The sequence below is a fragment of the Bubalus kerabau genome, chromosome 4 (genome assembly GCF_029407905.1).
Source record: "Bubalus kerabau isolate K-KA32 ecotype Philippines breed swamp buffalo chromosome 4, PCC_UOA_SB_1v2, whole genome shotgun sequence".
Classification (NCBI taxonomy): domain Eukaryota; kingdom Metazoa; phylum Chordata; class Mammalia; order Artiodactyla; family Bovidae; genus Bubalus; species Bubalus kerabau.
In genome coordinates, this window is record NC_073627.1 from 152,807,286 (window position 1) to 152,951,464 (window position 144,179).

The 144,179-nt window shown below is 40.3% G+C and overlaps 1 protein-coding gene, 1 long non-coding RNA gene and 1 pseudogene across 8 annotated transcripts; 2 read left to right on the forward strand and 1 right to left on the reverse strand.

The window, feature by feature from the left end:
* The first annotated feature begins 5,176 nt into the window (after positions 1-5,176).
* On the forward strand, positions 5,177-102,892 carry ZNF169 (zinc finger protein 169). Of its 7 annotated transcripts, XM_055579106.1 has the most exons (7): positions 5,177-5,505; positions 14,697-14,793; positions 61,447-61,532; positions 67,173-67,294; positions 83,290-83,416; positions 83,999-84,094; positions 100,870-102,892. In XM_055579106.1, exons 4-7 carry the CDS (start codon positions 67,277-67,279, stop codon positions 102,417-102,419), a joined length of 1,791 nt encoding a protein of 596 aa, XP_055435081.1. In that variant the 5' UTR covers positions 5,177-5,505; positions 14,697-14,793; positions 61,447-61,532; positions 67,173-67,276; the 3' UTR covers positions 102,420-102,892. The 7 variants fall into 7 exon arrangements, with proteins under 7 accessions (XP_055435081.1, XP_055435080.1, XP_055435079.1 ...); XM_055579105.1 differs by lacking the exon at positions 67,173-67,294 and having other exon boundaries at positions 5,178-5,505; positions 100,873-102,892; XM_055579101.1 differs by lacking the exon at positions 67,173-67,294 and having other exon boundaries at positions 5,179-5,505.
* On the forward strand, positions 62,253-65,062 carry LOC129650519 (uncharacterized). The gene is made up of 3 exons (XR_008713801.1): positions 62,253-62,500; positions 62,615-62,637; positions 64,604-65,062. It is a non-coding gene; the product is annotated as an uncharacterized LOC129650519 (long non-coding RNA).
* A 12,254-nt stretch (positions 102,893-115,146) lies between the features above and the next one.
* On the reverse strand, positions 115,147-116,547 carry LOC129651006 (glutaredoxin-related protein 5, mitochondrial-like; annotated as a pseudogene).
* Positions 116,548-144,179: the final 27,632 nt, after the last annotated feature.

The window sequence follows — 144,179 nt, forward strand, 5'->3', positions numbered from 1 at the left end:
CGAGGACGCAGATTCAGATGACCGTGGGAGCCAGGCTTGTAACAAAAAAAAGCAGGCTGGAGGTGGAGGGAAGGGTGGGGCCTGTGACAAATAGCAGAGCCCACTTTGTGCATAAAGAAAATATTGTCCTGTTGAAATGCAGGCTGAGTGTAGCCAGAGATTCTAGTTTTTTTTGAGAAGAGCAAGAAATCTAGACTTTTTAGCATTAAATATCTCGATTATTTTGAAAGCTGTCAGCTAATTAAAAATAGATTTAAAACATTGCAGGGGCATCACAAAGCACTTCTGCGAACTAGATGTGACTTCCAGGCCATCACCAGTTTGCAACCTCTGGCTAAAGTGAAATCTATGACAACAATATAATAATGGCCCACTTCACCCTAGGGATGCTGGGGGTGTAGGCCAAACCTGGGGCCTCCCTTCTTCCACTGTGACCCTTAGAAATTCTGGCACTTACATAGGAAAACAGGAGACCTTTGGAGCCATCAGCAGTTAGACTGGGTGAGATCGCCAGAGGCACTGACCAGACATCAATCTCCAAATCAACATGTCCCCCATTCAGTTCAGTGGCTCAGTCATGTCTGAATCTTTGTGATCCCATGGACTGCAGCACACCAGGCTTCCCTGTCCATCATCAACACCTGGAGCTTACTCAAACTCATGTCCATTGAGTTGGGGATGCCATTCAACCATCTCATCCTCTGTCATCCCCTCCTCCTCCTGCCTTCAATCTTTCCAGCACAAGGGTCTTTTCCAATGAGTCAGTTCTTAGCCATCAGGTGGCCAAAGTATTGAAGCTTTAGCTTCAGCACCAGTCCTTCCAATGAACATTCAGGACTGATTTCCTTTAGGATTGGTTGGTTTGTTCTCCTTGAGGTCCAAGGGACTCTCAAGAGTCTTCTCCAACACCACAGTTCAAAAGGTCATGTTCCCCAGGTGCCAAGCTAAAACCTGGGCCCACTGAGGCAGGGCCCCAAGATTAAGGGCAAAATTAAAGATAAGGGAATCTGCTGTAAAAAGCAGGGAGACCAAAAGGCAAATTGAGTATCTGGACCCAGCATGCTGAGTGAGGGGCCAGAGGAAGCAGCTGCACAAAGAGCACCAGTCTCACCTGGGGAGGGATGGTGATGGAGGGCAGGGTCAGAGGGTGTTCCCTGGAATATGTTTTCTTTACTTCAGTAGTTTTAGTCGCAGGTAAACAAAGGTGGGGGCTTTCCTGGTGGCTCAGATGGTAAAGAATCTGACTGCAATGTGGGAGACCCAGGTTTGATCTCTGGGTCAGGAAGATCCCCTGGAGAAGGGAATGGCTACCCACTCCAGTATTCTTGCCTGGAGAAGTCCATGGACAGAGAAGCCTGGTGGGCTACAGTCCATGGGGTCATAAAGAGTCGGATATGACTGAGCCACTAACACACACATACACACACACACACAAAGGTGGAGGGAGGACTCTGACCTGAGGTTACCTCCACAGCAACTTTTGTGGACGAGAAGTGGGATCTGAGATGGCAAGGCCTCTGGTCATTTGGGGTTGGCTACTCCAGGAACTCCAGCCATGGAAGTCTGTGGGTCTTCTCAGGACTCCAAACCTCTTCCTTTTCCTGGCCCATCTGGCTGCTGCTCCCTCTGCTTTTCATATGGTCTACTGGTTAAGGCTCTCACTTCCTGGACTCCTGCTGGTAAAGTTTCTATCCTTGGAGCTCAGCCTCCACTGTGAACTGCCCTAGTCTTTGCTTGTAATTCTACACTTCAAGAGATAATAAAGCATCTACTTTGTGTACAGGGCCCTGTTCTAGAACATGGGGACACAGCTGTGAATATTCAGACAAGGTTCTTGCTCTCTTGTGGGGAGAACAAGAAAACAAGCAAGATGGGCTCAAAGTGGGCTAAAATGCCGAACATGTTATAAAACAGAATGGTGAAAGAGTGATGGTAGGAGATAAACTGGGTGGTCAGGAAAGATCTGGATGACCACAACTGGCTAGGTGAGGATAAAGATGAGCATTCCAGGAGGCCTGAGCAGTGGTAGGTGCTGGATTCCCACAAGCATTGGGAGTAGAAAGGGAGGTTGAGGCCAGGCTGGGGGTAGGGTGAAGTATGGGAACAAGCTCTAATTTGAACCTAAGACTTATGACAGGCTGATCTGCATTGCCAACAAGGTCATCCCCCTTGGTGTGAAAGTGAAAGTCACTCAGTCATGTCCAACTCTTTGCAACTCCATGGACTGTCCATGAAATTCTCCAAGCCAGAATACTGGAGTGGGTAACCTTTTCCTTCTCCAGGGGACCTTCCCAACTCAGGGATCAAACCCAGGCCTCCCGAATTGCAGGCAGATTCTTTACCAGCTGAGCTGTAGAGGAAGCCCAAGAATACTGGAGTGGTCCCAAGCAAGGATTCAAATGCAGCTCTTGCCACCCTTTCTCACAATGACTGTGAAGACAACCAGCTTCTGTTCATTACTTAGCAGTTCCAAATCATACCCTACTATGATTTAATTGAACACTCAGTCTCCGTCCAAGGGTGTCCCTGGGACACAGGAGCTGGGCCTTTCATCCAAGTTTGCTCTATTCCCAAAACTTCATATTCTTCCCACAATATGCCCTCTCCATCTCCTAAGAATCCACACACACAATGAGAGCACACTGCATGAGCTTTCCCAGCTGGTCAGGCTAGCTTCCTATGAAAGTTTCTCCAAACTTTAGGGGCTTAAATAAGTGACATCTCTTTCAAATTCAAGCTTAAGTGGAGAGCACAGTATGACATTAGCAGGGGGCTGGGATTTGCTTCATGAGGTTCTCCAGTATATTCCATTCTACTCAGGCAGCTGGAAATCAGAAAAGCGGAGAGAAAGAGCAAGTCCATCCTTTGGAGGGCAGAAGCCAGAAACTTTGTTCACATCTCAAGCCAGCACTTAGTCAGATGGTTACATCTTGCTGCTGCTGCTAAGTCGCTTCAGTCGTGTCTGACTCTGTGCGACCCCAGAGACGGCAGCCCACCCGTCCCTGTGATTCTCCAGGCAAGAACACCGGAGTGGGTTGCCATTTCCTTCTCCAATGCATGAAAGTGAAAAGTGAAAGTGAAGTCGTGCAGTCGTGTCCGACTCTTAGCGACTCCATGGTTACATCTTAGGGCACTCTAGTTCTGTTGTCACCTAAGAACCTGGTTTCTGTTTAATACAGACAAAGGAGACAAGGGTTATGGGGGAACAAATAAATGTTTCTGGATAACTTTTATACTTTTTTCCTGATTATGAGAGCAATTCATACTTACTGCCAAGAAGGGTGTAAAGACAATAAAGTTTGCAAGTAATCCCAGAGGTAACTGTTGTTTAAAATTTATAAGGTCATGTCATATACCTATTTCTCTCATAACAATGTAAGTCTCATAGTCTTCCTATACTGATAAATTTAGGTTTACATCATCATCATTATTTATTCATGGAATATTTAAGAGATGACCTATGATGACCTGGGAGACAACTTGATTTGTATTTATTTGATAGCTAATAAGATTGACAGTCGAACTGACAGTTTATATCTTTTGTTTATATTTTAATGGGTCATTCACTTTTAACTACTGATTTGAAAAAAATCCACTTTATATATTAAGGATTAATATTAACAAACACTTATATAAGGCTTTTATTATCTAGCATTGTTCTAAGCACATGTAAAGTTTACTCATTTAATCCTTACAATACCATAAGGTAACTGATGTTGTCATCTCCATTTTACAGATGAGAACCCGAGACAGAGAGAATAAGTGGTTTGGTAAATCCATAGCTGTCTAGTTGGGAAGAGGTAGAATCAGGGTTCAAAGTTAGCAGCCTGGTTTCAGGTCCCTGCTCCTGACCACTAGACATTCTAATTAATGTTTGTTTGCTATGTATTATACAAAATTGTTTTTCCAATTTGTCACTTGTCTTTTAACTTTAAAGGTTTTTTTTTTTTTTTATTGTGTTTTCACTCATATGGACAAATCTATTAAGCTTTTTCTTTATAGACTTCAGCATTGTTTGGTTGGCCTTCAAGGGTAGAAAATGAAGCACAGATTGGAAAGTAGAGCGTAATATAATTCATATATACTTTTTCAAACTTACTAACCACTTGTAGGTGAACATGTGAAGAAAACGTCACTAAAGTTCATAGTGCTGTGGGGTCGCTGTTGTGTAGCTGAATCCCCATCACCTCTCATCTCAAAACTGAACAACATCCTGACCTGTTTCCTTTCTGCATTTCCTCCCACCTCAGCCTACATCATTGATACTGGTTCCATTCGACAGAATTTTTTACACTCCCAGACTGTCACACTCCTACTGTGCTAGGTACTGGGGACAGACAAGGATGAGGACTCCATCTCTCTACAGCGTGACTCCAGCCAGCCCAGTGGGCCTATGCTCTTCTTTCTGAATACATCTTCTTTCTATAAGTCCTAAATCATGCTCATCTTTCAGGTCCAAGTTCAAGTTTTGTCTCCTCATCTCTTGTTCATTTCAGCCCACAAAATTAACTAAGTAACCCCTTTGGCATTTTTTGCATGCACTAAGACGAATACTAGCATAGTGCCATCTGAGATCATAAATGTAGACGCACCAGGTAAATTTTTAGTGCTGTTAAAAACAGTTCTGTTATCCATGAGAATGCGTTTTGTCTTTTTTTAGTATCTTGTGCACAAAGTAGCAGTGAGGTAAGAGAAACAGTGAGGTGCAGGTGGTGGACTCCCAGCCATAAAGAGATCTGAAAGGGTACTCAACCAGTGCTTTCTGGAGTTTGGAAAGTTATAATCGGCATAGACGAACCATGTTTTAAGCTATTATTAAGTTAGGAAAATTATGGATGACTTTGAAAACACAAGAATCTTCAAAACCTGGGGCAACCGGCGGACAGGACTGCTTCACCTACTTGCGGGTAAACTGAGGCAAAGCGGGCCGGTCTAAGTCCTCGAGGGGAGGCGCAGAGGGGGTGACGGCGAGCGGGACAGTCCTTTGTGAGGCTTGTGGTACACTGTCCTAAAGCCAGAGCGCGGCGCACCGCAGCCCGGCGCGATTTCGAAGGCCACGTGACGGCGCCGGTCCTTCACGAGCAGAGGCAGGATTTTGCGCCACCACTCTCCCAGCCGTCCAATAAGAAACGGGGAGCGGCAAAGTGGGCGGGTCCCGGGCGGGTCCCGCCCACCCCTCCTCCGAAGGCCGCCCAGTGCGGGGCGGGTCCAGATGCCGCCTCCAGTGGGGTCCGGCCAGCCCAACTCGGCTGAGGCAAAAGGGCGACACACACGTCAGTCAAAAGGTCCCGCCAATAAGGTCGTGCGCTACTCTTCAGCCCGCCCCTGCCTCGGCCTCCCGGCGCCCGCGCTGCTTTCCCTCTGGCTGCTGCGGCCCGCCCGCCCGCGCCTCCTCCATCCGGGTCCTCGTGTGCAGCTCTCGGGTGGCGGCGGGCGGCGGGCGCGAGGGCTGGGCTGTCCCCGAGGAGGGCAGCGGCAGGCGGCGGCCTCCTCCGCAAGCCTGAGGTGGGTACAGAGGCGGGACGGCGAGCGCGGGGCCGCCATTTTCCTTCTCTCGGACCCCCCCGGCGGCGGTGGGAAAACGGGAGTGTTGCGAACCGGTTGGTGGAGGCCTGAAGGGCTGGAGCGAGCTGGGCGGGCGGGTTGAGAGCAGAGGCCGCAATAGGTGGTGGCGCCGGTGGGGGATGGGCGCCGCGTGGCGTGGTCGGTCCCAACCCCCTCCGCTTCCCGCCCAGCGCCTCACGGACGGGGGGAGGGGTCATTCTTCACATTCTTCACCCCGCCCTTCCCCCAACTTCAATCAAACTTGGGCGGGGGAAGTCCCGCCCCCGCGCCTTGCCCATTGGCCAGCGTTCCCTCCCGCTATGGCGTGACTGGCTGTGGACAGCGCCAGGTCCCCTGACGTCACTTCCGCTATCAGGTTTGTGGGCAGGGGAGACCTTGGCCTTGGGGGCTGGGATGCCAGAGGGAAGGTAGGAAGTGCGGGGGAGGGCCGGGACAAGCGGGCGGGCAGGCTCTGGGCTACCTCCCTGCTGCTAATCCGCCGGCCTAACTCAGCCTCCGGTCCTGGAGCAGCTGTGCAGCCGGTCCACCCCTGCGGCCGTCCTTGGCAGTGGAGAGGGCGGGCGGGAGGAAGTGGGATCCCTGGGGGACGGGCTCATGCATGGCGATCTGGGCCCCAGCCAGCGGCCCCGTCCCTGACTTGGGGGCTGCACACCCTGGAAGCAGGTTGGCTGATGCACGTTCCTGGAGGATTCCGGTGTGAGGAATGCGTAACCTTTATGTCCTTGGCTAGCGATGGCCTTCAATCTTTCCAACTTTTACAGTACGGCCTGGCCCCCTGCCTCTGTGTCAGAGGTCAACTCTAAAGCTTTTTAAAATAGACTTCTCGATTTTGAGAGGGCTGGCAAATGGGAAAAGGCATTGGGGATAGTGAAGGTTGAACTCTTTAAGTAAATCAGAAGACTGGATGAGTTTTTTTTATTTGTAACTTTACTGATGATTATTTTCTTGGCACGCAGTTGCTAGATTGAAAACCTCATTTAGCAGTCCTCATTCATTTCTGATGACCAGAAAATCATGCACTAGTTTAAAACGTTAAATTTTAAATTGAAACGTTGTTCAGAAAATATAATAATTGTCCTTTGTCCAAGTTTTTCTGCTGTATGGCAGTCTGATTCGTTTATAGTATATTCAGAAAATACATGTAGTTAAGTAACGTTTTGTAAGTTACTTCGGTGGTTTTTTGAGGGTGTTTGATTTACTATACCCAGTTAGGTAGTATTGTGAAACTTGTGAACTTTGAGAGTGGAGTGGTTAGCATTAACTAGAATTTCTTGGTTTAGAGTACAACACACTATAGATATTTGTGTGCTTTTTCTTTCAACAGCTAATAGCTTTGTTTGTAGTGGAAATTGATGAAAATGAAGAATCCTAAACCAGGTTCTTCAAACTGTAGGTCCTGACTTACTGGGTTATGAAATCAAGTCAGTGGGTGGTCAGAATTTTTTAAAAACAGAAAATAGTATCAATAGTTTGTTATATGAAACTGATGATTCTGTTGTATAATGTTTATTCCTTCAAAAATACTTCTCTGAAGATGAGTATCAAAAAAGTTTGGAGAACATTTCTTCTAATGGGTTTTTTTTTCCCCCCCCATTTATATCACTGGTCTTTAAGGAGTATTAAAAGTGGCCCTGATTATTTATACTTGGTGGAACATGTTCCTTTCACTTTTGTTTTCAGGAGCTAGCAATCAGTGGCCAGCATGCATTTTAATCACTTAATGTTTTTAAATCTGGAGAAGCTTTTATTTAGACAGTAAAGGCTCTTCACCCCAGAATATTAACTGATGAATGATTTTTCCATGTACATGCCCAGGTGGCGCTAGTGGTAAAGAATCTGCCTGCTAGTGCAGGAGACAATAAGAGACGTGGGTTCGATCCTTGGGTTTGAAAGATCCCCTGGAGGAGGGCATGGCAAGCCACTCCAGTATGCTTGCCTGGAGAACCCACGGACTGAGGAGGCTGGTGGGCTCCATTGGATCGCAGAGAATCAGACACAACTGAAGCGACTTAGCACAGCACAGGATGAGAATTTGGATCCCCAACAATGAGTTGTCAGCATTGCCCTAATGTGACCTCGGGTGGAGTAAAGAAGGCTTGATCACTGCATGATCTTTGACTGTGGGTGTACTAAACATTGCACAGTCACTTAGGATAAAAAGAGAGCCACTGGCTTTTTTATTTTGCTTTATATTAAGTCTTTGAAATCCAGAGTGTCTTTTACGGTAACAGCACATCTCATTTGGAGCTAGTCACATTTCTGGTGCTCAAGAGTGACATGTGGCTACTGACTACCACACCAAATGGATAGTGGATTGCTTAGCTGCTCTTCAGAAATTGGCTTTCTCTGGCTAAGTGTGTTTCAGATTATCAGCTGAAAATGTCCCCTGTCTGTGGCCTCATCTCAAATGTGAGGCAGTTTCATCAGTTGATTTCTTAGGCTCTTTCTGGGTATAAGATTTAAGGACTCTGAGGCAGCTGACAACTATGCTTTCATTAAGTATCACTTTTGCTTCTCTAGGAATGTTTTAGGAGATTTTGAATGATTTGTTTTAAAATAGCAGATATTAATGATGATGTTCCTTTAATCTGCTTTTTCTGCTTTGTGCCAGTATTCATTATGAAGTTACACTACTTGTTCACTTGGCGGTTTCTTCCCTTCTCCCCAGTTTTTTAGTCAGTTATAGAATGTTTTTCTTATACATTGTAGACTAAGGATACGGTTGGTTATAGTAAACTGGGGAATCTGGATTTAATGACAAGAAGCCACCTTTTCTTGACTTTGGGGATTGTGTGAATTACACGGTGACTTTTCAACCTGGGTACATATCAGTATAATTAAGGATAGGAAGGTCAAATATGATAGGACTGAAAAATAATGGTGTATATATAAGGACCACTAAGCAGAACAAGTCACCCAAGTGGAGTACTCTGCTTTACCCTAAATATTTGTGTGCATTATAGGGTGTGTAGCAGAATATAGGGAGGTAGCTTAGAATGTACTTAACAGCAGGGATGTTGGCCCTAGATTAACAATTTGCATTGCAGAATCTTTAGAGGAATATTGGGAATTGAATTGACATTTTTTTTAATTTCAGAATTTAGATAATTTCATCTAATCTAGAATGCCTTATGTTGTGTGTCTAAGTGAATGAAAGGAAATGGTCCTTTTGGAAAGCATGACCTAGTACTTAGCTTTTAAAACTTAACATGAGTCTCAACCTTAGTGCAGTATTTGGTAGGATAACAAATTTAGTGGATGTAGCTAGATTACTGTGGTGATCATTTCACAGTTATACAATAACAAATTATATTGTACACCTGGAACTAATACAATGGTATATGTCAATTATACCTCCATTTAAAAAAATTCAGCCCCTCTCAAAAAAGAAATTAAGATCTTAGATTAAAAGTGGGTTAATTTTGTTAGTAAAACTTAGTTATAGCCAAAAACTTAATCTTGTCAATTTCACCTGGCAACTTAACCTTGATGGGGCAATCCATGGCTAAAAATAATGCCTGTATTCTGTCAAAGGAATCAAAATACAATTGGAGAATTTGTATATGTATTTATGTTTAAATATTCAGCAGCATCATCAGATAATTTTATTAATATTCAACTGAGTGTTTGAAGGAAATTGTATTAAGTAGCCAGTGTTCTAATTTTGATTTGTGTTTCTCATCAAGTGAAACTTGGTGATGAGACCAGAGGAAATGCTTCGTTGTATTTGTATAAAAGTTTGACCAAAAAAAAAATGAAGTTTAGTCACCTGTAAGATGGCATGTAAATGGAGATGGAGGTATGTAAAAAGTAGAACTTTATGAGCTACTTTGTTTATAGGAGTATGTAAATATAAAAGGTGAGATACAGATTGCCGGAGAAAACATTTTAGCTCAGAATATCAAACTGTTAATAGATATTAAGTATGTAGAAAAGATGGGGTATGCCTGTGTTTGGACTAAGTAGGAAAATTGATAAATGCAAAGGTGGTATTGATATATTTTAATTAATATGTAGCCTTTAGAATGTATATTCAAATGTGTTTTTAATGCCATGGCAGTTAACATTCTTTTGGTTATAGACTTTTTTGCAGATGTGGCAAAAGCTATGGAAACTTGCAGGGAAATTGTATATACAATTTCTGGTGGTTACTGAAGCTAGTTATGGATGCAGGTTAAGAACTCTGGCCAAAGTTGACTATACAAGTATATTAAACTATATGATGTCATACATTATCGTTTACCAAGATATAAGTGGATATTAAAAGTGTTAGAAACTTTGATATAAATATAAACATATAAATAAGTAGATTGCCTTTTCACAGGACATTTTAAATTGATGCATGATTTAATTGAAGATAAGTATTTTTGACTGTCACAAGTATACCCAAGAAGGTAAAATAACTGTCTTGCTGTGCACTGTGTTCAGTTGTGTCCAACTCTTTGTGATCCTTTGGACTGTAGCCCACCAGTCTCCTCTGTCCATGGTATTTTTCAGGCAAGAATATTGGCATGGGTTGCCATTTTCTCCTCTAGGGGATCTCCCCAACCCAGGGATTGTACTTGCATCTCCTGTGTTGCAGGTGGAGTCTTAGTTTTTTTAGTTTCTCAAATAGGTTTAATTTATTAAGAAAAATGGTTACCATTTGTTGAGTATGTCAGCTAAGATGTCATTAAGATGGATCACTAAGATGATCTGTGTGTGTTCCTAATCTTCAGAACAATCCTGTGAGGTGTGGATGTTAGGTTCCAACTGGAGATGAGAACTAAACCTCAAGGAGGTTATTTAACTTGAAAAAGAACACAGCTGCCACGTAGTTGCTTGACCTGTAAACTCCTTTCTTGTACTGCCATGTTGCACAGAAACATTTTGTGCAAGTTGAGTTGAGACTTTTGGTCCCTAGGGTATTTAATGGGGAGGGGAGGAGTTCAAGCTCCAGACTGAGGTAGTAAGTGAACAGGATAGAAAATGCATGTGAAGTTGTGTTACTGTTAGAAAAGAAAATATGTAAAAGGTCACATTCAGATAGTTCTAGCTGATAGTCTTGTCTAAGAATGTTTTAGAATTGTCTAATACTGATGGTTGTAGCTGAAAGTTACTGAGCATCCACTCTGCACTTGGTATACTTTGTGGTTTTTGTATTTTATTTCTAATCCCTCTTAACATCCCTGTAAGATTTGTCTGATTTTTATGAGTTGAAATAACAAAAGCTGAGAGATTATCGCTTGATGTGTCTGAAGACAAGGTAAATGAGAAACCGGGATTCAAACTGGATCTCTGATTCTGAAATACGCTTTAGAGGGAAAATCTTAAGGAATGAAAACACGTTAGTCAGCTACATAACTTCTTTCTCCAGCCAAAGATTGTATAGTTGTGATCAGTGTGTATGTTAAGAGTTTTACTTAACCTTATTTCTTAGTGAACATTTCCATGGGTTCTTACAATCCATAAATTCTAGTTTATGGATTGTATTCTGAAAGCTTGCTTAACTAAACATTACTTCCTCTTTGCTATTAGATTTTAGTTTCCAAAATTTGCTGTAATCAGAGTTAATCTGAAAAACTGAAGATTGAAAACCATCAGTGGATCATAAAGTCAATATATGTGTATAATAATGTATAAAATAAAAGAGTGGGAGTTAGTGTTCATTTGTGAACAGTGTTGAATATTAGTATCTTACTATATTAGTTTAGTATTTGGCTTCCCTGGTGGCTCAGTGGTAAAGAATCTACCTGACAATGCAGCAGACATGGGTTCAGTCCTTGGGTTGGGAAGGAGAAAATGGCAACCCATTCCAGTATTCTTGCCAGAAAAATCCCATGGACAGAGGAGTCCGAAGTGTTGCAAAGAGTTGACACAAATGAGCACAGCACAGAGAGTCAGAGATGACTTGGTGACTAAAGCAACCGTAATACTAGTATTTAGTGTTACATATGTATAAACGTGTATGTGTGAGTACTGTTTAAAAATACAAAATATTTTTCTTGTGAATTATGAATGGTGATGCTACATAGTAGATACCTGTTCGCTGTGCTGCTCACCCATAAACTCCCAACTTCAATAGTATGAAATAAGCAGGCCACACTTGCCAAGGTTGAAAAATGAATACATTTTTAGATTCAGTGTTTATTTAATCTTAGATTCCTATGTTTGATGAAGATTCAGACGTTTTAGATGAGAAAACTGGGCTGGGCTTGAGGGTTGTGGTAAAGGTATCAGCTGGTTTTACTGTTTGTCGTTTTACAAGTAAGGACTATGCTGGTTCAGTATTCTCACTTACTGATACTTATATTTAAGATATGGCATTGTATATTGCATTATTACCCTTCATAGTAGACCTAAAATGAGAAGATGAATTTGTTCATTAATTTTCCAGATGATAGATGTGAAATGATGCTTCAGAAAGTTGTCTTTACATAAGTCGTTGTGTGTGAGTGTACATGTACTTGGACATAGATTTTAAGGTATAAACTGGCTCTTTTAGAATAGACCTGCCATCTGAAAATGGGAAGTTGGCACCTGAGATCTGCTGAAGAGTAGAAGAACTTGATGCAGGGGTTTTTTTTTTAACCCCCACTGAAGTTAAAAATGAATTTTTAATTTTAAAAATATATATTCAAAATTCATGTATTGGATTTTGAAAACTTTATTAAAAGTTAAGAAAACAGTAGATATGTACTCAAATTTTCAAGCCCATTACTTGTTATATTCTGCCAAAAATGGAATGGAGGGGGAGATGTAAACTGTTCTGTCTGGACCAGTCTGTCTGATTGTTCTGTCATGGACCAATATTTGGGTTCATTCCTTGGGTTGGGAAGATCTTTTGGAGGAGAAAATGGCAACCCACTGCAGTATTCTTGCCTGGAGAATCCCATGGACAGAGGAGCCTGGCGGGCTACGGTCCATGGGGTTGCAAAGAGTGAGAGATGACTGAGCGACTTAATACAACACATGCTGGTTCTGGAGAAAGATCAGTTAAGTTCAGTTCAGTTGCTCAGTCGTGTCCGACTCTACGACCCCATGAATTCGCAGCATGCCAGGCCTCCTTGTCTATCAGCAACTCCCGGAGTTCACCCAAACTCATGTGCATCGAGTCGGTGATGCCATCCAGTCATCTCATCCCCTGTCGTTCCCTTCTCCTCCTGCCCCCAATCCCTCCCAGCATCAGGGTCTTTTCCAATGAGTCAATTCTTTGCATGAGGTGGCCAAAGTATTGGAGTTTCAGCTTCAGCATCAGTCCTTCCAATGAACACCCAGGACTGGTCTCCTTTAGGATGGACTGGTTGGATCTCCTTGCAGTCCAAGGGACCCTCAAGAGTATTCTCCAGCACCACAGTTCAAAAGCATCAGTACTTTGGCGCTCAGCTTTCTTCACAGTCCAACTCTCACATCCATACATGACCACTGGAAAAACCATAGCTTTGACTAGATGGACCTTTGTTGGCAAAGTAATATCTCTGCTTTTGAATATGCTATCTAGATTGGTCATAACTTTCCTTCCAAGGAGCAAGCATCTTTTAATTTCATGGCTGCAATCACCATCTAGTGACTTGTAAAGCCTTGACTTTTTAGGGGCAGTTTTTTGCACGTTCATGCCTGAATCATCATCTGGCCTTGTAGAATTGAAATAGGCTCAGATATGATAAGTTTGGAGATCTCAATAATTTGGAACAGGTTATTAAACTTCTTGGCACCAGTTTCCACCTATGTAAAACAGAGATGATATGACTTAAATAAGATGGCACACATGAAGGGGCTTAATGTTGGGCCATATGTATATCGAGGGTGTGGTAAATCTTTTCCCCTTACCATTACAAATGATTTAGTCCAATTAATTGATGTTACAGAGACCTTAGAAAAGCTTAAGTTACTTGGACATGGCTTCAGTGGCAGTGAGTAGGCTGGGCCAGGGTTTGAACCTTGACTTTTATTGACTCCAAATGCTGTGAACATTTCATATACAAGTTTTGTGTCTAATTTTCTTAGGAATATAAATATGAGTGGAATTAACTTTTTGATGAACTGCTAAACTTTCCAAAGCACCTGACCCATTTTACATTCCAACCGTAGTTGGGAATATAATTTCTCTATATCCTCAATAACGCTTCCTTTGTTTTTGGTCTCTTTTGATTATGGCCATCCTAATGGATCTGAAAGTGCTGTCCCATTATGATTCAGGTTTCCCTAATGAGTAATAAATGATGTTGAGTGTCTCTCTATGTACTTTTTGGCCATTTTTTGCTTATTGATCATATCTTTGGAGAAATGGCTATTCTTTACCCTTCTTTAAAATAAGTTATTCATTTTAAGTTACTTAAATATGGTGGGGACCCAGATTTATTCTCTTGCGTGTGGGTATTAAGTTGTCCCAGCACTGTTTGCTGAAAATTACTCCATTGAATTGTTATGGCACTCTTGTTGAAAATTGGTTGACCCAATGTATAGGGGTTACTTCTGAACTTTAAATTCTAATAACATAGAGCTGTATGTCATAAAAATGGTTTTGATTATAGGTTTTGGTTGTTAGTAAGTCACCACTTAGTAATGAAGTAAGTAAATTGAAGACTGATGTTTAATATGATTTAGCTTTGTAAGATTTAGATTATAAAACTAAGCTGATCATATTGCTTAGTTCAGAGAGTATTGTACCAAAACGTTAAATAGCTTGATTCCACACTTTGATCTTCACAGTGCCTTTCTTTGCTGGCATGGAATACATGAGTACGTTAATTTAAAAATTAGAATCTCTGTATATTTTTTGCCGTTCCTTTAATCATGGATTATGCATACTGTACAGAACTTTTGTGTTTTAGAGGATCTTCTGTTCCTCCTTTGTAATGGAGTTTTTGGGTTTCTCAAGGGAAGGATAAGTGTTCTGGTAACTTAAGAAAATTAAAGTTGATAAATAAGATGCAATAAAATCATGATTTCTGAATCTTATAAATACATGGATTCAGATAGCTAAGAATTTAGAATAATACTAAATATAAGGAATAAAAGCACTGTTAGATCATGAATATTGCTACAGTTTAAATTGCTGATTTTTGGAAGGTTTGTTTCAGTTCAACTTAGTTCACATTCAGTGAATGAAAGTAGTCTAATACTTTTTTTTTTCTCCTTTAATCACACAGGAGAACCAGGATTACCTAGGAGAGAGCTTTCCTGTGATGCCCAGCTCTGGTCCAGTTTCAGCATTCTCCCTGGACATTCTCTTCACTGTGGGATGAGGTAGTAGGTTGTATAGTTTTAGGGTCACACCCACCACTGGGAGATAACTATACAATCTACTGTCTTTCCTAAGGTGATAGAAAAATCTGCATCCAAACAGCCTCACACAGTTGATAACTAATTGTACAGCATTTAAGATTGACTTGTGTAAAAATGCTGTAGTGCAGCATTTCTTAATAGTGTTCAAGTTGCTGCTTATTTTAGAGACTAGACTGATTGGGGATTGGGATACTTTTTGCTTCTCATTTCTGCATGTTGGAATAAGTGTATATTTTAATTTGATTGATGTTGATAATGCACCATAAAGAGATTGCAGTCTTCATTTCAGAAGAAAAGATTGCTCTATCAGAGTGAGGTAGTAGATTGTATAGTTGTGGGGTAGTGATTTTACCCTGTTCAGGAGATAACTATACAATCTATTGCCTTCCCTGAGGAGTAGACTTGCTGCATTTTGTTTTTGTCTAGATGATACTAAAACTCAGAAGAATTAATTTTGACATTGCTTTGTACTTAACAGTTTACTTAAGTCCTTGATAATAACATTCTCTGTTCAAGTATGGTGTACCTACAATAGACACAGTGATTTAGCATTTACATTTTTCACGTATGGTATATTTCAGAAATTTGAAATTGAGCAAAAATCTCAAAGAGGAGAAAGTATGTAACTTTCAAGAAATCTTAATAGGGCACCTTGCATTTTTGTAATTGTGAATAGGTTAACTGCCCCTGGTACAGATGTCCAAGGTGAGATCCTAGGTGGGAAAGGTAAATACAAACTGGAAAAGTACTGTCTGAGCTAAATTGAAATCAGGTTGATTATGATTCAGTCCCCAATTTGGTGTTTATGTGACCTTAGGCATTGTTGTAACTACTGTTGCAGTGATATGTTGATTTGGACACCTTCACTCTCTAGCCTAGAAAAGGAGAAATGGTTTCTTGGGTTCAGCTCTCGTTCCCTTTTTAAGTCCTTAAGATGTCAGCTTTGCCCTGGTCCCCAAAACCTGAAATGGGCCTTCATTCACAAAGGGAGGTCCTCTGAAGCTTGTCAGTTTAGAAAGTCTATAGTTGTTTTAAAGAAAATGTGAGGATAATGCTTGAAAGGGATGTTTGAATTTTAATACCCTTGATTAGCTTTTTTCTAATCGTGGAACTTTAGGACTTTCCTAAAAAAGTCCATGTTTCAGCTTTTTTCCAATGGCCAAGTCATATGCTACCTTGAAAGTGAGTGAAGTTGCTCAGTCGTCTCCAACTCTGATCCCATGGACTGTAGCCTACCAGGCTCCTCTGTCTGGAATTTTCCAGGCAAGAGTACTGGAGTGGGTTGCCATTTCCTTCTCTAAGGAAGGGCCCTTGGGCCCTTATAATCAGCTAACACTCCCTGTTTTAAGTGCTTGGCATTTGTTTTATTTTGGGAGAAGAGAAAGAGGCAAAGTGTAGGTGAGAGAGTGGTCACCTCTTCTCAAATATTTCCATCTGTCATGAATCTCAGTATCTTGGGCACCATTGTACAGTGCTGTAAGCTGCAGCAACTTTGCATGAGAGAAAACATCAGATTCTCTCCTGGATGGGTCCAAACCAGGTGATTGACCCTGGGTTAGATTTATGTTTTTTTAGTTCATCCCTGGCATACATATAGATGGAAACCTGCATGGTTCCAGAATTGGTCTTCAAACTAGACATAGACCTGTTGGGTATGGGGCCTTTTATAGTCATTACCCTTTGGTGTGCCAAAGAAAAGTGGGAATGTTCAAGAAATTTTTGGCAAGTTGTTTTTGTGGGTTTCCAGTACATGTGCCTCCAGAATGGATATCATCACAAGTTTGTGATTGGAAATTTAAGTAATACCTAAGGTCTGGTGAAAAATGAATTTATATCTTTTATTATTACTCAGGGACACATTTCATACCCTTTTTGGTCAAGCCTAGCAATTGAATCAAATAGTTGAGTACTACGTTTTTTAAAACATTTAAAAGTACTTATGGTACAGTGAGACAATCTCTGAAAGCTTGTTTTTGATGGTGACAAAAACCATGATCAGAATTTGCTTCTAGTTACTCTACGTCAAGGGTCAAAACCCCAGGTAACCTGGGCCTAGAAGTGACTGGTTGTAACTAGGAAACAGCATCTAACGGGGACAGGCTGTAAGTTAGCTTCACTGGACAGTGGTGAGGAGGGTTTATACATATTGTCATCTGATTTTCTAGTTTATCAAAAGAGACGGAGAGTTTATGAAATTATATTTAATTTTAGTACTCTGTTAAATGTTTTGAAAAGTCTGTGGTGCCAACTTTTTGTTTTTTTAGCTGTATAGCCTGAGGGATTTTAGTTTCCCCACCGGTGATTGAACCTGGGCCCTCCACAGTGAAAGCATGGAGTCCTAACTACTGGACTGCCAGGGAATTCTGGCCAGTAACTTTGTAAAAGCTATCAGTGAGTGAATTCTAACTGGTTTTAATTTGAAATAACCGTGTGCCCCCCCCCCCCCCCCCCACACACACACACCCACACACACAAATATGGCCTAATTTAACAGGTTAATTTGAAGTCCATCTACTAAGTAGAAGACCAGCAAGAAAAAAATGGGTTCCTAGGAAGAGGTAGTAGGTTGCATAGTTTTCGGGCAGGGATTTTGCCCACAAGGAGGTAACTATACGACCTGCTGCCTTTCTTAGGGCCTTATTATACCACGGTAACTGGTTTCCTTGGTACTTTGCTTTGGTGTAAACACTTTTTTCTGGAGAGTTTCTCATGAATGAAAACATTGCTGGCATACCAAAGAAGCAGTGCTTGGTTTAGTGATTTATAAACAGCAGCATTATATGAACATCAACTGCTGAGAATTTAAGACTTCTGAAGTATAGTTGCTCATGTAATCTCACTTTGGGGTTGCTGAAAAGTTTGGGAAAGCATAGTTTTGTATTTGGTCATGTTCCCTTTTCTGCTCATGACACTGCCAGCTGTAGCCCCCTCTGTAACTCTTTATCCAGAAGGCATTTAATGAAACTTTTGAAATACTCTGCTTTTTCCTACACTGTATTTATGCATTGCTAGTTTTTTTTTGTTTTCTGGACTTCAAATTTGGAGCACTTCTTAAGGGTGGTATTGCATAGTGTGGGAATCCATCATTGCATTGAGCACCCATTCTGGTATATAATCCTGTGATTGAATCTCTCTCTAATATGTGCAAGGACTAGAAGGTCGGCAAAAATGAAAGGTTATAAGATATATACATATTTTATTAAATATCTTTCTAATAAAAATAATACTTCTAAAACTTGTGCTTTTAAATCATTCTTAACCATCCTTTCAGAATTAGATGCGATTTTTTATTCTGTATTTAGATTTAAGGTCTGTTAAAGTACTTGATTTTTTTCTTTGCAGTACTTTGCTGATTCTACTATTCACAGATGTGTATTAGTGAAGCTAACTCCAGCCATACCCTACTCTTTCATTTTTGGGAATGGTTTTGTCTTTGTAGTAATTACATCTGCTTAGGACATTCTACTTTCTTGAAATAATTCTCATTCTAATGAGTCTTCTAAAGTAGACACTACCTTGTTCATTATCCCTCTTCATTTCTCCAGCCTAGTTCAAACACTTAACCATACTGGGGAGCAGCTTAAAATTTTTTCAAATGATTTGAACAGTAATATGTTTAAAAGACTATCGGGTCAGTGAAGTTTCCCATCTTGTTTCCACTTCTTCAGAGAATGATACAGTGGAAGCAAGGTCAGGAGGTGTAAGCATGTTCCACACCTCTGACCAATTGGGGCTTTAATTTCCTCTCTACATTGATTTTAATGTTTCACAATTTCCCTAATTTTGCTTATAAAGGTATTCTAAATGAACTTTAACCATCTTATTGTTAAAATCTTTGGGCCACACCAGCCAACCTTCATTTTTCCCCCATCCCATCGAACTTGATTTTCCAGATTGTTCTTTCTTGTGCTTCCTATTTTGCCTCCTGTGGTTGGGATCTTGGTTGGAGGTGAGCTGGAAGGGGGCTCCTGGGGATTGGACGTAGTGCCTTCAGAAAAGTTTGATGGTTAAAAAAGCACATGGAAAGTGTTTAACATGGAGAAGTTCAAAACCACAATTGGATATCCCCTCACTTAAGTCAAAATGGCTATCAGCAAAGTCTACAAATAATAGATGGTAGAGAAGTTATGGAGAAAAGGGAAACCTATATTGTTGGTGGTGATGTTAATTGCTTCATCCTCTATGGAGAACAGTATGGAGGTTCTTAAACTAAAAACAGCTACCTTATGGATCCAGCAGTCCCACTCTTGGACATGTACCTGGGAGAGGAAAAACAAATTGAAAAAGGTACAAGCCCCCGAGTGTTCAAAGCAGCACTGTTTACAATAGCAAGGACAACCATCAACAATTGATTTAAGGTGTGTATATGCAAACACAATGGAATATTACTCGGCATTAAAAAATGAGATTGCCATATGCAGCAACAAGAATAGAGAACTAAGGTGAAGTCAGTTAGGATACTACTGATATATGTGAAAACTAAAAGATAAAACAAGTGAATCAACATATAACACTCAGAATTTTTAATAACAGATTATTCCAGAGAGGAAGTTGGGGGATGATGGCAAAGAGATGTATACAAACTATACATAAAATACATATGCGATAAGGATTTACTGTATAATGCAGGGAACTATATTCACTATCTTATAACCTATGAAAAACAAATCACTGGTGTATGCCTGAAGTTGACACAGTATTATAAATCTAAAAAAAAGTTTAGTTATTGGCCCACCTGAGGGAAGCAGGTGTATTAACTTCTTGGGATTCATAACTTAAAATTTTGCTATATTTCTTGGGATTCATAACTTAAAGTTTTATTTTGGTGTAAGGATATTTTTTCTGTAAGAAAATCTATGGGTGGAGTAATTGAACTGCTGTTAACATCAGTAGCTTAGATAAATTTGCATTTCAAGTAAATATGACGGTTACCCAGTGCTAGTAAGGAAGCTTCATGATTGCTGCCTAGATTCTTTCTAGCTTTTCTAGAAAGATGTGTTTGAACTCTAGCACATGGTTTCCATTCTTAAGGTCTCCTTTTTGTCACAATGACTGTTATTAATGCCATCACCCCTCTTTCAGGCAGGAAGACATAAGGGGAAGGGCAAGAACATTTCAACTGCCAAACCAGTTTGAAGAGTGTTCCAATGACACCAAGTAGTGACTCCTTTGTGAGTCATCAGTTGGTGCTGCAATTACACTACTCTGGTTGCCAGGAAGGCTGGAAAGTGACTTAACGGGCCAATTTTCAGACTGAGCAGGTAACAGCAGAGGGAATTAGGAAAAACACGTGACATAAAGACTAATGGGTACTGTTTCACCGCTGACTTACAGGCTTGAAGAGAAGTTTCAGTAGAAATGGAAAGGTTCAGTCAGAAGGGACTTTAAGGTGAAGGCTGGTTAGGGACCAGCAGGGACCCTAAGATACATATACTTCTACCACTGGGCCTGGTACAATATTAGACCTAATAAAGTTTTTTTTTTTCCCCTTAAACTTTTTAAAGTAGCTTCACTTTCACAGCAAAATTGAGCAGGAAGTACAGAGTTCACATAATGCCCTATGTCCCCTTCATCCTGACCACAGTAGTACAGTTAATAACATGTTTTTGTGTTACCTTTGAAGTTCTTCCACTATTATAATTAGGTTAAAAGGCTTAGCTTAGTGCACCATGGTAAGTACATAACTCAGCAATGACCACAGGACAAATTATTGGCTTTGAGTGCCAAAATTGCTTCTGGGAAATTTAATGCCAGAAGCAGGTACTTTAAATGACTTTTTGTAATTTTGCATAAACTTGGCTAAAGCTAAACCTGGAGGACTAATAATGAGTTGCATAATGGCAGCAGAGCAGAAGAAAATGGGTAATAAACTTTCCACCCCAAGAGGTTTACCAGCAGGTAAGGAGGGAATGGCGATTGGATGAGGTAGATGGATAGCATCACCAACTTAATGAATATGAGTTTGAGCAAACTCCAGGATACTGTGAACGACAGGAAAGCCTGGTGTGCTGCAGTCCTCGGGTTCACAAGAGTCGGACATGACTTAGCAGCTCAACAATAAGGAGGGAATGGCACTTGAGTTAGACTTGGGTGAGTGCTGGAGAAATGGTCCCTGTGCTTAGTGCTCTGGGATGGGTATTGTGGAATTCCATACATGGATTGGGATGGGGATCCAAGGTCAGGCCGATGCAAATTTCCCTTTCCCTACAGCTTAGCTAGGAGACCTGTTAGGAAGACTGTACAGCCTGATAACCTCATCAGTAAGGGTTGGAGGGGTGCTGTGGCTATCAGTGGAGGTGCTGTGGAACACTTACCCAAATGACTTCCAGGAGAACCTCAAAAGTTCCTGAAGTATGGATTCTTTCTCAGGAAAGGTGCCTTACCTCTTGGTGTAGGGGTAGACCAAAAGCTGACCAATCAGATGTAAGGAGTGGTGGAGGGGGAGAGGGTTTCATAAGAGGAATTTTTCTGGAGGAGAAGCTGCCTTGTATTGGACCTTGCTACTTAACTTTGAGTGTGATTATGTGATGACCAGAGCTACTCGAGACACCTTGAGACCATGGGGAAGCAGGGAGGTCATTGCCAACTCAGAATTCTGACATCCTTGAGCCTGTTGAGACCGTGTCCTCATTTGCCCACCTCCATATCTCTAGTTCTGTGAGGAGAATGAACTGTCCCACAGAGTGAGTATGCTCTTACAGAGAAGTCAAAGGAAAGCCCTTAAGTATGTGTCAGTCTGAAAGGAGTGAAGGTGTTCACTCCTCTTTCAACCAGACCATCAACTGGGAAGGAGTTTTGTGGCTGGGTAAGGCTGATAGAGACTGGATCTCTGGTATCTGGAGACCATGGTAGGACCCTGAACAGGAGCATGACATGCTATGGGGAAAAGTCTATAATGTCATAGACCATGTTTCAGAAACCTAGATTTTAGAAGTGACAGTGTGCAAGGACCAAGACAACATGTGGACCAGAAACCACCTGGTGCTGAGATGTCAGCACCTTGGAAATAGATGACCCTCGAAAATGGGTAAGGGAACAATCCTGAGTTTGGTAGACTATTAAAACTGCTTTAAATACAAATAATTAGAGTTTTCTGTTAGAACTGAGAGCATTTTGACATCCAGAAATTGGAAAAAAAAAAGTTACATTTTATGCTTTTGAAAGGTAACAGTTCTCTTCCAACATAGTATTGGAAGCCTTAGCCACAGCAATTAGACAAGAAGAAGAATATTTCTTACATGTGTTATATATATATATATAAATATAAATATAAATATATAATCCAAAGCTATCCTGAATAACTTGTCAGTAGTTCAAGTAAAAGCATACAAACTCACACCTAAATTAAATGCACATATACCTTTGGGGGGCTTCCCAGGTAGCTCAGTGGTAAAGAATCTGACTGTCAATGCTAGAGATGAAGGAGATGGCGAGTTTGATCCCTGGGTTGAGAAGATCCCTGGGAGGAGGTCAGAGCAACCCAGTTGTGTATTGCCTGAAAAGTCCCATGGGCAGAGGAGACTGGCAGGCTGCAGTCCATGGAGTCATACAGCTGAGGGGGCACACACACAGCTTTAGGGCACATCACGTACAGTCAACATGATCTTCCAGAATAGACTCTTGGTTCAGAAAAGGAGTCACTGAAGCTAAGTCTTAGCATGGCCTGTCACCTCTCTAACCTATTTGATAGGAATCATAATAATCTACCTCATAGAGATCATTTGATGAATGAAATAATGACGGAGCATATTTTCCAAGATAAGGGAACATAATAAGCAGTAGCTAAAATTTCAACCTAACACATTAAAAGTTATAAAACGTGATCTCTAAGAGGAGAAATTTGAATCTGCTGTGAGAGATCACAAAGAAATGCTCTTAAAAAAGTGAATATAAAATAAGGTCAGCAGAGGGCAATGTATTACATAAGGCCTACTGCTTATTTACAGAAATAGAGCATAGAGTAGCAATGGAACTTAAGACTTTTACCTTCACTTAGCATATTTTTAAGTTAATTCACTGTGTAACATAATGAACATTCCTTTTTACTGCTGCATATTATTGTATGGATATATCACATTTAGATTATTGTTTAGTCGATTTTTGGATTTTTTTTTTTCTAGATTTGGTTTTTTTTGATTGATGCTACTATAAACACTATGCACCAGTCTTTCTGTGGACATCTGTTTTCATGACTCTAGGAGAAATATTAACACCAGGGAGTAAAATTTCAAGTCAAGAAACACCTGGAGTAACAGGCAAATTTGGCCTTAGAATACGGAATGAAGCAGGGCAAAGGCTAATAAGAGTTTTGCCAAGAGAATGCGCTGGTCATAGCAAACACCCTCTTCTAACAACACAAGAGAAGACTCTACATGTGGACATCACCAGGTGGTCAACACCGAAATCAGATTGATTATATTCTTTGCAGGCAAAGATGGATAAGCTCTATACAGTCAGCAAAAACAAGACCAGGAGCTGACTGTGGCTCAGATCATGAACTCCTTATTGCCAAATTCAGACTTAAATTGAAGAGAGTAGGGAAAACCACTAGACCATTCAGGTATGACCTAAGTCAAATCCTTTATGATTATACAGTGGAAGTGAGAAATAGTTTTAAGGGACTAGATCTGATAGACAAAGTACCTGATGAACTATGGATGGAGGTTCATGACATTGTACAGGAGACAGGGATCAAGACCATTCCCATGGAAAAGAAATGCAAAAAAGCAAAATGTCTGTCTGAGGAGGCCTTATGAATAGCTGTGAAAAACAAAGGAGAAAAGGAAAGATATTCCCATTTGAATGCAGAATTCCAAAGAATAGCAAGGAGAGATAAGAAAGCCTTCCTCAGTGATCAATGCAAAGAAATAGAGGAAAACAACAGAATGGGAAGGACTAGAGATCTCTTCAAGAAAATTAGAGATACCAAGGGAACATTTCATGCAAAGATAGGCTCGATAAAGGACAGAAATTGTATGGACCTAACAGAAGCAGAAGATATTAAGAGATGGCAAGAATATACAGAACTGTACAAAAAAGATCCACGACCCAGATAATCACGATGGTGTGATCACTGACCTAGAGCCAGACATCCTGGAATGTGGAGTCAAGTGGGCCTTAGAAAGCATCACTATGAACAAAGCTAGTGGAGGTGACAATTCCAGTTGAGCTCTTTCAAATCCTGGAAGATGATGCTATGAAAGTGCTGCACTCAATATGTCAGCAAATTTGGAAAGCTCGGCAGTGGCCACAGGACTGAAAAACGTCAGTTTTCATTCCAATCCCAAAGAAAGAAAATGCCAAAGAATGCTCAAACTGCCACACGATTGCACTCATCTCACATGCTAGTAAAGTAATGCTCAAAATTCTGCAAGCCAGTCTTCAACAATATGTGAACCGTGAACTTCCAGATGTTCAAGCTGGTTTTAGAAAGGCAGAGGAACCAGAGATCAAATTGCCAACATCCGCTGGATCGTCGAAAAAGCAAGAGAATTCCATAAAAATATCTATTTCTGCTTTATTGACTATGCCAAAGCCTTTGACTGTGTGGATCACAATAAACTGGAAAATTCTGAAAGAGATGGACATACCAGACCACCTGACCTACCTCTTGAGAAACCTGTATGCAGGTCAGGAAGCAACAGTTAGAACTGGACATGGAACTATAGACTGGTTCCAAATAGGAAAAGGAGTATGTCAAGGCTGTATATTGTCACCCTGCTTATTTAACTTATATGCAGAGTACATCATGAGAAATGCTGGGCTGGAAGAAGCACAAGCTGGAATCAAGATTGCCAGGAGAAATATCAATAAGCTCAGATATGCAGATGACACCACCCTTATGGCAAAAAGTGAAGAACTAAAAAGCCTCTTGATGAAAATGAAAGGAGAGTGAAAAAGTTGGCTTGAAGTTCAACATTCAGAAAACTAAGATCATGGCATCTGGTCCCATCACTTCTTGGGAAATAGATGGGGAAACAGTGGAAACAGTGTCAGACTTTCTCTTTTAGGGCTCCAAAATCACTGCAGATGGTGATTGCAGCCATGAAATTAAAAGACGCTTACTCCTTGGAAGGAAAATTAGGACCAACCTAGGTAGCATATTAAAAAGCAGAGACATTCCTTTGCCAACAAAGGTCCATCTAGTCAAGGCTTTGGTTTTTCCAGTGGTCATGTATGGATGTGAGAGTTGGACTGTGAAGAAGGCTGAGTGCCAAAGAATTTGATGCTTTTGAACTGTGGTGCTGGAGAAGACTCTTGAGAGAGCCTTGGACTGCAAGGAGATCCAGTCAGTCCATTCTAAAGGAGACCAGTCCTGGGTGTTCATTGGAATGACTGATGCTGAGGCTGAAACTCCAGTACTTTGGCCACCTCATGCAAAGAATTGACTCATTGGAAAAAACCCTGATGCTGGGAGGGATTAGGGGCAGGAGGAGAAGGGGACGACAGAGGATGAGATGGCTGGATGGTATCACCGACTCGATGCACTCCATGACTGAACTGAACTGACTGATGATAAAGTTATGTTTAAGCTTCTAAGAAATTGCCAGTTTTCTAAAATGTTTGTACCATTTTACATTCTCAGCATCAATATATGAAGGTTCTAGTTTCTTTACATCCTCAAGTCAGTCAGTTCAGTTGCTCAGTTGTGTTTGACTCTTTGTAACCCATGTACTGCAGCACGCCAGGCTTCCCTGTCTATCACCAACTCCCGGAGCTTGCTCAAACTCATGCCTATTGAGTTTATGATGCCATCCAACCATCTCATCCTCTGTCATCCCTTTCTCCTCCTGTCTTCAATCTTTCCTAGCATCAGGGTCCTTTCCAATGAGTCAGTTCTTTGCATCGGGTGGCCAAAGTATTGGACTTTCAGCCTCAGCATCAGTCCTTCCAATGAACACCCAGGACTGATCTCCTTTAGGATGGACTGGTTGGATCTCCTTGCAGTCCAAGGGACTCTCAAGAGTCTTCTCCAACACCACAGTTCAAAAGCATCAATTCTTAGGCACTTAGCTTTCTTTATGGTCCAACTCTCACATTCATACATGACTACTGGAAAAACCATAGCTTTGACACTACAGATCTCTGTTGACAAAGTAATGTCTTGACTTTTTTACATCCTCATCAATACAATGATTTCTTTCTTCTTATGGTAAAGAATCTGCCTGCTAATGCAGGAGACATAGGAGGCACAGGTTCAATCCCTGGGTTGGGAAGATCCTCCAGAAAAGAAATGGCAACACACTCCTGTATTCTTGCCCTGGGAAATACCATGAACAGAGAAGCCTCTTGGGCTACAGTCCATGGGGTCTCAAAAGAGTTGGATGCAACTTAGCAACTAAACAATAACAAAAATATCGTCTCTAATAGGTATTTAGTGGTATCTCATTGTACTTTTAATTTGCATTTCCATAATGATTAATAATGTTAAGCATCTTTTCATGGGCTTACTATCTATTCTTGTATCTTCTTGTAAAATATGTATTCACATTTTCTTACTAATTTTTTACTGACTTGTTTATCTTCATATAATTGAATTGTAAGGATTGTTTTTATATTCAGAGTACAAGTCCTTTATCAGATATGCTTTCAAATATCTTTTCTCAGTCTGGGGCTCTTTGTTTTCCTAATCATATTTTTTTGAAGTACATGTTTTAAATTTTGATCAAGTCCAGTTAATCTTTTTTTTTTCAATAGATCATGTCTTTGCCAACCAAGCTTATAAAGATTCCTTCCTATACTTTCTTCTAGAAGTTTTATTGTAGCTCTTACATTCATGTTTATGATCCATTTTGAGTTAAATTATGTGAATCCTATGAGGTAAAAGTGTAAATTTTTCTTTTTGGTTACCTAATTTTTTTTTTAGCACCATTTGTCGAAAAGACTATCCTCCTCCAGTTCTGTTGGCCTGGCACATTAATTGAAAACCAGTTCACCATACATATACTTTTTTTCCCCCCTTTATTTTTCCATCTTTATTAAGGTATGATTCACAATAATTATATGCATTTAAAGCTTACAATGTGATATTTTGTTATAAGTATACTTTATAAAATGATCACCACAATAAAGATAATTAACTTATCCATCACTTCATATATACCTACTTCATATATACTTACCATTTGTGTGTTGAAAACAAGATCTACTCTCATAGCAAATTTTAAGTATACATTATTATTATTTATAGTTACCATGTTGTGCATTAGATTTCTAGAATTTATGCATCTTAAAACTGAAAGTTAATCACAGTTTTAAAAAGTCAACCCTGTTGTTGACAAGAAACCGACTTGTTTCTTGACTTTTTGATAATCACCATCCTAATAGGAGTGAGGTAAAATTCATTGTAGTTCCCCCACCCTCATTATTGAGATACAATTGACAAATGACATTGTATACATTTAAAGTGTACAGCATAATAATTTGATACATGTATATATTGCAAAGTGTTTACTACAATAGTTAACACATCCTGCACCACACATAATTACCATTTTGTTGTTATTTTTAGGAATATTTAAATTCTACTATGTAACTTTGAAGTAGACAAAGTATGAAGTATTACTAACTATAGTCGCCATGCTGTACATTGGATCCCAGAGCTTACACTTCTTATCACAGGAAGTTTATACTTCTGACTAACACATCCTCATTTCGCTTACCCCCACAATCTCTGGTAACTATCATTCTGCTTCTTTCAGAGTTTGACATTTTTAGATTCTACATATAAGTGAGATCATAATACAGTATGTGTCTTTGACTTACCTCACTTAGCATAATCCTTTTAAGGCCCATTCATGTTGTGGCAAATGTCAGGATTTCCTTCTTACTGACTGAAAAATATTCCTCTATTTATGTGTGTTTCTTTATTTTTCTTTCTTCATTCATCTGTCAGTAGAAACTTAGGTTGTTTCCGTGTCTTGGCTATTGTGAAAAATGCAATGAACATGAGTGTACATATCTCTTTGAGATACTAATTTTATCTCTTTTGGGTATATACACAGAAAAAATGAGAATGTTGAATCATACGGTAGTTCTTTTTTTTTTTTTTAATCGAGGAACATTTATGCTGTTTCCATAGCTGCTGCTGCTGCTGCTGCTAAGTCGCTTCTGTCGTGTCTGACTCTGTGCGACCCCAGAGACGGCAGCCAACCAGGCTTCCTCGTCCCTGGGATTCTCCAGGCAGGAACACTGGAGTGGGTTGCCATTTCCTTCTCCAATGCATGAAAGTGAAACGTGAAAGTGAAGTCGCTCAGTCGTGTCCGACCCTTAGCGACCCCATGGACTGCAGCCTACCAGGCTCCTCCATCCATGGGATTTTCCAGGCAAGAGTACTGGAGTGGGGTGCCATCGCCTTCTCTGGTTTCCATAGTGGCTGCACCAATTTACGTTTCCACCAGCAGTGCAAAAAGGATTCACTTTTCTCCACATTCTCATCAGCATTTTGTTATCTCTTGATATTTTAATTTTTAATTTTGGTAAGTAACCATCCTAACAAGTGTGAAATACTATCTTATTGTGGCTTTAATCTAAATTTTCCTGATGATTAGGGATGTTGAGCATCTTTTTGTGTGCTTCTTGGCCATTTGTATGTCTTCTTTGGAAGAATGTCTATTGCAGTCCTCTGTCCATTTTTAAGTAGAATTATTTGCTTTTTGCTATTGAGTTGAAGGAGTTCTGTATGTATTTTGACTGTTAACCCCTTATTGGGTTAAAACAAACTGTGGAAAATTCTTAAACAGATGGGAATACCAGAATACCAGATTTTTCTGTCTCCTGAGAAACCTGTATGCAGGACAAGAAGCAACAGTTAGAGCTGGACATGGAATGACAGACTGGTTCAAAATTGGGAAGGGAGTATGTCAAGGGCTGTATATTGTCACACTTCTTTAACTTATATGCAAAGTAAATCATGCTAAATGCCAGGCTGGATGAACCACAAGCTGGAATCAAGAGTGCCGGCAGAAATAACAACAATCTCACATATGCAGATGATACCACTCTAATGACAGAAACTGAAGAACTAAAGAGCCTCTTGATGAAAGTGAAAGAGGAGGGTGGAAAAGCTGGCTTAAAATTCAACATGGTAAAACATGGTAAAACAACGATTATGGTATCTACTCCCATCACTTCATGGCAAATAGATGGGGAAACAATGGAAAGAGTGACAGATTTTATTTTTTTGGGCTCCAAAATCACTGCAGATGGTGACTGCAGCCACAAAATTAAAACACACTTGCTCCTTGGCAGGAAAGCTATGACAAACCTAGACAGCATATTAAAAAGCAGAGACATTACTTTGCCAACAAAGGTGTTTATAGTCAAAGCTATGGTTTTTCCAGGAGTCATGTATGGATGTGAGAGACCATAAAAAAGGCTGAATGTCAAAGAATTGATGCTTTTGAACTGTGATGCTGGGGACAACTCTTGAGAGTCCCTTTGACTGCAAGGAGATCAAACCAGTCCTAAAGGAAATCAGTCCTGAATATTCATTGGAAAGACTGAAGCTGAAGCATCAATACTTTGGCCACCTGGTGTGAAGAGCCAACTCATTGGAAAAGACCCTGATGCTGGGAAAGATTGAGGGCAGGAGGAGAAGGGGGTGACAGAGGATGAAATGGTTGGATGGCATCATTGGCACAATGGACATGGGTTTGAGCAAACTCAGGGAGATAGTGAAGGACAGGGAAGCCTGACATGCTGCAATTCATGGGTTCAAAAAGTGTCAGACATGACTTAGCAACTGAACAATAACCTGCTATGAGATAGATGGTTTGCAGATCTTTTTTTTCCCATCCTGAAGGTTACCTTTTCATTTTGTTATTTTCTCTTTTTGCACAAGCTTTCTAGTTTGATGTATATAGTCCCACTTGTTGATTTTTGCTTTCATTACTTGTGCTTTTGGTGTCATATCAAAAAGAAAAGCATTGCAAAGATGATGTCAGAGATATTTTCCCCTGTGTTTAATTCTAGGAATTTGACAGTTTCAAGTCTCCATTTCAAATTGAAGGATTTCTTTGAACATTTCTTACAGAGCAGATCTAGTTGTAATGAACTCCCTCAGCTTTTTATCTGGGAATTTCTTAATTTCTCCTTTGTTCTTGAAGAAGACTTTTGCCAGATATTAAATTCTCAGTTGACAGGTTTTTTTCCCAGCTCTTTAAATGTATCATTTCATTGCCTTCTGGGATCCCTTACATATGACGAGTAGCTTGTCTTTTGCTGCCTTCAAGATTCTTTTTTGTGTGTTTGGTTTTTTCATTGTACATCTTGATTTGGGTCTCTTTAGATTTATCCTGCTTGGAATTGGCTGAACTTGAATTCAAAGATCTTTGTCTTTCTTCAAATTTGAGAAGTATTCAGGCATCATTTCTTGAAATAATCTTTCTTCCCTTTTTTCTCTTTCATCTTCTGGGACTGTTATACATATTTTTCCTTTTGATGGCATTTCTAGATGGTATATTCATATATTTATAGATGGTATAATTATAAATCCCTTTGATTCTATTCACTTTCCTTCATTTTTTTCTTCTTGATCCTCAGACTCAGTAATTTCAAATGACCTGTCTTCACGTTTACTGATGCTGCTGCTTTGGTTGCTATTGAATCCCTTCAGTGAATTTTTCAATTCATATATTTTATTGTCACCTCCAGAATTTTTTTTGGCTCCTTTCTACACTATCTCCCTTTGCTGATATTCTTGCTTTGCTTGTATGTTATTTTCCTGATTTCCTTTAGTTCTTTGTCCAAGTTTTCCTTTAGCTTTTTTGCATATTTAAATTGTTTTAAAGATGTGTAGCCAAAGTCAAAGGCTTTAGCATAGTCAATAAAGCAGAAGTACGTGTTAAAAAAAAAAGATGTTGTATAGCAAGTCTGTTGCCTGTATTTACTCAAGGATGGTTTCTGGAAATTTATTTTGTTCCTTCAAATAGGCCCTTTTTCTTGGTCCTGTGTCTGCTTTATGCTCTTTTGTTGAAAATTGGAAACATGAGAAAATAGCCACCTCCCCAGTCTTTGCAAACAAGCGTGTAATACCTTCAGTAATTGGCCAGGTATGTCCTCAGCCTTGGGATCAATTTGGGATGAAGCTAACATCTTAGGTTTTTCCTGGCTATCATCTTGCTTGGGCTATATGTGTGCATTTCCCCTGACCCAGTTTCCCCAGAATGTATGGCTGCTGTTAAATGTGTTAACTTCTCCGAGAACCTGCTTCTCGGGGTCCTCCATGTTCTATTATATTCCTTTGCCTATAATTCTTGCCTCAGGTCTCCATGGGTCAGTGATTTCCCCTGCAGGTTTCACGTACTGTCGTGCCTTCCACTTCTTTCAATGACTTCTGCCAACCTGAGATTTGAGCGGCGCTGTTGCTCTCCACTGGAGCTCTGAGCCAGCTGAGACAGAAATTAGTTCCTTGGGTATCGCACAGACTAGTCCTTCTAGCCTGAGGGAGAGACTGGGAATTGGGTTACTTCCTTTCAACCATGCCACACCTGGGAGAAAGTGGGGTGAGTGTGAGTAAAAAGGCTACAACTTCTCCTACTATTTGAATGTTGCTTTTTCTTAATTGGGCATTTGTTGGTTGCTTTCACTGTCTGAAGGCAGTGTACCTTGTGTGAACTGGCTCTGTACAGCTGAGGCAATCACCAAACAGGGCTGACAGCTGAGTGTTCCCTGCCAGCAACACTCCCAGCAGCTGGGATAACGATTCTTCCTTCCTAACGAGGGATCGCGGTGATGTGCCACAGCATCCACCTCAGACCTGAAGTCATGGAAAGCAGAGGAAGGTTATGTGTGAGTACAGGCCATATGCACATAGTGGCCATCCAGTGGCTCTTAAGCTGGCCAACAGGTTGTCAGACATGGAGTATCAGTTCTGACCTTGACCCCAGAAAATTCATGTGTATCCTGACATTTCATTGTATGAGTTGGCTAGAAAAGTGGATGAATTGGAAATACCAGCACCATGAAATATGAGGGCGAAATGGGGACAGATTTTAAAAATACGAACACAGCATGGCCCAACCTAGAGTTCCTTTATTCCACCCATGCAGATAGGTAAAACTTTCTGGAATGTGGCTTCTACGGAGAAATTGAAGCAGAGGGGTTATGACTTACAGGTGCCCAGTGGGAATGGTACGCTGGAATAAAAACAGTCAACTTAGGTGAAAGTTTGAATATTGAACAGATCATTAGCCTCTTGGTGCAAAAGCAACAAGTAAAACTATTTGTCCATTTAGCATGAATTAAGGCAGTGGCACCAATGTCCTGGTAGTGTTTCTTTACTGCCACACACTCAAAGGTTTTTTTAAAAAGTCAATTTCACTTAAGATTCTCTTTGATGAAGTAAAATTTATCAATTTTATGTAAATCTTGACTCTTTAGTAATGACTTTAACATTCTGTGTGATGAAACAAAGTATACAAATGCATTTGAGTAATGTTTGAATTTGTGACCTGAAGTAGCAGATTTTCTTCATGGAAAACCACTTTTCCTTGAAAGCACTACTGACAGATAAACTATAAATATTCAAACCTGGGTATTGGTCCACATTTTCTGAAAAACAAAATGAGCCAGCTGCTTATGACAGTGGCCAATGATAAAATTTTAAATTGTAAGTGAATTTATAATTGTAAATTCTAGTGAGAGTTTCCCAATATTTCAAACTTTTCTTATGGGATCAGTGGTGATATTAATGATATTTTTGATATTATGTAGTAGAAAGTGTTACCATTTGCAAGACCAGCATATCTCAGTGAACCCGTATTTTCCTAGTGAAAAAATGCATGATGTAACATGCATAATCTATGGGTAAAAGATTTATTCAGTATGTAAAAAACAGGATAAGGGATTTTAATGTAATGGTATGAGATGATAAGTATTTAGATTCCACATTGCAAATAACCTTTAGGAAGCGACCAGTTGTTGAATTTTGGTGTGATGTCAAAGCAGATACTGTGTATTGATACAAGGCTAGATTTTCTTCATACATCTTGACTGGAAATAACCTTTAGGAAGTGACTAGTTGTTAAATTTTGGTGTGGTGTCAAAGCAGATCCTGTGTATTGATACGAGGCTGTATTTTCTTCTTACACTTCGACTGGAAGAATGTATCACCATAAACTGAATGAGTACACAGATAGGAGAGTCTGTTTGTCTTCTAATAAGTCAGACATTAAAGAGATTTGCAAAAAAACATAAAAACAATACCACTCTTTCCCCCATTTCTCTTGTTTTGAAAAATAGTTATGTTTTTATAAAATGCTATTTATCTTAACATAAGATTATTATTATTTTAAAATAAATCTTTTTTTCTGTTTTCATTTCTAATATGATAAATTTTCATACATTTAACCCACTAAATATAAATTGTTGGTTTTTTCAATATTTTTTTTTTTTTTTTTTTTACTTGGGGGGCGGCCGAGGCGCCCTTCAGGAACGCCCCGGGGTGGGCCTGTCAGCAGGCCGCCCCGCCCCGAGCGGATGGCCTTTTTCAATATTTTTTAAGTGTTTAAAGAAGTCCTGAAATCTAAACATTTAGGAATCACTGCTCTGGAGGTACGGATTTTCCTGGTGACTCAGCGGTAAAGAATCTGCCTGTGATGGGTTTGATCCATGGATCGGGAAGATCCCCTGGAGGAGGGTATGGCAACCCACTCTAGTACTCTTGCCTAGAGAATCCCATGGACAGAGGAGCCTGGCAGGCTGCATGCATTCCATAGGGTCGCCTAGAGTCAAAGAGGACTGAAGCGACTAAGCAGCAGCAGCAGCACCTCTGGAGATACACATCTGTAACTTATCATTGTCTACCTTTAAGATAGTTCACGAGCAACGTAAGAACTTTACAACAGTGTACTTCCAATTTCTATCCGTACTCTGTGCTCTGTTGAAGTATATCTCACTTCTCTATATGCTAAAACCCCCACATTGTATTTTAATTTTTACTTTAAACATTTGAGGTACCTATGGAAGTGTACTGCTCAGAGCTCCCTTTAAGAAAAAAACTCACTAGTTGTGAGGCTCACAGTTTCCTGAGAGCCTCCAGTTACAGTACCTTTAAAATCTCCCTCAGTTTTAGAACTGAGGACATGAGTTCTCAGGCAGTCCCCAGCAAATGATAAGAATGGCAGGGTTGCCAGAGTGTGACCATTTCACCAAGAACAGTGCTCTTCTAATAGGCTTTTTTTTGCTATGGAGCTCCCTGTTGGACTGTCTGAAGTTTTAGTATATCTCCCTGCCAAATCCTGCTTCCTTCCACATTCCTTTTTCAGATGTTCAATTTACACTGTACTCTGAAGTGTTCCCCAGCAATATTCGGACCTCTTGTCTTATCTTCGATAGACAACACTCTTGATAAACCTCTCACATTCCTAACTCTTTCTTCTTGTTTGCTTCTTTGAAAGAGCCAACTGACATAGCACTCTTTCAAAAAGATTTTACTCTACTGCTTTTAGATTTTCTTCTTGCAGAATTGAATTTCTTCCTGTTACCATTTCTCTTTATTTTTCCTTCATTTTTGAAGACTATTTTCACTGGATACAGAATTTAACTTGGCAATTTTTGCCTTTCATCACTTTAATGATGTAGTTCTATTATCTTCTGATTACACCAGTCATTTTTCTTTTCACTATTTCCGACATACATTGTCTTTTATTCGGACTGCTTTCAGGATTTTTTTTAGTTGTTGTTGCTGCTGTTTTTCTCATTCTTTATGTTTTAAATTAAGAAAGATCAATAACACATTTATAGGAGACTTGGAAAATACAGAACAAAGTTACATATAGTTCCAGTATATATTGCAATTATTTTTTAGGTAGCTAAATTAAGATTTTTAATTAGGGTTTTAATATCACACTCTCAAAAATTAATAGAATGAATAGACAGAAAAATAGAATATATCTAAAAAGTACCATGAACGAATTCAACATAATTAAGATTTATACAACTTTTACACAACAGTAAGATACAGATTCTATTCAAGTTCCTATAGACTATAAACTTGAAGACACTGGAACATATCCAGGGATGTAAAACAAGGTGCAAAATTTTCATGGTCTAAAGGTATTGAAATCATACAAAATCTGTTCTCTTATCATACAAAGTCTGTTCTCTTATCACTGTGGAATTATGTTGGAAATCAATATCAAAAGATACTTGAAAACAATCCATATATTTTCAAGTGCAATGTGACATTTACGAAGAGAGATCTTTGTCTTAGCCACTGAAAACCTCAGTAAAGTTAGAAGACTGAAATAATGCAGAGGTTGATTGTAGAGAGGAAAGCATTTAAATAAGAAATTAATATCAAAATGAGAAATTAATATCAAAGATATTAAAAAAAACATGTATTTTAAAATTAAATGTCCACTTTTAAATGATGGGTCTAAGAAGCCATAACATGAAAAATTAGAAAATATTTGTAACAGAATAAAAATGAAAAAAGAATTTACCAGAATTTGTCGCATACAGCTGAAGTTTCTCAATGCAACTAAATACAACATAGAACCTTAAGGTATAAGAACAAATAATGGACACTAGCACAAAGTTTTGTGAAATTTGAACAGAATCTGTGCTTTAGTTAATAATACTGTATCACATGTTAATTTCCTGTTTTTTTTTTTTTTTTTTTTTTTTTTACAAAATAGTATTTATTTATATTCTTAGAATTGGGATTAGAAGTTTCGAACCTCCTTCAGTATTTTAAAAATCACTATAAATTTTCTAGACTTTTAGCAGTAGTACTAGATGCTGAAATACATGGAACTCTATCAAAGTTTTATGAATTAGAAATCTAGCATTCTATTCATGCCAAGTCAAACAAGTGGAATCAAAATGTCGTAATTTTTTTAGCTGGGCAAAATTTCATGGAAAAAAGGTGAAAAAGTGAAGGTGTTAGTCGCTCAGTCATGTTTGACTCTTTGTGACCCCATGGTCTGTAGCCTGCCAGGCTCCTCTGTCCATGGAATTCTCCAGGCAAGAATACTGGAGTGGGTTGCCATTTCCTTCTCCAGGGGATCTTCCTGACCCAGGGATTGAACCCAGTTCTGCATTGCAGGCAGATTCATCATCATCTGAGCCACCAGGCAAAAATTCATAAGTTTTCTGAAATACATGTATTATACATACTATTTACATATATATATATATATATACACACACACAAAAGATTTTCTACTCTGCTTGATAAAGGCTTGAGAACAACAAAAAAGAGAGAGAAATTAGAAAACATAAATAAATGAAATGGGAGGACTGAATATGAAATAGAAAAGGTGAAAAAAGCTAGATACAAGTAAAAGATCATCATATGGTCCAGTCGTTTCTAAACATGGCTGCTCACTAGAAACACATCTGGAGCTTTGGAGAAAAAAATACCTGGGCATTTGTATTCTTCAAAAAATTCCAAGATAATTCTGATACACATCTTGATTTTAAAGAATGATTGCATGTTTTTCTATTAAATGGTAGCTTTAGTGAAATAGAATTGTGTTATTTTCTGTTGACCAATCATGATACAATAGTATTAAGTGAATAATAGTTACATAATCACAATAGTAAAAGATGTTTATCTGTTTTCACAATCAATAGCCAGACAAAAAAATAAAAGATAATTACAATTGCAAGCCACTATGTAAACATGATTAACCTAACAATGTAAATTAATTACATACAGTTTGGGGCTTAAGTAGAGTGATAGGGTAAGTGGGAGTGCATACATGCACATATTTTCATCCACCCAGCCAGTCTGTGTCTTTTGGTGCGTTTAATCCATTTACATTTGAAGTAATTATCAGTATGTATGATTTTCTTCCCATTTTCTTAATTGTTTTGGGTTTATTTTGTGTAGGTCTTTCCCTTCTATTGTGTTTCCTTTGTAGAGAAGCTCCTCTAGTAGTTCTTGTAAAGTTGATTTGGTGGTGCTGAATTCTCTTAACTTTTGCTTGTCTGGAAAGCTTTTGATTTCTCTGTCAAATCTGAACGAGAGTCTTGCTGCATAGAGTATTCTTGGTTGTAGGCGCTTCCTTTCATCACTTTAAATATATCATGCCACATTCCCTTTTGGCTTATAGAGTTTATGTTGAGAAATCAGCTGATAACCTTATGGGGGTTCCCTTTTATTTTGTCATTTTTCCCTTGTTGTTTTTAATATTTTATGTTTGTCTTTAATTGTCAGTTTGATTACTATGTGTCTTGGTGTGTTTCTCCTTTGTCTGCCTGGGACACTCTGCTTCTTGGAGCTGGTTGACTATTTCTTTTCCCATGTTAGGAAAGTTTTCAGCTATTATCTCTTCAAATATTTTTTCTCTGGTCGTTTCTCTCTTCTCATTCTGGAATCCCTATAATGCAAGTGATGGTGCATTTAATGTTGTCCCAAAGCGCTCTTGGGCTTCCCAGGTGGTGCTAGTGGTAAGAATCTGCCTGCCAATGCAGAAGACATAAGACACTTGGGTTCGTTTCCTGGGTCAGGAAAATCCCCTGGAGGAGGGCATGGCAACCCACTCCAGTATCCTTGCCTGGAGAAGCCCATGGACAGAGGAGACTGATGAGCTGCAGTTGACAGGGTTGCAAAGAGTTGGGCATGACTGAAGCAACTTAGCAGGCATGCACACATTGGAGGGGGATTATGTGGAATAAATGAGATAATCATAGCACAAGGTCTGGCATGAAGCCAGCCCCCAACCAAGTCTTATTTCCTGGTCTTCTCTTGGGACAGTCTTCCCTCTAGCACTAACCATTCATAGATAGTATGTCTGAGGACACAAGCCAGCTGTCTTCCACTTGTCCAGTGTACGGGCATCACCTGAGGGGTAGGGCACTCAGTGTTTGCCTTCAAGAACACACAGGCAATCCATGAACAGAACAGAGATGACTGGCAGCCCAGATTTCCAGTACAGTAGTGAGCATGTAGTTCCTTTTTCTTTGAGGCCTCAATGTGCCCATGAGGATAGCAGTGTGATGCAGAGGAAGACAGTCTGCAGCCAATAGTAGTGGTGTAGTGTTAGTCGCTCAGTTGTTTCCAACTCTTTATGACACTATGAACTGTACCAGGCCAGGCTCCTCTGTTCATGAGATTTCCCAGGCAAGAATACTGGAGTGGGTTGCCATTTCCTTCTTCAGAGGAGTCTGCATCTCATTACATCTGATTACAACTCTTAAGAGTCACCAGCTGCAGGATTCAAGCAGGTCCCTCCACTTCTCTGATCCTGTTTCTTCATTGAAATTGGTTTAACATGAAGGGTCAGTGAGAGAATACAGGTGAAGGGCTGCATATTGTCTAGTACTGCTAGTGCTGGATGAGGGTTGCCTTCTCCCACATGGATTCCTTATAAGTTCCAGTGGAGGGGAGAGCAGTCAGGATGGTCATAGAAGCTCCTTGTTGCTCTCAAGGCCTTACTGTGGCCTGGACCTTTGGGACCGAGTCTTCTGTGATGGAGCAGTTCTGTGATATCCATGTGCCATGTGTCTCTCCGTCTTAGGGCATAGGCAGAGGCACCAGGATCTTGACTCGGTGCCAGTTCTCTTGGGAGGTTTAACAGAGGGTATAGCACAGCACTGTCCAGTAGAAATATAAATCACGTGATAAGTTTAAATTTTCTAGTAGTCACATTAAAAAGAATGAAAAATAGGAAAATTTTAATGTATTTATTTAAATTAGTATACAGGAGACTTAAGAGACACAGACTCGATCCCTGGGTTGGGAAGATGCCCTGGAGGAGGAAATGGCAACCCACTCTAGTATTCTTGCCTGAAGAATCCCATGGACAGAGGAGCTTGGTAGGCTATGGTCCATGGGGTCGCAGAATCAGTTGGACATGACTGAAGCAACTTAGCATGCACCTAAAATATTGTTTCAACATGTAACCAATATAAAAACATTTATTAATGAGATAAATTGTTCTTTTTTCATACTAAGTCTTCAAACTGCCATGTGTATTTTACATGTACAATAATCTTAATTAGGACTAACCACAGTTCAAGGACCCTAATATTAGGACAGATAATGGCAACCCACTCCAGTATTCTTGGCCTGGAGAATCCCAGGGATGGGGAGCCTGATGGGCTGCCGTCTATGGGGTGGCACAGAGTCAGACACGACTGCAGCAGCAGCAGCAGCAGCAGCAGCAGCGGGATGTGACCTCCAGGAAATAGAGCCATGCTGCCATCTCGTGGTTATGCTGTCAAATAGCATCCTGAGCACCCACAGGCCAGGCCTTGTGCTGGCACCAAAGGCACAGAAGTTAAATGCTTCTGGTCCTGGAGTGCCTTCATCATCCTAGTAAGAGAAAAGGCACCAACCGTCCGAGAGTCCAAAGTTCCAGAAGAGAAGGCTCTTACAATGCTCTGGGATTTGGAAACACCAGGGATGATCAGCTCAGTTCAGTCGCTCAGTCCTGACAGACTCTGCGACCCCATGGACTGCAGCATGTCAGGCCTCCCTGTCCATCACCAACTCCCAGAGCTTGCTCAAACCCATGTCCATTGAGTCGGTGATGCCATCCAACCATCTCATCCTCTGTTGTTCCCTTCTCCTCTGGCTTTCAGTCTTTCCCAGCATCAGGATCTTTTCCAATGAGTCAATTCTTCGCGTTAGGTGGCCAAAGTATTGGAACTTCAGCTTCAACATCAGCCCTTCCAATAAATAGGACTGATTTCCTTTAGGATCGACTGGTTTGATCTCTTTACTGTCCATGGGACTCAAGAATTTTCTCCAACACCACAGTTCAAAAGCATCAATTCTTCGGTGCTCAGTATTCTTTATAGTCCAACTCTCACATCCATACATGACTACTAGAAAAACCATAGCTTTGACTAGATGGACATTTGTTGACAAAGTAATGTCTCTGCTTTTTAATATGCTGTCTAGGTTGGTAGATCCGTGGTAGCTCACAGCACCAGGAGTGATAGTCAGCCAGAGATGTGAGAAGCCTTTAGGGACAAGGAGGCACTTCGTTTGCTTTTTAAAAACAACTTATCTCATTGCTCAGATTTTCTATTTTTTCATTTGTTTCAAAGACTTTGTACTTGCTTCTTTGTACTTGCTTCTTAAAGTGTTTTTATAATCAAATTTCATTATTTGATTCATTCTGGGGTTTGATTGTCTTGCCATTTGTGGATAATTGATACTAGATAGGAGCCTCTGGACTCTATCTTCTTCTTTTTTTAGGAGTTGGGGTTTAAAATAAGGACCAGTTGAATGCAGCTGTTCAGCTTCCCACTGGGCCCCAGAAACACTTCCTTGGCAAAATGGAGCACTTACACTGTGCCACTGCAGTGGATAGGTATCTTTCAAGCCTATGTGGGTCACCAGTTCACATCTGCTTACTGCCTCTGAGTGAAGGTTTTGGTTGGCACCACTGACACTTGGAGAAAGAGGGGCAAGCAAAGTGCTAGTTAGACCCACCACACATCATCTTACTTTGCCTCATTAATCCCAGGGGAATGGAAACTCACTTTCCCAATTGACCCACTGGTACCAGGAGAGGACTGAAGCAGAGTGATGACTACCCTCCCTAGCACCATCTTGTTCTGCCTTACTAATGCCACCTAGGGTGAAGGCTCAGGTTCCCTAGGGGTCCTCTTGATGGGGTTTTAGGGTGAGTGAACTGCTTACTAACTGTGCTTTACTCTCTGCCTGTTTAATCTCACTGCTGGCAGGTGGAGGTGGAGGTTTAGCTCCGTCTTGGACTCTGCTGATACATTGGGTGGAGTGGGGGAGAATGGATTACTCACTGGATCAGAACTGAACTGCATTGCTTTGTTCAGTGTAGATGCTGGATATGCGTGCAGACACTAGGTCTTGCTGATTGGCGGTGGGATGGGGTAGGGAGGGAGCAGGTATTAGTGTAGTGTGAGTAGCCTCATTATTGTATCTTGTCATTAAGTTTTGTTACTGTCAGGTGAGGAGGAGGTTCAAATTGCTGTAGGACTCCACTTAACACTGCTCTAGGTGTGAAGGTAAGAAAGTGGTGGAATTGGAGCACTGCCTGTTTACCCTAGTGAAGGATGGAAAATCAACTCTCAACCCAGCCTACTGATACCATTTGAAGCTGGAGGGCAGCTTGTAAGGTGGAGGATGATAAGTGGAAGATCAGCCTCTGCTTGGCTCTATGAAACTATGAAGCAGGATGAAGTTTTTTCATCTGTTCTTGGTTAGAGGAGAGTGAGTATTGCCAAAAAAGTTTTCTTATGTTAAACAAATGTTTTCCTAGTCTTTGGCTAGGGGGAACAAAGTTTTCTTTTTCTTGGAGGTTTTTTGGTCCATGCCTTGTTGGGCTGTTCCTGCTTGGAGGCTTCTTCAGCAATCTGTCCCAGTATATATAAGGGGCAATAGAAACAGAGAATCCACTACTGTATGCAGCCTCACATCCCATGGCCCAATGACAGTCTTCCTTCTTCCTGTTACATTCAGATTCTGCCTATACTTGTGTTATGTCCAGTATTTTTTAGTGGTAGGAGGAAGAATCTGGGAGGAAGGTTTTGCTGAAATTCAAAATGCATTTTTCCCTTTATTTTACTAAATCATAAATGTACAATAGCATCCTAACTCTGTGGTGGTGGTTGTTGTTTAGTCGCTAAGTCATGTCTGACTCTTTTGTGACCCCATGTGCCGGGGTCCAGCCTCAGCAGAGTCCAGGGATACCCTCGGGATGAATGGCATCAGCAAAAGAGATGACACAGAGAGACCAAGCTTAGGTGAAGCGGGTCTGTAACTTTATTTTCAAAAGGAGCTTTTATACCCTGAGTTACACATTTCCAGAAGTGAAAGATGCAGAGTCATGCAGAAAGTACTAAATGAAGTTACATTCTTACGGAGCAAAAGTGTAGTGGGTTACAACAAAGAAAGAACTTATTAACTCAAAGGTCTAATGTTGCTAATGCCAAGGCTATTACTTGTTTTTTCTACATTCCAACTATATCAACTAATGTACTCCCAGGCACACAATGGGTAAGCAAGCATTGGCTCAACAATGCAGTATTATTTTAATAAAACTTTTTCACCGCTCGAAGGTCATGGTTGGGATGTTGCGTTAGTTGCAAGAGTATGGATAAACCTGCCAAGCAAGCTAGAATGCCAACAGAGGGATTTGAATGGAAATATTCCTTTCATGCTCAGACTTATTAACTAGAGCCCTAAGTTGATTTTCTTCAGAGAAAGGTGGTTGGGGATAGCCCCCTGTTAATGTCAGAAGAGTTGGTGAAAGGCATAATATAGTAAACAGTAGACAGACAGATTTTGGTTTTGGGGTAGATGCTCGAGCAGGTCCAGGGAGTCCCTCGAGTCCTGATCCGCCTTGCCTGTCAGGTCTCCTCCACATGACCTTGTCATGGGTGGGATCTCCTGTGCTGGCTCCCGGCACCCATGGGCTGTGGACTGCCAGGCTCCTTTGTCCATGGGATTTTGCAGGCAAGAATATTGGAGTGGGTTGCCATTTCCTTCCCAACCCAGGGATTGAACCTGCGTCTCCTGCATTGGCAGGTGGATTCTTTTTTTTCATGTAAATTTATTTTTAACTGGAGGATAATTGCCTTATAATATTGTGTTGGTTTCAGCTATATATCAACATGAACCAGTCAAAGGTATGTGCTATGCTGTGCTTAGTTGCTCAGTCATGTCTGACTCTTTGTGACCCCATAGAGTGCAGCCTGCTAGGCTCCTCTGTCCATGGGGATTCTTGAGGCAAGAATATTGAAGTGGGTTGCCATACCCTCCTCTAGGGGATCTTCCCAACCCAGGGATCAAACCCAGGTCTCCCGAATTGCAGGTGGATTCTTTACTGTCTTAGCCACCAGGGAAGCCAATCATAGTGCTCTGTGGCAACCTAGAGGGATGGGATGGAATGGGAGGTAGGAAGGAGGTTTAAGAGGGAGGGGGACATACATATGTATACCTATGACTACCTATGACTTCCCTGGTGGCTCAGATGGTAAAGAATCTGCCTGCAATACAGGAGAACTGGGTTCAATCCCTGGGTTGGGAGTATCCCCTGGAGGAGGACATGGCAACCCACTCCAGTATTCTTGCCTGGAGAATCCCATGGACAGAGGAGCCTGGCGGGCTACAGCCCATGGGGTCACAAAGAGTCAGACATGACTGAGTGACTAAGCACAGCACATCTATGACTACATACATATGTCCCCCTCCCTCTTAAACCTCTCTCCTACCTCCCACTCCATCCCACCTCTAGGTTGTCACAGAGCATTGGATTTGAGCTCCCTGAATCATACAGCAAATTCCCACTGCCTATCTATTTTACATATGGTAATATATATGTTTTAATGCTACTCTCTCAATTTATCCCACCTTCTCATTCCACCCCCCACCGTGTCTACCTGTCTGTTCTCTATGTCTGTGTCTCCATTGCTGTCCTGCAGATGGGTTCATCAGTACCATCTTTCTAGATTCCATATATATGTGTTAAAATGTGATACTGGTTTTTTTCTTTCTGACTTACTTCACTGTATATAATAGACTCCAGGTTCATCCACTTTATTAGAACTGAGTCAAATGCATTCCTTTTAATGGCTGAGTAATATTCCATTATATATATATATACCACAGGTTCTTTATCCATACATCTGTCAATGGATATCTAGGTTACTTCCATGTCCTAGCTATTGTAAATAGAGCTGCAGTGAACTTTGGAGTACATGTGTCTTTTTCAATTTTTTGGTTTCCTCAGAGTATATGATTAGTAGTGGGATTGCTGAGTAATATGATGGTTTTATTCCTAGTTTTCTAAGGAACCTCTATACTGTTCTCCATAGTGGCTGTATTGTCTTCAATTCCCACCAACAGTGCAAGAGAGTTCCCTTTTCTGTACACCATCTCCAGCATTTATTGTTTGTAGATTTTGATGATGTCAGTTTTCACTCCAATCCCAAAGAAAGGCAATGCCAAAGAATGCTCAAACTACCGCACAACTGCATTCATCTCACATGCTAGTAAAGTAATGCTTAAAATTCTCCAAGCTAGGCTTCAGCAATACGTGAACTGTGAACTTCCAGATGTTCAAGCTGGTTTTAGAAAAGGCAGAGGAACCAGAGATCAAATTGCCAACATCTGATGGATCATGGAAAAAGCAAGAGAGTTCCAGAAAAGCATCTATTTCTGCTTTATTGACTATGCCAAAGCCTTTGACTGTGTGAATGAAAATAAACTGTGGAAAATTCTGAAAGAGATGGGCATACCAGACCACCTGACCTGCCTCTTGAGAAACCTGTATGCAGATCAGGAAGCAACAGTTAGAACTGGACGTGGAACAACAGACTGGTTCCAAATAGGAAAAGGAGTACGTCAAGGCTGTATATTGTCACCCTGCTTATTTAACTTATATGCAGAGTACATCATGAGAAATGCTGAGCTGGAGGAAGCACAAGCTGGAATCAAGATTGCCAGGAGAAATATTAATAACCTCAGATATGCAGATGATACCACCCTTATGGCAGAAAGTGAAGAAGAACTAAAGAGCCTCTTGATGAAAGTGAAAGTGGAGAGTGAAAAAGTTGGCTTAAAGCTTAACATTAGAAAACTAAGATCATGGCATCCAGTCCCATCACTTCATGGCAGATAAATGGGTAAACAGTGGAAGACTTTATTTTTCTGAGCTCCAAAATCACTGAGGATGGTGATTGCAGCCATGAAATTAAAAGATGCTTACTCCTTGGAAGGAAAGTTATGACCAACGTAGATAGCATATTCAAAAGCAGAGACATTACTTTGCCAACAAAGGTCCATCTAGTCAAGGCTATGGTTTTTCCAGTGGTCATGTATGGATGTGAGAGTTGGACTATAAAGAAGGCTGAGCACAGGAGATTGATGCTTTTGAACTGTGGTGTTGGATAAGACTCTTGAGAGTCCCTTGGCCTGCAAGGAGATCCAACCAGTCCATTCTAAAGGAGATCAGTCCTAGGTGTTCATTGGAAGGACTGATGTTGAAGCTGAAACTCCAATACCTTGGCCATATGATGCGAATAACTGACTCATTGGAAAAGACCCTGATGTTGGGAAAGATTGAGGGCAGGAGAAGATGGGGACGACAGAGGATGAGATGGTTGGATGGCATCATTGACTCAATGGACATGGGTTTGGGTGGACTCCGGGAGTTGGTGATGGACAGGGAGGCCTGGCATGCTGCAGTTCATGGGGTTGCAAAGAGTTGGACACAACTGAGCGACTGAATTGAATAATGAAGGATGCTGAGCATCTTTTCATGTGTTTATTATCCATCTGTATGTCTTCTTTGGAGAAATGTCTGTTTAGGTCTTTTCCCCACTTTTTGATTGGGTTGTTTGTTTTTCTCATATTGAGTTGTATGGTTGTTTAGTCGCTAAGTAGTGTCTGACTCTTGCCACCCCATGGACTGTAGCCCATCAGGCTCTTCTGTCCATAGGATTTTCCAGGCAAGAATATTGGAGTGGGTTGCCATTTCCTTCTCTAGCTGAGTTGTATGAGCTGCTTATATATTTTTGAAATTAATCCTTTGTCAGTTTTGTTTGCTATTATTTTTTTCCAATTCTGAGGCTTGTGTTTTTACTTTGTTTGCAGTTTCCTTTGCTGTGCAAAAACTTTTAAGTTTAATTAGGTACCAGTTGTTTATTTTTGTTTCTTTTCTGTTGCTCTAGGAGGTGGGTCATAGAGGATCTTGCAGTGATTTGTGTCATAGAGTGTTCTGCCCATTTTCTTCTAAGAGTTTTATAGTTTCTGGTCTTACCTTTGGGTCTTTAATCCATTTTGAGTCTGTCTTTTTGTATGGTGTTAGGAAGTGTTCTAATTTCATCCTTTAACACATAGCCGTCCAGTTTTCCCAGCAGCACTTATTGAAGAGACTGTCTTTGCCCCATTGTGTATTCTTGCCTCCTTTGTAAAAAAAATAAGGTATCCAGAGGTACATGGGTTTATCTCTGGACTTTCTATCTTGTTCTATTGGTCTATATTTCTGTTTTTGTGCCAGTACCATACTGTTTTGATGACTATAGCTTTGTAGTATAGTCTGAAGTCAGGAAGGTTGATTTCTCTAGCTTGATTCTTCTTTCTCAAGATTGTTCTGCCCACTTTTTGATTGGGTTATTTATTTTTCTGGTACTGAGCTGAATGATATGTTGTGCAGTCAAAAAATAAAAAAGAAAATAATAAACACAATGCCTCTTTTGTTTCCAAACTGCCTAACGGTAATTACCTCAAATGACATCAACTTTTCCATACTCCTTGCCGTAATCTCTAAGCTGATGTTCCTTAGTATCTTCTTTAATTGCACCAACGAACAGTCTCTTCACAGTGCCAGATTTTCCAGATTTCTCTTTGGTTATGGCGCATTATGGCTAACTCACTTGTTCATCAGTTGAATGAGATTTTGCAGCCACAGCAGGACCAACCTCAGTTATGGATGAAAAACTTACAAAACCAGATACTCTTGATCCTTTGGTGATAGGATCCCTCATACCACACAGTCTGTAAGTTTTCCCTGTGGCTTATAGTAGCTCCTTAAATTTTCTTCTGTGGTTTCAAAGCTTGGTGGTGGTTTAGTCACTAAGTTGTGTCTGACTCTTGCGATCCCATGGACTGTAGCCTGCCAGGCTCTGTCCATGGGATTCTCCAGGTGAGGATACTGGAGTGGTTTGCCATTTCCTTCTCTAGAGGATCTTCCCGACCCAGGAATCAAACCCTGGCCTCCTTCATTGCAGGCAGATTCATTACCAACTCATCTATGAGGGAAGCCCCTTCAAAACTTAAGCCACCAATAATGTTTACAGTAATGTCCTTTTCTCTCTAAACAGGAGACTTAGTCTCTTCAGCTGAATTTCAGTCCAGACAGATGAGAGATATCCACCAAGGAGTATGAACATACTTGTCCTGGCACTGTTGCCTTGAGACATTCATTTTTTGATGGTCGCTGCTTTAGTGTAATGCATGTAAAGACCTTCCATACCACAAAATGGTTTTCAAAATAATTTACGTTTCACATTAGGTCTCTGATATCTCTTTTATTTTTTCAATTTACAAAGATTGTTTATTTTCCAACGTGCTGGTACATGGCAGTGTTTTCTCGGTGGATTTATTAATCAAGATACTATCCAATTAAAAACTTTCTCCAAGAAGTCATCTTGGCAAAGGTAATTTAACTTCGACATTTCCACTTAACCTAACCTTGCATTGTGACTTGTGAGAAGACCCTGCTAGTGAGAAAAAAAGATCATTAGTTGCTATTATTAATCACAGGAAAATAATTCATATATGCCTTACTTTATCAATCAGTGGGTCAAAAACACATTACTGTGGGTAGATACTAAAGTTCTATTTAACAAATTTGTAACATTAATTCCCAGGTGTTAAAGCTTTGTATTTGTTTTGTGAGCTAGCTTAATTTCCCCCAAATAACTATTTTTCTCAAGCTTACCAAACTGATTTGAAATCGCCTTTTAAAATTTTCTTCCCTCTCCCCCTTCCTGGTTACTTTATGACTTTCCCTTTAGTACCATTTAGCTGACTTGCGTTACTGTCACATTACAGTTTTATATTAAAATGCTAATAATAGAGGAAATTGGGTTTTATTATTTACTACCATTTTTGTTCTTTTAAAAAAATTTATTTTGTTATTGAAGCATAACTGCTTTACAGAATTTTGTTTTCTGTCAAACTTCAACATGAATCAGCAGTAAGTATACATATATCCCCTCCCTTTTGAACCTCTCTCCCATCTCCCGCCCCATCCCAGCCCTTTAGATCAATACGGAGCCCCTGTTTGAGTTTCCTGAACCATACAGTAAATTCCCGTTGGCCTTCTATTTTACATATGGTAGTGTAAGTTTCCATGTTACTCTTCCCATACATCTCACCCTCTCCTCCCCTCTCCCCATGTCCAAAAGTCTATTCTCGGTGTCTGTTTCTCCATTACTACTACTACTACTAAGTCACTTCAAATGTTTCTCCATTGCTGCCCTGTAAATAAATTCTTCAGTATCATTTTTCTAGATTATGTATATATGCATTAGAATACTCATATTCTAGATAATAATAAATATTTATAATATAAATAATATAATATTCTATTATATAATATAAATAATATGTAATATTATTATAAATACATATTTATCTTTCTCTTTCTAACTCACTTCACTCTGTATAATAATAGGTTCTGTGTTCATCAACCTCATCAGAACTGACTCAAATATGTTCCTTTTTATGCTGAGTAATAGTCCATTGTGTATATGTACCACAACTTCTTTATCCATTCATCTGTTGATGGACATCTAGGTTGCTTCCATGTTCTAGCTATTATAAATAGTGCTGCAAAGAACAATGGGATACATGTGTCTTTTTCAGTTTTGGTTTTCTCAGGGTATATTCCTAGGAGTGGGATTCCTGGGTCATACGGTGGTTTTATTCCTAGTTTTTTAAGGAATCTCCATAAAGTCTTCTATAGTGGCTGTATCAATTTATATTACCACCAACAGTGCAACAGCATTCCCTTTTCTCCACACCCTCTCCAGCATTTATTGTTTGTAGACTTTTTGATGATGGCCATTCTGACTGCTATTTACCACCATTTTTAAATAAATATCATCAGTATAGTCATCCAAATAAATATTAGAATTACTTTGTGGTGTTGAAATATATGCAAATGCTCTTTGAATTACTTTAAAGTTACTGCTTATTTTATGGAAAACCTTGAATTTAGCCTTCTTTGAGATTTTATTTATATAAGAATATGTATATTTCTGCTTATAGGATTCATGTAAAAATGAAAGTGACTTTTAAGATTTCTGAAACATTTTACATATTTCTCCCCTAAATTTAACATAAAGATTTTCTCAATCAAGCATTTTGGCCTAATTTTGCCCCTCTAATTGAGGCAAAAATCCTTGTGAGTACTTTGATTCCTCGCCATGTGAATATGAAGATTTCCATTCTGTCTGGCAGGTACAGGCACTATTCCTGGCCTTATGTGTGCTCAGGCATTTTCCACTAATCTTTTTCAGTTTCTTTCCTGGGAGTTGCACTCAACTGTTGGTAGGCACTCAACTGATACTTGAGGAAGAAGTTCCTCCACTCTGATTGCCCTTTCTGTCCTGTTACCTGAAATTTCTTAAGGCTCACCTGGCTCCTTACCCATTTCTCAGGGTCCATTGCTCTTCATTGTCTTATGTCCAATGTCTTCAGAAGTGTTATTTCACATATTTCATTCTTTTTAAAGTTGTTTTAGGCAAGAGGTTAAATCTGGTTCCCATTACTTCATTTTGAGTATTGAGTAAATAGGAAGTAATTTGAAAACATTTTTGTCAAATTTCTAGAAAAACAGTATGTCTGTTTATAAACACTTCAAAATGTTTTTAAGCTTCCTACTCTGTTACATCTAATCAGATTTTTTTGTATTAGTAAAATAATTTTAATTTTAGTTATTATAGCCTTAAATGTCTTCAAGCTTAGTTTTTCTTCGTTTTCTTTAAATAATTATTATTATTAATAAACTTCAGAATTTTCCTGTTTAAAAAAGGAAAAATCCCAAGACTTTTGGCATATTTTAGAAGTACATTCATTACATGCTGTTATTAAAATATAAAAACAGTTGGGCGAATCTGTAGTATGAAGGACAGGTACACATCCAGGTGACTAAAAACTAACAGGACCCTTCGTTTAAAAAAACAAAGTTAAAAAAGGAAGATTTTAGTGCTCACTTGAACAACCCATCTCATCTACCGGAAAGTCACTTTGACTTTAATTGTGCTAAATCGCTTCAGTCAGGCGAACTCTGCGACACTATGGCCTGCAGCCCGCCAGGCTCCTCTGTCCATGGAATTCTCCAGGCAAGAATACTGGAGTGGGTTGCCCAGTGTCCTTCTCCAGGGAATCTTCCCAACCTAGGGATGAAATGCACGCCTCTTACATCTAACTTGCACTGACAGAGGGTTCTTTACCACTAGCGCCACCTAGGAAACCCCATGAAGATGGAGGTGCCAGGGATTCAAACAGGGATCTCAAATGAGAAACACACACTCCACCACAAAGCCATCAACCACCACCCCCACATCTTGTCTACTCTGTAAACTTGTATGCTGTGCTAAGTCGCTCAGTCGTGTCCGATTCTTTGCGACTCCATGGACCGTAGCGCGCCAAGCTCCTCTGTCCACGTAGATTCTCCAGACCAGAATACTGGAGAGGGATGCCATGCCCTTTTCCAGGGGATCTTCCCAACCCAGGAATCGAACCCAGGTCTCCCACATTGCAGGAGGATTCTTTACCGCCTGAGCCACCAGGGAAGCTCTTGTCTAATTTTTCACAATTTCTCCAAGGGCACAAGAGACTGTAATTCTGAAACTTGAGCGAGAGAGTACTATAGTTGAAGAGCCAGGTCCAGTTGGGAGGCATGCCCTCTCCCCGGGGCATTGTGGGTAGTGTAGTCCCGCGCCCCTAGCTCACTGAGCACGGTCTTCAGCTCTGGAGCGTTTAGGGTTGTGCGATCTCGCGCCCCGGGGAATTTTGGGTATTGTAGTCACCACCCCGAGGTGTTGTGGGTAGCGTACTTCTGAGCCGCGCTGTCGAATTTTTGGACGTGGTGACAGTTTTTCAGTGCTTGTGGTGAGCTATCCCGCCTCTGGCTGCTAAGTCCAAGAGATAGAGGCTCCGGAAAGCCGGGAGAGGGCGGGCGGGTTTGGTACGCCCTGTCCGTGGGGTCTTTGATTTTATTTTTCCCCCGGAGTCAGGCGCGGTCCACCTCAGAGGAGCTGTTGACAGAGGTCTCGGGTCGCTCAGTGTCCAGCGGTGCTGGGTACGCAGCGCCCTTCCTGAGGAGTCAAGACTGGTGCGGGTGGCTTGGGGGACACAAGTAACCTTTGTCCGGGGCAGACATCCCCATTGCTGAGCGTGTGCCTTGGACATTCTTCCTGGGTGTTAACTGGGGGAGAGTGGCTGGATGATTCCTACCTGGCGATGGAGGCGCCGCTTGGTCCCAAGGACCTAGGTTTTGCAGGGAGGACTTGCATGGGGCAGACACTCAGACTTACCTTGACTAACAATGGTGGTGGGGGAAACTTGGGTCAGCGGCCTCGGGCCCCACGGGCTCATGGGGGAGTTGGAAGGGCCTGGTGGGAGTCAGACACCCCGGGTTTGCGTGGGGCACCCTTGTGCTCACATATGCGACTTCTCCCGAAGTTGTCTGACTCCTCTGGTGCTGGGGCTCTTCCAGCAGCTTAGAGTGGAGCCCACAGGGCAGAAACCTTTGTTCAAGCCATAGGGGACTGGTGGGCTGACTCCCTGAATTAATAGGGATGAGAGAATGAGAAGAGGATGGTAAGACGTCCAGACTTAAGTTTTATTTTAAATTTTGCTTTATGAAAACATTGTAAACATGCACAGAAGTAGCTGTGAGGTCTCCTGGATTCATCACACAGATTCACCACTTCTCAACAAGAGCCCAGTTCTTTCTGCCCTAAATCTGCAACCTCAGGTGTATATCTCTTTGGGCATTTCCTCTCCCTGGGGGCCTATGTCAAGCCTGTTGTGGGAGCCCTGCCTCGATAGGGAGAGTTCACATACAGGTCTGCCTGTATGTGAGTGTCCTTGGGCAAAGTACTGAATCTCCTGGAGCTGTTGGGAGTGTGCAAAGAGGTAAAACAGGGGTCTGGTATGTGTTAATATAGTGTTCATTTCTGTTTTTACTAACCTTTATAGGCACATAGAAGATTAACATCATGCTGGATTATCAGCGTAACGTTAGAGAAGGCTTGTTCTAAAACCCACTTCCCAATTCTGTTCCTTGTATTGTTCTTTCCATGCCTGTATCTGATACCTTACTTGAGGAGTGAAGTGCTCCTCAACTGCAGGCTTGGGGGTTTCCAGTCCACTGTCTGAACTGGGAGAGAACACTGAGGCTGGAACTGCTTCTCTCCTACCAGGTTTTGCCTTGGAGCGGTCTGCTCCTTCACATTCAGAGGGGGCTGCCTGTTAGGGAGGAGAGGGTTCCTAGGGGCCTGGCCGACCTGCCTCAGATGATAGCACTTCCTTGTTATATTCTTATGGTGTCTTTGGTACTAAATGAGGGTGTGACTTTGATACCTTATGCCAAAGTCATATCTCCTCTTGGGCACAGAGCTGCAAGTGATTTCCTAGGAAGAGAGGCTTGTTTTTGATGGAGTACATTCCTGCACAGCTGTCCTGGGGCACATTCCTCTGCCCTCATCAGGTCTTTCCATCTTCACAGTTGTTCCTGCATTGTTTCTCTCCACATCCATTCACACTGTTGTATTCTCAGGGCCTTGGAGTGGTGGCAAAACAGTGATGGTGAGAAGTACTGTTTTTAGAGCAATAGTCCTGTGTGGTCAGTGTGCTTTCTAAGTTAAGTGTTAGTTGCTCAGTTGTGTCCGACTCTTTGCGACCCCATGGACTGTAGCCCTCCAGGCTCCTCTGTCCATGGAATTCTCCAGGGAAGAATATTGGAGTGGGTAGCAATTCCCTTCTCTAGAATCTTCCCAAACCAGGGATCAAACCCGGGTCTCCTGCATTGCAGGCAGATTCTTTACTGTCTGAGCCACCAGGGAAGCCCAAGTTTTGTTTTTTTTGTTTTTTTGTTTTTTTTTAATTTAATGATTGTGATTAAGTTAAAATGATTTAACTTAGTGATTATGCTTTTTTGTCTCTTTTCTACTCTGTCATATTTTTTACTTCATATATTTTTTCCAGACTGTGACTTAACTTTTTATTTTCTTGCTAGTATCTTTTACAGAACAGAATTTTAAAAATCTTAACAGAATCCAGCTTACCATTTTTTTTTCCCATGAATTGTGTTTTTGCTGTCATGTGAAGAGACATGGCCAAGTCCCCGGTCATCTAAATTTTTTCCCATGTTATTTTCCAGGAGTTTTATAGTTTCATGCTTTGCCTTTAAGTCTGTTATCCATTTTAAGTTGATTTTTGTGGAAGATGTAAGGTCTGTGTATGTGGAAGTTCAGTTGTTCCAGTACTGCCATTTAATGAAAAGACAGTCTGTTCTCCACTGATTTTTTTCTTGCTCTGTTGACTTTATTTATGCGTGTCTATTTCTGTGTGCTCTATTCTGTTCCATTGATCTGTTTGTCTATTTTTTTTTTAATTTATTTTTTTTGCCAATACCACACATTTAATTCTTGTAGCTTTATAGTAAGTTTAGAATCTAGTCATGTCAGTCTTCTGACTTTGTTATTCTTTAGTATTGTGTTGTCTCTTCTTGGTCACTTGCCTTTCCATATACACTTTAGAACCAGTTTGTCGATACCTTCAAAGTAACTTGCTGGAATTTTGATGGATCGAATGTATAGATCAAGTTGGAAAGAACTGACATTTTAACAATATCAAGTCTACCTATCCATAATATGGACTATCCATTGTTTTAGACCTTTGATTTTTTTCAGCAGAGTTTTGTAGTTTTCCTCATGTATACTACAAAGTTTTAAAAGATTTATATCTAAGTATTTCATTTTTCTGGGTGCTACTGTAATGTTTTTGATTTCAAATTCCATCTGTTCATGGCTGGTATATAGGAAAGCAGTTGATTTTTGTATATTAACCTTGTGTCCTGAAGCTTTGATATAATCACATGTTCTAGAAAGAAATCTTGGATTTTCTACATAGACAGTTGGACTTCCTTGGCGGCTCAGTCAGTAAAGAATCCACCTGCAATGCAGGAAACCTGGGCTTGATCCCTGGGGTCAGGAAGATCCTCTGAAGGCAATTGCAATCCATTCTAGTATTCTTGCCTGGAAAATTCCATGGACAGAGGAACCTGTGGGCTATAGTACATGGGGTCACAAAGAGTCAGACACGACTTAGTGACTGAACGCCACCACCACATAGACAATCAAGTCATCTTCAGAAAAGACAGTTTTATTTCTTCTTTCCTAGTCAGTATACCTGTTATTTCCTTTTCTTGTCTTCTTACATTAGCCTGGAATTCCAGCATGATGTTGAATAGGAGTGGTGAAAGGTGACATTCTTGCCTTGTTTCTGATCTTAATGGGATAGCATCTAGTTTCTCACTTGTAAATGCTGTTAATTGTAGATTTTAACTTTTTTAAGCACAGCAACAATTATTTGCAGAGAGTATCAGCACAGCCTATCTTTAACCTAAGCCTAACAAAATTAACATTGATTCTTTAATGTCATCTAATATCTCATCAGTGTTCATATTTCCTTGATTGCCTCCAAAATGTCTAAATAAGGTCCACACATGGCATTTGAGTATCTCTTCAGTCTCCTTTTATTCCATAAGACCTTTCTCTTTTTATACTATTAACTTGTTGAAGTCTTAACATTAAAAAAAAAAAAAGCAAATTATGTCATTTTACTCTCAGCACCTCAGCTTCATTTCTTAATAATGATTTGTTTTTCTCTGTATCCAGAATATCATGATCTTACCTAACAATATTCACAATAATTCTCTAACGTCACCTAATACCCAGTTCATTTTAATTGGCCTTCATAGTTCCCAAAATGTTTTTCAGTTCGTTTGTGCAGATTCCTAGTGGCTCAGATGGTAAAGAATCTGCTTGCAGTGAAGGAAACAGGGTTTGATACCTGGATTGGAAAGATTGCCTGGAGAAGGGAATGGCAACCCACTCCAGTATTCTTGCCTGGGAAATTCCATGTACAGAGGAGCCTGGCGGGCTGCAGTCCACGGAGTCGCAAAGAGTCAGACACGACTGAGCCACTAACACATTCACTTTCACTTGTGCAGATTAGTCAGTTGAAGCTAATAGATGACACCTGAAGAATGATGTTTATTTCTTAAGTGGATTTGTGTTAAGGAAAATCTCCCCTCTAAAAAATTTTGTCATGAAATTGACTTGCTGAAGACCTAGGGTATTTTATGACTGTCCATTCTTACTTTCAAATATCACATTTCAAATCTTGGGTATATAAGTGGAGGGGAAGGAAGATCCAGGTTATGGCTTCTATCCAGCTTCACATTTCTCTCTAAATCTACATTCTGTTTGAACTGTAGTGCCCTTTCTGTTTTGAATTTCCTAGGCCTTGTCCTTAGGGCTGATGTAGATGGAGAACTTCTGTTTTTACAGAATAAGTCACCATTTCTTACCGAGAATGCTCACTTGTGGGCACTATGAGACCCTTTCCTCTTAATAGAGTCCATTCAGTGACTCAATAGAGTCTTACCCAGTTGGTGGGGCTGTGGGCTTCATTTGCCAACTAGAGATTGGGGCTGAACCTGCTACTGGTCCAGCTCTGGGGGCCTTATGTACAGGACACTGGTTAAGAATGGGCAACTCTCTCTGGAGTGGGAGCACTGAGTCCAGGACACTAGACTGCCGGAGAACTCCTGATCCCAGAGAGTACTAATTACTGAGAACTCCCACGAAGGCTTCCACCTCTGTCCAAGATCTGATGCCACCAAGCTGCTGGCAACACACAGTGCAGGATGCCTCACCCAAATAAGAAGCATGACGAAAACACAAACCCAGTCATCAGCAGACAGGCTTCCCACAGACACTCCCCCAAAAGGCATTTCACATAGCCCTTCCCATCAGAGGGAAAAAAAACCTCACCTCTTCCCACTAGAATGTAGGTACAAGTCCCTCCAAATAAGAAGCTTACCCAAACCGCTGGACCAATCTCAACCACCAAGGGCAGAGACCAAAAGGAAGAACTATGACCTAAAATCTGGGGAAAGGAGACTTCAAACTAGTAAATTAGAAGAAAAAAATGAAAAGACAGAGAAATATTGCACAAATGAAGGAGCAAGTTCAAAACTCAAATAAACAAAGAGGAAATAAGCAAACTACCTGAAAAGAATTCAGAGTAATGGTAATAAAGATGATCCAAAACCTTGGAAATAGAATGGAGAAAATGCAAGAATCAGTTAACACATTCAAACAAAACAATTACTGAAATTAAAAATAGGAAGGGATCAATAGCAGAATAACTGAGGCAGAACAATAGATAAGTGAATTGGAAGATAGAATGGTAGAAATAACTGCTGAAGAGCAGAGTAAAGGAAAAAGAATGAAATGAATAGAGGATAGTCTCAGAGACATCTGGTCAAATAGAAACTGCGTCAACATTAAAATTATAGGGGTCCCAGAAGAAGAAGAGAAAAAGAAAGTGTCTGAGAAAATTTTTGAAATGATTATAGTTGAAAATTTTCCTAACATGGGAAAGGAAATAGTCCATCAAGTCTAAGAAGCCCAGAGAGTCCCATTGAGGCTAAACCCAAGGAGAAACATACCAAGACATATACTAATCATACTAACAAAGATTAAACACAATATTAAAAGCAACAAGGGAAAAGCAGTGAGTAATATACAAAGGAAACTCCATATTATTAACAGCTGATCTTTCAGCAGAAACTCTTCAGGCCAGAAAGGAATGGCAGGATACATATGCTGAAAGGGAAAAATATACAACCAAGATTACTTTACCCAGCAAGGATCTCATTGAATATTGATGGAGAAATCAAAAGTGAAAGACAAGCAAAAGTTAAGAGAATTTAGCACCACCAAACTAGCTTTACAACAAATGTTAAAGGGACTTCTATAGGCAGGAAACAAGGGAAGGAAATGTACAAAAACAAACCCAAAACAGTTAAGAAAATGCCAACGGGAACATACATATATCAACAATTACTTTAAGTGTAAATGGATTAAATGCTCCACCCAAAACACACAGACTGGCTAAATGGACACAAAAACAAGACTCATGTATGCTGTCTATAGGAGACCCACTTTGGACCTGGAAACACATACAGACAAAGTGAGAGGATGGAAAAAGATATTTCATGCCAATGGGAATCAAAAGAAAAGTAGAGTAGCAAGTCTCAAATCAAATAAACCATGAAATAAAGAATATTATTAATAGAAGAGATAAGGAAGGACGCTATATGATGATCAAGGGATCAATCCAAGAAGACATAACAATTGTAAGTATTTATGCACCCAGCGTAGGAGTATATCAATACACAAGACAAACACTAACAGAAATTAAAAGACACTCCTTGGAAGGTTGTTATGACCAACCTAGATAGCATATCAAACAGCAGAGATATTACTTTGCCAACAAAGGTCCTTCTAGTCAAGGCTATGGTTTTTCCAGTTGTCATGTATGGATATGAGAGTTGGACTGTGAAGAAAGCTGAGCACCAAAGAATTGATGCTTTTGAACTGTGGTGTTGGAGAAGACTCTTGAGAGTCCCTTGGACTACAAGGAGATCCAACCAGTCCATCCTAAAGGAGACCAGTCCTGGGTGTTCATTGGAATGACTGATGCTGAGGCTGAAACTTCAATACTTTGGCCTCATGCGAAGAGTTGATTCTGGAAAAGACCCTGATGCTGGGAGGGATTGAGGGCAGGACGAGAAGGGGACAACAGAGGATGAGATGGCTGGATGGCATCACCGACTCAATGCACATGAGTTTGGGTGAACTCCAGGAGTTGGTGATGGATAGGGAGGCCTGGCGTGCTGCGATTCATGGGGTCATGAAGAGTCAGACATGACTGAGCAACTGAACTGAACAGACATAAAAGGGGAAATTGACAGTAATACAATAATTGTAGGGGACTTTAACACCCCACTTACGCCAATGGACAGATCATCAAAACAGAAAATTAATAAGGAAATATAAGCCTTAAATGACACATTAGACCAGATGGACCTAATTGAAATATTTAGGACATTGTATCTACATGCAGAAGAATACACTTTCTTCTCAAGTGTACATGGAACATTTTCCAGGATAGACCACATCTTGGGTCACCAATAAAGCCTTTGTAAATTTAAGAAAATTGATATAGTATCAAGCATCTTTTCTGATCACACTGCTATGAGACTAGATACTAATTACAGGGGAAAAACTGTAAAAAGCACAAATATATTCAGATTAAAGAATATATTTCTAAATAACCAACAGGTTACTGAAGAAATAAAAAGGGAAGTAAAACAATCCCTAGAAACAAATAACAACAAAGACATGACTCAAAACCTATGGTATGTAACAAAAGTGATTCTAAGAAAGAAGTTTATAGCAATACAGTCTTACCTCAAGAAATAATAAGAACATCAAATAGACAACCTAATTTACACAAAGAAGAACCAAAAAACCCCCAAGTTAGTAGAAGGAAAGAAGTCATAAAGATCAGAGCAGAAATTAATGAAAAGAAATGAAGGAAACAATAGTAAAGATTAATAAAATTAAAAGCTAATTCTTTGAGAAGATAAACAAATTTTACAAACCACGAGCCAGACTCATCAAAAAAAGGGAGAAGCCTCAAATCAACAAAATTAGAAATGAAAAAGGAGAGGTTACAGCAGACAATGCAGAAATACAAAGAATTATAAGAGACTATTACAAACAGCTATATGCCAGTAAAATGGACAACTTGAAGAAATGGACAGATTCTTAGAAAAACTTAACTTTCCAAGACTGAACCAGGAAGAAATAGAAAATTATGGACAACCTATCACAAGCACTGAAATTGAGACTGTGAGAAGAATCTCCTAAAAAAACAAAAGCCTAAGGCCAGATGACTTCACAAGTGAATTCTGTCAAATATTTAGAGAAGAGCTAATGCCTGTCCTTAAACTCTTCCAAAAAATTGCAGAGGAAGAAAATGTACAAACTCATTCTATGAGGCCACCAATACCTTGATACCAAAACCAGATAATGACATCACACAGAAAGAAAATTATAGGCCAATATCACTGATGAACATAGATAAAAAAATCCTCAACATAATAATATCCACATATGATAAACCCACAGCAAACATTATCCTCAATGGTGAAAAACTGAAAGCATTTCCTCTAAGACTAGGAACAAGACAAGGGGGCCCACTCTTGCCACTAATATTCAACATAGTTTTGGAAGTACTAGCCATGGCAAACAGAGAAGAAAAAGAAAAGGAATCTAGAATTGGAAAAGAAGTAGAACTCTTACTGTTTGAAGACGGCATGATACTATACATAGAAAAGCCTAAAGATACTATCAGAAAATTGCTAGACCTAATCAGTGAAATTAGTAAATTTGCAGGATATAAAATTAAGACACAGAAGTCAGTTGTATTCCTATACACTAACAATGAAAAGTCAGAAAGAAATTAAGGAATCAATCCCATTTACATTGCATCAAAAAGAACAAAATACCTAGGAACAAACCTACCTAGGAAGACAAAAGAGCTGTATACAAAAACTGTAGGACACTGATGAAAGAAATCAAAGATGACCTAAACAGATGGAGAGATATGCCATGCTCCTGGATTGGAAGAATCAATATTGTGATAGTTACTATACTACCCAAAGCAATCTACAGATTCAGTGCAATTCTGATCAAACTACCAATGGCATTTTTCACAGAAGTAGAACAAAATGTCTCACAATTCATATGCAAACACAGAAGACCCTGAATAGCCAAAGCAATCTTGAGAAGAATGGAGCTGGAGGAATCAATCTTCCTGACTTCAGACTATACTACGAAGCTACAGTCATCAAGACAGTATCATGCTGGCACAAAAACAGAAACAGACCAATGACACAAGAAATAAATCCATGCACCTATGGCACCCTACTCCAATACTCTTGCCTGGAAAATCCCATGGATGGAGGAGCCTGCTGGGCTACAGTCCATGGGGTTGCTAAGAGGCGGACACGACTGAGCGACTTCACTTTCACTTTTCACTTTCACGCATTGGAGAAGGAAATGGCAACCCACTCCAGTGTTCTTGCCTGGAGAATCCCAGGGACGGGGGAGCCTGGTGGGCTGCCGTCTATGGGGTCGCACAGAGTTGGACACGACTGAAGTGACTCAGCAGCAGTAGCAGCATGGGCACCTTAATTTTGATAAAGGAGGCAAGAGTATACAGTGGAGAAGAGACAGTTTCTTCAATAAGTGGAGCTGGGAAAACTGGACAGCTATGTGTAAAAGAATGACATTAGAACACTTCTTAACATCATACACAAAGATAAACTTGAAATGGATCAAAGATCTTAAGGTAAGACCAAAAACTATAAAACTCTTGAAAACATAGGCAGAATGCTCTATGACATAAATCACAGCAAGATCCTCCATGACCCCCCTTCTAGAGTAATGGAAATTAAAAGAAAAAAATAAACAAGTGGGGCTTAATTAAACTTAAAAGCTTTTCACAGCAAAGGAAACAATAAATAAGATGAGAAGACAACCCTCAGAATGGGAGAAAATAACTGCAGATGAAATAACTAATAAAGGATTAATCTCCAAAATGTATAAGCAGCTCAAACAGCTCAGTATTAGAAAAGCAAACAGCCCAATCAAAAGGTTGGCAGAAGACCTAAACAGACATTTCTCCAAAGAAGACAACTGGGTGGCTAATAAACACATGGAAAGATGCTCAACATCCCTCATTATTAGAGAAATGTAAATCAAAACTATGATGAGGTATCATCTCACACTGGTCATCAAAAAAATCTTCAGTCAATAAATGGTGGAGAGGATGTGGAGAAAAAGGAACTCTCTTGTACTGTTGGTAGGAATATAAATTGATATAGCCATTATGGAGAACAATATGGAAATTGTTTTCCATATTGTTTTTCCTTAAAAACTAGGAATAAAATTACCATATGACCCAACAATCCCATTATTGGACATACAGTGTGAGAAAGCCATAGTTGAAAAAGACACATGTACCCCAATGTTCCTTGCAGCACTATTTATAGTAGCTTGGACATGGAAGCAAAGTAGATGTCCATCAACAGATGAATGGATAATGAAGTTGTGGTACATATATACAATGGAAGATTACTCAACCATAAAAAGGAATGCATTTGAGTCAGTTCTAATGATGTGGTTGAACCTTGAGCCTATTATGCAGAGTGAAGTAAGTCAGAAAGAGAAAAACAAATGTTATATATTAATGTGTGTATATGAAATCTAGAAAGATGGCACTGATGTATCTGTTTGCAGGGGAGCAGTGGAGACATAGACATAAAGAACAGACTTGTGGACAGAGTGGGGGAAGGAGAGGATGGGGCAAATTGAGAGAGTAGCACTGAAACATGCACATTACCATATATAAATAGATACGCAGTGGGAATTTGCAGTGTGACTCATCAAGCTCAAACATATTCTGTGACAACCTAAAAGGATGGGATGGGGTGGGATGTGGGAGGAGGTTCAAGAGAGAGGGGACATATATATACCTATGGCTGATTCATGTTGATGTATGGATGAAATCAACACAATATTGTAAAGCAATTATCCTCCAATTTAAACAAATTAAAAAAAAACCTGGAAAATGTAAATGTAAGAAATCTTTGATGACAAAATACAGATCAATGGCTATTGGGGAGGGGAGTGAAAGATTACAAAGGAGCACATTAGTCATTTTTGGAAATGACTAATAAATTTACTCTCCTCAGTGTTGTGATATTTTCACAGGTGTATAAGTATTTCAAACTTACTAAGCTGTGTACTTTAAATACGTGTATAATTATGTGTCAAATATATGCCAATAAGATATGGTTTTTTTAATTAAAAAAAGAAGGGGTGCCTCTGATGCCATCTTAAACCTGCTTTCCTTACCTCCTTCTTGCCTCTGCTAAACTGTGAGGCTAGATAGATGGGTACTCCTCCCACACATCCCTTTCTTCTCTTCTCTTTCTCCAGCTCTGCCTATGCAACGAGTCTTCTCTAGGAAGAGCACTCACCAGACTAAGAACATGGCCCCAGGGCTCCTGACTACTAGGGATGAGGTGAGTCCTAAAATTTCTTCCTAGCTCTTATAGGATGGACCCATTTCTTTTATCGTGTACTGGATCTGCCTTGATGGTGTTAGGCTGCACCTACCCCCGACCTTGGAGGTGTGACTTGTCTTACCTGGAGCCTTTTCTTGGACTCCTCTGGTCCATTCATGAGCTATACATTCATCAAGTAGTAAATTGTCATCAGCACAGTTGAAACACAATCATGGTTATGGGCCCAGTGATTCCAGGGCCTAAAAGAGTTAAGGAAGGCTTTCAAAGGAGGAGCTGCCTGAGCTGCCCCTGACAGATTTGGCAAGTTGAAGAGCTGAAGGAATGTATTTCTGTGAGAATGTAACTGGAAGCCTAGCACATCTCTGAGACCAGGGGATCTGCAGGCTGTCCCTCGTCATATGGGAAGCTTGGAGCAGTCCGTGGCCTTTTGTTACATCAGTTTTCTCTGTGTAGAGGTGAGGATGCTGACCTGCTGTCTGCTGGTGATTCATGGGTAGCTATAGTTTGGCTGGCGCCATGCTTTATATTTAAACGAGTTTTCCACACTTAAAAATTGGAAGAATACATCTAAGTCCTGAGTCCACATTCTTGGTGCATATGACAAGTAGCTGGAACCAAACAGCATCCCCATGGTGTAGTCACAGCCTCTCGTGCCCCTTGACCCCATGGCTGAAGTGCCTGCTTCATTCATTCATTACTTGCCTCGGCTCTGAAGGTTTTGCTTTTACCCACTCTGAGTCTGAATGGAGGTAGTTCAACCAGAATCCTGAAATCTAGGCTGAGGAGTTTGGGCTTGAACTTGGAACAGGTTAGGTTTGAAGAATTTTGAGAAGTTTGCCATAAGTAGTAATTGAATGAATATATGTCCTAAAGGAAAGATTTTCTAATCCCTAAGACTAGGCAGCTTGTGACCTTGACATTATCAAATGGAGTTAACATTTACTGACTGCCTAAACAGACGCCAGGTGGGATACTTCTATTGATTATTATCAATTACAAAAAATAGTGTCAGTTGTTCTAATTAAATGTTGTGTTGCCTGTCATAAAAAATATGACAAGTGTAAAATTTTTTTTGTTAGATCTGAACTGCTGAGCTCATATGGTAGGTATTTGCCTGTTACTGTATAAGTTAAAAATACTTGATTTTGATGTTATCAGATACCATTGAGGGCTGTATGTCCCTCAATTGTCAAATCTTTTATTTGAGAAAAAATGTTTACACAGTACTTGCAATTCAGAATGTTTCCTAAGGTGTTTGTGGGGGGAATTTCTTTTTACCATTACTGATATTAATAGAGAGACATTCTTGGCCAAAATGAAACATTCCTTTCCTGCCCCTTCCTGTGGGATCCTTAGCACACCCTGAACCATATCCTGTCTATGACCATCATCTTTCAATATACATTTTTTTCCTTTTATTCATTCATTAAAAATTGATCCCAGGGCATGAGCATCTGAGTAGCTTTGTTTTTATTTTTTAATTTTTAATTTTTTTAAATTGTGAAAGTGTGATAACACATTCACAGGAGACTTGGAAAATACAGAACAATGTTACATATAGTTCCACTATATATTGTAATTATTTTTTTAAGTAGAAAAGTTAAGATTTTTAGTTGGAGTTTCAAACTCTCATAAATTAATAGAATATAGAGAAGTAGAAGGGTATAGTAGACCTGAAAAGCACTGTGAATGAATTCAGCATAATTAAAATTTATACAATTTTCACACAATAGTAGGATACAAATTCTATTCAAGTTCCTATACACTGTAAACTAGGAGACACTGGAACATATCCAGGGACATAAAACAAGGTGCCAAAATTTCATGGTCTAAAAATGTTGAAATCATACAGTCTTATCACTCTTATCACTGTGAAATTATGTTAGAAATTGATATCAAAGATATTTGAAAATAGCATATTTTCAGGTGCCATGTGACATTTATCAGGATAGATCTTCGACTTAGCCATCAAAAGCCTCAATAAAGTTAGACTGAAAAAAAACACAGAGGATGATTGCAGAGAAGAAAGGTTGCCTATCTCCTTCTTTTGGTTGTTTTTCTGGAACTTTATCTTGTCCCTTCATCTGGGACAAAACCCTCTGCTTTTTCATCCTGGTTAACTTTCTAGCTACTAGTGGTTTTCTAGCTACTGTGGGATTGTAGTTCTTCTTGCTTCTTCTGTCTGCCCTCTGATGGAAGAGGCTGAGAGGCTTGTATAAGCTTCCTGATGGGAGAGACTGGTGGTGAGAAAAACTGGGTCTTGCTCTGGTGGGCAGAGGTATGCTTGCTGCTGCTGCTAAGCTGCTTCAGTCATGTCCGACTCTGTGCGACCCCAGAGACGGCAGCCCACCAGGCTTCCCCGTCCCTGGGATTCTCCAGGCAAGAACACTGGAGTGGGTTGCCATTTCCTTCTCCAATGCATGAAAGTGAAAAGTGAAAGTGAAGTCACTCAATCATGTCCAACTCCTAGCAACCCCATGGACTGCAGCCTATCAGGCTCCTCTGTCCATGGGATTTTCCAGGCAAGAGTACTGGAGTGGGGTGCCATTGAAAACTTTAATCCAATTATCTGCTGATGGGTGGGGTTTGGCCTGAGGCAGCTCAGCCCTGGGGTCTGTGGACTCTATTGTAGGGTTAATGGAGACCTCCAAGAGGACTTAGGCCAAAGAACCTCTTCCAGGACTGCTGCTGCCTTTGCCCCCATCCTTATGGTTAGCCACTGCTAACCCACACCTCCACAGCAGACCCTTCAACACAAGCAAGTCACTGCTCCTTTTCCCTGGGTTTTGGCATGTACAAGATTTTGTTTGTGTCCTCCCAGAGTGGAGTCTTTGAATCCTCCAGTCCTGTGGAAGTCCTGTAATTGAATCCCACTGACCTTCAAAATCAGATTCGCTGGGGATTCCCAGTTCCTTTGCTGGATCCCCAGGCTGGGAAGCTGGATGTGGGGCTCAGAACTGTCACAACAGTGGGAAAACTTCTTTGGTAGTATCATTCTCCTGATTGTTGGTCGCCCACCTAATGGGTATGGGATTTGATTTTGTGTTTGTGCTCTTCCTACCATCTAGTTGCGGCTTCTTCTTTGTCTCTGGACATGGGATATCTTTTTTGGTGAGTTCCAACATCCTCCTGTTGATGGTTGTTCAACAGCTAATTGTGATTTTGGAGCTTTGGCAGGACTGAGTAGCTTTGCTTTTAAGAAGTTTCCATACTTGCAGATATACGGCACTCATAACATATTTGTTTCATAAAGGGACACGATCTTAACTTACTCTGAAAGAAAACAGAACAATGGATTTGTTTTGTTTGTTTTGCTGTTAGTTATTTGAGACATAGAAATTTACGTATTTTCAGTTCAGTTCAATTGCTCAGTCATATCCAACTCTTTGCGACCCCATGGACTGCAGCATGCCAAGCTTCTCTGTCCATCAACAACTCCCAGAGCTTACTCAAACTCATGTCCATTGAGTTGGTGATACCATCCAACCATCTCATCCTCTGTCACCCCTTCTCCTACCTTCAATCTTTCCCAGCATCAGGGTCTTTTCCAAGGAGTCAGTTCTTTGCATCAGATGGCCAAAGTATTGGAGTGTCAGTTTCAGCATCAGTCCTTCCAATGAATATTCAGGACTGATTTCCTTTAGGACTGACTGGTTTGATCTCCTTGCAGTCCAAGGGACTCTAAAGAATTTTCTTCAAAACTGCAGTTCAAAAGTGTCAATTCTTTGGCACTCAGCTTTCTTTATAGTCCAACTCTCACATCCATACATGACTACTGGAAAAACCATAGCTTTGACTAGATGGACCTTTGTCGGCCAAGTAATGTCTCTGCTTTTTAATATGCTGTCTAGTTTGGTCAAAACTTTTCTTCCAAGGAGCAAGTGTCTTAATTTCATGGCTGCAGTCACCATCTGCAGTGACTTTAGAGCCCCCCAAAACAGTCTCTCACTGTTTCCATTGTTTCCCTATCTATTTGCCATGAAGTGATGTGACTGGATGACATGATCTTGGTGTTTTGTATGTAGTTTTAAGCCAACTTTTTCACTCCCCTCTTTCACTTTCATCAGGAGGCTCTTTAGTTCTTCGCTTTCTGCCATAAGTGTGGTGTCATCTGCATAACTGAGGTTACTGATATTTCTCCCAGCAATCTTGATTCCAGCTTGTGCTTCATCCATCCCAGCATTTCACGTGATGTACTCTGCATATAAGTTAAATAAACAGGGTGACAATATACAGCCTTGACGTACTCCTTTCCCAATTTGGAACCAGTCTGTTGTTCCACGTCCAGTTCTAACTGTTGCTTCCTGACCTGCATATAGGTTTCTCAAGAGGCAGGTCAGGTAGTCTGGTATTCCCATCTCTTTCCGAATTTTCCACAGTTGATTGTGATCCACACAGTCAAAGGCTTTGGCATAGTCAATAAAGCAGAAATAGATGTTTTTCTGGAACTCTCTTGCTTTTTCCATGATCCAGCAGATGTTAGCAATTTGATCTCTGGTTCCTCTGCCTTTTCTAAAACCAGCTTGAACATCTGGAAGTTCACGGTTCACGTATTGCTGAAGCCTGGCTTGGAGAATTTTGAGCATTACTTTACTAGCATGTGAGATGAGTGCAATTGTGTGGTAGTTTGAGCATTCTTTGGCATTGCCTTTCTTTGGGATTGGAATGAAAACTGACGTTTTTCAGCCCTGTGGCCACTGCTGAGTTTTCCAAATTTGCTGGCATATTGAGTGCAGCACTTTCACAGCATCATCTTTCAGGATTTGAAATAGCTCAACTGGAATTCCATCACCTCCACTAGCTTTGTCCACCACTTTCTAATTCCATAATGTTTTCAGACCCCTCCCACCCCAGAGGTGGAGAAGGAAATGGCAACTCACTCCAGTATTCTTGCCTAGAGAATCCTGTGGATGGAGGAGCCTGGTGGGCTGCTATCCATAGGGTTGCACAGAGTCGGACACGACTGAAGCGACTTAGCACGCATGCGTGCATTGGAGAAGGAAATGGCAACCCACTCCAGTGTTCTTGTCTGGAGAATCACAGGGACAGAGGAGCCTGGTGGGCTGCCATCTATGGGGTCGCACAGAGTCAGACATGAGTGAAGCAACTTAGCAGCAGCACTCCAGAGCCCCATTCTCCCCTCCCCCAGCTCTTGACAACTACTAATCTATTTGTATACATTTGGTTGTTCTGGATGTTGCGTGTAAATGGAATCATATAATATATGGTGTTTTTTGGCTGTTTTCTTTCACTTGGCATAATATTTTCAAGATTCATCCACACTGTAGCCCAAACCAGTAATACTTTATTCTTCTTTAAGGTTGAATAATATTCCATTGTTTGGATATAAGCCATTTTGTTTACTCATTTATCAATTGATGGATATTTCAATTATTCCTGTCACTATAATTTAATTAAGATTTTTGGTCTGTCTGTGTGCATCTGACAAGTTTTAATGATAAAATTGTAGTATTTTAAAACTAGTGACTACACCACTATCATACCTTTAAAGTGAAAAAATCACAAACATTTACATTCAAATCAGTAACTCTACTGGTTAAATCATTAATAGATTTTCACTATTCCATCCCACTGTTTCTTAGTCATTAGAAATTTAACCTGTTCTCAATGTTTCAGAATTGTTTCTATGGGAAATTTTATTCATGAAGTGAATTTTGGACTTACCACAGAATATGGCCAAGTGAAGAAAGATGCCACCAAATATGGCCAGGTGAAGAGAGATGAGTGTTTTAAGTCATGTGAGTTACAATTCTATAGTAGAGCATCTGTGGTTTTTGTTTGCTTTTAAAACCATTGACAAGATGCTCTAACACCTTTGCTCTCCTATTCTACTACCACTAGCTTTCCTTTCCCTCCTACCAGATGTTTTTCCCTTCCCATATCATAGGCTTTCTCCTTTTCCTTCTTAGGGCATCTGTGTTCCCTTTCTCTCTACATGCCTCATCTTGATTTTTAGCCCTCTGCTTTTTCCATGTCTATTCTGAATCTTACTCATGTTTTAAATTTAATTTTTCTTTTACTTAAAAAATTTTTGTTTTGGCTATACATGGACTTTATTGTGGTACACAGGCTGTTTGGTGCATTGGCTTTCTCTAGTTGCAGAGCATGGGCTTAGTTGCCCTGAGGCTTGTGGGAGCTTAGTTCCCCGACCAGGGATCAAACTTGTGTCCCCTGCTTTGGAAGGCAGATTTATAACCAGGGAAGTCTCTAGATTTCTACTAGACCACCAGGGAAGTCCCTAAAGTTTAATTTTTTTTTTGATGTTACAAACCATAATTCACCCTGTGGATTAAATTTCCAGACAGGACTTTGAAGTCTCTAATATTAGCTATACTCAGTGAGAAAAGGAAAATAGCATTATCAACTATCAGATAAAATCAACTGCTAGACAAAGGGAAAGAAGAACATTTTGGAATGATAAAGAGGTCATGTCATCAGGAGGACATAACAGTTATGTGTGTATATAATTATTCAAAGTAGCAAAACTTCAAAATAATTGCCAGAATTAAAGGGAAAAAAAGATTCCCTTCTGAGTAATTGATAGGACGAGGTAAAATTTAGTAAAGACGTAGATAATCTGAAGAAAACTAGCAACTGTGTTATCCTGGTTGATAGTTATAGAACACACCAGGCTACAACTTTAGAATACACATTCTTTTCGAGTACATTTGGTATGCTCACCAAAATAGACTACATGGGGTTCTGTAAAGGAAATCTTAACAAATTTAAAAAGATGCAAAGAATACAAATTGTATATTTTGTGACTAAGAGAATTGTGTTAGAAGTCAACAATAAAATATCTAAGTAAATTTCAAATATTGGAAATTAAACAACACATTCCTTACTATCCTTACATCAAAGAAGAAATTGCCTAGAAAATCCCATGGGCAGAGGAGCCTGGTAGGCTGCAGTCCATGGGGTCGCAAAGAGTCAGACACGACTGAGCGACTTCACTTTCACTTTCACTTTCATGCATTGGAGAAGGAAATGGCAACCCACTCCAGTGTTCTTGCCTAGAGAATCCCAGGGATGAGGAGGCCTGGTGGGCTGCCGTCTGTGGGGTCGCACAGAGTCGGACACGACTGAAGCGACTTAGCAGCAGCAGCAGCAGAGAATATTTCAAACAGACTGATGATGGAAATACAACTTACCAAAACTTGTGGGAAGCTAACTGAGTAGTTCTGCCTTGCCAGCCTTCCAGCAGTGTCATCCATCACTCTTGGGGCTAACCCCATGCCTAGTGTCCAACTTGACCCATGAAATGTCCCTAGAGGGCCTGAGAGGAAGACAGTATTGCCGATTGGGCCCGCATATTTTCTCTTCCATTTCACTTTCTGTTCCTTATTGTGGGAGCTCAGGGTCTGTAATAAGCACTGAGGACATGCAAGTAGGCTTAGTAGTTGGGAATTTACTGAAACAAATACCCCAGAGCTATCACCTGCTTGCATTCTTAGACTTGGATAGAGGCAGCTTATGGTAGCTACAGTGCTACCTTGCCAATCGGCTGATAAGCCACTTTGGACTTTATCTATATTTCTTGTTATCAGGCACATTGGGCCAAAACCCAAGGTCTCCTTTGTTTAATGAGGAAGATAACTTCAGGACAGAAACATCATAGGCTCTGCCTTTAATGGACTAATGTTGAATAGAAAATTCATGTATATAACATAAAACAGGAAATTCTGCAATAAAGATGAAGACAAACCATCTTATTTTGTGAAAGAAGAAATCTCAGATAATGGGTTTCTTCATGGTACTGGGAATGCTCTTGCAGCATTGTCCTTGGGAGCCCGGTTTGGGGAAAGCTTGTAACACTGGCTTAGGTTGCTGCTGCTGCTGCTGCTAAGTCACTTCAGTCGTGTCTGACTCTGTGTGACCCCAGAGACTGCAGCCCACTAGGCTCCCCCATCCCTGGGATTCTGCAGGCAAGAACATTGGAGTGGGTTGCCATTTCCTTCTCCAATGCATGAAAGTGAAAAGTGAAAGTGAAGTCGCTCAGTTGTGTCCGACTCTTCGTGACCCCATGGACTGCAGCCTACCAAGCTCCTCCATCCATGGGATTTTCCAGGCAAGAGAACTGGAGTGGGTTGCCATTGCCTTCTCCCTGGCTTAGGTTAGGTTTCTCTAATACCTTCCCTGAGAAACTCATTTATTTCTGGCAAGTGACCATGTCTCCCAAAATTCTTCAGCAACAAGAACCAAGGGATTTGATGAGTATAAGATCAGTCTAAACTCAGAATTTCCTACAAGGAGAGTGATACTTCAGGAAGAAGAACCCACATTTGTGAAAATGTGTCGTTTATGGCAGAGGCTTCAGATTCAGTTATGAGCTCAGGCAACATCAGAAAATTCATTCTGGTGAGAACCTTATATGTGGGATAATGGAAGTAAATGCTTCATTGAAAGCTCAAAACTTACTCAATATCAGAGGATTCATTCTCACTTGTAAAGAGAGAAACTTTACAAGTGTACTGAATATTTTAAAAGCATCAGTCAAAATTCTGATATTTCACATTAGCAATTTCACACCAGAGAGAAACCCTATGGATGTCACAGTGTAGGAAAAGAAAGGATTCAAATCCATCCCAGATCTCTTTCAGCACAGGGTTGGCAGGGCCCCTTGAGCTCAGAGGGGTGACCCTGCCTCTGTGGCTCTTTGAGAGGCTCTGATGTAAGCAAAGAGTGGCAGCCTTGTCCCTTGGCCTGTGGTGGAATTGGCAGCCCTGACAACTTATGAATAGCCTTTCTTTCCTTAGCCTAATGATAGCCTAATCCTTCCCCATGGCTCAGACGGTAAAGCGACTGCCTGCAATGCGGGAGATCCAGGTTCGATCCTTGGATCGGGAAGATCCCCTGGAGAAGGAAATGGCAACCCACTCCAGTATTCTTGCCTGGAAAATTCCATGGACGGAGGAGCCTGGTGGGCTATAGTCCATGGAGTCTCAAAGAGTCGGACACAACTGAGCGACTTCACTTCACTTTCTTTCCTTGAAGGATAATGCATATTCACATTCTTCCTATCCCATCCCATTTTAAACTGCCTGCCTACCAACTATCCATGAGGAAGCCCTGGCACAAAAACTTTAAATCAAATATCTTAAATATGCATGAAGACCTAAAGGAAAATGAGGACATGGAATGAAAAGAACTAAGTCAACAATATTTGAACAAATAGAGAGTATAAATAAAGGGAATTTATAAAAGAGAACCATATAGAAGTCTTGGAGCTGCAAGTTCAATAACTGAACTGAAAAGTTCATTATAGGGATTCAACAACATATTTAAACAAGGAAAATTAAGTCTGTGCCACTTGGAAATACTTCAATTGAAGTTACCCATTCTGAGGAACAGAAAGAAAAGGTTAGTAAAATGTGAACAGTTCTTGAAAGACCTGTGCGACACCATCAGGTTTACTTTACATACACATAATGGAAATTGCAGAAGGAAAGAAGAGAGAAAATTCCAAGAAATAATATCCAGAAACTTCCCATGTTTGATGAAAGACATAAATCTATACATCCAAGACACTCAACAAACTCCAAGTAAGATAAACTAAAAAAAAATCCACATTAGGACGTATTAGTCAAATTGTCAAAACCCAAAGACAGAATTTTGAAAACAGCAAGTAAGAAGTTGTTTGTTACCTGCAAAAGACCCTAAAATAGATTAACAGACAATTTTTCATCAGAGCCCATGGAGGCCACCAGTCAGTGGAATCACGTATTTTAAATCTTGGAAGAAACACTGTCAATTAAGAATTCTATATCTGGCAAGTTATTCTTGAAGAATGAAGGATAAATCAAGATGTTAATTTAAACAAAACCTGAGAGAGCTCATTAATGATAGCCTGCTCTATAAAAACCCTGAACCAAAAAAACAAAACTTCAGGCTGAACTGAAAACATACTAGGTAGTTACTCTAAACCATTAGAAAGAGAAGTGAATGCTAGTGCATAAGCTAGTATAAAAGCCAGTATTATTGTGCTTTTTTGTGTAGTTTATGACTTCTGCTTTTTCTATGTGGTTTCAGGCAAACACAGAAAGTATACATCTATATTAGTGAGCATACACGGTATAAAGATGTAATCTTGGACAATTAGAAAATAAGGGGAGTGGGATGGAAAAATATAGGAGCAAGAGTGCTGGTATACTATTGAAACTAAGTTAGTAGACTTTTACAAGTTATAAATGTTAACATGTTAACCACTAAGAAACTACTTAAAAATACACAGAAAATTAAAGAAGGGGATAAAGGTGAAAAAAACACAAGGAAAAAAAATATTTTAAAAGGCAGCAATGGAGGAATTGAGAAACAAAAGACATACACAGAAAACAAATGGCTAAATGGCAAAGGTAAATCCTTCCTTTTCAATAAACACATTCAATGTAAGTAGTATAAAATCCCCAGTCAAAAGGCCTAGGTTAGCAGTTTGGATTTTAAAAAGAAAAACAAGATCTATGTGTGGTTGTCTACAGGAGACTTACTTTAGATATATAGATATAAAGAGGTTGAAAGTAAGAATGGAAAGAAATGAAAGTAAGAATGAAAGAAAGAATGGAAAAGATGTTTCATACTAATAGTAACCAAAAAAGAGTTGAGATAGCTGTATTGAGACAAAGTAGATTTTAAATTAGGAAAAGATAACAAGATGAAGAAAGATATCATATATTGATAAAAAGCTTACTACAGAAAGAAGATATAATGATTATGATATATATCAATATATAAAAAACATATGGAATGACAATGGACAGAATTGAGAGAGAAAATAGTTATACAATAATGGTTGATGAGTTTAATACTCAGCTTTGTATACTGCATAGGGCAGCCAGATAGGAGATCAACAAGGAAAAATAGAACTTGAATCACACTATAAATCAATTGCACCTAACATGTACAGAACACACCACCCAACAACAATAAAATATATATTCCACTCAAGTGCACATCAGACATTTTCTAGGACAGACCATATCTTAGGCCACAGGTAAGTTGGTAAGTTTTAATTTTGAAATGATTAAAATCTTACAAAGTAACTTTTCTGTTCACAGTGGAATGAAACTAGAAATGAATAACAATTTTGGAAAATTCACAAATATGTGGAAACTAAGTAGGATACTCTTAAACAACTAATGTATCAAAGAAGAAAAGTCACATAAAGAAAATACTGTGGGAGAAAAATGGAAATTAAAACATGACATACCAAAACTTATGGAATATGGTGAAAGCAGTGCTTAGAGGGAAATTTATAACTGTAAATGCACATATTAAAGGAGAACTTAATAACCTAACTGTATAACCTGTGTAACTAGAAAAAGAAGCACCAAGTAAACCCAGGCTAGCAGAAGGAAGAGAAATAACAAAAGTTAGAGCAAAGACAAATAGAGAATAGAAAAATGACAGAGAAATCAAGAAAACCTAAAGTTGGTTCGTTAAAATGATCATCTAAATTGACTAACAAAAAAAGAAAACTCAAGTTACTCTAACCAGAAATCAGAAATTGAAAACTTTATTATCAATTTTTTAAAGATATAAAGGATTGTAAAGGAATACTATTAACAGATATGCTGCCCAAGGTGAAATTAACACATTTCGAGGCATACACATTTATATCTAAACTGCCTCAGGAAAGAATAGAAATTATGAATAGATCTATAATTAATGAGAATATTGGATCAGTAATTAAAAAAAAAACTCCCAACAGAGAAAAGCTCACAATGAGATGGCTTCAGTTATTAATTCTACTAAATATATAAAGAAGAGTTAACACAAATCTTTCTCAAACTATTTGAAAATATTGGAGAGGACACTTCCTATCTAATTCTGTGACAAATTGCTCTGACTCCAGAGGTCTCAGACAAACAGTCTTCAAGAAAAGAAAACTACAAGTTAATATTCCTTATGAATATAGGGACAAAAATCCTCACCAAGATGCTCTCAAAGTGAATCCAGCAGCATATTAGACCAATAGAGGTTTACAATGTGTTTTAGAATATTAATATCCTGTAATACTGCATTCAGAGAATAAAGTATAAAAACTGCATGAACATTTCAGTTGATGACAAAAAAGCATTTGACAAAATTCAGCATTCTTTTCATGATAAAAACATTCAGTAAACTAGGAATAGATGAAAACTTCCTCAACATGATAAAGGCCTTATATGAAAAAATCTACACTAATATTATTCTTACTGGTGAAAGACTGAAAACTTTTCCCTGAAGAACAGTGCAAGATAAGGATGTCAGCTTTTGCCACTTCTGTTCATCATAGTACTGACAGTTCTAGCCATAATTAGGCAGAAAAAGAAAAGATCCAAATTGGAAAAGAAGTAAAATTATATCTTCACTGAAGACATTATCTCAAATCTATACAACAACCCACAAAATGTTGTTAGAGCTGATAAATTAATTCAGCAAAGTTTCAGGATACAAAATCAACACACAAAAGTCAGTTGTATCTATTTGTTTCCAAAGACCTATTCAAACAGGAAATATATATTTTTTAAATTCCATTTGTAATAGCATCAAAAATAATGTTCTGCTATAAACTTAACCAAGGAATCAAAATAAATGTTCACTGAGAAGTGCAAAACAATGCTAAAATTAAAGAAGACCTAAGTAAATGGAAAGACTTCCCATGCTTATGGATTGGAAGACAACATTCCTGCAAAGACAGTAATATCCAAAGTGATCTATGGATTCAATACAGTCCCTCTCAAAATATCTTTCATGTTTTATATAAATAGAAAAAAAAAATCCTAAAATTCATTTGAAATCTCATAGGACCCTGAAGTCAAAAGAATCTTGAAAAAGGAAAAGAAAGTTGGAGGACTCACTCTGCTTGATTTCAGTACTTAGTACCAAGCTACAGACAGTGACAAAAGTGTCATACTGCCATAAGTATAAACATATAGATTAGTGGAATAGAACTGAGAGCTTAGCAAAATATCTCTCATATATGGTCGATTGATTTTTGACAAGGATGCCAAGACTATTCAGTTGAAAAGAACAGTCTATACAAGTGGTGCTTGGACAACTGGATATCCACAACTAAAAGAACACACTTGAGATAAATGAAAAATTAAAAATCCTCTGCAAAGAAATAGAAGATACAATGAATCAGCATGTAGAAATTTCAGAACTGAGACATATGTATCTAAAAGAAAAAGCTCAATAGATCGACTTAACAGCAGGTTAGAGGTAACAGAGAAATTATTGAATTAGAAGACAGAATAATAGAAATTACCCAGTCTGTGCAACAGGGAGAAAATGTAGTGGGAAAAAGATGAACAGTCTCAAGAACTGTGAGAGTATAACAAAATGTCTTAACATTTGTGTTACCACAGTTCTAGAAGAAGAAGCAAAGAAGGGCAGAGTTGAAAAAGTATTAGAATAATTAATGGCTGAAAAGTTCCTAAATTTGGCAAGGGACCTACAGATTCAAAAAGCTTAGTATATCCCAAACGTGATAAGCCCACTGAAATCCATGCCAAGACACATTATAATGAAACTGTTGAAGACTAAAAATGAAGAAAACATCTTGAAATCAACTGGAGAAAAATAACACATTTCTTACAGGGGAAGAAAACCATTAGACTGGTAGTGAATTTCTCATCAGAAATGACAGAGGCTAGATGGAAAGTGATGCAATTTTCCAGGTGCTGAAAGAAAATAATTACAAACCCTGAATCCTCTATAAAATAAAAATATTTTTCAGAAATGAAGGGAAATCAGGGCATACTTAGATAAAGGAAAACTCAGAATTTGTCTCCAGCAGATGAGGAAAGGCAATTTTATAAACGAAAAGGAAACAATAAAAGAAGGAACCTTGGAACATCCATGTGCAGTAAAAAGTTAACATAGCAGTCTGTCCTTAGAAAGTCCTGCTGGTAAGACTATCCTTTGTCTAGAATGGGAATCTTGTATTTTAGGTGGATTGGCACCATTCCCAGAGCTAATAGGAATGGCTCTCTGTGCCTAAAACTATGCAAAAAATGGGTTTATCCTTTTCTTCTAGTATCTTGAATTTTGGTATGTGCTAGGCAGAAGGTGCCTGTGTGACCAGCCCACCATTAAAAAAGCTGGACAGTGAGCCGCTAATGAGCTTCTTTGTGAAAACATTTAGCACATGTTGTTATATATCCTTTTTGAAAGAATTAAGTGGGGTCATGTGGGACTCCCCTGGGAGAAAGAAGATTTTGGGTGTTTATTCCTGGTTTCCTCTGGATTTAATCTCTTGTATCATTTCCCTTTGCTAATTTTGCTTTGTATCATTTTGTTGTAATTATAGCCACTTGTGATAGGTTTTGTGCATCTTCCTAGTAAATATCAAACTTGGGGATGGTCTTGATGACCCTTGGCACAATCAGGAAGAGAGTAAACAGCATAATGAAAAATAAGCACTTTGCTTATGTATGAATTTTTCTAAACCTATTTTGATGGTTAAAGTAAAAATTATTACACAGCCTGAGGTGATTCTAAATGTATATAGAAGTAAACACTTAAGAGAATGACAATTTAAACAAAGGACAAGAGGATGTGATGGGAGGTAAAGTTTCCATACTTCAAACTGGTAAAATGACAATACAAGTAGACCAATAAGTTATGTGTATATATATATAATGTAGCACCTAGAGCAACTACTAAAAAATCTATACAAAGAGGTACACTAAAAAACAATATAGATAAAAGAGAATGTTAAAAAAAAATTCAAGTAACTGACAGTAAGTCAGTAATAAGAAAACATAAGCAGAGGGAACAAAATTAAAATGGTCTAAATACACCAACTAAGAGAGACTGGACTGGAAGAAACACAAGCTGGAATCAAGATTGCCGGGAGAAATATCAATAACCTCAGGTATGCAGATGACACCACCCTTATGGCAGAAAGTGAAGAGGAACTAAAAAGCCTCTTGATGAAAGTGAAAGTGGAGAGTGAAAAAGTTGGCTTAAAGCTCAACATTCAGAAAACGAAGATTATGGCATCCGGTCCCATCACTTCATGGGAAATAGATGGGGAAACAGTGGAAACAGTGTCAGACTTGATTTTTTGGGGCTCCAAAATCACTGCAGATGGTAACTGCAGCCACGAAATTAAAAGATGCTTACTCCTTGGAAGGAAAGTTATGACCAACCTAGATAGCATATTAAAAAGCAGAGACATTACTTTGCCAACAAAGGTCCATCTAGTCAAGGCTATGATGTTTCCTGTGGTCATGTATGGATGTGAGAGTTGGACTGTGAAGAAGGCTGAGCGCCGAAGAATTGATGCTTTTGAACTGTGGTGTTGGAGAAGACTCTTGAGAGTCCCTTGGACTGCAAGGAGATCCAACCAGTCCATTCTGAAGGAGATCAGCCCTGGGATTTCTTTGGAGTGAATGATGCTAAAGCTGAAACTCCAGTACTTTGGCCACCTCATGAGAAGAGTTGACTCATTGGAAAAGACTCTGATGCTGGGAGGGATTGGGGGCAGGAGGAGAAGGGGACGACAGAGGATGAGATGGCTGGATGGCAGCACTGACTCGATGGACGTGAGTCTGAGTGAACTCCAGGAGTTGGTGATGGACAGGGAGGCCTGGCGTTCTGCGATTCATGGTGTCACAAAGAATCAGACACGACTGAGCGACTGAACTGAACTGAAGAGAGACTGACATCAAAAGAAGACTCTATATGCTATCTAAATGAAGCATCAAATGTAACAGCATAGGCAGATTAGAAAAAGAAGGATTAAAAAGATTAAAAAGATTTTAATAAAGATAATGAAGATTTTAATTTTAATAAAGATTTTAAAAGATTAAAAAGAAGATGCAGACATTAGTCAAAGGAAAGCACGGGTGCCTATATTAATATAAAGTAAGATAAACTTCAAAGAAAATTCTCAGACACAAAGAACAGTAAGTGGGTCACTTCACCAGGAAGACATTGGGGTCCTTAATGTGTATGCATGGGCTTCCCCCATGGCTCAGTGGTAAAGAATCCACCTGGAATGCAGTGGAGATACCGGTTTGATCCCTGGGTTGGGAAGATCCCCTGGAGGAGCAAATGGCATCCCACTCCAGTATTCTTGCCTGAAACACCCCATGGGCAGAGGAGCCCGGTGGGCTACAGTCCAAGGGGTTGGAAAGAGTTGGACACAACTGAGTGACTAAGCACCAATGTATATGCATCAAATAACTAAGCTTCAAAAGATGTGAAGAGAAAACTAAAAGGAGAAATAGACAAATCAACAATAAGAGATTTCAGCACTTTTCTGTCAAAGTTATAAAGAATAATTAGGCCCAAATCAGTAAGAGCTCCACACCGTCAACCAATAGAATCGAATCAACATTTATAGAACATTTCACCTAACAATAGCAAAATGCATATTCTTAAAGTTAACCTGGCATTTCCAAGGGTTCCATATCTGCAGATTCAACCAATTGCTGATCAAAAAGTAAAAAAAAAAAATTTTTGGAAAGTTCCAAAAAGCAAAATTGGAATTTTCTGTGACTAGCAACTGCTTACATAGCATTGACATTGTGTTAAGCATTATAAGTAATCTAGAGATGACTTTAAGTATATAGGAGGATGTGTGTAGGTTACATGCAAATACCATGCTGTTTTATATAGGGGACTTGGGCATCTGTAGATTTTGAGGGGGGTTCTGGAACCACTTCTCCATGGGTGCTGAGGGATGACTGTACCAACATAGACATTTTCTGGGTTCAAAACAACACATAAGACACAATAATTTGATTACCTTAAGAAATTTTTAAAAATTTAAGTTGAACGAAATATGTTGTTTGACCACAATGGAATCAAATTTGACATCAATAAGAGAAAGTTAACAGAAAAATCTCTATAAACACTTAGAAAATAACAGACTTCTAAATAATCTGTTCACCAAAAATGATGTCCCAGGAGAAATCAAAACATGCATAAAAGTGAATGAAAAGGAAAATATGAGATATCAAAGTATGTGGGATGCAGCTAAAGCAGTCATGAGAGAAAAACTTGCAGCATTAAATGTATATGTGAGAAAACAGGAAATCTCAAGTCAGTAATCTAGGCTTCAAAATGGCTGTCTGAGGAGGCTTACAAATAGCTTTGAAAAGAAGAGAAGCGAAGAGCAAAGGAGAAAAGGAAAGATATACCCATTTGAATGCAGAGTTCCAAAGAATAGCAAGACAAGATAAGAAAGCCTTCCTCAGCAATCAATGCAAAGAAATAGAGGAAAACAATAGAATGGGAAAGACTAGAGATCTCTTCAAGAAAATTAGAGATACCAAGGGAACATTTCATGCAAAGATGGGCTCGATAAAGGACAGAAATGGTATGGACCTAACAGAAGCAGAAGATATTAAGAAGAGGTGGCAAGAATACACAGAAAAACTGTACAAAAAAGATCTTCACGACCCAGATAATCACGATGATGTGATCACTCACCTAGAGGAAGCACGAGCTGGAATCAAGATTGCCGGGAGAAATATCAATAACTTCAGATATGCATATAACACCACCCTTATGGCAGAAAGCAAAGAAGAACTAAAGAGCCCCTTGATGAAAGTGAAAGAGGAGAGTGCAAAAGTTGGCTTAAAGCTCAACATTCAGAAAACTAAGATCATGGCATCTGGTCCCATCACTTCATGGCAAATAGATGAGGAAACGGTGGCTGACTTTATTTTTCTGGGCTCCAAAATCACTGCAGATGGTGACTGCAGCAATTAAATTATAAGATGCTTACTCCTTGGAAGGAAAGTTATGACCAACCTAGTTAGCATATTAAAAATCAGAGACATTACTTTGTCAACAAAGGTCCATTTAGTCAAGGCTATGGTTTTTCAAGTGGTCATGTATGGATGTGAAAGTTGGACTATAAAGAAAGCTGAGCACTGAAGAATTGATGCTTTGAACTGTGGTGTTGGAGAAGACTCTTGAGAATCCCTTGGACTGCAAGGAGATCCAACCAGTCTGTCCTAAAGGAGATGAGTCCTAGGTGTTCATTGGAAGGACTGATGCTGAAGCTGAAACTCCAGTATTTTGGTCACCTGATACGAAGAGCTGACTCGTTTGAAAAGACCCTGATGCTGGGAAGGATTGAAAGCAGGAGGAGAAGGGGACAACAGAGGATGAGATGGTTAGATGGCATCACCAACTCAATGGACATGAGTTTGGGTAAACTCCAGCAGTTGGTGATAGACAGGGAGGCCTGGCATGCTGCAGTTCATGGGGTCGCAAAGAGTTGGACACGACTGAGTGACTGAACTGAACTGAATCTAGGCTTCTGCCTCAAGAACTTAGAAAAGTGAGAGCAAAATAAACTCAGAGGAGCAAATAGAAGGAAATAATAGTGATAAAGGCAGAAATCAATGAAATTGGAAATAAAAAGAATAGAGAAATATCAGTGAAATAAAGAGCTGATTCTTTGAAAATAATAAAATTGACAAAACTTGTAAAGAAGACCAAAGGAGTAGGCACAAAATGCCAGTATCAGAAGTGAAACAGAAGTTATTACTACATACTCTGTAGCCATCAACAGAATATCCACCTATACATTTGGCAACTTAGATGAAAAGGGACTGGTTCCCTCGAAAAACATAAACTATTGTACTTGAACTCGACCAATATGGAATATATAATTTGAACAGGGCTATAATTATTAGCCAAACCACAGAAACAACCTGAGTTGTTGACAATCTAAATGTCCATCAATGGGTGAATGGACATCCATTGATGAATATATGTATATATGTATGAATGTATGTATATGTGTACATACATACAATGAAATATTATTTTCAGCCATAAGAAATCTTGTCACTTGCAACAACATAGATGGATCTTGGGGGCATCGTGCTAAAAGAAAATAAGTCAGAGAAAGACAAATACTGTATGCTGTTATATATCTTTAGAAAAGAAGAAAAGGTTAAATATAGAGAACAGACAGGTGTTGGTGGTAGCAGGAGGTGGGGGGGGTGGGTGAAATGAGTAAGGGGGGTCAAAAGGTATAAACTTTCAGTTATAAAATGAATGTCATGGGAATGTACTGTACATCATGGTGACTACAGTTAGTTATGTTGTATTGTATATATGAAAGTTGCTAAGAGAATAGATCTTAAAAGTTCTCATCACAAGAAAAAGAGTTTTGTAACTATGTATGGTGATGCATGTCAACTAGACTTATTGTAGTGATCATTCTGCAATATCTACAAAGATCAAGTCACGTTGTACACCTGAAACTAATATAATGTGGTATATAATGCAGTATCAGTTATACTGCAATTAAAAATATGATAAAAAGAAAAGATAGTCCAATTTATAATTTTAAAAACTCCTACAAAAGAAATTTATAGGCCCAGGTGATTTTACTGCAGAATCTGCCAAATTTTTAAAGGAGTCTTAAACACAAATGCTACATGATTTTTTTTCAGAAAATAGGGAGGAACACTTCCTAATCACTTTGTGGAGCAGATATTATGCTGGTAATAAAATCGGGCAAGAACAATAGAAAAAAAGAAAACTACAGGTCAACATTTCTCATGAATATAGACATGAAAATCCTTAAATTATTATGCAGATTAAATTCAACAATATGTAGAAATAATTGTACACCGTTATCAAGCATGGTTTATTCCAGGGACACAAGACTGGCTCTGTATTTGTAACTTAATCAGTATAATCCCCCATATTAACAGGCTAAAGAAGAAAAAGCATGTGATTATATCAGTTGATGCATTATAGTCATTTGGCAGAATACAATAAACATTTGTGGGAAATGTAAAAAACACCTTAAGATAGAAACGGGAACTCCTTTACTTGATTAGGGACATCTACAAAAAAATCTGTAAGTAGGATTATTCTTATTTTTTAAAATATAAACATATACTTAGTATAAAATTTTCACCATTTAAAAATGTCCAGTTCAGTGGCATTGTTTATTCACACCATTATGCAGTCATCACCATTCATTTCCAGAACTTTTTCATCTTCCCAGGATGAAACTATCCATTATATAATAACTACCTGTTCATAGCCCACTCCCCCTCCCAGCTCCTGGTAACCTCTGTTTTACTTTGTCTCCATGAATTTGCCTATTTCAGGTACCTGCTGTAAGTGTAATCAAACAATATTTGTCTTTTGTGACTGGCTTATTTCACTTAGCATAATGTTTTTAGGGCTAATCTCTTGATTTAACATGTATCAGAATTTCTTTGTTTTTTAAGGCTGAATTATGTACAGTTATGTGTATATATGTAGTGCATTTTCTTATCTGTTTGTCTGTTGGTTGACATTAGGGTTGTTTCCACCTTTGGGCTATTGTGAATAATGCTGTTATAGACATTGGTGTATGAGTCTATTGAATTCTTGCTTTTGATTCTTTGGGGGTATACACCCACGATTCAAATTGCTAGATCATATGATAAATTGAAATTTTTTAAATTGATATATTTAACTTTTTGAGGAACTGCTAAACTCTTTCCCACAGAAACCACATCATTTACTTTTCCCACAACAATAAATAGAGGTTCTAGTTTCTCCATGTGTGTGTGCTCAGTCATGTCCAACTCTTTGTGACCCCATGGACTGTAGCCTGCCTGGCTCCTCTGTCCATGTAATTTTCCAGGCAGAAATACTGCAGTGGGTTGCCATTTCCTACTCCAATTTATACTCTAGTTTCTCCACATCCTCCAAAATGTTCTTTCCTGTTTCTTTGGTAATAGCTATCCTAATGAGTGTGATGTGGTATCTTTGTGGAGCAGTATTTTTAATGCTTTGAGACATTATGTTTCCTTCTCATATCAAGTACAAGGCAAGGATGTCTGTTCTTACCACTCTTATTCATTATTGTGCTAGAAGTTCTACAGTAAGGCAAGAACAGGAAATAAAATACATATAGATTATAAGGAAAGAAATCTGCCCCTGTATGCAAATTCTCTGATTGTCTACATAGGAAATCTTAAGGAATCTAGGAGAAAAAAAACCCCCGAGAGTTAGTGAGTTCCACCAGGTTGCCAGATTCAGGATAAGCATACAGTTTATTACTGTATCCTGGCAGTTCTGTATCATGAACAATTGGTCACTGAACTAAAAATACAGTATCATTAAAATCACTAAAAAAAGAAAAACAAAAGAATTTTTAGGTATCAGTTTTTTAAGAAAGCGTATGTGGATTTGTATACTGAAAACCACAATAGCTGTTGAAAGAAATCAAAGAACATCTCGGTAAATGGAGAGACATCTCATCTCATGTTCATAGATTTGAAGAGTCAACATGATAAAGATGTCGGTTCTTCCTAAATTGATATACAGCTTTAATGCAAATCTTGTCCAAATTCCAGAAACATTTTTTAGTAGATACAGGTGAGATTATTCTAAAATTTTTTGTGAAAAAGCATATGCCTTAGAATAGCTAAAATAATCTTTTAAAATGAAGACTAAAGGAGGAAGTATCCATCTGATTTCAAGACCTATGGTATAGCTGCATTAATCAAAACAGTGTTTTCCACAGCATCATAGATTTAGAGATTGATAGAACAGAATAGAGAACCCCTGAATAGACCCCCAGCAATGTGGGAAGAGGTTTAGTAGTCTTAAATACATGGCAAAGGATTCTGGTTGAAAGCAGGGTCTATGGATCTCACCTGATGTTCCATGCCAGCCTTATTGCTGCCTCAGCCCTGGTTGGTAACTTAGGTTAAGTTGACTGGTGAGCCTGTATGTTTTCTGGGTGAGCAAGGATGTGTTTGTGTTATAGGCATTAATGGCCTTCAGGGATGTGGCTGTGGCCTTCACCCAGAAGGAGTGGAAGCTACTGAGTCCTGCTCAGAGGACCCTGTATCGGGATGTAATGCTGGAGAACTACAGCCATATGGTGTCGCTGGGTAAGGATGACGTGTCCCATGTCTCAGACTCTGCCTGTAAGCCTCTTAAGATTTAATGGAGTAGCCACCATGTTTTTGGCTCAGAAAGAAACATGTATTTTCTCTATACCTCAGAGAATGTCTGGATTCTGTAGAGTTGGAAATGGTGAAGATGTGCATGTGTGTGTATTTGTGTGGTATGACACTGCATTTCTAGGCCCCTTCTAAGGCCAGGCCCTCCTTTAAAGTGATCTTACTTCAATTAAAACATGTACAATATCATAAAAAAAAATAACCAACCACAATAAATGTAGTCCAGTTAAATAAAATAAAATAAAATAAAATAAAGTGATCTTACTTCAGATGGCAGAGTATTTATATTCATTCAAGCACAGGGGAGAATCATATACTGCCTTTAGAGCTGGGATTCCTCCCGCCCCTTAGTCATCTTTTCTCAGCATTCAGAGAACCTTTGTCCCCATCCATGCCCCCTGCCTGGCTTTCCTACCTGCTTCTGAGTCATTGCATTCCCTGACTGAATTCTGTGATAGCCTCTTAAGTCACTAACCAAAGGTCACCTTGATTTTTTTCCCCTGTGAGTAGGAATTGCCTTTCCTAAACCAAAACTCATTATACAACTGGAACAAGGAGACGAGCCCTGGAGAGAGGAGAGTGAATGTCTTCTGGACCTTTGTGCAGGTAAGTGGAAAACAGCAGGCAGACAAGGATCAGGGCAGTGAGGTGCTCAGCTGGTAAGGAAAGAGGAGCATTTGTAAGCTTCTGAGGAGGAAGCTCTTCCTCAGGCCTGCCTTCCATGCCATCCTACTCAGCCCAGAGAGGGCTTCCCTGGCCACCCCCTCTTTCCTTCCCAACAGAGCAACATCCACTCACTTGGTGTCCCTTGTCCAACACTTCTAAGATCTTCCCTTCTTGAACTTTTGTTAGTTGACCTGATCTTGAACATAATACTTGTCCTCTGAGACTAAGTCATCTATCCCTGCTAGATTCTGTCCAGTTTTTGTTTTTAAACTGGTAATGTTTTCATGTAGCAGTTCTACCCCATAAGTTCCCATAACTTTGTTATTTTATGATGTGTTATTTAAGATTATAACAGAGTGTGAAGAATTACACAGTGAGTGCCAGTTTGCCTTCCATGCAGCCTAAGTGGTGGTGGTGATTTAGTCACTAAGTCATGTCTGACTCTTGCGACCCCATGGACTGTAGCCCACCAGGCTCCTCTGTCCATGGGATTTTCCAGTCAAGAATACTGTAGTGGTGTTCTGCTGAAAGTTTTCACTTTTGTCTCAGGTTCAAAGGATTTGTTAAAAAAATAAGCCATGCATTATATGCAAATAAATAATAAAAATATTTATTAGAGAATCATCTGGCTTACTTTCAATATACTAACATTGAAAGAAAAGTGAAAGAGAGCAGAGAATACATCACCAGTTTGGATTTTCACCAACATTCAGACTTAAACAGTGCTAGGAAGTCCCATGTCACAGCACATCTGGAGTCCCAGTTGGGAAAAGGTCCCAGGCAGAGTGTCTGCTCCGTGGGTGAGATTTCAAAGATTGCAGTTTGGGGTTCCCGTTTATTATCCCAGGATGCAAACAGGATGCTCATCATCAATCTGTGAGCAAATTGCAGGTCTGGTTTCATGTTATGCTGTTTGTTTTGTCATGTAAAACTTGGAGTGTTGTTAAGGTCAGGGCTTGGTTGGCCAGGCCCCTCCAGGAGCTTAATAAATTCCAAGATCTGCTCATCTATTGTGTTTCTCTTCTGACACTCACAGCAGGTGTAGCTGACACCCACAGCAGCAGTCAGGGCAGTGTCCAGGTAGGTCAGAAGCAAGGTCAGAGGCCCGCTCTGCTCTTTTGCCTCTGAAGCCTGGACAAGACTACTTCTATTTTATTTCTCTAACAAGTGGGTTGGCATTTCCTTCTCTAGAGAATCTTCCTGACCCAGGGACTGAACATGGGTCTCCTGCACTGCAGGCAGATTCTTTACTGATTGAGCTATCAGGGAAGCTTGCAGACTAAGAAATATACCATTATATAAGACCAGGTGATAGCCGATACCTTTCCTGGTTGTGTCCTGCTCCTTCACTACGCCTCTAAAAATTCGACTTGTGCATTAGCATGCCTGTGACTGCCCTTAGCTTTTTTATCCTTTCAGTGGATCTTTTAACCATATAGAGATTCTTTTGCATGTTGGTAAACTTTTGTGCACATAATACCATATTGTATACCTCCTTCACCAGCTATATGTGAGATTCATATTAAAATGTGCAAGTTTAGTTTATACTTTTAACATTTGTTATATATTGATTTCATTACATGGATATTTTAATGCAGTTGAATTATCATTTCTCTTCTTGTGGACATTTGAGTTATTTCTAATTTTTGTCTATGAAATAATGTGGCTGTGTATTCTTATTTCTTCTTTGGAAATGCATGCAAGGGTTTCTCTCAAGATGCATACCTAGGAGCACAGAGACTGGTTCATGGGTGTGGGAAGCCTCAACCTGATTAGGTTATACCACATGTGTTCTGAAGCTATTCAATGCCATATTACACTCCCAGCAGCAGTGATGAGTTCTTGTTCCACATCCTCACATTTTTCACCCATCTCTTTGGTTTGTGGTGAAATATCATAGGGATTTTGCTTTCCAGAGAGCATGAGCATCTTTTCTTGTGTTGACTTGGTCATTGGTGTTTCCTTTTCTGTGACTTGTCTGTTCAGGGTATGTTCCGACTTTTGATTTGGGCTATTTCTGTTATTGAACTGTAGAAATTCAATATACATTCTGGGAATATTTAGATCTTTAATCCAGGTGGAATTAATTTTATGTGAATGTTGGGAGGTAAGGATAAATTTCTGCCTTTTTTTTTCATTCTTTTATTTTCAACATTCTTGGCATTTTATTTTTTGTCATTTATTTTTGCTTCTAAATACAACCATATATCTATACTTATACTTTATAGCAAACTCAATGCTTTTTTCTTTAAAAAAAAAACTATTATTAAACTATAATTATAATACAATAGAAAAATTATTATGGTATAAGGTATGATACCTTATGCTAGGAGGTATAAGGTTAAATTTGTTAAGTTTTGATATCTGCACAGTCATAAAACCATCACGATAATCCAAATTCTGAACATACCTATCACTGCAGAGTTTCCTTGTGCCTTACTATAATTTCTGTCTCCTGCCTTTCCCTGTCCCCCCCTCCCTCCCTTACCCAGGTAGCTACTGACTGCTTTCTGTCATAGATTTGTTTGCATTTTTAGAATTCATATAATTAATCATGTTAATTCTTTCACCCAGTATAATTATTTTGAATTTTATCCATAATGTTGGGTGTGTCAACAGTTCATTTCTTTTGATTGCTGAGTAGTAATTTAGATATCACAATTATTTAGCCATTCATGGGCTAAAGAAATTTCAGTAGTCTTTAGTTTTGATGAATACAAATAAAGACTATATGAACATTCATGAAAAGTATTTGTGTAAGCATATGCTTTCATTTCTTTTGGATAAGCACCCAGGAGTGGAGTGGCTGGGATGAATGATACAGGGGATATTTAATTTTTAATGAAACTCACCAAGTAGCTGCACTATTTCACATTCCCACCAGCAGTGTGTGAGTTCCGAATGCTTCACATATTTGTCAACACTTGGTATTATGATTTTAATTTTAGACATTTTTATAACGTGTAGTAGCATCTTATGTGGTTTTACCTGACATTTTCTTAATGACTTGTGATGTTGGTAGTCTTTTCAAGTGCTTATTTGCTGTCTGTATATTTTCTTTGGTGAAATGTCGTCTCAAATCTTTGGCCAATTTGAAAAGTTGGTTTCTTATGTTTTTATTGAATTTTGCAAGTTCTTCATATAGTCTGTATAGAAGTCCATTATTTGATTTGTAAGTATTTTCTTTGTGGCTTGCTTTTTATCTTCTTGGTTGTTGTTGGTTGTTTAGTCACTAAGTTGTGTCCGACTCCTGCGATGGACTGTAGCCTGCCAGGCTCCTCTGTCCATGGGATTCTCCAGGCAGGAATACTGGAGTGGGTTTCTACTTCCTTGTCCAGGGGATCTTCTCGACCCAGGGATCAAACTCAGGTCTCCTGCATTACAGGCAGATGATTTACCAACTGAGCTATTATCTTCTTAGTAGTGTTTTTCAATGAGAATTTCTTAATTTTGGTGAAGTCCAAGTTTCAATTTTTCTTTCATGAATTTCACTTTTGGTGATTTATTTAGGAAATCTTTCCAAAATGAAGGCCAAAAAGAGTTTTGTATATTTTTCCTTTTAAAAGTTTTATAATTTTTACTTTTCATTTAGATCTAAGTCTTATTTTGAGTAAATTTTTTTTACTTGATACCAGGTCTGGATTTAAGTACAATTTTTGTTTTTTTTTTTCTTCTTTTGTATACAAATATCCTATTTTTCTAGCACTATTTATTGAAAAGACAACCCTTTCTTTGAATTTCCTGTGCACCTTTGTGTAAGTTAATTGTGTATGGGTCTATATCTAATATAAACTCTATTTTTTCCCACTCTTCTCTTCATCCATCTTGATGCCAGTACCACATAGTCTTGATTACTGCAGTTTTGTAAGAAGTCTGGAACTTAGTATACATCCTCACATGTTTTTTCTTTTTTAAAGTCGTTTTACTTGTGCTAGATTCTTTGCATTTCCACATGGATTTTAGAATCAGCTTGACAATTTTCAACAAAATGCCTGTTGGAATATTGATTAGGATTGAGTTGAATCTACATCAATTTGAGGAGAATTTACTTGTAAATCATATACTCTGTCATCCAGTACATGAACGCAGTCCCTCTATTTTTATGGGACTTAATATTTGTCAGGATTGTTTTACAGTTTTTCATACAAAGGTCTTATGCATCTTATCAGATTTATCCCTCTCTGTTTCATATTTTTCATGCTATTTAAAGTATTTTAAAATTTCAATTTTTTGTTGATAGCATATAGAAATAAAATTAATTTATCTATACTGATCTTGTATCTGGTAAACTTGCAAAATTTCATCCTAGTAGCTTTGTAGGTTCTATATGATTTTCTACACAAATGACTAATTATTTGTAAGTAAGTATACTTCACTTCTTTCCATTCTTTGTGTCTTTAATTTCTTTTTCTTGCCTCATTGCACAGGCGAGAACATGAGTGCAATGATGAATTTAAATGGTGGTGAAAGGGGACATCCTTTCCTTGCTCCTGATCTTATGGGGAATGCTTTCCTCCTAAGTGTAAGTTTTATAGCTACTCTTCATCAACTTGACAAGCTTCCTTTCTATTCCTTGTTGATGAGTTTTTACTGGGAATGGGTGTTGGGTTTTGTCATTTTTTTGTGGCATCTTTACAGATGATCATTGTGTTTTTCTTTTTTAATCTTTTATTATAATTTAGTAAATTATACATTTTTGTTGTTAAATCAGCCTTTTATTTCTGTTAATACAATGCACTGACATTCAGATTTCATCAGTTTTACCTTCATTTTGTATGCATGTGTATATTTATTTAGTTCTTCAAAATTTTATATATGTACATACCTGTAACTACCACTGTATTCCAAGATACAGGACAGTTCCATCACAAGAATCCCCCTTCTGCTACCCATTTATAGTCAGAGTCTACACCCTCACTCTTCCCCTCTCTTCATCTGGCAACCACTAATCTGTTCTGTCTCTATAGTTTTGTCATTTCAAGAAGGTTATATAAAAGAAGTCACATCATATGTTACCTTTGGAGATTGTTTTTTTTTTTTTCCTTTTGATATCCATACAAATTGTTGTATGTACTAGTATTTTATTCCTTTTATTGCTGAGTAGTAGTCCATGGTATGAATGTATCAATACTACAGTTTGTTAAACCATTCAAGAACATTTGAGTTCTTTATATTTTTGGCTATTAAGAATAAAGTTGCTGTGGACATTTGTGTGTAGGTTTTTGTGTGAATGTATGGTTTTTGTTTCTGGCATAAATGCCCAAAAGTGCAAGTTGCTGGCCTATATGGTAAATATAGGTTTAGTTTTATAATAAAATGCCATACTCAATTTCCAGAATGGCTATACCATTTTATATTCCCATCAGCAGTGTTTGAGTGATCCAGTTTTTCTGCATTTGTGTCAGGATTTGGTGTTAACACTATTTTTTTTTTTTTAATTGTAGCCATCCTATCAGATATCTAGCAGTATCTCCTTAGTTGGTGGGAGTAAGAAGTTTAGTACAAGCAGTTCTTCTCTGAGGAGAGCTGAGTTGCTCAGTGTATCTGAGTAAGTTCACTGTAGCAAGGCTTTTGGAGAAGGCAATGGCACCCCACTCCAGTACTCTTGCCTGGAAAATCCCATGGGCGGAGGAGCCTGGTAGGCTGCAGTCCATGGGGTCGCTAAGAGTAGGACACGACTGAGCGACTTCACTTTCACTTTTCATTTTCATGCATTGAAGAAGGAAATGGCAACCCACTCCAGTGTTCTTGCCTGGAGAACCCCAGGAACGGGGGAGCCTGGTGGGCTGCCGTCTATAGGGTCACACAGAGTCGGACACGACTGAAGTGACTTAGCAGCAGCAGCAGCAAGGCTTTATTCTTCTTGCAAAGAGACTTGCATTCTCCACATAGATAGATTAAGAGCTTATGAGGACCTGTTCATAGTTGGTTATTGCTGTCATTTTGTGAGGTCTTCCTGGCATGTCCTTAGCATCTACTTATTCTCCTCAGACAATCATTTTCCCTGAGTGGTTGGCAGGTGTGAGTGTGTCTTAAGATCTAATCTAATCTGATCACCAAGTGGTTCAGGCAAAGACAATCTAACAAGTGGTGAGGGGAAAGACATAGTTTCTTCCTAGGTTAGCTCATACTGGTGATGAGCAGGCAGGGACCTACCGACTCAAGTCCAGGGTGTCCACTTGAGCATCTTTGAACACTGCAGTTTTAAAAGGGCCAACTTCTGATAGTTCATTTCAGCTTGGTGGGTACCATGAAAGTTGATTGGCCCCAGGAATAATGGGTAGCATGAATACCATTAACTAGAGTTGTTTGTTTCTTTTAAGGTAGAATTTATTTACTGGAAATGCAACATTGTAAGTATACTAGTCTGTGAATTCAAACAATGCATACATCTCTATAACACAAACTTTATCAAAATGCAGATTACTGTTACCCAGATAGTTCCCTTGTGGCCCATCCCAGTAAACCCCTCAGAGGTACCACTGTTTTTTTATTTTATTTCACCATAGATTAGTTTTGCCTGCTGTACAATTTTGCATAAACGGAATCATATAATACTTTCTTTTTTGTGGGAGGCTTCTTTCACTCAATATATTTTTTAAGCGTCATCCATGCTGTGGCATACATCAATAGTCTGTTATTTCTTTAACATCAAATAATGTACCATCATATGAATATATATATATATGACTGTTTATCCATTCTCCTTGAGAATCACGTTGATGGCTTCCAGTTTTAAGTTGTTTTGAAAAAGCTGCTGTTAATATTCTTATGGTAATTTTTTGCTTGCTTTCAACAAACTTTTGTTTTCCATTTGCTTTGGATACATACCTAGGATGAATTAGTTTCCTAGGGTTGATTTAATTAATTACCACAAACTGAGAAGCTTAAAAAAAGAAATTTATTCTTTCACAGTTCAAAATCAACTTGTTGGTGGGGTTGGTTCTTTCTGGAGGTTCTGAAAGGGAGTCTATTCTGTGCCTCTCTCTTCGCTTCTGGTGGTTGTTGGCAATCCTTAGTGTTCCTTGTCTTATAGCAGCATCACTAATCTCTGCCTCTGTGGTTATACAGCCTTCTTCCGTCTAAGTGTCTGTGTATCCAGATCTCCCTCTCCTTGGAAGTCATTGGATCAAAACTCAATCTAATTGGAGTATAACCTCATCTTAACTTGATAACATGTGCAAAGACTCTTTCGAAATAAGGCCACATTCATATGTTCCAGGTTGACATTCATTTTGGTGGGATACTATTTAGTGCAGTACACTGAGTCATAGGGTAACTGTACATGTAGTTTTATAAGAAATGACTAGACCTTTTCCAAAGTGGTTGTACAGTTTCTCATTTCCATGATCAACAGACATGTGAGAGTTCTTGTCACTTCACATCCTCTCCAACAGTTTTCATTTTATCTTTGGTGATGGATATGTCGAGTTATCTCATAGGGGGTTTCCATTTTGCTCATGGTTAATGACGTTGAGTTCTTCTGTGTGCTTTTTGATCTTTTATATATATCATATACTTTGTGAAGTATACATTCAAATATTTCTTCCAGTTTTTCTGCATTGATTTTTATAATTAAATTTATTTATTTTTAACTGAAGGATAATTGCTGTACAATATTGTCTTGGTTTCTGCCAAACATCAACATGAATCAGCCATTAATATACCTATGTCCCCTGTCTTGAACCTCCCTCTCACCTCCCTCCCTATCTCACCCCTCTAGGTTGTTACAGTGCTCCATTTTGAGTTCCCTGAATCACACAACAAATTCCCATTGGCTATCTATTTTACATATGGTAATGTATTTGTTTCCATGGTACTCTCTCCATACATTCCACCTCTCCTTACCGCCCCCCACCACCCACGTTATTTTTCATTATTGAGTTTTATGAATTCTTTATTAATCCTTGATACCAGTCCATTGTCATTTGTACATTTTGCAAATATCCTCTCAGTCTGAAGCTTTTGTGTTCATTTTCTTAATAATAACTTCTGATATTTTAATATCGAGGAAGCCTTTTTCTTTTCTTAAATTTTTTTGCCATCTATATTTTCTTTTAAATGCTGTTTAGTTATAGCTGCTTTTATACTTAGATCTACAGCTCATCTTGAATTAACTTTTGTATATGGTGTGAGGCAGGAATCAAGGTTTTGTTGTTGTTGTTGTTGTTTTTTCCCCATGTGGCTACACAGTGGTTCTAGCCCCATTTGTTGAAAAGTCTTGTATTTCTCTCATTGGATTGCTTTGTTGAATATCTAATCGCTGGCTAAGATTGGGTTTATTTTACACTCTCTCTGTTCTATTCCTTTGATTAGTATGTCTATCCTTAAACCAAACCATACTGTCTGTGCTACTGTAGGATCACTGAAAATCTTGAAGTCAGGTAGTGTAAGTCTTCTCCTTTTCTTTTTTTCTTTTTCAGGATTGCTTTGGATAGTCCTCTGCATTTCCACTTAAATTTTAGGATCACTTTCTCATTTGCAAAAAGAAAGAAAAAAAGAAAACCTGGGTAGTGTTTATTTTGAGATTTTACTCTATATGTGGAAAATTCTGAAAGAGATGGGAATACCAGACCACCTGATCTGCCTCTTGAGAAATTTGTATGCAGGTCAGGAAGCAACAGTTAGAACTGGACATGGAACAACAGACTGGTTCCAAATAGGAAAAGGAGTTCGTCAAGGCTGTATATTGTCACCCTGTTTATTTAACTTATATGCAGAGTACATCATGAAAAACGCTGGACTGGAAGAAACACAAGCTGGAATCAAGATTGCCAGGAAAAATATCAATAACCTCAGGTATGCAGATGACACCACCCTTATGGCAGAAAGTGAAGAGGAACTTAAAAGCCTCTTGATGAAAGTGAAAATGGAGAGTGAAAAAGTTGGCTTAAAGCTCAACATTCAGAAAACGAAGATCATGGCATCCGGTCCCATCACTTCATGGGAAATAGATGGGGAAACAGTGGAAACAGTGTCAGACTTTATTTTTGTGGGCTCCAAAATCACTGCAGATGGTGACTGCAGCCATGAAATTAAAAGACAATTACTCCTTGGAAGGAAAGTTATGACCAACCTAGATAGCATATTGAAAAGCAGAGACATTACTTTGCCAACAAAGGTCCGTCTAGTCAAGGCTATGGTTTTTCCTGTGTTCATGTATGGATGTGAGAGTTGGACTGTGAAGAAGGCTGAGCGCCGAAGAATTGATGCTTTTGACCTGTGGTGTTGGAGAAGACTCTTGAGAGTCCCTTGGACTGCAAGGAGATCCAACCAGTCCATTCTGAAGGAGATCAGCCCTGGGATTTCTTTGGAAGGAATGATGCTAAAGCTGAAACTCCAGTACTTTGGCCACCTCATGTGAAGAGTTGACTCATTGGAAAAGAGTCTGATGCTGGGAGGGATTGGGGGCAGGAGGAGAAGGGGATGACAGAGGATGAGATGGCTGGATGGCATCACTGACTCGATGGACCTGAGTCTGAGTGAACTCCGGGAGTTGGTGATGGACATGGAGGCCTGGTGTGCTGCGATTCATGGGGTCACAAAGAGTCGGACATGACTGAGCAACTGATCTCATCTGATAGATAACTTGAAGTAGAAATTGCATCTTACCAATATCAACTCTTACAAGCCACTACCTAAATCTTTTCAAATTCATCTCAGCAAAATAAACATTTGTGAGATGCAGCTAAAGAGGAGTTTAGAAGGAAATTGATAGCCTTAAGTGCTTATTTTTAGAAAAGGTCTATGATCAGTGACTTAAAAAGCTAGAAAAAGAACAAAGTAAATGCAAAGTGAGTGCAAGGAATGGAATAAAGAAAATAAGAACAAAAATCTGTGAAATATAACACTTTATTAGCAGAAAAATTTGCCAAGAAAATGTTGAATGTCTGAAAAGAATATTATATATTGCTACTAAATTATATATTGCTGCATAGACTAATCAAGAGAAAAAGAAGACAAATAATTCAAGAGTGAAGGGGAAGTTACTACGTCTTCTTGATACTTTAAAAGGATACTAAGGGGATATTATGAACAAGTTTATACTAACAAGTTTAACACCTCATATGAAATGAATGAATTTTGAAAAATACTGCAGATACAGGATGGGACAAAATCTGAATATAGTACATTTTTAAAGTAATTAAGGATCCCTGAACCTGTGCAAGTGATAAAAACATTCCATATTTTAAAAGAATTACACACCATGCCCAAATGGAATTTATTCTACTTATGCAAAGCTCAGCATTAGAAACTCTGTACTATAGATTAGTCAATTTTTATATCCTCTGATAGAAGCTTTCTCTCCAGCTCTCTTCCTTTCTTTTTAAGTCCTCAGCAAAGTCACATTTACCATCCATATTTCTACCAGCAGTCTCTTCTTGCTTTTTCTAGTATGTACCTCAACTCTTTCAGCCTCTAACTGTCATCTATTTCCAAAGCCACTTCCACAAATTTTAGGTATTGGCTATAGCAGCATCCCACTTTTGGTATCAAAATCAGTCTTAGGGTTATTGAGTAACAGAACCATTTGGATGTATGTGTATACACACACACACATACACACACACAAACACAAGATGTATTATAAAGAATTGGCTCATGTGACTATGGAGGCTGAGAAGTTCCAAGATCTGCAGTTAGCAAAATGAAGACATATGAGAGCCCATGGTTCTCTCAGGCTCTCAGTCTCAACACCCAGTAAGAACTACTATATCAGATCAAGTGTGATAGCAGGAAAAACAAAAACAACTCCATCTGTTTCCTCTCCACCACCCACCCTCCCATGTCTCAGCTGGAAGGCAATTAGCCTGGAAGAATTCCCTCTTATTTTGGAGTTGTTGTTCAGTCACTAAGTCATGTCTGACTCTTTGAGACCCCATGGAATGCAGCACACCGAGCTTCCCTGTCCTTCACTATCTCCCAGAGTTTCCTCGCACTCATGTCCATTGAGTCGGCGATGCCATCCAACCATCTCATTCTCTGTCACCACCTTCTCCTGCCTTCAGTCTTTCCTATCATCAGAGTTTTTTCCAGTGAATTAGCTCTTCGCGTCAGGTGGCCAAAGTATTGGAGCTTCAGCTTCAGCATCAGTCCTTCTACTGAATATTCAGGATTGATTTCCTTTAGGATTGACTGGTTTGATCTCCTTGCTGTCCAAGGGACTCTCAAGCGTCTTCTCCAACACCACAGTTAAAAAGCATCAGTTCTTCAGCGCTCAGCCTTCTTTATGGTCCAGCTCTCACATCTGTGCATGACTACTAGAAAAACCATAGCTTTAATGTCAGCAAAGTGATGTCTCTGGTTTTTAATATGCTGTCTAGGTTTGTCATTGCTTTTTTCCAAGGAGCAAGCCTCATTTAATTTTGTCACTGTCTGCAGTGATTTTGGAGCCTCCAAAATAAAATATGTTACTATTTCCACATTTGCCCCATCTATTTGCCATGAAGTAATGGGACTGGAAGCCGTGATCTTAGTTTTTTGAATGTTGAGTTTTAAGCCAGCTTTTTCACTCTCCTCTTTCACCCTGATCAAGAGGCTCTTTAGTGCCTCTTCACTTTCTGCCATTAGAGTGGTATCTGCATATCTGAGGTTGTTGATGTTTCTTCTGGCAATCTTGATTACATCTTGTAGAGTCATCCAGTCCAGCATTTTGCATGATGTCCTCTGCATGTAAGTTAAATAAGTAGGGTGACAATATACAGCCTTGACGTACTCCTTTCTCAATTTTGAACCAGTCTGTTGTTCCATGTCTGGTTCTGACTGTTGCTTCTTGACCTACATACAGGTTTCTCAGGAGACAGGTAAGGTGGTCTGGTATTTCCATCTTTTTAAGAATCTCCACAGTTCGTTGTGATCCACACAGTCAGAGGCTTTAATATAGTCAATGAAGCAGAGTAGATATTTTTTTGGAATTCCCTTGCTCTTTCTATGATCCAACAGATGTTGGCAATTTGATATCTGATTCCTCTGCCTTTTCTAAGTCCAGCTTATACATCTGGAAGTTCTTGGTTCCTGTACTGCTGAAGCCTAACTTGAAGGATTTAGAGCCATTACCTTGGGAGAGGGTCAGTCTTTTGTTTTACTAAGGTCTTTCAACTGCTTTACTCAGTCTTCCTATTTAAGTGTTAAAGTCTTCCCAAAACACCCTCACAGAAACACCCAGCTGCTGCTGCTGCTGCTAAGTTGCTTCAGTCGTGTCCAACTCTGTGCGACCCCATAGACACCCAGAATAGTGTTTAAATGTTTGGGCAACCTGTGGCCAGAGCAGTTAATGCATAAAATTAACTGTCACATATTTTAATATTTCTTTTATATTGTCTTAAAATCATGGAGATGGCATATTATGAAAGTTGTCTAGTTTCCAGGGATTAATTCAGATTCTTATCAAAAGTGTTCTTTTTTCACATGTGGACCAAGTCTTAAAATTATTTTAATTGTTTAAAAGCAGTGAATGCCAAGCATTCTTTCTTCTATTGTAATCCAGTACCTATGGTATCCGTTTAACTCACTGCTATAATTTTATTCCTTATAATTACGGCTGCAGAAGGGAAAATTTCTTTAAGAAGCCATTAGGCATGGATTTTTTTTCTGTTTCCTTCAGGATGTTTGTTGAGCATCCCAATATGGACAGTTGTTGAAATACTTATTGGTCTGAAAAATCAATTGGCATGAGAATAGCTGTAGGTTATAAATGAGTTTATAAATTGATCATTTTTTTATATATCTTGGCAACTTTTATGATTAACTGAAAAGAATTACCTCGGTAAAATTTTATTTCTTCTTTTATTGAGGAACTTGGATGCTTAAAGCCACAGTGAACACTATAACTCTTAATCATTTTTAGTTAAAATTTGTCACATTACTAGATAGCATAAAAATGATGATGAGTGAACAGCCTTAGTAGAGACTAAGGCTCTCATAAGGACAGTGTTAACTGTATTTAAATCAGTCATTGTATTTAATACAAAAGACACTGAACAGCATACCTGTAATGGAGTAGTTTACCACTGGCCTTAGACTTTTTGCCTAGCTGGGAGTAAAACAGGTCAAGGAGAAGGCAGCGGCTGCTTTTCTCTTCCTGCTTTTCTCATAGATAAGGAGACAATAATGCAATACTGAAAGCTTAGCTTTCAGAGCTTTAGAATTACAACAAAAGTATTTCTTGGAAGCTGCTAGCCAGAAATGTACATGCCTGCCATGAGTTTTGAAAATGTGGACAGCCTAGCTTAACAAAATAAACTCACTCACGGTTCAATGGACCGAGCTAAAGACCAACCATGATGGGACCCCTGATGGCCAGAACTGTATACAAAGACTGAAAGGATATTCACTTTCATTGGAAGTCCAGTAGGGTCAGCAGTTGAGTGATTCAGTTCAGTTCAGTTGCTCAGTCGTGTCTGACTCTTTGCGACCCCATGAATCCCAGCACGCCAGGCCTCCCTGTCCATCACCAACTGCTGGAGATCACCCAGACTCATGTGCATCAAGGCAGTGATGCCATCCAGCCATCTCATCCTCTCTCGTCCCTTTCTCCTCCTGCCCCCAAGCCCTCCCAGCATCAGAGTCTTTTCTAATGGGTCAACTCTTCGCACGAAGTGGCCAAAGTATTGGAGTTTCAGCCTCAGCATCAGTCTTTCCAATGAACACCCAGGACTGGTCTCCTTTAGGATGGACTGGTTGGATCTCCTTGCAGTCCAAGGTACTCTCAAGAGTCTTCTCTAGCACCACAGTTCAAAAGCATCAATTCTTCGGCACTCAGCTTTCTTCACAGTCCAACTCTCACATCCATACATGACCACTGGAAAAACCATAGCCTTGACTAGACAAACCTATTTGGCAAAGTAATATCTCTGCTTTTTAATATGCTATCTAGGTTGGTCATAACTTTCCTTCCAAGGAGTAAGTGTCTTTGAATTTCATGGCTGCAATCACCATCTGCAGTGATTTTGGAGCCCCCAAAAATAAAGTCTGACACTGTTCCTACTGTTTTCCTATCTATTTGCCACGAAGTGATGGGACCAGATGCCATGATCTTCATTTTCTGAATGTTGAGCTTTAAGCCAACTTTTTCACTCTCCTCTTTGAGGCTTTTTAGTTCCTCTTTACTTTCTGCCATAAGGGTGGTGTCATCTGCATATCTGAGGTTATTGATATTTCTCCCGGCAATCTTGATTCCAGCTTGTGCTTCTTCCAGCCCAGTGTTTCTCATGATGTACTCTGCATAGACGTTAAATAAGCAGGGTGACAGTATACAGCCTTGATGTACTCCTTTTCCTATTTGGAACCAGTCTGTTGTTCCATGTCCAGGTCTAACTGTTGCTTCCTGACCTGCATACAGGTTTCTCAAGAGGCAGATCAGGTGGTCTGGTGTTCCCATCTCTTTCAGAATTTTCCACAATTTATTGTGATCCACACAGTCAAAGGCTTTGGCATAGTCAATAAAGCAGAAATAGATGTTTTTCTAGAACTCTCTTGCTTTTTCCATGATCCAGCAGATGTTGGCAATTTGATCTCTGGTTCCTCTGCCTTTTCTAAAACCAGCTTGAACTTTTGGAAGGTCACGGTTCACATATTGCTGAAGCCTGGCTTGGAGAATTTTGAGTGTTACTTTGCTAGTGTGAGATGAGTGCAGTTGTGCGGTAGTTTGAGCATTCTTTGGCATTGCCTTTCTTTGGCATTGGAATGAAAAGTGACCTTTTCCAGTCCTGTGGCCACTGCTGAGTTTGCCAAATTTGCTGGCATATTGAGTGCAGCACTTTCACAGCATCATCTTTCAGGATTTGAAATAGCTCAACTGGAATTCCACCACCTCCACTAGCTTTGTTCATAGTGATGCTTTCTAAGGCCCACTTGACTTCACATTCCAGGATGTCTGGCTCTAGGTGAGTGATCACACCGAGGTGGTTATCTGGGTCATGAAGATCTTTTTTGTATAGTTCTTCTGTGTATTCTTGCCACCTCTTCTTAATATCTTCTGCTTCTGTTAAGTACATACCATTTCTGTCCTTTATCGAGCCTATCTTTGCATGTAATGTTCCCCTGGTATCTCTAATTTTCTTGAAGAGATCTCATTAATCAGGGCTACTTCACAGGATCCTCTAGATTTAGCACCACACACACACACACAATGAAGTTTACTGAATAGTTTGCTGAGGAGGAAGTGTAGGGTCTTTAAGTGTTAGGAAGGGTTTTCATGGTAGCTATTATTGTTAGTATTAAAAGCTGGCATCTTAGACAAGATGGAATGAATAACTTTCTGTAAAAGGGTTAGATAGTAAATATTTTAGGCTTTGTAGTCTTTATGTTTTTTGTTGCAACTACTCACCTTTGCCTTTGTATATGAAAGCTGCTATAGACACAACATAAAGATTGAATGTAGCTGTGTCCAATAGACTTCTTTACAGAACATGAGTTTGGCTGTAGTTTGCTGACCAATGTTGTTGATTGTTCGTAAAATACATCTCAGTTTTGATTGGTGAAGAAAGAAACATGTATGTCTGGAAAGGCCTGGTGTACTGAGCTTATTTAAGGTTCATGGTATTTTTCATCAGCTTCAGGTGGATAGAAGCAGGGTGATAGAACAAGGCATCCAAATTTGATATCTACAAAAGTTATTTTAGGTGGAAAGTTTCCATGTACAACAATTTGTATTAAAAAAAAAAAGCAAAACACTGAGAAGAGCAGGTCTTAGTTTGATTGGGGTCACTGGGAGCCAAAATCATTTAAGGGGTTGTAGGCCTAGACTATGTCTCTGTGTTTCATTTGCAAATCCACACACCATGTTAGAGGACCCAGTACATAATCCTCTAGGAAATACTTGTTTAACTTCCCACATGGATCTCTGACCTGTCCTCTGTACTGCCTCCACTAGTTAGTTCAGTTCAGTTGCTGTCGTGTCCGACTCTTTGCGACCCCATGGACTGCAGCACACCAGGCCTCCCTGTCCATCACCAACTCCCGGAGCTTACTCAAACTTATTTCCATTGAGTCAGTGGTGCCATCCAACCATCTTATCCTCTGTCATCCCCCTTCCTTTCCCGCCTTCAATCTTTCCCAGCATCAGGGTCTTTTCAAATGAGTCAGTTCTTTGCATCAGGTGGCCTAAGTATTGGAGTTTCAGCTTCAACATCAGTCCTTCCAATGACTATTCAGGACTGATTTCCTTTAGGATGGACTGGTTGCATCTCCTTTCTGTGCAAGAGACTCTTAAGAGTCTTCTCCAACACCACAGTTGAAAAGCATTAGTTCTTTGATGCTCAGCTTTCTTTATAGTCCAACTGTAGAGGGACTCCCTTTTTTGACCCCATCTTTTCTTATAGGAAAAGTCCCTAAAGAAATTTGTAATAAGTTATGTATTTTAACTCTCAGTAAAAGCATGTATTTGTTGATATTGTTTACACTGGTGTTAATGTCTGTGGCTTGTAGGATAATTGTATTTGGGGCACATGTATAACTCTGATGGCAGTGATTTATAGGGCTAGAGCTGCCTGTGATGCTTTCTTAAACCTCCTTAAGCTGGGCTGATACTTAGAGCTGGCTCATTATGTGGGTTTTATGTGTTGTAAAAGGTATGCATCAATATGTCACCATGGGTTGGAACGAAGGTCTTTGAAGGAAGTCTTTGTGTGGGAGCATCTGAGAAATGAGAGCTAGACAAGTGTTAACCATCCACAAGATACCTTTGATGATATTGACTGACACTTTCTCTCCAGCAGAAGGAAGAAAAGAATTCCAACCCTATCTCTCCTGCCCGGTGACTTTTTCCAGTCCACAGATCCTCCATCACTATATGCTCTGTGGTCATGCCCTTCAGATCTTCCCAGGTTCATCTGCAGAAAGCCACTTCCTACTAGATGCTCCAAGCTGCTTGAATGAAAAAGCAGAAGATGGAGAGAGAGAAGGCTCTGGCACTGTGTTTGGGAGGCTGCGGCTGAGTGGGACTTCAAGGGCATTTTTCAGCTCATCTCAAGATCAGCCAGTAGACCAGGGAGGCAGTAGCAGTGGAAGAATAGACCAGGGGATGATCTCTGATGAGGCAGATGCAGTATTGACAGAGACAAACATCTCAGAATCTGGAGCAGTCATATGTGAAAACTATAGACTAGGATTTAGCAGAAAATCAAGCCTCTTTAGCCTCCAGAAGCATCATGTGTGCCCTGAATGTGGCAGAAACTTCTGCCAGAAGTCAGACCTTGTCAAACACCAGAGGACTCACTCGGGAGAGAAGCCGTTTAGTTGCAGAGAGTGCGGACGAGGCTTTGGCCGCAGGTCCTCCCTCACAGTACACCAGAGGAAGCACTCAGGGGAAAAGCCCTACGTGTGCCGGGAGTGTGGGCGACACTTCAGGTACACATCCTCCTTAACTAACCACAAGAGGATACACTCCGGGGAGAGACCCTTTGTATGTCAGCAGTGTGGGAGAGGCTTTCGCCAGAAGATCGCCCTCATCCTGCACCAGAGGACACACTTGGAAGAGAAGCCCTTTGTGTGTCCAGAGTGTGGAAGAGGCTTTTGCCAGAAGGCATCACTCCTTCAACACCGTAGTTCACATTCAGGCGAGAGGCCCTTCTTGTGCCTGGAGTGTGGGCGTGGCTTCAGGCAGCAGTCTCTGCTCCTCAGTCACCAGGTCACACACTCAGGTGAGAAGCCTTATGTCTGTGCTGAGTGTGGGCACAGCTTTCGCCAGAAAGTCACCCTCATCAGGCACCAGAGGACACACACAGGGGAGAAGCCTTACCTGTGCTCCGAGTGTGGGCGTGGCTTTAGCCAGAAAGTCTCCCTTATGGGCCACCAGAGGACGCACACAGGTGAGAAGCCTTATGTGTGCTCTGAGTGTGGGCGTGGCTTTGGTCAGAAGGTTACCCTCATTAGACACCAGAGGACGCACACAGGGGAGAAGCCTTTTCTGTGTCCTGAATGTGGACGTACCTTTGGCTTCAAGTCACTTCTCACCAGACACAAGAGGATACATTCAGGGGAGGAGGCTGATGTGTACAGAGTATGTGAGCAAAGACTTGGTCTGAAGATCCAACTCACCTCTGACCAGAGGACACACTCAGGAGAAAAGCCATGTGTGTGTGATGAGTGTGGACGTGGCTTTGGCTTCAAGTCAGCCCTCATCAGACACCAGCGGACACATTCAGGAGAGAAGCCATATGTGTGCAGGGACTGTGGTCGTGGCTTTAGCCAGAAGTCTCACCTCCACAGGCATAGGAAAACCAAGTCTGGCCATCACCTCCTGCCACAGGAACTGTTCTCTTGACATTTCCTTTCCTTCCCTATGAGTGTCTAGGTGGTAGAAATCACTAGGAAATGTTCCACTTCTCTTAAAATGCAGTTGAGAAAAAAAAAGTTGTATTTTTTCAGTGATCATAAGATAGTTGATTTATGGTTTACTTCCTAACTGGCAATGTGTTTTACTTTGCCAGGGCTGCCATAACAAAATACCAGACTTGGTAGCTCAAAGAACAGAAGTTTATTTTGTCATAGTTCTGGAGACTAGAGGTCCAAGATCAATGTGTAGGCAGTTTGGTTTTTATTGAAGTCTTTCCCCTTGGCTTGCAGATGATTGCATTCTTGCTGAGTCCTGAAATGGGCATTTTTTTCCCCTGTTTATGTACTTTCCTGGTAACTCTCTCTCTTCTTTCTGAGGATACCAGCCATACTGGATTAGGACTTCACCCTATGACCTTGTAAAGGCCCTGTCATCAAATAAAGTCATGACTTTATATGTTATGTTATGACTTCAGTATGTTAATTTAGGGGAACAATTCAGTCTTAACAACTCAATCCTCTGGACCCCCTATATTCACATTCTTCAAGTACAAAATACAGTCACCCCAAATTAACAGCAGCAAAAGTCTTAGCCCATTTCAACTTCATCTCTACATTCAAAATCTCACCTAAGTTTCATCTAAGTCGAGTGTGGATGAGACTAGAAGTGCATTTCATCCTTTCCAGCTGTGAACCTGTGAACCAGACAAGTTATTTGCTTCCAAAATACAGTGATGGGACAGGCAGAGAATTCACATTCCCATTCTAAAAGTGGAAAGGATTGATTGGTCCCAAGCAAGTTTAAAATGTTACAAGGCAATTTCTATTAGTTTTTAAGGCATGAGAATGATCTCTGGTTGTATCTTCTGCCCTCTGGTCTGGCTGGTGTGGTAGAGGTGTGTGGGGCCCACTGAAACCATGGAAGAACCATACTGGCTCCCCAGACTTTTACTGTCTGGGCTTATTTTGGAAATGGCAGACCTGCTGGTCTCTGTTTCACCTTTGTGGTCATTCTTTCCTCTTGTTGATGGATAATATAGTCAGATAGTTAGCTCTATTCTCCCGTCTTGTAGAATCCCAGACGTCTAACAGCCTGCCTTCATTTTGTCCTGTCTATGTCACCTTTAGTTCTACATCTGAGATGGTTGATTGCTTCCAACTTAGCTCTTTATTAAACCATGTCTAACTACACCATAGTATTCTTTCCAGAACATGCTTCTCATTTTCTGCAAAATAGATATCCACAGGCTGAGAATTTTCCAAATCTCCAAATTCTAGTTCTCAGAATTTTGTTTAACAGTTCCTTCATTTTATCTTTCTACTCTCACATTTTACTGTAAGGAGGGAGAAACAAGGTTGCACCTGTAACATTTTGCTTATAAATCTCCTTAGCTAAAAATCTGTTGCTTATGTCACAATTTCTACTTTCCACAAACACTGAAACACAGGCCAGGTTCTTTGCCACTTTATAACAAGGATTGTCTTTCCTCCAATTTCCAGTAATATGTTCCTTATTTCTGAGACTGCACCAGAATCACTTTTAATGTCCATATTCCTACCAACAGTCTCTTTTATACAATTAAGGCTTTTTGTAACAAGTGCCTCAAACCTCTTCCAGCCTCTGCCCATCACCCAGTTCCAAAGCTATTCCATATTTTCAGATATTACCCTCAGTACCAAAATTGTATTTGTTTGCTAAGACTGCCATTACAATACCAGAGGCTGGAATGACTAAGTGACAGAAATTTATTTTCTCAGTTATGGAGACTGCAAGTCCATAAGGTGTTGACAGGGTTGTTTTCTATTTAAGTCTCTCTCCTTGGCTTGCAGATGGCTGCCTTCTTGCTGTGTCATCATGCAGGCTTTCTTCTGTACATGTGCTGGAGAGAGAAAGTGAGCTCTAGTATCTCTTACTCTTATAAGGACACCAGCCCTGTTGGATAAATACCTCATCCTATGCCACTGTTTAATCTTAATTACCTCCTTATAAGCCCTCTGTCCAAATACTGGAGAGTTAGGGATTCCCAGCCTGAGATGCTTGTATGCACACTGACCATGGCCAGTGAGGGCTGGGTATCGAGACTTAGCTTCAGAGGTCAGACTCCAGGGAGAAGGCTGGGGTTGACTACCTTGAAGACAGCCTTAGGGGGCTAGTACAGCACGTTTGAGGAAGTCTAGGAAAAAGCTTGGCCTGCCAGAGAGGCAAGAGATCATTGTTGTTCAGTTTAGTTCAGTCACTCCATTGTGTCCGACTCTTTGTGACCCCATGGACTGCAGCACACCAGGCTTCGCTGTCCGTCACCAACTCCTGGAAGCTTGCTCAAACTCATATCCATTGTGTCGGTGATGCCATCCAACCATCTCATCTTCTGTCATCCTCTTCTCCTCTTGCTTTCAATCTTTCCCAGCATCAGGGTCTATTCTAATGAGTCAGCTGTTCACATCAGGCAGCCAAAGTATTGGAGAAACATGCAACAGATGAAGGAGCATGGTAAAAGCCCACCAGACCAAACAGATGAAGAGGAACTAGGCAGTCTACCTGAAAAAGAATTCAGAGTAATGATAGTAAAGATGATCCAAAGCCTTGGTATTAAAATGGAGATACTGTGATGGGTTGAAGAGATACAAGACATGTTTAGCAAGGACCTAGAAGAAATAACCCACTCCAGTGTTTTTGCCTGGAGAATCCCAGGGACGGGGGATCCTGATGGGGTGCCGTCTGTGGGGTCGCACAGAGTCAGACATGACTGAAGCGACTTAGCAGCAGCAGAAGAAATAACAGACAATCAGCAATGAACAACAAAATGACTGAAATAAAAAAAAATACATTAGAGGGAACCAATAGCAGAATGTGGCAAAAGAATGGTTAAGTGACCTGGAAGATAGAATGATGGAAATAACTGAAACAGAATAGAATAAAGAAAAAAGAATGAAAAAAAATGAGGTCAGTCTCAGAGACCTCTGGGACAACATTAAGTACACCAATATTCAAATTATAGGGGTCCCAGAAGGAGAGAAAAAGAGTATGAGAAAATATTTGAGGAGATTAGAGTTGAAAACTTATCTGACATAAGAAAGGAAACAGCCAGCTTAAGTCTAGGAAACCCAGAGAGTCCTATAAAGGGTATACCCAAGGAGACACATGCCAAGACACATATTAATCAAACTAACAAAAATTAAATGCAAAAATGTTAAAAATCAGCAAGGGAAAGAACAAATAGCATACAAGGGAATGCCCAGAAGGTTAATAGCTGATATTTCAGCAGAAACTATTCAAGGCAAAAGGGGTATACTTAGAGTGATGAAACAAAAATACCTACAACCAAGATTACCCAGCAAGGATTTCATTTAGATTTGATGGAGAAATCAAAAGCTTTACAGACAATCAAAAATTAAGAGAATTCAGCACTACAAAACCAGCTTTACAACAAATGCTAGAGGAACTTCTCTAGACAGGACACATAATAGAAAAGACCTACAAAAACAAACACAAAACAATAAAGTAAATGCTAATGGGATCATACATATCAAGAATTCCTTAAACATAAATGAATTAAATGTTCCAACCAAAAGACACAGTCTGGCTGAATGAACACAAAAACAAGACTCCTATATATGCTCTCTACAAGAGACCCATTTCAGAGCTAGGGACCCATGCAGACTGAAAGTGAGGGACTGGAAAAAGATATTCCATGCAAATGGAAGTCAAAAAAAGGAGAGTAGCGATACTCAGATAAAACTGACTTTAAAGATCATTACAAAAGATAATGAAGGACACTACATAATGATCAAGGGATCAATACAAGAAGAAGATATAACAATTATATATGCACAGGAGCACCTCAAATGCTAGCAGGGGAATGCTAAAAGGGGGAATTGGCAGTAACACAATCATAGTGGGGGACTTTAACACCCTACTCACACTAATATATCATCTAGACAGAAAACTAATAAGGAAACACAAGCCTTAAATGACACATTGGTCCAGAGAACCTAATTGGTGTTTTCAGTATATTCCATCCAAAAACTGTAGAATACATTTTTTTCTCAAGTACACATTGAACATTCTCCAAGATAGATTACATCTTGGGTCACAAATCAAGCCTTGCTAAATTTAAGAAAATTGAAATTGTATCAAGCATTTTTTTCTGACCACAACAATATAAGATTAGATATCAATAATAGGGAGGAAAAGACTGTAAAAAACACAAACATATGAAGGCTAGACAATACACTTCTAAATAATCCAGTGGTCACTGAAGAAATCAAAGAGGAAATTAAAAAAGTACTGAGAAACAAATGACAATGAAAACATTACAACTCAAAACGTAAGGGATGCAGTAAAAGCAATGCTAAGAGGGAAGTTTAAGCAGTAAAAGCCTACCTCAGGAAATGAGAAAAATGTCAAATAGACAACCTAACTTTATACCTAAAGCAACTAGAAAAACAACAACAACAAAACCCTAAAGCAACTAGAAAAAGAAGAACAAAAAAACCCCCAAAGTTAGTATCAGGAAAGAAATCATAAATTTCAGAGCAGAGATAAATGAAGAAATGAAGGAAACATTAACAAAGATCAATAAATCTAAAGACAGTTCTTTGAGATGATAAACAATATTGACAAAACATTAGCCAGACTCATCAAGGCAAAAAGGGAGAAGACAATAAGAAATGAAAAAGAAGTTACAACAGAAAAGGCAGAAATACAAAGGATAATAAGAGACTGAAAAGTGAAAGTGAAGTCGCTCAGTTGTGTCCAACTCTTTGCGAGCCCATGGACTGCAGCCTCCCAGGCTCCTCTGTCCATGGGATTTTCCAGGCATGAGTACTGGAGTGGGTTGCCATTGCCTTCTCCAGGGGATCTTCCCACCTTAGGGATTGAACCCAGGTCTCCTGCATTGCAGGCAGACACTTTACCCTCTAAGCCACCAGGGAAAGCTTTAATAAGAGACTACTACAAGCAACTATATGCCAATAAAATAGACAACCTGGAAGAAATGGACAAATTCCCAGAAAGTACAACCTTCCAAGACTGAACCAGGAAGAAATGGAAAACATGAACAGACCAATCACAGGCACTGAAATTGAAACTCTGATCAAAAATCTTCCAGCAAACAAAAGTCCAGGGCCAGATGGCTTCACAGGCAAATTCTATCAAACATTTAGAGAAGAGATAACACCTATCCTGCTCAAACTGTTCCAAATATTTGCAGAGGGACAAACATTCCAAAACTCAGTCTGCGAGGCCAATATCACTCTGATTACAAAACCAGATAAAGATATCACAAAAAAAGAAAATTACAGATCAATTTCATCCATGATGAACATAGATGCAAAAATCCTCAACAAAATACTAGCGACAAAAGCCAACAACACATTAAAAGGATCATTTACCATGATCAGATGGGGTTTATCCCAGGGATGTAAGGATACTTCAAGATATGCAAATCAATCAATGTGATACACCATATTAATAAACTGGAAAAAAATAAAAAACATGATCATCTCTATAGATGCAGAGAAAGCACAAGACTATTATTCAATCTAATTTCAGAAGTACTAGCCACAGCAATCAAAAATGAAAAAGAAATAAAAGGCATCCAGATTAGAAAATAAGTAAACCTCTCACTGTTTGCAGATGTACTTATACTATATGTAGAAAACCCTAAAGATGCCACCAGAAAATTACTAGAGCTAAGTAATGAATTTAGTAAAGTCTCAGGATACAAATTTAATACACAGAAATCCCTTGCAATCCTATACACTAACAATGAAAAATCAGAAAAAGAAATTAAGGAAACAATTTCATTTACCATTGCATCAAAAAGAATAAAATACCTCAGAATAAACCTGCCTAAGGAGGCAAAAGACCTGTGTTCAGAAAACTATAAGATATTGATGAAAGAAATCAAAGATGACAAATAGGTGGAGAGATACACCATGTTCTTGGGTTAGAAGAATCAGTATTGTCAAAATGACTACACTATCCAAAGCACTCTTCAAGTACAATCCCTATCAAATTACCAATGGCATTTTTTAGCAGAATTAGAACAAAAAATTTATAATATGTAGGGAAGCACAAAAGAACCCAAAGAGCCAAAGTAATCTTGAGAAAGAAAAATTGTGCTGGAAGAATCAGGCTTCCTGCCCTCACATACTACCAAGCTGCATTAATCAAAATTATTTTGTACTGTCACAAAAAACAGAAATAAATCAATGCAACAAGATAGAAAGCTCAGAGGTAAACCCACACACCTATGGTCACCTAATCTATGACAAAGGAGGCAAGCATATAAATGGGAAAAAAACAAAAAGCAGTCTCTTTAATAAATGGTGCTAGGGAAACTGGACAGCACCATGTAAAAGAATGAAATCAGAACATTCCCTAATACCATACACAAAAGTAAACTCAAAATGGATGAAAGATCTAAATTTAAGTCTGGATACTATGAAACTCTTAGAGGAAAACAGAGGCAGAACACTCTTTGATGTAAATCATAGCAAGATCTTTTTTTGACCCACCTCCTAGACTAATGAAAATAAAAGCAAATGGGACTTAATTAAACTTAAAAGCCTTTATACAGCAAAGGAAACTGTAAACAAAATGAAAAGACAGCTCTCAGAATGGGAGAAAATATTTGCAAATGAAGCAACCAACAAGGGGTTAATTTCCAAAAGATAACGAATAACTCATGCTGCTCAATGTCAAAAATACAACCCAATCAAAAAATGGGCAAAAGATCTAAAGAGATATTTCTCCCAAGATATACAGATGGTCTAAAAACACATAAAGAGATGCTCAACATCACAAATTTTAGAGAAATTCTAACTAAAACTGCAATGACATAACCACCTCACTCCACCCAGAATAACCATTATTAAAATGTCTACAAATAGCAACTTCTGGAGGTGGTATGGAGAAAAGGGAACCCTCCTATAGTGTAGGTGGGAATGTAAGTTAGTGCAGCCACTGTGGAAAACAGTATGCCTTAACAAAGTAGAAAATACTTAATCCAAGGCCAGCAGATGGGAAAAAATAATAAATAATACAGCATACATAAACAAAACAGAAAAACAATAATAAAAGTCAATGAAACCAAGAGCTGGTTCTGAGAAAGTATCAACAGGTACCTCAAGATTGTGACACAAGAGACTTTTGAATTTCCTCCTTCCATGGATGCACTGAATTTACAGCTACACACAGATCAGTTCCCTCTGAGAGAAGTTTAGAAATTGCTTGAGGGACTCCTACACATTGGGCAACTGAGAAAATACCCACATGAAAATGTATAGTGAAGGGTGAGACACTTACTACAAACCCCACCCCAGAATAATGCCTTATGATCTTTCTGAAACTATCAACTCCCAGCCCCTTCCTGATCAGTACAGTGTTTGGGCACATTTCTAATGCCCCAGATTTTAAGCCTGTCACCTGAGGGATGGGCCCTCAAATCTTCTAGCTCTGAGAACCAAGGGGCTTCCATTCACAAGTCCCACAGTGTAATAGCAAAGAAGCAGTTGTTATTAGGTGCTTGAGCACTCCCTGTGGCCATTTCCTCAAGCTTAGGGCAGAGGGAGCAGATTGCATTTCAGCTGAATCCTCCCCAGAGCCCCGAAGAGCCAGTGGGTACTTACCTGCCCTCTCCTTCCATCTTGCTCCAACAATGAAACAAAACCTCCTGCATGTCCCTAGAAGGAACTTTCTACATGTTTACAATCCTGACTTTTAAAACTGCCACCTGAGGGATAGAGAGACTCCAAAATAACCTACCTCTGAAAGCCAATGGAGCTTACATTCATGAATCCTACAGTACTGTAGCAAAGAAACAGTTTTTGAAAGGATGCTTGAAGACTCCCTGTAGTTTAAACACCCAGGCCCAGTATGGAGGGAAAAAACAAAAATGTGCATCTCCCAGTTAGTCCCTGGAAGGAATTTGTGTATTTTTCTAGCTGCTGCCTGTGGTTCTGGCTTATAGTCAGTCTGCATGTAGGAGCTAACTGGGATCCTCCTGTAAGCCTGGTAAAGATGGTGGGCTATCTCCCCCAGCTCCAACAGTAAGACCAAGTGTTTATTTTCACTCCTGAAAGCTGGTCCACACATCTCACACCCCGATTTTCAACTACCACCTAAGGGACTAGCCCCCAAATCATGTAGCTCTGGGAGCTGACAGGGCTCATCATTCATGAGTCCCTGGGACCACTAAAAACAAAGGCTATTTTATTTGGACACAAAAGCACTTGCAGCAACCATTTCCCCTGGTTCAGCAAAAACTAAAGTGAAAGTGAAAGTGAAGTCTCTCAGCCACATCTGATTCTTTGCGACCCCATGGACTGTAGCCTACCAGGCTCCTCAGTCCATGGAATTTTCCAGGCAAGAGTACTGGAGTGGGTTGCCATTTCCTTCTTAAAAACAAAGGCTATTTTATTTGGACACAAAAGCACTTGCAGCAATCATTTCCCCTGGTTCAGCAAAAAGTAAGTAAGCAAAAACGCCCAATTCCTGGATTCTTCTTGATAGAGGATAGACTGCATATATAATGTCCTGATTTTCCCAGTTCCTACCTGATAACTGGGCTTCCAATTAACCTACATCAGGGAGTTAAAGGGTCCAGGAGCCTAAACAGACATAAGAATGTTTCCCACATCTTTGGGGACACTGATGAGTATTGGCACACCCTCAACTATGGGAAGCCACTAAGGAAAAAGACAGGATTTGATCATAAAACTTTTAGAGACAATCAGGAGCTCCAGGCTGATTATGGAGGTTCATCTCCTACATAAGGCCAATGTGTCAATACTGGGGAAAGTGTCTGTTTTATACAGAAACCAACACAGAAAATCAAGAAAAGTAAAGATGAGGATGTTTCAAACAAAATAACAAATCTCTAGGAACTCACCTTAATGAAGCAGACATAAGTGTTTTACCCAATAGAGAGTTCAAAATAATGTAATAAAGATGCTTATTGAGGTCAGGAGAATAATGCATGAACAAGGTACGAATTTCAACAAAAAGACAGAAAATGTTTTTAAAAAGTACCAAACATAAATCATAGACATGAAAAACACAATAAATGAAGAACTCAACAGAGATGTTCATGAGTAGACCAGATCAAGTGGAAGAAAAGAATCAGACAAGGCAGTGGAAATCATCCAATCAAAAGAGCGAAAAGAAAGAATGGAAGAAAACAAAGATAACTCAAGGGTCACCGATTAGTGAACCAATTTAGGTATTCTAGGTCTTCAAGAAAGAAAAAGAGAGAAAGGGCAGAAAGCATATTCAAAGAAATGTGCCTGAAAACTTACTTAATATGGAAAAAGAAAGAGATATCCAGGTTAAGGAAGTCCAAAAAACTTCAAACAAGATTAATTCAAAGAGATCTACCCAGAGATACACTATAATGAAATTATCAAAAGTTAAAGATGGAGAGAATCTTAAAAGCAACAAGAGAAAAGTGACTATACAAGGGAATCCTCATTAAGCCTATTAGCAGATTTTTCAGCAGGAATGTTGCAGGCCATTGGGAATGGGATGATTAAAAAAAAAAAAACAAAAAACTGCTAAGAATAGAATAATTTACTCTACCCAGTAAACTTGTGCTTCAGAATTGGAGAGAGGGTTTTATAAACAAACAAAATCTGAAGGAGCTTATATGAAAGTTGTTAAAGGGAATTCTTTATTCTGAAATGAAAGCATGTAAGTTAGGAATATGAAAGTATAAAGCTCATGGGCAAATAAATAGTTAAATTCAGAATGATATTGTGATGGTGATGGTTAAATTTCTTAAAATTTTAAAGGTTGAAATACAAGAACAACTAAAACTGTAATACTTTGTTAATAAATATACAATATAAAAAAGATGTAAATTGTGACATCAAAAGCATAAAATGAAAGTGTAAACATGTAGATCTTTTTTATGTATTAATTTTCAAAATTAAGCTTATCATCTTAGCCTGTCATAAATATAAGATGTTGTATGTAAGCCTCATGATAACAAAGAATCAAAAACCTTTAGTAGATATCCAAAAGACAGGGACAAGAATCAAGGCATACCACAACAAAATCATCGATTTACAAAGAAAGACAGCAATAGAAGAGTAAAAGAATTACAAAAACCCAGAAGCAATTAAAATAATGGCATAAGCCCTTACCTATCAGTAATTCCTTTGGATGCAAATAGATTAAATTCTTCCATTAAAAACTGTAGAGTTGTTTTATGAATTAAAAATCAAGACCCAACTGTACAATGATAACAAGAGACTCACTTCAACTTTAAAAACAGTAAAGGAATGGAAAAAGATACACTATTGTAATGAGAAATAAAAGAAAGCAGCAATAGCTATAATTATATAGATTTGATAGCTATAATTATATAGACTTGAAGTCAAACACTGTAACAGGAGACAAAGAAGGTCATTCAGTTCAGTTCAGTCACTCAGTCATGTCCGACTCTTTGTGACCCCATGAATTGCAGCACACCAGGCCTCCCTGTCCATCACCAACTCCCGGAGTTCACTCAGACTCATGTCCATCGAGTCGGTGATGCCATCCAGCCATCTCATCCTCTGTTGTCCCCTTCTCCTCCTGCCCCCAATCCCTCCCAGCATCAGAGTCTTTTCCAATGAGTCAACTCTTTGCATGAGGTGGCCAAAGTACTGGAGTTTCAGCTTTAGCATCATTCCTTCCAAAGAACACCCAGGACTGATCTCCTTTATAATGGATTGGTTGGATCTCCTTGCAGTTCAAGGGACTCTCAAGAGTCTTCTCCAATGCCATAGTTCAAAAGCATCAATTCTTCAGCGCTCAGCTTTCTTCACAGTCCAACTTTCACATCCATACATGACCACTGGAAAAACCATAGCCTTGACTAGATGGACCTTTGTTGGCAAAGTAATGTCTCTGCTTTTGAATATGCTATCTAGATTGGTCATAACTTTCCATCCAAGGAGTAAGCGTCTTTTAATTTCATGGCTGCAATCACCATCTACAATGATCTTGGAGCCCCCAAAAAGAAAGTCTGACGCTGTTTCCACTGTTTCCCCATCTATTTCCCATGAAGTGATGGGACCAGATGCCATGATCTTAGTTTTCTGAATGTTGAGCTTTAAGCCAACTTTTTCACTGTCCACTTCACTTTCATCAAGAGGCTTTTTAGTTCCTCTTCACTTTCTGCCATAAGGGTGGTGTCATCTGCATATCTGAGGTTATTGATATTTCTCCCGGCGATCTTGATTCCAGCCTGTGCTTCCTCCAGCCCAGCATTTCTCATGATGTACTCAGCATATAAGTTAAATAAGCAGGGTGACAATATACAGCCTTGACGTACTCCTTTTCCTATTTGGAACCAGTCTGTTGTTACATGTCCAGTTCTAACTGTTGCTTCCTGACCTGCATATAGGTTTCTCAAGAGGCAGGTCAGGTGGTCTGGTATTCCTATCTCTTTCAGAATTTTCCACATTACATAATGATAAAGAATAAATTTACAAAGAGGACATATTACTAGAATTATAAATTTTTATTCATTCAACATCAGAGTACCCTAAATATAGAAAGCAAATATTATTTCCTGACTTGAAGCAGGAAATAGGCAGCGATATAATACCGTGGGACTTCAATACCCAACTTTCAACAATGGAGAGAACATCCCCAAAGAAAATCAATAGAGAAATTATTGGACTTAAACTACATATCAGATCAGATGAACCTAACAGAAATATGAATATAACAGAAATATGCAGAACATTTCATCCAATACCCCTGGAATACACATTCGTCTCAAGCATACATGGAATACTCACCATGATAGATAATGTGTTAGGTCACAAAACAAGTCTTAACAAATTTAATATAATTGAAATTACTCTAACTTTCTTTTCCAACCACAATGATATGACAATCCATAACAGTAGGAAAGCCAGACATATCACAAATGTTTTTGTTGTTTAGTTGCTAATTCATGTCCAACTCGTGTGACCCCATGAACTATAGCCTGGCAGGCTCCTCTGTTCATGAGATTTCTCAGGCAATAATAACTGGAGTGGGTTGCCATTTCCTTCTCCAGGGGATATTCCTGACCCAGGAATCAAATCCATGTCTCCTACGTTATAGGTGGGTTCTTTACTGCTGAACCACTAGGGAAGCTCATCACAAATATATGGAGATTAAGAAAACATGTTCCTGAATGGCAAAAGGGTTAAAAGAGAAATCAAAAGGAAATAGGAAAGTTATTTTGAGACAAATAAAAATGAAATACAACATACTAAAACTTATGAGAAGTTCTAGAAAGCAAGATTATAATGATAATAGTATACATTAAGAAAAAAGAAAGCTCTCAAATAAGCAACCTAACAACTAAGAACATCAAGGAACTAAACAATGAATATAAGCTGAATGTTATCAGAAAGAAAAAAATAAAAATTAGGGCAGCTATAAATGAAAAAAAAAAGGACTAAAAATACAAAAGGAAAGACGACTGAAACTAAGAGCTGTTTTTTTAAAAACACATGTATACCTGTGGCGGATTCATTTTGATATTTGGCAAAACTAATACAATTATGTAAAGTTTAAAAATAAAATAAAAAAAAAAATTACGGTATGTATATTGGTTTTTCAGACATAAGTCTATTGCATATTAACAGACTATAATATTGTATAAACATTTCTTTAATATGCACTGGGGAACCCAAAAATTCATGTGGAGTGTTTTGTTGCAATATTCACTTTATTTTTGTTGTCTTGAACCACACCTGCAACATGTCCAAGGTATGCCTGTACACAAATGGAATATTATTCAACCTTTAAAACAGCAGTGCCCAATCTTTTTGGCACCAATTTTGTGGAAGACAGTTTTTTCACAGGCTGAGTGGGGGATGGTTTCAGGATGATTTAAACACATTACATTTACTATGCACTTTATTTCTATGATTACATTGTGATATATAATGAAATAATTATACAACTCACCATAACATAGAATCAGTGGGAGCCCTGAGCTTGTTTTCCTGCAGCTAGATGATCCTATCTGGGGGTGATGGGAGACAGAGACACCTGAAAGTGTGTTGCTTATGTCCAGTCTATTCCATGATTTTGTTTTGATCACTGTCACTGCAGAAAGCCCTGAGTCACAAAGATAGGATGTTGGAAATGGAAGCAGACTTTTCATTGCTTTTGTGGCAATCTCAGTATATTCTGCCTTGACTTCAATCCAAAATGTTAGAGATTTGAAGTTGCCTCAAACATAGTTTTTTCCCCCTCTGGGTTGGCAGTTTATTTAAAAAAAAAAAAGCACCCCAGTTATCTCATTGTCTTCCTTGTCCATTATTTTTCTTAACAGAACAAGTTACAAAAAATTGGAGAGAGGGTATAAATTATCTTTGCAGACTGACGTACTTGCAGAGGACTCCTGAATAATGACGATGATTCAAAAGCTCCTAGGTTTATTTCTGAATCAGGCAAAGAGCAAAGAACAACATAAGAAGGAATTTTGTTAACAGCAATCTTATAATACAACATTGATTATGACAGTCCAGTGGTTACAATTACATTCATGATAAGTCACTAAAATCACCCAGTTGCTTATACACTGGAGGTATCAGTGCAAGGAGTCATCTGAAGAGTGAAAACCAGAATTGGTAAGGCTTCTCTGGCAGTGTGCTTCTGACACCAGTGGCTGCTGGCTCAGTCACCCTCACTTTGAGTCCTGATCTTCTGTTTCATCTAAGAGGGCAGAGTAGATACCCCAGCTTTTTCAGTTCTTCCACCAGCTCCCCAGTTCTGGTGCATCTGCAGAAGAATGTCACCACCTCCTCCATGAACTTGCAGTTGAGGTACACTTGGGGGCTGGTGGGCTGGTTGGAATAGTCTTTAATGCCTTGTGGGAGCTGGGGGTTGTCTAGCACATTGTAGGTTGTGGGATCTGTACCATGGCATTGCTGAAGCGGCACTGGAGCTGCTCTGGCATCCCCTTGAGGAAGACCACCACCTTGTCCTTCCCCAATGTGTCCAGGTGCTCCAATGAGCTGCTTCCACCTAAGCTCACCACCTGCACACCTGGGGCCCTACAGGCATTCTCTGTGCCCCCAGAGAAGCAGAGACCTGCTTGGCTCAGGGATCCTCTCATCCCCACATGCTGGCCAGAGCCCTTAACTGCCCCAAACATACTTTTAAGGCTACTGTCATTTCTGATCTCAAGCAACTAATCCTCTCCTAGCATCACCAAATTCAGTTCACCTGGTTTATTCACAAATAGGCTGCAGATCCATTCCTTCCCAGATTGGGGATCATCTGTGGTTGGGAAATAATGCTCAAACCCTTTTGAAAGCTGAGATAGGTAATCACGCACCATTTGGGAGAAAGAAGCCCCTGGCTCAATCTCTTTCAAAATCTCTGCTAATGTTTGAAACATGTTAAAAACAAAAACAAAACCCAAACTTTTCACCCCCATAACTGCTGTTTAACTTTGAATGCAGCCACTTTATCTGCTGACTTGAACAAGTTGTCATGCTCGCCTGAAGGGACAGATTGAGTTCATTGAGCAGGTTGTATATGTCACACAAGTGAGCAAGTTTTGTGGTCCATTCTGTGTCAGTGAAATATGCTGCCAGTGGTGACCATTTTTCTAAAAGAATTATTTGGAGAAGCTCTCATAACTCAAAAACTCTAGCCAGTGATATACCTTTAGAAAACCATCTCACATTTGTGTTTAAGAGAAGACGTGTGTGCTCTGTGTCCGTCTCCTCACAGAGGTGTGTGATGTGAGTTAAGAGCATGTGTTTTAATATGGTTGATAATTTTAATCACATCCTGAAAAACATTGTTAAGTTCAGGTGACAATTTTCAGCTAGACGATATTTCTTTATGCATGACACAATGTGTAGGCTCACATTAAGAAGTGACCTTTTTGACCGGAGTAGTGAAACCAGAAAGCCATCCAGTCATGGCAGCCACTGTGTCTGTGCCTGCATGCATGAGTGCTTAGTCACTCAGTTGAGTCCAGCTCTTTGCAATCCCATGGGCCATAGCCTGCCAGGCTTCTCTATCCATGGGATTCCCAGGCAAGAATACTGGAGTAGGTTGCCATTTTCTACTCCATCTGTCTGCACATACAAACACAAAATGACCAGTTAAGTTTTCCTAATACATAATCAATCAGAGACTTGAATAGTTCTGCAGCTGTGGTGTTCATTTGCAACTAAAGGGCACACAACATATCCTCATGCACATCCTCCTGAGAAACTGCACAAAAACAAGTGTTCTTGCCTATTTGTCAACATCGGTAGACTTGTTAACCTGGGTTGTATACCACAGTGACTCATTAACTCTCTTTAACAACTGTACCTCAATATCCTCTATTTCATCAATTCATCTAGTTATGGTGCTAAATGAAGAGGAATATGTGCCATGTTTTGAACTGCAGCCTCTCCTCAAAATTCATGACAAATGTCCTTAGCAGCAGGCATGATCAACTCTTCACCAATAGTAAAGGGCCTCATAGCTTTAGCCACTAAGAATGATGCTCTCAGTGCAGACACATTTGATGAAGTGGTGGCCTTCAATAATTGCTTCTGTTCTTCATGCTCACATTTTTTTTTCCTTTTGAAAAACTCCAAAGCCTTGTCTTTTAATGCAGAATACTCGGTCTCCATGTGGCAAAGCAATTTTGAGGGTTTCATAGCTTCTTTGGATATCCAGCCACTACATATTGTACAAAGCAGGCTTGAAGAATTTGGACTGCCTGTTGCAATGAACCTGTAATTTAAGTAGGATTCTTGGTATTTTCTTTTAAATGTAGCTTTCTTTTCATTGGCAGTCCTATTCTCTTCTGCCATCTCATCATTGGATCTTCCCCGTTCAAAGAATCTCCCCAGCAAATTTGTTTTTTTCTCATTTTGGCTAGGGTTAGCTTCAGGGCTTAAAAAACAGTAAGACAAGTGTGCAGTGTGGGAAAGAGGCATGGACAGAAGTGGTAAATAATAGGTAGGATCCACATGAACTAAAATAAGTGTCGGATTCTGACTTAAACCTGCCACCAGATGAGCTGTATAACTGAAGTACATCAACTCATTTGCCACAGCTTAATTGTCGCTTGCTGCTCACTAATAAGGTTTTGGCATGAGTCTACAAGCAGTTGATTTATTATGGCCTCTGTGCAGTCAAACCTCTCTGCTAATGATAGTCTGTGTTTGTAGCTGCTCCCCAGCACTAGCATCACCGCCTCGGATCATCAGGTATTGGCTTCTCATAAGGAGCATGCAACGTAGATCCCTTGCATGTGCAGTTCACAGTAGGGTTCTCGCTCCTATGGGAATCTAATGCCGCCACTGGTCTGACAGGAGGCAGAGCTCAGGCAGTAATGTGAACAATGAGCAGCAGCTATAAATACTGATAAAGTTTCTCTTACTCACCTGCTGCTCACCTCCTGCTATCCGACTTGGTTCCTAATGGGCCCTAGACTGGTTTGTGGCCTGTGGGTGGGAAACCCTGCTTTAAAAAGAAGAAAATCCTGCTATTTGTGACAGCATGGATGAAACTGACAGAGATTATATTAAGTGAAATAAGCCAGATACAGAAAGACAAATACAAATACTGCATGATATCACTTTAATATGGAATACAAAACAGTCATAGAAGTGGGGTGCAGGATGGTAGTTGACAGGAGATAGGGGGTGGCAATATGGGCAGGTATTGATCAAGGAGTACAAAGTTTCAGGAATAAAGAATAGGTTCTGAAAATCTATTGTACAATGAATAGTAAACAATACTGTATTGTATACTTATAATTTTCTAAGACAGTAGATCTTAAGTGTTTGCACCAAAAATAAAGAAAATGGTGACTATATGAGATTAATTGGCTTGATTGCAGCAATTATTTTAAAAATGTATGTGTACATCAAAACATCAAGTTGTGTGTCTTTTATATATATATATATATATATATATATATATATTTGTCTATTATACCTCATAACCAGTCCATTCTGAAGGAGATCAGCCCTAGGATTTCTTTGGAAGGAATGATGCTAAAGCTGAAACTCCAGTACTTTGGCCACCTCATGCGAAGAGTTGACTCATTGGAAAAGAGTCTGATGCTGGGAGGGATTGGGGGCAGGAGGAGAAGGGGATGACAGAGGATGAGATGGCTGGATGGCATCACCGACTTGATGGACATGAGTCTGAGTGAACTCCGGGAGTTGGTGATGGACAGGGAGGCCTGGTGTGCTGCAATTCATGGGGTTACAAAGAGTCGGACATGACTGAGCAACTGAACTGAACTGAACTGAAAGATAGGAAGAAAAAATAAATGAGGTACTGATTTATCCTGTAATATTCATGAACACTGGAAATTATGCTGGGAAAGAAGTCAGACATAAATGGTCACATACTATGTAATTACATTTATCGATATATGAAATATCCAAATAGATGTATCTGCACAGACAGAAAACAGATTGGTGATTGCCCAGATGTTAGGTGAAAGAAGGAACAGAGTGTAACTGCTCCATGAGCAGGTTTCCTCTAAGGCAATAAAAATGGTTTTGAACTAGAAAAAAGTAAGGATTACACAACACTGTGTGGAGAAGGCAATGGCACCCCACTCCAGTACTCTTGCCTGGAAAATCCCAAGGAGGGAGGAGCCTGGTGGGCTGCAGTCCATGGGGTCGCTAAGAGTCGGACACGACTGAGTGACTTCACTTTCACTTTTCACTTTCCTGCATTGGAGAAGGAAATGGCAACCCACTCCAGTGTTCTTGCCTGGAGAATTCCAGGGACAGTGGAGCCTGATGGGCTGCCATCTATGGGGTCGCACAGAGTCGGACACGACTGAAGCGACTTAGTAGCAGCAGCAGCACACAATGCTGTGAAAGTACTTGAAGCCATTTAACAAGTTAAAATGGTTGATTTAATCAGTCAAATAATAAACCCTCTCCTCAAGTTACTTTTAGTTTACTGTGTCAGTGCAAGTTTTAATATGAATTATATCTTTAAAGAAAAAAACAGCCTCATTTCACTCCAAATAGAAGATGGCAGAGTAGGAGGATGTGGAATTTGTGTCTCCTCACAACTACAACATGAATGCATCGGAGCAATTCTCACAGAGCACCTATTAGGTGCTAGAGTGGGGGACCTCAAGCACCTAAGGGAATGGGAGGAATCCCTGCACAACCAGGTAGGACGTGGCAGGGAAAGAGGGGGAAGAAAAGTGGAGGCAAGATGGGATCGGTGCCCCTGAATGGTGCTGGGGAGGAAGAGAGGCTCCCACATCCAGAGGGCCCTTCTCACAGCAAGGGGATTAGCAGGGAGGGAGAGGGACTCTGGCGGAGTTGCGGGGATCAGAGCGGAACATGAAAAGTGGCTCCCCCCCGACTGCTCAGGCCCCAGTGAGACTGCCAGGGTCCTGGGCCTGAGCCCCACCCCTCTCAGGGCCTCTTCTGGCGCTGAGTGAGAAAACTCACTCAGAGACCAAGGACCTGGCCAGCACTCCTATCCCAGGGGCATTATCACCACCATGTATGGTCTTGAAGGGGTCACACTGAATGCCTACCACTTGCTCAATATCGTATTTGATTTTACAGAGAAATAATAGTCACATTAACATCCCTATTGCAGAAGGTATTCTTGTGACTTTGATAGTGAGCTTGCATTTAAAGAGCATTTTTAAAGTAAATCTTCCCAAACGTGATTATGAATATGTGAATGTTTTTGATCTTGTACATTCAATAATATGAAACTACGATGACTTAAGGTATCGTATGATTAAGTATGATTAAGGTAGGGAAAAATATTTCCTTTCTCCCTAAAAACGTGTCAGAATAATTTGGGTTATAAAAGCCTGGAATCATAAAGGCTGATGGTAAAAAACATGTGATTGGGATAGCGCTAATTAGGTACTTTCTGAAATATTTTTCTTTCTTCTTTCTGAAGTATTTTAAGCTACAGAGAAGCTTGTTAACTATAATAGGGCTCATTGAAGGCAGATTATTCAGAAATGAGCAGGGCCCTGCCTGCCCTCAAATGCATGTGTAGGAGAGATGCTCTCAGTTCAAGCCAGGCTCTCTGTGCCCTGAAATATGGCTAAAGCTTCACAGTGCTTTGAAGACAACTTACAAGGAGAGGAGTGTGTACAAGAAAGCAACAGAGCATGGCTCTTAGGGACGATCACATTTCAGGGGCCAAATAGTCTGGATTTGGCCTGGTCCCCAGTCCTGAGCAAGTTTGGAAACATCACAGAGTCTCTCAAATATATGTTGTTAAGAAGTCTTTAAATTCTTATTTTATGTTTATTTTTAACTGGAGTATAATTGCTTTACAATATTATGTTGGCTTCTGTTATACAGAGTGAAGTAAGTCAAAAAGAGCAAAACAAATTTCATATGTTAGCACATATATATGGAATATATAACATAGAAAAATTGTACTGATGAACCTATTTGAGGGGCTGGAATAGAGATGAGACACAGAGAACAGACTTTGGACACAGTGGGGTAAGGAGAGGGTAGGGCATATTGGGAGAGTAGCACTGATATATTTACACTACCATGTGTAACATAGCCAGTGGGAAGTTGCTCTGTAGGCACAGAGAGCTCAACCTGGTGCTCTGTGAAGTCTTTCAATTCTATACCAGCTCTGTAATTCTTTATTTACATTGTTTAATCAGTTTGCCACAATTTATTGTGTGACCTTTTGCAATCCTCATTAGGTTTCAGCAGCTTTGAACTTTTCACTTACCTTGACATCAGAGCTCTACAAAGTTGTCTAATTAATGAAAAAGTCCATATAGTATGATAGCAGGTATCTTGAGAGACTGCCTTTCTATCTTAATGTTATTCATCGATTACTAAACTTGTCTATGTGTGGTTAACCTTGTCATCGGTTAGCAAATATTATTTAGCAGAAAGTAATGTTTCTAATGGAGAAGGAAATGGCAACCTACTCTGGTACTTTTTCCTGAAGAATTCCATGGATGGAGGAGCCTGGTACGCTACATACAGTCCATGGGGTTGCAAAGAGTCGGACACGACTGAGTGACTTCACTTTCTTTCTTTCTATAGTTCATTTTGGAGAAGGAAATGGCAACACACTCCAGTGTTCTTGCCTGGAGAATCCCATGGGCGGAGGGGCCTGGTGGGCTATGGTCTACGGGGTTGCAAAGAGTTGGACATGACTGAGCAACTAACACACACACACACAGTGTTTCTAATACAGTGCTTCAAAAATTACATTAAATTTCTGCCTTATACCTTAAATTTATACCTTAAGGTATAATTTATACCTTAAATTAAATTAAGGTATAGTCTCCTGGTATAATTATTTAAAAATATTTATTTATTTGGCTTCATTGGGTCTTAGTTGTGGCACACAAGATCCCTGTTACATCATGCAGGATCTTTCATTATGGTACATGGACTCTCTAGCTGTGGTACAAGGGCTCAGTAGTTGTGGGGCACAGGTTTAATTGCTCCTCTCATGTGGGATCTTAGATACCTAACCAGGGGTTGACCCCAAGTCCCTGCATTGCAAGGTAAATTCTTAACCACTAGACCACCATGGAAGTCCCCTGATATATATATATATATTTTTTTTTTTTTCTGTTATTATTGAACTTGAGCAAGGCCTCATGTCCTCCACCTGCATTTTTTTCTGTAAAAAAAAAAAAAAACTTGAGCTAAATAATAAGTTTAATCAGAGAAGTGAGAAAATGCAGAAATAAAGGAAAGTAATAAAAAAAAAAAAGAGGATCCAAAATAACTATAATTATAGTTATAAAAACGAATCCAAATTAACTATAGTTTAGTCAGTAAGCAGAGTCAAGGACCTTTAGTTTCTTCTCAAGGGCCATAGATAATATTCTGAGTCATATCCTGTGAGCTGTCTTATAAATACTGAAACCACTACCAGGTAGAAGAAGTCAGCTACATGATGACCAGACTGTGGCCATTACATAAGCTGCCACATTTCCGAGAATTGGCCTGAAGGAAACGGGAACAAACTGATGCAGTAACTGAAGATTAACTGCTCTTAAAACAATCAAGATGACTCTGGTCAGACAACCACATGACAAATTTGAAGACGACTGTCAGAGCTGACTGTGCTGTTTCTGCTTGTAGCCCCCTGCCTCTGTCTATGAAAGCTGTTGTCTACAGGTTGTCTGTGGGTGGGGGTGCCAGCCTTCAGACAGGAGTCCACCTTCTCCTACCCCTCTCCCCCAACCCCCGCCCTGGTTGCTGGCATCCAAAACAGAGCAAACTTTCCTTTACACTCATGTTACACCTTTATTGGCTTTTGAATGGAGCTGGACCCCACTTTCAGTTCCATTATGTTACCAATGATAAAATGACTGCCTCAAAGTTGAAGTTGTCTTGAATGGTTGAGCACTCTCAAAAAAAAAAAAAAAAAAAAAAAAAAAACCACGCTTCTATACAGATTTTTTTTCTTATTCGAGCACAGTATTTTTTAATGATTTGTTTTGGAATAATTGTAGATACACAGGAAGTTGCAAAATTAGGACAGAAAGGCCCCGAGTAATCTTCATCTAGTTTTCCTAATTGGTTACATTTTATGTAACAATAAGACACTATTAAAGCTAGGAAATTGATATTGGGACAATATATGTGTGTGTTTTATAACGTGTATTTAATAACATGTGCAGCCACCACTATGGCTTCCCTGGTGGCTCAGTGGTAAAGAATCCATCTGCCAATGTAGTAGACACGGGTTTGATCCCTGAGTCAAAAAGATTCCCTGTAGTAAGAAATGGCATCCCGACTTCAGTATTCTTGCCTGGGAAATCTCATGGATGGAGGAAGCTGGTGGGCTACAATCCATGGTGTTGCCAAGAGTCGGGCATGAATGAGCACATGATAAAGTCAACAAATAGAGTAACTCAATGAGGAACTACAAATTATAAAAAAAGGAAACAAATATAAATTCTGGAATTCAAAACTACAAAATAATTGAAATGGAAAATTGACTAGGGGTTCAACAGTGCATTTGAGATGGTAGAATAAAGAATCCATAAATTTGAAGATGGATTAATAGAAATCAATGTAAAAAACAAACAGAAAAGATTGAGGAAAAATGAGCTATGAGACCCATTAAGCACACTAGCAAACATGGAAACAATCTCAAAAAGCAGGAAGAGAAAGAGGAAGAAGAAAAAATACTTGTAGATATGACTGAAGTCTTACCAAATCTGATGGAAAACATTAATCTACAGACTCAATGTTTACGTCTAGTAAAATGAAAGCAAAAAGATACATCTAAGACACATCCTGGTCAAAATGTGGAAAAACCAAGGTAAACTCTTGGAGCAAGAGAAAAACTGTTCCCCATATACAAGAGAACCACAGTAAAACTAAACACTGACAATCAGAAAGAGTAGAGGGAAGGCTGTGTGATGACATATTCAAAGAGCTGAAAGAAAAATATTGTCAACCTAGGATGGCATGTCTAGAAAATCTATCCTTCAAAAAAAGAAAGAAAAATAAAAATATTCCCAGATAAAAAAAGAGCTGGAGAATTTGAAGCTAGCAGTCCTACTTATAAATACTACTGAAGAAAGCTTTTTGAACTGAAAAAGAAAAAAAGAAGGTTGATTCTTAGATTTGAAAATGCTGAATTAGGCTTCCCTGATAGCTCTGGTAAAGAATCTGCCTACCAGTGCATGGGATACAGATTCGATCCCTGCTCCAGGAAGATCCCACATACCATGGATCAACTAAGCCCATGTGCCACAATCTCTAACCCTGTTCTCTAGAGCCCAGGAACCACAACTAGTGAGCCCACACAATGAAACTGAAACCTGAGTGCCCTAGAGCCTGTGCTCCACCACAAGAGAAGCCACCACAATGAGACACCTGTGCAATGCAACTAGAGAGTAGCCCCTACATGCTGCAACCAGAGAAAAGCCCATGCAGGAACAAAGACTCAGCACAGACAAAAATGAATAAACAAGTAAAGAAAATTATTAGAAACAAGAAAATGATAGCTTGATTTGTTAAAGGATATGTGTATATCCTTAAGGGCTTCCCTGGTGGCACAGAGGTTAAAGCATCTGCCTGCAATGTGGGAGACCTGGGTTCGATCCCTGGGTCAGGAAGATCCCCTGGAGAAGGAAATGGCAACCCACTCCAGTATTCTTGCCTGGAGAATCCCATGGACAGAGGAGCTTGGTGGGCTACAGTCCGTGGGTCACAAAGAGTCGGACACGACTAAGCGACTTCACTTTCACTTTCACTTTGATGAGGACTGCCAGGTTTATATGTGTGTGTTTTAAAAATCTTGAAGAAGGAAATGGCAACCCACTCCACTGTTCTTGCGTGGAGAAACCCAGGGATGGGGGAGCTGGTGGGCTGCCGTCTATGGGGTCACACAGAGTCGGACACGACTGAAGCGACTTAGCAGCAGCATGTGTATATCAGTAGAGAATGTTCCAAAAGTTTTTGTGGACTTTATTAATTTTAGAAATAAGGATGTTGGAAATGTATGAAAAATTTATTTGAAAGCTTAACTATTTTAATTTATTTTATACTTCATAGCTTTGTAAATTTCAAGTATTTTTTTTTGTTTAATTTTTAAGTTCCTGTGGCTGAATATAGTGAAGATTAAAAAAATTTAATGTTTTCAAAATTCACATGGCTGAAGAAGTATGATTTAGATCCATACAGAAATGGATACCAGAAGTAGAAGTTATTAAGAAGAGGTGGCCAGAATACACAGAAGAACTATACAAAAAAGATCTTCATGACCCAGATAACCACAATGGTGTGATCACTCACCTAGAGCCAGACATCCTGGAATGCGAAGTCAAGTGGGCTTTAGGAAGCATCGCTATGAAGAAAGTTAGTGGAGATGATGGAATTCCAGTTGAGCTATTTCAAATCCTAAAAGATGATGCTGTGAAAGCGCTGCACTCAATATGCCAGCATATTTGGAAAACTCAGCAGTGGCCACAGGACTGGAAAAGGTCAGTTTTCATTCCAAACCCAAGGAAAGGCAATGCCAAAGAATGTTCAAACTACCACACAATTGCACTCATCTCACACACTAGCAAAGTAATGCTCAAAATTCTCCAAGCCAGGCTTCAACAGCACATGAACTGTGAACTTCCAGATGTTCAAGCTGGATTTAGAAAAGGCAAAGGAACCAGAGATCAAATTGCCAACATCTGTTGGATCATAGAAAAAAAACAAGAGAATTCCAGAAGAACATTGACTTCATTGACTACACTAAAGTCTTTGACTATGTGTATCACAACAAACTGTGGAAAATTCTTCAAGAGATGGAATACCAGACCGCCTGACCTGCCCCTTGAGAAATCTGTATGCAGGTCAAGAAGCAATAGTTAGAACTGGACATGGAACAACAGACTGGTTCCAAACTGGGAAAGGAGTATGTCAAGGCTGTATATTGTCACCCTGCTTATTTAACTTATATGCAGAGTACATCATGTGAAATGCTGAGCTGGATGAAGCACAAGCTGGAATCAAGATTGCAGGGAGAAATATCAATAACCTCAGATATGCAGATGATACCACCCTTATGGTGACTGCAGCCATGAAATGAAAATACTTTTACTTCTTGGAAGAAAAATTATCACCAAACTAGACAGCATATTAAAAAGTACTGACAAAGGTCTGTCTAGTCATAGCTATGCTTTTTCCAGTAGTCATGTATGGATGTGAGAGTTGGACTATAAATATAAAGAAAGCTGAGTGCTGAAGAATTGATGCTTTTGAACTGTGTTGTTGGAGAAGACTCTTGAGAGTCCTTGGACTGCAAGGAGATCCAACCAGTCAATCCTAAAGGAAATCAGTCCTGAGTATTCATTGGAAGGACTGATGCTGAAGCTGAAGCTCCAATACTTTGGCTACCTGATGCAAAGAATTGACTCATTTGAAAAGACCCTGATGCTTGGAAAGATTGAAGGCAGGAGGAGAAGGGGACAACAGAGGATGAGATGGTTGGATGGCATAACGAACTCGATGGACATGAGTTTGAGCAAGCTCCGGAAGTTGGTGATGGACAGGGAAGCCTGGCATGCTGCAGTCCATGGCGTCACAAAAGTTGGACATGACTGAGCAACTGAACTGGCCTGAACTGAAAGAAGTATGATAGAAATTTAAGTTCTATGTCTGGGTTGATGCAAAGCACTAATATTACCATGTGGAAAATTCAGAGTTACAAACAAGGGCATCCTGACAGTAAAAATATCTGGGAACCCTGTCTGAGTTCCAGATGGGATGAACTGACACTTGACTAAAATCTCTGCCTAACAGGATGAGAAGTTAGGATGGGAAGGCTCAGAGAAGGTAGATGAATAAAGCTGAAAGGCTCAATGTTTGGGGAGGGACCAGGATCCAGCCTCCTCTTCTATCACTCCCTCCTTACCTTCAGGAGCCCTTTGTGACCAGACCACAGCTCTATGATGTGGGCCTAGGACTTAAGTCCTCAAGTGGACACCCTGTGCTCAGTTGCCTGAGGGCAGCAGTGTGATATAGATGATGGAGAATTTTCTCTTTTCTCTGAAAAGCACTTTTGGTATTTGGCTGAACTCCTGTTCCACTTACTGGGTAACTGATACCATCCTTGCCTTTCTATTTGGACTGGGGCTCTTTTTCCTGTTCCTTCCCTATCTGGAGAATAATCCATCCTTTCCACCTCCCAGGAAACATGGAGACATTAAGGTAAGGAACCCTTGGCACAGCTTCACAAGCACATGGTTCTCTCTTCTATTATTATTTTCACTTTTCTGAATCAATTAGAGAGACCCCTGAGATGGGAAAGAATATGACATCTATTCTCTAGGAAGTATACAACATCATCCCTCTAGGGACAAGCCAGTCTGGGAAGGGGATACAGTGAACACTAGGATTTCTAGCCAAAAGGTCTCAGACCAGTTGTGCAGGTGTGGTAGAGGGATCCAGGGCAAGTCCCAAACATAGCGACCAGGGGCTGAGGATTGGATACTGAGTTTACTCAAAGCCAGAAGACAGACTCCTGAGCACCAGTTTATCAGCCATGAACAGGTATCTTGGACGAGGGCTGATCTGAGGGCAGTGCTGAGGCCCTGAGAGCCTCAGAGAGGGGGCTGGAGTAGGGCCCTGGACTTGGGAAGCAGAGACCTACCTGATGGAGCTCAAATTCACCAGTGGGTCTGAGAATGCGTGTTTCTTGAGTAGAGGAACAGTGACAAAGGAACCACAGTGAATCTCACATTGAAAGTCCTTCTTTATGTTCTTCAAAAAAATTATTCTTATTCCCTTTAAAAATGAGTAAAAGGAAAGAAAAAACATGAAAAAACACAAACACAAAGAAAAAACACAAACTCTGCTAGTTAAATGTATAAAGTCACATTATGTATGGACACTGAGTGTCTGATGCTTCTCTAGAAAGGGGAGAGTGAGAATGGGGTCCCAGGCCCTCGCTTTTTCTGTCTCTCAGCCTCAAACTGAGCCAAGGAGAAGAAGGAGTCGGAAGAAAAATGCAGCTGTGAAAGGTAGGTTATGCCATTCAGCCCTGTGTGCCCTGGGTGTTAGCCCCCACCCTCTCTGGCCCTAAGGGCACAGCTCAATGGGTTCTGAGGAGACCAGTGGCTGGGCCCGCCCCTCAGGAAACAGAACCCCCACGGAGGCTCCTGAGGAGCAGAGCGGAACACAGATACTTCCCAGATTCCATGTGCAGAATGAAGCTGTGAGGGTCCTGAAAATGGGTGTGGCCCAGCAGGGGTATGTGGGCTGCTTTGGACCAATAGCACCTGGATTGGGAGGTGGGACCTGCAGGTTCAAGTGTGGACTTGTTAACTTTGCTCAGATTCATCTGTGAGGTGACCCCTGCCCATTTTCCTCCACTGAGGGGTTGTGAGGGCAGCAGGAAGCAATGGATGTGGAAGCACTTTGTAAATGATAAACCCTTTCCTGAGGTTCACCATCACTGTCACGGACCCTTAGACAGCCTTGGACCCTGCTGCCTGGACTCCAGTCTCCCAGTGGTGTCCCTTTAAAGGAGGGGTCAGCCTCCTTTAAGACCCCTAGGCTGCTGCCTTCCCCACCATAAACCACTCTGCTGATTTTCAGCTTGCAGAGATTGCCAGAAAGAATTGGAAGAGGTCCGGGACCTGACTTCACTTCTGCAAATGTAATGACTCTTCCCCTTCTCTCCTGGGTTCTTATTCCTCCCAGATCCTATGGTGGATCCCAGGGCCACAGGCAGCCTGGGGCTGAGCTGGGAGGGGGAGTCCTAGGGTGGGGGTTTGGCAAAAACCCTGGTGTGAGGGACAGCAGGGGGCCAGGGAAGGCTGTGGGCTGCAAGTGCCCACCCTTGCCTGGCCTGCCCAGTCCTCCTGGCCCTAGGGGCTCCTGGCTGCAGCTTGTGCCTCCTGTCTCCTGCAGACACCTGGGGAGGTTCCCTGAAAAGGGCAACTTTCATCAACTCTCCTCTCAAGAAGCCCCTGGGAAGGTGAGCAAAGCAGCACCTGCTGGAGCCCACCAGCCATACAGGGAAGAGACTGCTCCCACCGTGTCCCCGGCTCCTCTGACTGAGCAGCCTCTACCTCAGGCCTGCACCCTTTCTTCAGATTCAGTTCCCTCCTCATTTTCTGTTCACTCAGATTCCTCCTTGAGTGCTTCTCAAATACCAGAGCCTTTCCTTCCCCTGGACAGCCTTTCACCCCAGCCACTGGCTGTTTCTCCTACACCGCCATGCTCTCCTGATGCAGTGGCCTGCCCTGGACCTCCGACAGCCTCCTCTGTCCCACAGCCACCAGCCGCCATGCTGAATCTCAGTCAGGGTGAATCTGTGGCACTCCCATTGGGCACCGTCCCACACAGGTCATCTCTACCCTCCCCATGGAGACCAGCCATCTCAGGCCTACTCCATTCAAGCTGCCCCCTTTCAGCCCTGTCTTGGTGGCAGGGGGCTGAAAAAACCTGGAGTTCCTCAACTGTGACACACTTTGAGTCCCAGCAAGAACACCTTTCCAGTCACCCAGTGGAGGCCTCGTTCTGGGGAGACCTCACAAACAGACAGGTAGAGCCTGGTAGCCTCTCTTTTGTGAACCCAGATGTCCAGAAGCTGCTGGAGATACTAATCACCAAGAGAGTAGAATTAAAGATTTGGAAGAAGAAAGGAAAGGAGGTGGAGGCAAGCTTTTGGATCATAAAAAGCAAACCAGAACAACTGCTTGGTCCCGAGAGGGCCCCATATGCTGGCACTTTGGGGGACCGTCTACAGAAGACATGCAGCCACCTCTTCTGGGGTCTCCCTTTTCTGCACAGTGAGTCTCTGGTGGCTACTGTCACAGTACCTGGGTCCCCTTTAGAGTTACACCCTATCTTATTTAACAGATGCTCTAAGACCAAACCACTCCAAATTCCAGCTAAAGCAACATCACAACTGTCATTGGCCCAGCCCTCGACCTCCACTGTGGCCCGGGTACAACCCAGACCCTTGATTCCAACCATGGCCCAGTTTCAACCACCACCTCAGGGTCACATGGAGACCCAGGCCCAACACCTACCCTTGACTTCAGTCCTGCCCCAATATCAGCCACAACCTTGGGTTTACTTGGAGACTCAGACCCAACCCCTACCCTTGACTCCAACTATGCCCCATTGTCAAGCACAAACTCGGGCTCACATTCAGACCCAGGCCCAACCCCAACCCTTGTCTACAACCATATCCCAATGTCAACCATCATCTCGGGCTTACATGAAGACCCAGGTCCAACCCCTACCCTTGATTCCAGCTATGCCCCATTGTCAAGCACAAACTTGGGCTCACATTCAGACCCAGGCCCAACCCCAACCCTTGTCTACAACCATACCCCAATGTCAACCATCACCTCAGGCTCACATGGAGACCCAGGTTCAAACCCTACCCTTGACTCCAATCATGCCCCAATGTCAACTGTCACCTAGGTTTCAGTTAGAGACCGCTGCTCACATCTCACCATCTCTTCCAATCCAACCATCTTCTTCTAAACCACACATTAGGTACGGTGAAGTATCTCATGCAACAGTCCAAAGTAAGGGACAAACTTCTGTCCCAAATGCAATTCAAAACCTGGAACATCACTTTTTGATAAAACACTTAGAAAGTAGGAAAATTATACCCTCTTTGGGTAAAAGATATCAGCATGTCTTTAGTCAAGTCACCCACAACCATTCCCAGGAGAGCAGGCCTTCCCAGGCCCACATCTCTGTCTCCACCCCTTTTGGGGATTTGATCAGGCCTGAGGTTTGGGAGAAACTGGAGCACCACCTTTCTAAAAGGTTCATGCAGCAACAGAGTGACCTGCCCTGCAGAATCCAAGCTTCTCATAAAGTTATGCAGCTTCAGGGTGAATTCCCAAAGCTTTGTGAGGTACAGGCTAAGAAGGGGCCCTCAATACCCTCTGCAGTTCTAGACAAAAGCAGCCAGGACACACAGAAGATGAGGTCCAGATCCTCAGCAAGGATCCCACCAGAGAAGGACCTTTGTCAGGATATAGAACAAAGTGTGGGGAAGATCATAAAAGACCTGTACGTGATCCCAGCCAACACCACAGTGAAGGTTCCAAGAGTGAAGCCTGAGTCACAAAGAGAGTTGAGCCCAGACAGGAAGCATCCAGAAGATTTGGGAGTCCTTATGGGCATGAACACTAAGCAGATTCAAGAGAGTCCAATCCCTGTGGGTGTCCATTGTTTGAGACTTGCTGCCAACTGCATCGTAGACCTTTCTGGAGAGTCAAATGCTTATCAAGAAACAGAAAATCTAGATTCCTCTCAGGATGGGGAAGCCTCCATGAACACCTTCCATGAGTCTCTTGTCCTGAGTCCTTGTGTCCGACAGGAGTTGGAAGCATATATACTAAAATTTCGGGTGACGCATATGTGGGGCTTACTCCTCAAGGTCTTCAAGTTCATACTTAGCTTGAATTTGAGAAAGGCCCACCACATACCCCTTCCAGGATCCACCTTGAAAGCTACTTGTGAATCTGGGGACCACTCAAAAGCCCAGTCTACAAAGATCTTTGGAAAGCCTCCTCAGCCCCAAGCTGGAAAGAGAATGATAACAGCTGAGGCAGCTTCCCCCATGGAGACTGCCTTCTCCACTCCCTCATGGGCCAGCGAGGAAACCCAGCGAGTCATGGGAGGACCCCTACCTGGTGGCATCCTTAAGCCCTCAGAGGTCCCTCTGACTAGACAGGGAGACAAGCCACCTTCTCAGACACCTATGTACAACTTTGTGGGCAGAATCTGGCACAATGAGTGTATCATGGGGGCTGACAAAGGCAGCCTGGAGCCTTTGATCAGTCCAAGTCCAGCAATGGTCAGGAATGTGCCACAGGAGGAAACTGGGGAATGGGCTTTCCCAGACTCCTACTCTAACGTGACAGTAGTGGAACTTGATGAAAGGTCCCAATCTCCCATGGAACAAGAAGCCATAGAGGGGGACTCTGGTTGGAAAAGTACTTTTGAACCTTGTTTGCTGATCAAATCACAAAGTAATAATATGGATTTGAGGAGATCACAGTCTCAAAAATTCAATAAATGCTTCTCATTGAATACAAAGTCTGTTGCCTCAAGTCTAGATCTACACTTTGATGCACAGTTTCGTAAGCTTGAGTGCCAAGGTTTCACAGATGGGCAGAAAGAGGCTCAAGGCCAGGCCATTGGCATGCTCCTTCAAGACTGTGAAACTGGGGCCACTGGCACGCTTCTCAAAAACTGTCGCTCAGATATGTTCATTGCTGCAAACAACTTGGCTTCTCAGGAATCCCTGTCCTGTTCCCAGACCTTGTCCAGTGGAGGCACGACCAATTCCCAGATGCTCTATGATGCTTCATCAACTGGAGGGAGCAGCCAGGGGCAGCAGGAAGTCCTAAGATGGCAGCCCCAACGTACGTGCCAGAGCAAGAAGTTTGTCCCCACTGATGGGAGAGGGAATTACAGAAGGTCCAAACTAGGACAGCGTAAAAAAAGATTGGCAGAACGGAGGGCCTATCAGGCCTGCAGGATGAACCACGCTGGCCAGAAAAAGGAATCAGCGGAGTCACTAAGCAAGTCCCGCCAGTTTACCTTGAAGAAAGGACAGGTTCCTTTAGAAAGCCACTTCAGAATATGGATTAAGCAGCTTCTGCAGTGGATTTTCCCCAATAAAAGCAAAAGACCAGAAGAGCACCTGCAACAAGGCAAGCCTGTAGCAGCCACTACAGGCTACAGTAGCCACCACAGCGGCCACCAGACCCAGGAACCAGTCCAAAGCAGATTGATAACGGAGGGCAGGGCTGCTGAGGCTCAGGTTCTCATGACAGCTGTTGGAAAGATCCTAAAGGAGAAGATGGTGTTTCACTATAGACCTCATGCCTCGGAGTTACATTGGTGCCAAGGAGAACTCTGGGCCCCATTCGGTCCACGTTACTGCTACCATAGGTTTTCCTCCTACAAAGAGCAAAGGAGAGTGGTGGGAGATACATCCTGCCATCACCAAGCTACCCCCATGGGCCACTGCTGTTCTAAAAACAGTGAGTGGACCAGTGCCAGGGGCATCAAATGGGCTGTCCCACCTAGGGAGCCAGGTCCCCCTCTAGGCAGAGCTTGCCAGCATAGATCAAGAGTGACAAGTGTCTCCAGCCATAGCCTCCACTGTCCAAGGCACTGTCTTTTTCAGAAATAAACCTCTTCTGGTCAATCAGAACAGGCTTGTCACAGCTTTCCTGGTAGGAAATCTCTTCTTCAAGAAAAAAAAAAAAAAAAGCATACCATTCAGATATAAATTTTTTCTCTCATGTTAGCACATCATCTGTGTGCTAATGGCTTCTTCCTACCACAAATTTTATTGCTTCCTGAAATAATTGTTTCTCATGAGAAGGGTTAGCCTGTCTATGCCATTGGGGGAAGGAAAGGGATCAGGGTCCACTCTTTCCAGGTGCCAGCTTTATCTTCCAGATGGGACAGGGACATGGAGGGAGGGTGACCCCAATGTGGATGCTCACCCTCACCCCGGTTCCCTCACTGCACCTTCAGTTTCCATAAAACCAGCATTATGGAAACAGCGACAGCATTCAGCACATGCCGAGGTGAACAAAACCTAAAGACTTCCTCCTTCTCAGGATCCAGCTCACTCCTCTCTCCATCTCTCTCTCTACCTTGAACTTATGCAGCTGTAGGGGAGGGCTTGGCGGAGGCTGAAATTCCCCTCAGGCTCCAGAAAGTGTTAGAGATAAGTTCACATGTCAGAATAAGAGAGGAGTTTGGGGGCAGTGCTGGCCCTGAGTCCAGGGTGTGAGAAACCTCTTCCCCATGTCATGGGGGGATAGATGACACTGCCCTGAAATCCCCTTCTTTCCTGGAAGGAGCTGGGATTGAGATTGGCCAGGAGTGTCACCCTTCCTCTGCCCTTCTTTTACCCTGGAGCAGTGGTGAGGACAAAGATCATACATTCCCAGCTCTGAGGGTGTGTGGTGGGGAGCGTGCACGCTCCTGAGGGTTCATCCACCCCTGCCCTGGAGGAGAGGACAATCCTGCTCACAGGACCCACCTCCCCTGGGGGGAGGGAAGGGGTGTCACCGTGTGTGCAGTCACCTCACAGTCTGGGGGTGGGACACTGTGCCCCTAGGGTGGATAGAGAGGTAGGAGGCTGGTGGCAGAGATGCCCATAGTGTGCAGTGTATCGCTGATCCTGCTCACAGTGCCAATTCTTTTGCTGTTCACACTGTTCACTGAACCCAGGGTAGGCAAAGCTTGAGCTAAGAGGTTGGAAGAAGACTCAAGGAGCCATAGGGACTGCAGACACATTTATTCTCTCCTGGCTGGCATGGCAGCCATAACACAGCCTCTCTCCTGGCAGCTGTAGTGGCAGCCATAACATAACCGTAACATTGCCATAACATGACTTCATATAACATAACCACGATACCACTCCAGTGAAGGTCCAATACAGCAGCATCTAGGGCTTGTGGTGAAGCTCATGCTGGTGTACCACACGCAACCCTCATGTAACATAACCACGGTGTCACTCCAGTCTAGCCCCTGCACAGTAGCAGCCAGCGCATTCATGGTAAAGCTCATATGAGTGTACTGCACAAAGCAGCCTGTGGCTAAGCAAGTACCTCATGATGTGCATGCGCAGTGCTGTAAGTGATCTCAGCCATTATATAACCATGCAAAGTCATTGTTTATAGAACATGGGGTAAGAGGGCATGAGAGCATGGAGTGAGAGAACCTGATTGGTGCCATCTTGTTAATTTCCCCACATGCAGTGATCAAAGAGCCCTGGCATTCCACCACTGCCTACAGGCCCGGAGGAAAGAAGTTAGGAACCTGGTGGCTCCCAGTGGCCCCACCCCAGAGTCTCCCCCTACTCTAGCTCCCGGAGCCCAGACAGAGGGAGAACATGTGGAGCTCCTCCACAGAGGGCCAGGCTCCCAGAGGCAGTGGAGCCTCCAGGAAGGGAAGCTTCACTTCTCCACAAGTATAAATCATCAGCTTTCACAAGATCGGAAGCTTGGGACAGACTCATGGTCTGTGACCTCTACCTACATGTGTGGCCCAAGGAGGCTTCCAGGGGACAGGTAGGACTCAACAGGCCCAGGGACCATGCAAGGGTCATAGGAAGTCTCACCTGCTATCAGCCTTGCTCACCCCAGAGCCCGGAGGGGGAAGAGGCCAGCAGACAGGATATGTCACCATTGGGTGGAAAGTGACTTGTAGGTAGAAGGGTGCCATCAGCTTCCTTCCTTGGGCCTGTCCACACGGGAAAGTAGGGAGACAGGAGCAGTTCCCTAGAGCTCCTGTCATGACTGTGTCACAGTCATTCCTGCGATGGAGAGACCTGCTCCAGGAGAGGCCCCTGATCCTTGAGACAGCAGGAATGACCCTGCCCTTATGCCTGTCAGGACCACAACATGTGGGACCTGGACCTAAGGTGTGGGGATCATTGGGAACAGGCCTACTTGTGCTCTGGTTTCTCCCAGAAGCCAGGTCCTGCCTCTGGGTCCCATCCTTTAGGGAGAGCAAAGCAGTGGGGACTTAGCCAGTGCCTGAGGGAGGGGCTGGGACCCAGGCCACAGAATGCTCCCCCCAACTCTGGAGCTCAGGAGACAGTCCGGAGTTCCCCAGCATGGACCTTGTCTGGCTGCTGCTGGATCCTCTCATGGGCACCAAGACATGAGGGCTGGGTGTTGGGGGAGCTGGACCCCCAAGGCACTTGTCCAGAGAAGTGACACAGAAGGAACACAGAAAAGCAAAAAACAAGCAGGGGCAAGTCCCTTCACACTTCTGCTGTTTTAGGGGAAGAAAGGCGACCAATGGAGGTCCCCCCACTGACAGTCCCCACACTGACCCCACACGGGGACATCCCACACACCCACTCTGAGAAATCTCACCCAGAAACTTCTCAGCTCATCCCACAGAGACCTCTCTGAGGCCTCCCCCACACACCTCACAAGTGTTCTTTAGGCCCTGAGTATCCACCCCTGACAGGTCCTTCATGGTAGGTCCAATGTCACTCAACAAACTGGCAGCACAGAAGAAGGCCCATCAACTGTTCCCTGACACCCCTTCCCAAAACTCTAAGACATCCAGGCATTGTGAGCATTTCCCCAGATGGGCTTCTGTGCCTGGAGAAATCATGCTCATGACTTTTGACCTTTTGTGACCATTGCCTCTGAATAGAAGAGTTACAGCAGACCTGCAAGTTTTTCTGCAGATCTTCATTAGCTAGAGCTCTACCCCAAGGCTTGTTGTTGTTGTTGTCTAGTCACTAAGTCATGTCCGACTCTTTGCAACCCCATGTACTATAACCTGCCAGGCTCCTCTGTCCATGGGATTTCCCAGGCAAGAATCCTGGAGTGGGTTGCCATTTCCTTCTCCCGGGGATCTTCCCCCACACAGGGATTGAATCTGTATCTGGCGAGTGGATTCTTTACCAGTGCGCCATCTGGAAATCATATGCTTGATATATACACGTGACCTGATAAAATTGCTAGAAGGGACTTCTTCACTTCTGAATTGAAGAAAATGTACGTAAATAATCAAAGCGTGCATTATAATAAACAAAGTGTACATAAATAATCAAAATTCTTACTTTGTATATTCAGCCCTTTCCAAAGAGAGCATGTTAGTGATAATGCATACATATTCTTGTTGCTCATAAGCAACTAGATTTCTTTGCCTTGTTAAAATCTACTTTAATGATAGCTGAAGAGCATTAGTCATTGGTTAAGGCATAACTAGATTTCTTTGCCTTGTTAAAATCTACTTTAATGATAGCTGAAGAGCATTAGTCATTGGTTAAGGCATATTATCCATCAGGATGACAATATCACAATATCACAGTCCTTCCTCTAAGAGAAGCAGAACTGACATGAGGGCTCTTTTGGCCTATTTATTTCAACAAAAATTCTCTTCTTGTATTTTCTATGATTTACAAATTTATAACTAATTTTCTATTTTACTTCGTTACTATCTCATTGAATCAGAGCATGATGGAATGTGGTTGTTGATGTCCTTTAGTATTCTACTGGGTGGTATTTTTTTTTGTAGTGAAAATTATACAGTTAAGTTTGATAATAAAATGGGACCAATTGGGAAAAATTGCATATGGGAAATTCTTACAAAGTATATTATTTCCTTTTCAAGTTGACTGTCTTAACATTATTAGACTGATTATTATTCAGTTCTTTGAATTTAAGTTGAATAAACTGAAAACAGATAAATGTTCATATTGAATAGTTCATTGCAATGATGTGTGAATGTGATTCTCCCCCCTTGGTAATTCACAGTTCAATAAACTGTGCAAAACTGCAATGAACAGTTGTGCAGTAAAGAAACATTCCCATCAATAATTGCATGTACATCTGTCATATGTTGCTTTAGATGATTTGTGTGTCTGACTTCCATGGCATCAGTTCAGTTCAGTTCAGTCACTCAGTCATGTCCAACTCTTTGTGACCCCATGAATCACAGCACGCCAGGCCTCCCTGTCCATCACCAACTCCTGGAGTTCACTCAGACTCATGTCCATCGAGTCAGTGATGCCATCCAGCCATCTCATCCTCTGTCGTCCCCTTCTCCTCCTGCCCCCAATCCCTCCCAGCATCAGAGTCTTTTCCAATGAGTCAACTCTTCGCATGAGGTGGCCAAAGTACTGGAGTTTCAGCTTTAGCATCATTCCTTCCAAAGAAATCCCAGGGCTGATCTCCTTCAGAATGGACTGGTTGGATCTCCTCGCAGTCCAAGGGACTCTCAAGAGTCTTCTCCAACACCACAGTTCAAAAGCAGAAATTCTTCAGCGCTCAGCTTTCTTCACAGTCCAACTCTCACATCCATACATGACCACTGGAAAAACCATAGCCTTGACTAGACGGACCTTTGTTGGCAAAGTAATGTCTCTGCTTTTCAATATGCTATCTAGGTTGAACATAACTTTCCTTCCAAGGAGTAATTGTCTTTTAATTTCATGGCTGCAGTCACCATCTGCAGTGATTTTGGAGCCCACAAAAATAAAGTCTGATACTGTTTCCACTGTTTACCCATCTATTTGCTATGAAGTGATGGGACCAGATGCCATGATCTTCGTTTTCTGAATGTTGAGTTTTAAGCCAACTTTTTCACTCTCCTCTTTCACCTTCATCAAGAGGCTTTTTAGTTCCTCTTCACTTTCTGCCATAAGGGTGGTGTCATCTGCATATCTGAGGTTATTGATATTTCTCCCGGCAATCTTGATTCCAGCTTGTGTTTCTTCCAGCCCAGCGTTTCTCATGATGTACTCTGCATATAAGTTAAATAAGCAGGGTGACAATATACAGCCTTGACGAACTCCTTTTCCTATTTGGCACCAGTCTGTTGTTCCATGTCCAGTTCATAAACTGGCACATTTACCCTGGATGAAACCTTCAAGGGGATTTTATCAATTAAAAAAAACTGTCAGTATTGCCAGACTTTATGGTCACCCATATTTTATTTTTAACAAGATTCACCTACAGCAAATATTATAAATGTTTTACCATTTGTATATACCAAACTGAAAGTGGTGCCAAAAAGTAAGATAATGGAGAAGATAACAAGTCTTTTGTTTTTGACATTTTTCACATGAAAACATGATTTCTAATCTACAAATAAAAGGCTGTCTCCACGATATTCAGAAACTCTTAAAAGTTTGGTTTTAAAATTGATTGACATTTAAAACAATTCTCACACTTATTATAATGAACCAGGAATTCTAGGGGGAAAAAAAAGCATGGAGGGTGGCAATTATGTGATGACTTCTTAATATTCCAAGGGGTAAATTTTTTCCCCCAAATTGGCAGGAAAGAAAAAAAAGAAAAGTAGTCAGTCTATCAATATTAACCCTGAAGAGCTCCCCTTGATTGACTGCAATGCTATTTTCAGTTTCATACTTTTATTTTATAATGAACTCCCACAAGAAGTAGTTTTGGCCATGTTCCCAAATACATACAAGTACATTTTCTGCTATACTCACACCATGGATACAATAGAGAACATCAAGGTCTGGATGATCCAGAAGCAAAAGGACTGCCTCTGTGAGGTCAGTCAGATTCATAATCTGGTGGTCTTAATCCCCAAATCCTTCTGGGTTTCCAAAATATTAATTATGTTGTGACTTTTTAGTAAGTCCTTTCTAAACACCTGACATTCAAGTTTTTCAGGTCTCCTAACTCATGCTCTCCCACCTCCAAAAGCTGTTGACTTATCTGTCTACTCTTTCTCTTTTTAGTTGGCTTAGCAAGTTTCATTAACATGCAAAATTTACACATTCTTGCTACTGCAATGTAAACCGGAAGTCTCTAGGGAAAAAGGAAGGAAGGGAGGAAGGAGAGAAGGAAGGAAGGGAAAGAGGGAGAGACTGAGGAAGTAGGAAAGGAAGGAGAGGAGGTGAGGGAGGGAGGGAGGGAGGGGTGGGTGAGAGACCAAAACCGGCTCTTGTCACTTTTCAAGGATCTAAGTTTACAACTAAATCAATACCTTAGTTGGAAAGAGAGTTCTACAATGCTATTCCTGTCTTCTTATCATTGGTGTGTGAATCTGAAGAGACCAGAATCTGTGATCTGAATCAAAAAGATAAAAATAAAGTTACCCATATCACTAAAATTACAAGAATTAAATTATTTCTTAAGTAAGGTCAAAAAAATTATACTTGTTAGACAGAAACATGGTAAAACTTAAATTCTCACAGTGCTGAAAAAATATTTTTAGTAATTTAAATCTATACTTTCAGTTTCTACAAACAAAATATAGGTATAGTTCATATACTTTACGTCAATTTGGTTATTTTAAAATCTGAGCCATAGCATATAGACTGCATAAACGGAGAATATTAATCACGAACATGAATCATGAATTCGAAAGATATTTTCAGTAAATAGATATATGAACAGAATCTTCAAAAGATTCTTTCTAACTTGTGCTAGAAATATAGTAGAAGGGATGTATGATTATAAATATGTAGAAATATATTAATTTTAAGAGGGTTCAGCAAGATTTTGTGAATACTAATAATCTAAAAATAGGCTCAGGTAATTTAGATTACATTTCTTAAATTAGACTTGACAAGCATATAAGATTTAGCAGTCTATATGATATAAAATTTATATTTCCTAGGAAATAGTGGAAAACACATTTTGAAATGGAAAGAATTGGGTGCTTACAGATGTTACTGAGGAATAAAGTTTGATTGTAAATGAAGGTGCTGCACAGTTGAGCAGAGCGTATAAGTATATAGACTTGAAGAATGGCAAACACCATGGAGAAAAAAATTACAAAAAGAAATTGTAGTCCTCTGTGGTTCTTTTCTCCTCCTGCCCTCAATCTTTCCCAGCATCAGGGTCTTCTCCGATGAGTCAGCTCTTTGCATCAGGTGGCCAAAGTATTGGAGCTTCAGCATCAATCTCTCAAGAGTCTTCTCCAGCACTACAATTCGAAAGCATCAACTCTTTAATCAGCTTTCTTTATTATCCAACTCTCACACCAGTACATCGACTTCTTTTTTAATCATGCATTCCCTCCACCTGCCCTTTGGAACTCAGAGAAGGTCAAGGAGGTTAAAACTTTTTTCCCTCAAATAAGAAACAAGAGAATAGAAATGCTTTTGTATCTGGGAGGGCCCCATAGGGTTGTGCTTGGACCACTCCATCTGTCCGGTATTGTCTTTTATTCAGGGCAGGCATCCCTCCCTATCAATGGGGTGATCAGAGGCAACTGAATCCCTTCCCAGGGGATTCAATATTGAATATTATTAGATTCAATATTATATTGTGGCTGCCAATATTGGCAGCCACAAGGAGCCTGACAACCTAAGTCATGTGCTCTACTGAGAGCTCTCCAGGGTCTTCTCTCCCTAGCCAGCTGTCAGCAGCCACTTCCTGCTTCTGGGAGCCCCCTCCCTGCCCCCGCCCCGCCTCCTGCCCCAGCATTGATCCCTGCTGTGACCTTCCCGGCACACTCTACAGATCCCCGGCTGCACACTTTCCTTATTCCGTATATGTTTTTGCTCAAATGTCAGTTTTTAGCCACTTTTGCCAAGCGGTCTACTTAGACTTCTAAGCCTCACTGCATATCCACCCCTTCCTGTCTTATTTTCTTTGTAGAACTCACCATCAACATCTGTGTGCTTTACTTATTTGTTTGCTTTTCTGTCTCCCCATGGGAAGGAATTTTGTTCTTAGTGAAGTTTTGTGTGGTCAGCAGAGTATGTGGTCATGTTTTAACTTCTTTTTGCCACCTGGCCTGGGTGGCTCCCTTTGCTCACTTCCTAGCTTGGTTGCATGTTTAAAAGGCGGTTATCCGGGTGCTGGTCAGGGTGGGAATGTGTTTGCATAGTCCCACTGTGGCTGGACCCAGAAATCCCCAAACGTGGGAGTCATTCCTATTGCCAGTGAGAACTTGCTGGGGACTTTGCGACATCATCTTCAAGAGCTAGTCTCAGGGAGATCTTAGGTCGCCTAGGCAATAATTGTCAACATGGCTTTTTGAAATTCTAAGCTGTACAAAGAGTGCTAACAGCCTGTTTGCTAAGGTACATGGGGCTATGACCATTGTAGGTCTAGTAACATCATCTTTGACATAAACAATATTTTCACTCCTAAGAGCCACAGTTAGACATATATATACCTATGGCTGATTCATGTTGATGTTTGACAGGAAACAATAAAATTCTGTAAAGTAATTATCTTTCAATTAAAAAAATACATTTTTAAAAATTAAATTAAATTAAAAAAAAGATCTACAGTTAGATATTATGCTCTTGACTGCTACTCAAATGTGTTATTTCCTGGACTCCAAGGAATAGCACCGGTGGCAGCTTTGGCTCTCTTTTAATTTGGAAAAGACAACACTGCCCCATGAATATGACCCAGTAAAGCCTGAGCAGTGAAAGTGAAAAGTGCCTGACTCTTTGCCACCCCACGAGAATTCCAGTCCATGGAATTCTCCAGGCCAGAATACTGGAGTGGGTAGCCTTTTCCTTCTCCAGGGGATCTTCCCAATCCAGGGATTGAACCCAGGTCTCCAGGATTAGCAAACAAATTCTTTACCAGCTGAGCCACAAGGGAAACCCAAGAATACTGGAGCGGGTAACCCATCCCTTCTCCAGTGGATCTTCCTGACCCAGGAATTGAGCTAGGGTCTCCTGCATTGCAGGCAGATTCTTTACCAACTGAGCTACGAAGGAAGCCCAAAAGAAAGCCTGAGCAGGCATGAATGAAATACTCATTATGCAGTGCTTTTAGCAAAATTAAATTTGGAATGCGTGAAAGTGTAGGTGTGTGTGGTAATTGTTATGCTTCATGGCAAGCAAATCACTGAGTAATATCAGTTTGCAAGATAAATCAGAAGTTTATATTTCTTCTCCTTTTTGTTATATGTTAGTGTTCACTTTGTCTGTGATACTTGTGGTTAATGATCATTGAACCACCTTAGCGATTACAACTCTAGACCCCAAACCGTCTTATCCATCTGTATCTTAGACACAGTTTGCTAGGAACTCACCAAATATTTGTTGAATGAGTGAATGAATCCCACTTCAGCTTCTTGCCAGCTCTGGTCTAATGGTCTGTGCCTTTCCTCACTGAGTCCTGCATAGACCCAGTGTCCTAGTCTGGGGCCAACAGGCTAAGTTTGGATCAGCCTCTCCCTTGTGCTTTGGAAGTCACTGTCACTCCTCATTTATTAGGTGAACAGGCCAGGCTCAGATGCAGGACTGAGGTGGAGGGTAGTGTGGAGGGTGTTGTGGGACTGAGGCAGGGAGCATCTCCAGTCTCCTTTGCCCAGCCAGGGCCTTGAGACTCACAGTGAGGAACGCCAATATCCAGGGCGTCCTGAAATCATCACTTCCCATCTCTGTTAATACAGGAAATGCTCCTGATGGATTTGGAACCAGAAGAATAAAATTCTGTAATTTTTAAGTTTTCTGAAATGAACATGCATAGCTTTACAAACAAAAAAACAATGGTTAAAACACACCACACACACTGCATCCTGTGAGTCTTCAGAAAGCAGAGTTGGCAGGAAGGTTAAGAGGTATTTGATTTTTTTTTCTATGTGACTTAGTTAATGTTTTTTAAAAACCTGTCAGAATTTACCTTCAGGAAATGGAATGCTTTAGATTGTTCAGGAATGTAAAGATTCACACATCGTAAAGTATTAAAATGTATTTGATGTGTGATGAACATATAAATATCTCAGTCCTTGTGTCTTTGGTTATGGGTTGTATATATTTGATTGTTTCAATGGTTGTTAATGATTTTTAAAAAAA

Coding starts and splice junctions, on each gene's coding strand:
- ZNF169 (XM_055579104.1), top strand. CDS start 61,455: ATGCAACGAGTCTTCTCTAGGAAGAGCACTCACCAGACTAAGAACATG. Junction 61,533..83,289: donor TCCTGACTACTAGGGATGAG/GTGAGTCCTAAA, acceptor TTTGTGTTATAG/GCATTAATGGCCTTCAGGGA. Junction 84,095..100,869: donor TCTTCTGGACCTTTGTGCAG/GTAAGTGGAAAA, acceptor CTTTCTCTCCAG/CAGAAGGAAGAAAAGAATTC.